Source organism: Plecotus auritus (genome assembly GCF_963455305.1).
Source record: "Plecotus auritus genome assembly, chromosome: 6".
NCBI classification, from domain to species: domain Eukaryota; kingdom Metazoa; phylum Chordata; class Mammalia; order Chiroptera; family Vespertilionidae; genus Plecotus; species Plecotus auritus.
The window spans coordinates 37598062-37718418 of record NC_137773.1 but is presented as its reverse complement, the minus strand read 5'-3'; the positions used below and the strand labels follow the sequence as shown (position 1 = coordinate 37718418).

Genomic DNA, 120357 nt, shown 5'->3' with positions numbered 1-120357 from the left:
TATTCTGAATTCTGCCAAGAGATTGATTCACAAAATTCCAAACAATAAAATAGTGAAGAATTTCATTAATGAATGGAGTAAGAGTAATAAGCAAATGAAAATATATCCATAAACATTCTTTGGCAGCAAGTCATCCATGGGAGACTCCAGCACTAACTGGGGCCAGCTGATGGGACACAGAGGCCAAAATGATTGCAGGCATACCAATTTCAGATTTACATTCCATTAAAACAATAATTTCTTCTTAAATCTAGGTTGGAGAGTTCTTGCATACATAGAGAGCAAGGCAAAATGTGACCCACCACTATAAATTAAAAGTCAAAGCTTAAACCACAAAAATCTTTCTTAATTACTGAAAATTGAAAGAGCAAGAATGAGTGTATTATATAGAAAATGTATTCATTAATAGGATAATCAAGTAGTTTCTTTTCTAAAGCTAACCAATTTGATAAAAGTAGTGCATGAAAGCAGAAATAAACTTCACTTCTAGAATTAAAGTATCTTAGACCAGGTAATTAAAGAATAAACTATAATGTAGTATTCAAGTAAACTGAGGTAGTAGAGCATATTGAAAACTTTACTTACCCATATTTTTATTTACATTATTTACAAGAGTTTGGTTCCATGTTAGCCTTTCTCAGAAGCAACACTCTACAGTATATACAGAATAACAATAATTGAAAAGTGAAAATCCCTGGGGGAAAAAATAGCTTTTGGAAGAAGGGAAATTCAAGAAAAGAGAATAATTTTAAGGATTAATGAGTTCTATTTAGTGTAAATAGAATATTATGAAGCAGTGAAACAAAGAAAATATTTCCCATGGGTTCAAGGATGGCTAATGCCAAAAGCAAGAGCCTCAGCTACCTGAGCACTTCTGAAGAAAATATTATTTTTGCCAATACTTTGGTGCAATTTTTAATCCTAATTTTAATTTATTAAATTAGGTACAAATATGTTAATATTAACATTTATAAGAATTAGCTTATACTTATAAACAAAACAAATAATATAAAGTACTATTATTTTGGGAATTTACATTCCTCAGCCGTAAAAAAGCGATTGGCTTTACTTATATTTTAGGGTGTATGAAACAGGAAAATCACCACAAAGGAACATTTCAACATTATATACAATGAATACTAGTTGAATATGTATATGTGTGTGTGTGTGTGTGTGTGTGTGTGTGTGTGTGTGTGTGTATTTAAAAAGTATGTCTACCAATCTTGTATTTCTACTTCTGCTTTTTTAAAAAACTAGATACATATGTACACTTGGGTGGGTAACATAACACAGATTTACACTCATTCTTCTAAGTTTCTTATAATTAACAGGTTACTTAAAATACTTTGAAAAATATCCCCAAATTAACTATTTTGAATTGACAATATAAGAAATAATCAAGGTTTTATAAACCTGTGTACCTTAGAAATAAAGAATTAAAACTAATGAAATGACTATTTGTATGAGTTGTGGAAACACTGTAGTAATCATATAAAAATCCTCAATGTCATTCATTTTATATAATTTTCTAAGTTATACTTTGGCCTTTCCAAATGCTTCCCCCAAATTACATATGCTGTTTTAGTTCCACTGGGTTAAAAATCTACCTCCACCCAAGAAGTCCAGTCAAAAAGAAAAAAACATCCATCCAACGAACACACAATATGCACTGCAATGCAGGATACACAGGTGACTGACTCATTCAGATCGGAATCTAATGGGGGGGAAAATGCCATAATGCATGTTGTGTCTGCTTCCTTGTTATCTATTTAACGTTCCAAACAATCTTTATGTTAAAGGAGTATCTGAGCAACATATGGAGAGTGAGTGCTTGCTACAGCAGCCAGAAGAGGAAGATCACTGGATTCAATCCTGAAATTAAGAGAAAAAAAAACATCTCAGTCAGGCTTTCTGTACCCAAGTCACTATACCTCAGCAGTAAAGGACCCAGGTCACCCTGGCCAAAAGAAAAAGGTAAGAGAACTAAAGATAACGACAGTTGGAAATAATTCAGTCGGTGAAAACCAGAACCAAAGTTTTAAAAAAAAAACATACCCAGCTGATGTGGCTCAGTGGTTGAGCATCAACCCATGAACCAGGAAGTCACAGTTCAATTCCCAGTCAGGGCATATGCCGGGGTTGTGGGCTCGATCCCCATTAGGAGGCATGCAGGAGGCAGCCCATGGATGAGTCTCTCTTATCATTGATATTTCTATTTCTCCCTCTCCCTTCCTCTCTTGGAAATCAATAAAAACATATAAAAATATTTTATTAAAAAAAAGGATCTGAAACCCAATGGTGAAGTCATGGGTGTAGGAAAGCATCTCACTGACCTGCTGATGGACCATGCATCAGGGCAAGAAATCTAAGAAAGACAATATTCTATATAATAAAAGCCTAATATGCAAATTGCTGAATGGCAGAACGACTGGTGGAATGACTGGTCGCTATGATGTACACTGACCACCAGGGGCCGACGCTCAACACAGGAGCTGCTCCCAGCCCACAGACACCAGGCCAGCCAAGGCGGGTGCCAGTGGGAGTCCCCCGATTGCCCCGCCAGTCGCCCCACAGAGGGAGGCGACAGGCAGCAGTGAGGGGCAGGGCCAGCCAGCAAGCGGGCGGCAGCGGGGCCAGCTGGTGAGTGGGCCAGCACCCCCCCCCCCCCGATCACCCCACCAGTCGCCGCCCGCAGAGGGAGGCAACCGGTGGCAGCAGTGGGGGACAGGGCCGGCGAGCGGGTGGCACCAGGCCGGCCAAGGCGGGTGCCAGCGAGAGCCCCCAATCACCCCGCCAGTCACCCCACAGATTGGCCCTGATCACCGGCCAGGCCTAGGGACCCTACCCATGCACCAATTTCATGCATCAGGCCTCTAGTAGTATAATAATAGGATAATAATGTGCATCCATATTGTTTTGAACACAAATGTTTCTATAAAATATAGAAGAAATAATGGAAGTATCTTAAAAATACATCTTACCACAAATAATTGACAGAAAAAGAGAAATGACCAATAAATATAGAAACATCACTCATGTAGACTGACTCATGTTAGAGAATAAATAAATATACATAAGTAAACTGTAATCAGATTTCATTTCTCAGCAAGTAGCCTGACAAAGATTAAAAAGTTGTTAATAGCCAATAGCAGGAAGTGTGTGCTTCCTGCTATTTGAAATAAATTATTCTGGTACTTACTGAATAGCATTTACTATTACATATCAAAATAACTATCAATATCTATCAAAAAGTTAATACACATGCCCTTTAACCAAAAATTCTCCTTCAAATAATTTATCCTATAATCTTCAAAGATTTATACTCATTCTAGCATTGGTTTATAGTAGCAAAAGAAAATACAGCAAGCCCTCAAATAATGTTCTTTCATTAAACAGCATCGTTTCATTATAACTATAACTAGAGGCCCAGTGCACGAAATTCATGCACTGACAGGGTCCCTAGCAGCTGCTGGCTGCGTACTCCCTTCCTTCCCCCGGCCGACCCTGCCCCCTGGTCAAACTCCTGGACAAACTCCCAGTCAAGGGGACAATTTGCATACTAGGCTTTTATTATGTAGGATGAGATGCCACTGAAACTTATTTCTTGTTTATATCAATTAGCACATGGTAAAACTGGTTTCATTATGTCATTTCACTTAAAGTTGCAGAACCTACTAAAGATGTTAAGTGAGAACTTACTGTTTATATAAACCCCACCATATAATGAAATGCTATACAGCCATTAAAAATAATTAGATCAGTATGTGCTTATATGAACAAACGTTCAGGATTTATTAAAAGGCAAGTTGCCCAGTGATATAATAGAATATAAATTAATTTCTATTTTTTATTGTATAAAAAATTTCTGTCAGAAGAAACAATCCATTAACTGTGTTTGGGTGAAGCTGACAAGTTGGGGAAAAGACGATGAGGAATTACTTTTCATTTTATGCCATAATGCACTATAAATTTTGGTTAAATGCACATTACTTTAAAAACTAATTTCTTTTTAATACAGGCATTATGCACAGAGAAGCATCTATTTCTAATCTGGATGGTAAGGAGTAACAGTGAAAGAATTTAATTTGGTTTCTGACAAACAGTAGCTACTTGTTGATACTGGCTCCTTCTTCCTTCATAAAAACTGAATTAGACAAAAATTCTGGCTTGTTTTAATTTCCTCAACTAACATTTCAAGAATAATTAACACACACACACACACGCACACACACACACACACACACACACACACACACAATGGCCATAGAACATAAGGAAAATGATCACAGAACATAATGAAAAAGGCTATACTATGCCTCCCAATAATTTATCTGTTCCTCCTTCAGTTAGCATTTTAGATAACTGTCTTCTTCCCAAGAATAACTACAGAGTAGACAGACATATAGATAATGGGGAAAGAGTAGTAATATGTAGATAATGTACTACCATCCAGTGTGCTGCTATTTTAATCAGCTCATTTGGATGGTGGAGAGGAGGCTGTGAAGGAGTTTTCAACATATATGTAAATAAAAATAAATATTACTTATTTTTCCAAGACAAAAATTAGATTTAATTCATTTTTATCTCACTATATTCTCAATTTACTGTAATGGCACAGGGGACAATGCACTTTAGATCAGTAGAGACAGGGATATGCTCTTATGTGGTATAGAGCAACCTGAATGATAATAGTGTCCAGCTTCTAACAGGGAAAGACACAAGAAGCCAATTCTAAGGAATACCTCTTGCTTAAAGACAGCACAATGTGAAAGCCAGAAAAGAAACCATGAACATACCCTAGAACCACTCCCAGCTCCTTGACATGAACACGCATCTGGCCCCTCAGGTACTCAGACAGCATTTTGCTTTTGAAGTACAGCTCCTGTAACCGGTCTTCAAGATGCATTACACACTGCAGTTAGGGGAAACCAAGAACCAGGTCAGAAAATGGTGTGTCCAGTTCTAAGTGATGGCAATTTTGAAAGCATTTTTGACAATTCTATTTACTCCAACATAAACTACAATTTGGAGCACATTTTTTAAAAAACTGAATTTATTGGGGTGACAAGTTTGCAAAACAAGTTATAAGTGTACAACTCAATAAGACATCATCTGCACACTGCATTGTGCACCCATCGCCCCAAGCAAAATCTCTTTCCATTCCCATTTCCGCCCCCCTTTGCCCATCTCCCTTTCCCGTTGGCTATCACCACACTGTTGTCTGTGTCTGTGTGTTACATATGTTTTTTGGCTAATACCTTCACCTTATTTCATCCAGTCCCCCCTCCTCCCTCCCCTCTGACAGCTGTTAGTTTGTTCCATGTATCCCTGTTTTCTATATTTTTTGCCAGTTTATTTATTTTTTATCATATTCCACATATAAGTGAGTTCATATGGTATTTGTCTTTCCCACAAGGGATCCAATTTCTCCACATCCTGGCCAATACTTTATTGTTATAAATATCCTTATGGGTATGAAGCAGTATCTCATTGTGGTTTTGATTTGCATTTTCCTAATGAGTAATAATGTTGAACATCTTTTTATGTGCCTGTTGGCCATTTGTGCATCTTCTTTAGGGAAATATCTATTCGTTGTGCCTTTTTATTGTTGAGTTGTTAGAGCTTCCTATATATTCTGGATATCAATCTCTCTTCAGATATATGATTTGCAAATATTTTCTTCCATTGTGTGGGTTGTCTTTTTACTGTTGATTGTGTCCTTTGATACAAAACGTGTTTTTAATTTGATGAAGTCCAATTTATCTATTTTTTATTTTTGTTGCCTGTGCTTTTGGAGTCAAATCCAAGAAATCACTGCTGAATCCAATGTCATAGTATCCCCTATGTTTTTCTTCAGAGTTGTATAGTTTTAGCACTTACATTTAGGTTTGTTCAATTTTAGATTTAAGTTTATTTTTGTATAAGGTATAGGTAAGGATTCAACATCATTCTTTTGCATGTGGACAGACTGTTTTCTCACTATGAGTTCTTGAAAAGATTCCTTTGTCTTTGTCTTTTGAAAAGGCTCCCCAGTCAAAACCAGTTCATCATATGTGTGAGGGTTTATTTTGGGGCCATTATATTCTATTGGTCTATATGTCTGTCCTTATGCTAGTACCATACTGTTTTGATTACTGTCACTCTGTAGTAAGTTTTAAAATCAGGAGGTGTGAGTTTTCCTACTTTGTTCTTTATCAAGATTGTTTTGATTTGTTCAGGGTCCCTTGAGATGCCATACACATTTTAGGTTGGGTCCATTTCTGAAAAAAAAAGTCATTGGAATTTTTGATAGGCATTTCATTGAAACAATAGATCACTTTTGGGGGATGTAGTCATTTTCATAATACCAAGTCTTCCAATCCTTGAAATATGGAAGATATCTTTCCATTTATTTATGTCTTTAATTTCTTTCAGCAACGTTTTGTAGTTTCCAGTGTACAAGTCTCTTGTCTCCTTAAATTCATGTCTAAGTATTTTATTCTTTTGATAATATTATAAATGCTTTCTTCATTTCCTTTTCAGATTGTTCATTGCTAGTGTAATGAAATGCAACTATCTTTGCATGCTGATTTTATATCTTCACACTGCTGAATTCATTTATCAGGTCTATTAGTTTTTTTGTGGAATCTACATTTTCTAAATATAAGATCATGTCATCTGCAAACAGAGATCCTTTTACTTCTTCCTTTCCAATTTGGATGCCTCTTGTTTCTTTTTCTTTCCTAACTGCTCTGGCTAGGACTTACTTATGTTGAATAGAAGTGGTGAAAGTGGGCATCTACGTCTTGTCCCTCATTTTAAGGGTAAATCCTCAGTCTTTCACCATTGAACAGAACGTTAGTTGTGGGTTTGTCAAATATGGTCATTATCATGTTAATCTACAGTGGTTTTTAACTATGCTATATTATAGTTTTCCTAAGAAGAAAAAAATCTTTAAAGTTGGAAATGGTGTCGTCCATAAAAGGTTACCGGTATTATGAAGAGGAATCATCAAAGCCCTGGCATGACAATGAGGGTCCAGAATGCACTGGCATTCTGCACAAAGCTTAGGGACATTGCATGTTCCTACATTACATGATACTTGTCAGGTACTAAATTATGGCTGCTGAAATCATAGAATATACTATAAGACATGTATACATCCCCTTCTTTTTCTAGTCATCTTGGGCTGCCATAACAAAATAACATAATCTCAGTGGTTTATACAGAAAATTATCTTTTCACAGCTGTGGAGGCTGCAAGTCTGAGATTAGGGTGCCAGTATGGTTGGGTTCTAGTGAGAACTCTTTTCCTGACTAGCAGACAAACTGCTTTGTCCCTGTGTCCTCACATGGTGGAGAGAATGCAATTTCTCTTTTCCTCTTCTTATAAGGCCACTAATCCCATCATGAGGGCCCCATCCTCATTATCTAATTAATTAACTAACCCTAATTAACTCCAAAAGACTCATCTCCAAATACCATCATCACATTGGAGGTTAGGGATCCAACACATCGGACTTTACAGGAACACAAACACCTTCTTCCAGGAAAACAATGAAGCTAACAGTAGTGGTTCAATGTAGGCACATACTAAATATTTTAGTCACCTATTACAGTGCTCAAATTCAAGCCTCAGACACACTTACAAAATTTGGAGACAAGTTATGTTTATAAAGCTGAAGAGTGGAATGAAGCAGATTGGAAACAAGACTGGAAACCAATACTTCCTTTCCCAGTTTATTATCTGTCACTCGTCTCTGGCTACTGGCCACTTGCACAGTCCATTTATCCATATCTGCTATAATACAGACAGCTTCTGCTATTGGTTCATCCAACACTGGATGCTGGGGGGGAAAAAAAAGAATTCATCTTACAATGAGCAAATGAAATTTTCGAAGATAATGCTAATGGAACGAGGCAAGGAAGAGATATGAAATGCAACCAGAATAAAAGAATATTAAGTTATGACAGGTACTGCCAATCATCATAGGTAGAAAGATGCATTACCAGAATCTTGTAGTCTTTAATCCAGAACTTGACTTTCACTGATCTTTTGACCATTTATTCATTCAACAAACTTACTGAGTACCAACCATGTGCCAGGCAATTGGAAGAAAATGTTTTTTTACCTTGAAAGAGCTAACTATTTTAAAAATATATAGGCTGGGGATTGACATGAACAAGTCAATGCTAAGGTTCTGTGCTAACTATCCCAACCTGTCAGGCATTAATTTGCTTGAACACCTTAGGGGCCATTCCTTGATCACATGAAGTACCCTGCTGGCTATATGCACTAGGTGTTTCTATTTTACCAAGATGTATATCCAGAGTATGGATACAGAAGTTAAAAGGAGACAAGTCAACAGATACTCATATATGGCTACTCATATATGGCTAAATGGGAAAAAAAATCCCTCTACATATACACACACACACACACACACACATATTATACCCTAGTTACATTTTTAAAAATACAGATCTATAGCTAATAGAAAAAAAATACTCAAATCAAACTATCATAAAGATCTCTAAATAAATATGGAATATTAAGATTTTAAAGAACTTCTGTTTTTGCTTTGTATATCTTTATATTGTTTGCATTTCTATTACAAGCATTTACCTAAATAACACTCTTAAAATTGGGAAATTTAATGCATAGTAAAAAGTATTTTTAACTCACATATACTGATAATAGGACCATAGGCACATGGCTGTGCTCTTGACTTTCCATGGCTTACACATAAAGACCAAAAGCAATTATGTCACAGTACCACTATCAGAAAGAGATGATGAGCTCTACAATGCTCAATACTTCAACATAATTCTGTCTTTGGAAAGGTAAGAATTTCTTCAACACTGGCCATATACTAGATTAGCAGCAATAAGACTGAGACACAAGTAATAATTTGAAATACTTGAACCCAATAGCCTTTTTCCTTTCAAATTTTGTTATTACAATTTTATAGTTAAGAATGTAAGTTTCCTCCTGGATAAACCCAGATTTGGCACTCTCAAAGGATATACTTTTGCGCAGTTAATGAACAATTGCTTTGAATAAATCTTATTGTTTGATGCTAAGGAAAAAGAAAATGAAGCTCACAGTCTTATGAGAAAGATAAATAGAAATACACCTGGCTATAAAAAGACAAGTATAGCCCAGCCATTGACCTGGGTTGAGCGTCAACCTATGAACCAGGAGGACAGGGTTTGATTCCCGGTCAGGGCACATGCCTGGGTTGCAGGCTCGATCCCTAGTGTGGGACATGCAGGAGGCAGCCAATCAATGATTCTCTCTCATCGTTGATGTTTCTATCTCTCTATCCCTTTCCCTTTCTCTCTGAAATCAATAAAAATATATTTTAAAAAATTTTTAAATAAATAAAAAGACATGTAACAGATGAAATAGAAACCAAGTGCTGGGGTAGTATAAGAGGGCAACAGGGAGTTCTGTGTGACTGGGAGTTTCACAGTAGAAGGGACATAGGGATTATGGCTAGGATTGCTGTTGATAATTGGGAGAGAAATATGGATAATTCCTGTATGGATAACCCTTTGAGACAACGTGGAGGAACCTGGAGTATTATGCTAAGCGAAATAAACCAGTCAGACACAAGTATCACATGATCTCACACATATGTGGAATCTAATGAACAAAATAAACTGTTGAACAAAATAGATGCAGAGACATAGAATCCTGGAACAGACTGACACATCTCAGAGGGAAGGCAGAGGTGAGGGAGTAGAAAGAGATTAACTGAAGAATTTATGTGCATATATGCATAACCCATGGACAGACAATAGTACCTTGAAGGCCTGGGGAGGGGGCAGGAGCTGCGTGGAGGGGAAAGGGGACAGCTGTAATACTTTCAACAATAAACATTTTAAAAATTACATATATGTATACGTGTGTGTGTGTGTGTATAAAATATGAAACACTAGAAACCCAGTTACTGAAACAGATGGCAGAAGACAAAACATTCATTTTTATTTTTTTTTACCATAGTGAAAAGGCTCCAAGAGCAATAGAATGGGACTACTAATGTAAAAGTCTTGCAAACTTTGTAATACCAATTTTGCATTTGAAGTAACCTTTTTTCATCTATTTTAGAGACAGTATGGCACACGAGTTTAGAAGCATAGCATAAGAACAGGCTTAATTAAGATCAGGACTGCCATTACCTATCTATACCTGAAATATAAGAGTGATAATAATAATAAGTACTACAAGGGATTATTATAAGATTAAGTGAGGTATTACATTTAAGTGTCTAATACACACTAGGAACACAATAAATACTAAATGCTTATTACTATTACTTTTCTTCCCTAGTAATTAGCAGGTAGCAACTCAACACCAAAATGCTTTGTCTTCAATAGGAGACAGTAACCCCATCCATTGTCAGGCTTTCAGAGAGAACAATAAAGAGCACCATGTGTGGTAATGGGTACAGATGGAGGAAGAAAAGAGACTGAGTGACTAAGATCAGGCATAAGGAAAGACAAGAAAACACAGAGAGCATTTCAAGGACCCACATGGGATTTCCTAATCAAGTACTTACTCAGCACTATATTAGGCACTGGGAGGACCGAATTGAAAATATAGAAATGGTTCCTTCACCCTGAAGAGCAAATACCATCAACTGATAAAAATTGTTTCTTCTGAAGCATTAAATTACTTTCTGAACCTTCTTCAAGTATTTATTTTTATATGTTGTACTACACTTACTCATTTAATTGCCTTATTTTCTCCATTACTAAGTAAATAAATTGAGGTCAGAGACTATTTCTTTTTCATCTATATATCCCTTGAAGTGTTAACACTGTTCAGAACATAGTAAGTATTGGTATTAAAAGGTTGAGCAGCCGAAACCGGTTTGGCTCAGTGGACAGAGCGTCAGCCTGCGGACTGAAAGGTCCCAGGTTCGATTCCGGTCAAGGGCACATACCTTGGTTTCGGGCACATCCCCAGTAGGAGGTGTGCAGGAGGCAGCTGATCGATGTTTCTCTCTCATCGATGTTTCTAACTCTCTATCCCTCTCCCTTCCTCTCTGTAAAATATCAATAAAATATATTAAAAAAAAAAAAAAGGTTGAGCAATATAGCTTTTTAAATATAAAGAATGTGAGTGTGACTAAGTTTTCCTGGATTTACCATAATTCCCCTACTATATAATAAAGCACTAAAATGTACAACTTTAATTTTCTACAGACACAGGTTTAAACCTTTTTGACTAACAATTAAGTGTCTGCTTGCTCACTGAGTCATATTTCTCACCCATTTTTTCCTAGATGGCTTTCTTCATTTCCTTTTTAATGGTTATTATGGGGGGTTGGGTGGGAAGAAGGAAAGTTTTATTGAAACAAAAATTTATTAAAGTGACAGATGGAATTGAAGGGAGAAATAGAAAATTCAGCAACAGTTGGAAACTCCAATATCCACCCTCAATAACTGATGGAACAACTAGACAGAAAATCAGCAAGGACATAGGCTATCAAGCAACTTGACCTGACACCTATAGAACACTCTGCCCAACAACTCTTTAAATGCACATGGACCGCCCTAGCCAGTTTGGCTCAGTAGATAGAGCATCGGCCTGCGGACCGAAGGATCCCAGGTTCGATTCCGGTCAAGGGCACATGCTTGGGTTGCGGGCTCAGTCCAAAGTGCAGGAGGCAGCCAATCAATGATTCCCTCTCTTCATTGATGTTTCTATCTCTCTCGTCCTCTCCCTTCCTCTCTGAAACCAATAAAAAATATATATTAAAAAAATAAATAAATGCACATGGACCATTTAGAGAGCAACAATAAAAGAAAATTCAAAAATTTCACAAACATTTGGAAAGTAAACATCATGCTTCTACATAACCCATGGGTCAAATTAGAAAATACTTTGAAGTGAATGCAAATGAAAACACAACATCAAAATTTATGAGACTCAGTTAAAAAAGTGCTTAGAAGGAAAATTTCTAGCTTTAAACGCTTGTATTTGAAAAGAAAAAAAATGTTTCAAATCAATAACATAGGCTTCTACCTTAAGAAGCTAGAAAAAAAGCAAACTAAACCCAAAGCAATTAGAAAGAAATAATAAAATTATGATAGAAAACAATGAAATATAAAATGATTACAGAAAAATATCAATTGAGACAAAAGTTGTTTCCTTAAAAGATCAACAAAACTGACAAACCCTAAGCTAGAATAAGAATCAGCAAACCTTTCTGGTAATGAACCAGATAGAGAATATTTTTGGCTTTAGGAGATGTATGATCACTGTCTCAATGACTCAACTCTGCTGTCAAGGCAGAAAAATAGTCATAGAATATATAAATAAATGGGTGTGGTAACATTTCAATAAAACTGTATTTATAGAAAACAAGTGTATTTGTCACATGGGCCACTGCTTGCTGATGTTTGATGTATGTGGGCCAAAAGTATCTACTAATGAAATCAAGGTATGAATGAACTCTTCTTTGGAGAATCCCCTACCTTTAAGGGAGGAAAAAATGGAACAATACAGATTACAAAAATCACAAATAAAAGAGGGGACATAACCATAGACCTTATAGAAATGAAAAGGATTATAAGTATATACTATGAACAACTTTATTCCAATATATTGAAACTAATTTCTAGAAAGACAAAAAACACCAAAATTGACTCAGGGAGAAAAAGAAAATCAGAATAGATCTATAATAAGAACTTGAATTAGCAATTTAAAATATTCTCATTTGGGCCCTAGCAGGTTTGGCTCAGTGGATAGATCATCAGCCTGCGGACTGAAGGGTCCCAGGTTCAATTCCAGTCAAGGGTACACGCCTGAGTTGTGGGCCTGATCCCCAGTGAGGGGCGTGCAGGAGGCAGCCAATCAATGATTCTCTGTCAACACTGATGCTTCTAGCTCTCTCTCCCTCTCCCTTCCTCTCTGAAATCAATAAAAATATATAAAATATTCTCATTTGACCCTGGCTGAGTGCTTAGTTGGTTAGAGTGTGGTCCAGGCACACCAAGGTTGCCAGTTTGATGTCCAGTCAGGGCACTTACAAGTAGCAACCAACCCTAATATATAAAAACTCTGGGTCCATCACAACCGGAGGCTCAACCAACTGGAAGTCAGTCCTGCAGTCAGTGCTGGGTTGCCATGGCGAACCAGCACTGACTGCTACAGCAGCAGGTGCAGTGACCCAGCACTGACTGCTGAGGAGGCTGCAAATCAGGCCCGGAGAGAGGCCTGAAGAAAGAAGCAGGGTCTGATCCATAGCCTCTGTGGCAGCTGTTGATCAGCACTTGCCTCTCTCTTTCTCTCCAGGTCTGGCCAGTAGCTACGCCTCCATTTCTCTCCAGGCCTCCAGCAGGGCTGCTGATCAGCCCCGCTTTTCTGATCAGGCGCGGTGATAGGCCTAGAGACACTGACTGGCATAGAAACTGACCAATCAGAACCAAATCTGCATCAACTGTGAGGAGCCAATGGCTGCCTAGGACAGCCGTGGGCAAACTACGGCCCGCGGGCCGGATCCGGCCCTTTCGGCTGTTCTATCCAGCCTGCGGAACCGAAAGAGCGGAGGGTTCTCTTGCTCTCCCCTCCGCGCTCCTTCACCAGCAGCAGTGTTAACATGGCAACGTCGGGAAACATGGCTGCAGCTCCTTCTTCTGAGTGGGCGGATTTATATCCGCCCATTCAGAAGAAGGAACAACCTCTCAATCTTCCAGAGGCTCCTTGTAATGCCCATGGACGCATCCCCCGACATCACCCTGGGAATGCGTAGACACGTTATCGTGGTGATGTAGGGAGACACGCCCCTGGAGAGCACAGTATCAGAGCATTAGCTAAAAAGGAGACCAACAACACTGTTCCCACTGAAGTTGATGTTTTAAAGACCAAAAACCTTTCAACCCAGTCTACATTGCCATCTACATCTACGTCCCGGGCATAATTTGGAAGTTGCACTAAAGAAAATGTTTAATTTACTGTTTACACATTTTGTTCTTTTCTATTTGTTTTAGTTTTAAATTATTTTATTATATTTAAGTTTAATTTGAAAGGCTTTTGTACCTTTCCTTTGTTAGGCAATTTTATTTTGCCTTTGCCATCTCCAATATAAGGTATGTTATTGTGCTATGATTCCTCCATTTTTTGAAGTTTCAAATTATAAGAATTAGTGTTTACATTCTTCTTGTTAAAATGTTTGAAATGAATAAAACTATTGAAATAAAAAAAAAAAAGACCATACCCTTTTATGTAATGATGTTTACTTTGAATTTATTTTAGTTCACACAAACACTCCATCCATGCTTTTGTTCTGGCCCTCTGGTCCAGTTTAAGAACCCATTGTGGCCCTCAAGTAAAAAAGTTTGCCCACCCCTGGCCTAGGAGGTGGAGCTTTTGACGCTGACTGGCATAGAAACCGACCAATCAGAACCAAATCCGGGTGAACTGTGAGGAGCCAATGGCTGCCTAGGAGGCGGAGCTTTTGACGCTGACTGGCATAGAAACCAACCAATCAGAACCAAATTGGCCGGCAGAGGAGAGCAGTTGAGGGCAAGATCAGGCCAGCAGGGGAGGGCAATTGGGGGTGAGATCAGGCTGGCAGGGGACAGCAGTTGGGGGCGATCAGGCTGGCAGGGGAGCAGTTAGGGGTGATCAGGCTGGCAGGTAGAAGCGGTTAGAGGCAATCAGGCAGGCAAGCAGTTAGGAGCCAGCAGTCCCGGATTGTGAGAGGGATGTCCGACTGCTGGATCCCTGTGGGATCGTGCCTAAACCGGCAGTCAGACATCCCCAAGGGGTCCCTGATTGGAGAGGGTGCAGGCTGGGCTGAGGGAACCCCCCCCCCTCCACGGTGCACGAATTTCATGCACTGGGCCTCTAGTGAATGTATAAATAAGTGAAACAACAAATGGAGGCTTCTGTTTCTCTCCCTCTTTCTCTCTTTCCCCTCCCCCTCTCTAAAAATCAATCAATAAAAAATAAATCAATATAAAGTAACATTCTCATTAAAATTTTTTCTAGCTTTAAACACCTGTATTTGAAAAGGAAAAATGGCTTCTAGACCCAGATGGCTTTATTGGTAAATTCTATCAAACGCTTAGAGGAAACAAATAAAAGCAACAACAACCTTCCAGAGAATTTTAAGAGAAAGAGAAGGGGACACTTTCCCCTTACTCACTCTATAAGGCTAATATTATTCTTATATTAAAGCTAGACAAAAACATCACAAGAAAACTACGGACGAATATCCCTTATGAATATAGACTCCAAAATTCACAATAGAATATTACTAAGTCAAAACCAGCCAACACATAAAAAGTACTATATATACCATGACCAAGTGGAATAAGTGGAATTCCCCCCCGCCACCGCCAAAATACAAAGGGTTGGTTTTTCATCTAAAAATCAATCTATGTAATCCTGATTAACAGTTTAAAGAAGAAACGAAAAATGACGTGTGTTTCAATAGACACCGAAAAAGTAACTGACAAAATCCCACACCTATTCATGATTTAAAAGGGGAGAGGGACCAAGAAAACTCAAAAAATTAGGAAGAGAAGGGAATTTTCTCCACCTGATAAAGGGCATCTGTAAGAAACCTATAGCTAACATCATACTTATTAATAAAAGACTAAATGTTTTCTCTCTAAAATAGGAGCAAGATAAGGATGTCTCCTCTCAGCACTTCTGGCAACATTGTATGGAGGTTCTAGGCTAAAAAAGATATCAAACTGTCTATTTATTGATGACATGAGCTTGTATGTAGAAAAATCCTAAAGAATCTACAAAGGAACTACAAAAACTAATGAAAGAGTTCAGGATGAACATACATAAATCAATTGTACTTCTATAATCTAGCAAAGAATAAACTGAAAATAAAATTAAGAAAATAATTCCATTCACATTTAAGCATTTGCGATTTTATTGATATAATCTAGTGATAATTTGATGTTGGAACACTACTCACTTTCATGGTATCAGATACAAACAAGCAGTTATTAGAGAAAATGACTGATTCAGAGAACAATGATTGTATTACACAGTGAAGTGTAACAAAAATATAAGGCGATTCTGGGTTCCACTGGTTAAGAGTTCATTCTAAATAAATTCAAGAGCAGTGATGGTCACTCACCTGCACAGCGTGGGACAAATCTGACAGCAGACATTGACGGAGCCTCTCATCACTACTAATTCCTTGAAGAACGAAGTCAGGCACATAAGACGAACAGTAGCCACCTAACAAGGACCTTCCAAAATTGGCGATGTTGGGCTGAACAGCACTCACTTCAATTAACTTTGACCTAGAAAAAAGGTCCAATCAGATCCACAAAATACTATCCAGAGAAGAGGGTCTGATGAACAACTTTGTAATGAGATGAGCAAAAATCTTTCATAATAGACTTTAGGAATGCTGTCCCTTATGTAACAGATTCTTAATACAATCAGATTATGAAAACCATCATCCAAAACAAAGTAGTTAAATATCTCACAAATCCAAAGTTTGGTTTCTAACTTTTCTCAAGTATGAATCTTCTCCTTGTACATTTGACCCAGAATATTACATACATTCCCTGTTTTCCTCTTAGTGTTGGCCAAATTTATCTGTAACAGCCATTTATTACCTTCTCAGTGATTCTCTCTCCCTAGTTGCCAGACTGAGCATAGGTTCCTTTTTAGAGCATGATTATTCACTCCTAAATGGCTTGAAAACTCCTAAGAAGAAGTCTCCTACACACCAACATTACTTTTCTCTACTGCCTCCACAAAGCCTTCCTGGAGTGCCTGTGGGCTTAGCCTTTAATCTTTCCTATGAGTAATAGGACATGATAACAGAATCGTCCAGGACAATGATCTGTCTTTCATATTAGCTACTACCAATCTTCAGAGACAAACTAAATAAAACAATGGTACATATCTATAAGGCCTATTATAGATCAAAGCTTCCTACTTACCCAGGAAAAGGTATCTCATCTTCTTCTGCCCAATCTTCTTGCTCTCCTCCATAATAACTGCTTACTTGTCTAGTCATATCATGACCTGTATCTTCACTTTCACTATCCCCAAGGGCACTATCTGAACTTTCATTTCTTGGAATGTCCCATTCAATTCCTACAACATTTTTTTTCTCTGAGCTCTCTTTATCCCCATGGGGGACAAGAAGGGAGAGTGTACCTCTTTGGTCCTGCTGAGGATAGCAGGTTTTACATGAATCTTGATGAACTGCTTCTACACATTTACAAAGTTCATTGTTCTGTTTGCTATTTTTTGTACATAATCTTTTTGAAAACTCTAACATGCAGCAGTGTTCTTTACTGTCTGTACTTGTTTTAACTGGGATATCATCAATAGTTCTGGTTTCAATTGAATCATCATTAAAATATTCATCAAATAAGCTCATGCTTTCGGGGTCTGAATGATTCCAACAGGGAAGTTCACAGGGCTCTCCAGAAACCATTGGTATATCAGACTCTCTAGATTGGTCCTTAGTTGTTTGTTTAGTTTCTTGATGCAGATCAATAGCCTCTCTTTCTTCTTTCAGTGGTTTGGTGTGATGCCTGGTAATCTGATCTACCACAGCCTGACTCCTGAGTTCAGTATCTGAGTCAGGTGACATAGAATCCCCAATCAAGAAAGTAACCTTTGTCTGGGTTGCCTCACAAGAAAATGCAGCAGTCACAAGCTTATCTGGAGGTTTTTTTTCCACAACCATTCCTGTGGATCTCAGCACCTTGCCTGTGTGATTACCAGAATCCAGCAATTCCTCACTCTGCCATGTTTCTTCTGCTGGTTCTAAGCCTGATTTCAACAATGCACATTTGTCAACTGGAGCAGATGCTGTGCAAACAATTGTCTCTAACTTGGTGTCAAGACAAGCTCTTAATTTATCTCTGCACTGTTCAACATCAACAGCATTTTCTTCTTGGCAGTCAGAAGGAGAAATCATTCCGCACTCATCTGCAATTCCTAGCAACTCCTTAGAGCTGTTTTGAATATCTTCCCTCTCTTTCCTCAAAGCATTCTCTGAATTTTGCCCAAGGAGTGGACGACTACAATATTTACAGTTACAATTAGGAGTCCTTGTTTCTTCTGACTCTTTAAAGAGCAAACTGCTTTTGTTTCTATGCATTGTGATAAGCACATATTCAGATTCTTCTATTTCACCTTTCTCTAACGTGGTAGTAATTACTGTGCCTGGCATAACAATGGCTTCATCTTCTCCGTTTTCTAAAAGATGGGTTTCCTGAAGTTCAGAGCATCTTATGAAATAAGTAAGAAAATAAAGCAGCCTCTGGACCATGTCTTGTCGTTTGCCAACTACCACAGTTCTTGCTAACCTTACAGGAGAGCCAATAGCACCGTACAAGTCCCCTGCAATGGAAAAATAAGTTAATGGTCACATCCTTCACTCATGCAGCTAAACAAGCTATTTTCAATGACTGGAAACCTACTCTTATTGTATGAGGGTTCAGGTTTTATTCTTAGTTCTTTAATAGGTGAGTAACTATTCAGAAGAATTGGATAAGATGAGTGGTCTAAATCAAAGAGAAAGATGAATGCAGGGGTTTTCCATCTTCCTCCTTAAGAAGTTGCTATGGTTTTGAAGCCTCAAGCAAAAAGTCAGTTGTAAAAGTTGGATTTAACAAGAATATTCTGTGTCAGGCCCCAAGTAGAGAAGCAGAGCCCTCCATCTAGGTGGAGAAGTACTGCCTGAAATACTATGTATAAAAATATTCTGTAGCTGCATTCAATGCAGAGAAGGGAGGCACAATACCTTCTGGGGGACAAGGAGAGGAAAGGAGTGGTGGTGGAATGGAACAGAGCTAGAGTGGTCACATCATACACTTCACTTTCCTTGATTTAAATCATAACACCAAACATTAATTTTTGCTACCCTAATCAGAACCCTACAGCACCCATGGTTTTAAAAAGCCCATTTTCCCTTCCATTCTCTCAAGGGTTGGGTCCTCAGGACAGACCAGAAAAGGCAGGAAGAGTGAGACCTATCCTAAGAGGAAACAAACATATTTAGCCATGTGGTTCGTTTTCACTTTTGTATCCATACTGGACATAAACAATAATCCTATCTAATAAAAGAGTAATATGCAAATTGACCATCACTCCAACGCACAAGATGGCTGTCCCCATGTGGACACAAGATGGCCACGTGGCACAAGATGGTCAGCAGGGGAGGGCAGTTGGGAAGGACCAGGCCTGCAAGGGAGGGCAGTTGTGGGCAATCAGGCCAGCAGGGGAGGGTAGTTGGGAGGGATCAAGCTTGCAAGGTAGAGCAGTTGGGGACGATCAAGCCTACAGGGGAGGGCAGTTAGGGGTGACCAGGCCAGCAGAGGAGGGAAGTTGGGGGCAACTGGGCCTGCCAGGAAGGGCAGTTGGGGAGGACCCAGACCTGCAGGGGAGAGCCGTTGGGGGGGACCAGGCCAGCAGCGGAGGGCAGTTAGGGGTGATCAGGCCTTCAGGGGAGGGCAGTTAGGCATCAATCAAGCTGGCAGGGGAGTGGTTAGGGGGTGATCAGGCAGGCAGGCAGAAGCAGTTAGGGGCAATCAGGCAGGCAGGCAGGTGAGCAGTTGGGAGCCAGCAGTCCTGGATTGTGAGAGGAATGTCCAACTGCCCGTTTAGGCCCGATCCTTTACATCCTACTGGGATCGGGCCTAAACGGGCAGTCGGACATCCCTCAAGGGGTCCCAGATTGGAGAGGGTGCAGGCTGGGCTGAGGGACACTCCCCCCCACCCCCGAATTTTGTGCACTGGGCCTCTAGTTACATAATAAAAGGGGGCAGGAGTAACTAAGAGTTACCAATGTCATTTCTATATTTATGCTGTACATCAACTTAAACCAAAAAAAGGTTTAAACACTTTAAAATGGACAATACAAAGTAATTAATTTAAATTTAATTGAATTTTGCAAGTTGTTATTATAAATATTTAAAACCTCTATTTAAATTTTATAAAAGCTTCACACTTTTTAAAGGAACAAAGACATATTAAGTTTCAATAAAGGTATGCTACAAACAGTATTATGCTAAACTTTCTTTTTTTAAGCTAAGATACTGGCCCTAATACCATCATGCCACTGTTCAAAACTATGCCCAAGGCTCCCACTAATTACTAAATAAATTGTACTGCTTTGGCATGGCAACTGAGTCTTTCATGACTATTTCCACTTTACTTCTCCAGGTTACCTTCTATCCACGCACAGTCCCACTTAAAGTAGACTACTTAAACTGAGTATGCTCAGAACTTTCAACACCTAGACCCCTTTACTCATGTTATTTTTGTTCCCTTCCCTCTGTATTTTTATAAGTCCAAAGCTACCAACCCAATCATCCTCCCTTGGGCAAAAGTTTCCCCAATTGAACTCCCACTGAATTTTTAATTTCGCTCATAGTTCCTCTTTGAATCATCATTATTGTTCACATATTCATTACCTATAGAATAATACTGTCAACTTCTTGAGGGTAAGGACCAGATATAATTTTATACCCTCTAATATTCTTTGCTCTTTGCACAGAGCCTTAGATATATCATGTACTCAATATATAACTATAGAATTGAAAATAGGTTTGAAATGTCCCCCCCAAAATACTACTGAATCATGTGATTTGAAAAAAGGAAAGTTATTAACCATACAAAAGAATACTACTCAGGATTAAAAAAGAATGAACTATTAATACATAAAAAATATGTGAATTTCAAAATAATTAAACGAAAGCATATACTACTATGATTCCATTTCTTTAAAATACTAGAAAATATAAAGTAATCTATCGTGACAGAAAGCAGAACAGTGGCTACTTGGGTATATGGGACAGTGAACAGGAAGAGTGGTGAAAAACAGGAGGAAAGGACATGAGGTAATTTCGGAAGTGATGAATATATTCACCATCATGATTTTAGTGATGGTTTCAGAGACATATATTTTGACAAATACATCAAATCTTACAAAATTATATACTTTACATATGTGTTTGCTGTATATTAGTGACTCTGTAATTCAGTAGAAAAAAGGAGAGGAGGAAGGAAGAAAAGGAGGGAAGAGAGAGAGTGAGAGGAAGGAAGGAAGCAAGGAAGGAGAAAGGGAAGGAAGGGAGGTTGGTTACATGAATTAATAAGCCATATGACAATCTGCCTGGCAAGGTAACTCACCAACAAAACCTAAAGGAACTTTCTATGAGGTCACCAAGATGTTTTCATCATATTCCTCCCTGATTACCTAACAGCAATAGAGTAAGGGTAGCTACATTTACCAGTCACTGTCCTAAGCGCTTTCATAACTTTATGAAGTATGTAATACCTATTATTATACCCACTTTGCAAAGAAAGGAACTGTGATCCAAATGTGGTCTGCCTGATTCCACAGCCTGTGCTTTTTAAGCACCATGCTACACTGCCTTCCTAATGACTGTCTACTCATCAACTATCCCTTCTCTCCTGTTAACCATTTATTCACTGAGGCCTAGCACCAAGGGAAACATTTTCCAAAATTACTAAACAAACAAACAAAGTGGAACAATACAAACCTCTGACTGCTTTTCAGTTAACTGGATTTATCGAACTATCATGAGTGACTTTGTTGACTCATTCTTTCTAGGCAAAGGATCTAACACAAACCCTCCTGAAGATCCTGAAGTTACTAGTGAACCAACCATCATCCTGCTTCCCTTGCTCCAACTGCAGCTCTCTAACTATAAGGAATCTCTATATATAAAAGGCTAATATGCTAAGTGTCCCTCCAACCATCCAACCAATTGCTATGACACGCACTGACCACCAGGGGGCAGACACTCAAAGCAGGAGCTGCCATGACGAGCACTGGCCATTTACAAAGAAACAGCACCACAAACCTGGCGCCGACAAAGCAACATTCAGCTTCCCTGAAGTAGGACACAGGCCCCACCACCACCCTGGAGCGACACCCCACCAAATCGCAGCCAACGCTGCCGAGACCCCATGGCGCAAAATGCGGACCCCAGTCCAGTCCAGCCCAGCCCAGCCCAGCCCAGTCCAGCCCAGTCCAGCCCAGCCTGGAAACAGTTGCTGTGGGCGCTGGGTAATGACATCATGTAGCAATGTCCAGCTTCCTCTCCCTAGCGACTAGCCTCCTTGGAGTTTCTTCAGCCCAGGAACACAACTTGCTTTATAGCCAGGTACAAACATTTTACACTGTAACCAAATGTCTGTGAAGCATTTTCCCATGCCACATCTCATTTGATCCTCACAGAAGTCCTAGAGTAGGTAGCTAGGAGACTCGGTGCAATCCTATTTTCTTTTCATTAGCCAGAAAACGGAGATTTAGAAAGTTTAGAAACTTGACCTGACTGAAAAGAAGTAAGAAATGGTGGTCCTTGAAAATGACTTCAGGTTTTCTCACTGCGCAGAATATAGTCAAACACTGCTGCAGTTAAATATTTTACCCTTTGTGCTCCCTGCGTGATCTACAATAATAATGTTGTGTTGCTATTTACTGCTGTGTTGCTGACAATTACCTGAAAGAGAAGTTGGGGTGCTTCACTAGGCTGGAAAAAGTTTAGTTAAATCAGAAAACAGGTCTGATTAAACAAGTTTATTTTATATATAAAAAGCTAAGCTGACTCATGCATGCACAATACAGATAAAGCTCTCACTGGTGCCAATTGCACGTGTGTGTTTCAATCTGTCATTGTCGATTGTGAATTTGGTTGATACTTCTATTATAGAGAAAGGGCGAATAGTAATATTAAAATACTTCTTCTAATTAATTTCCTTTCAATGTGCACGAATTCGTACAACAAGCCACTAGTATTAAACATAAGATGGGGAGGGGAGGATAAGACAATTCAGCAGATATAAAATGACAAATAATGAACAGGTGCTTTACCATTTACTTCCTTTTCTTCCTTTTTTTTCTTCTTTGGCTATAAAGTAACTCCAGACAGTTACACAAAAGTCTAAGTATAATGCATAATGTAAGGGTTATCAGACTACATACCCAGCTGTGCCCAAAGTGGGTTATACGGATGAGTCTTTGCCAACATGTCCACACTCTGAGAGGAATGTTTTTCTAAAAATATTTTTATAGGTGGTTGTCCATTTGGCATGACTGTTGGAACCCAGGCAAGATGATTGGTCAGAACTGCAGTAATGAGTGCTGGCAAGAATCTGAAAACAAAATGCATCCTATCAGATTCCAATCTGGCCTTCATGAAACCTCAGGTAAATACAGTGACAGAATAAAGCAAAGAAAGTACGTATTCTCATATGGCCAAACAGCATACAAAAAGAGAGGGGAAAGGATAGGCATATCACCGGGATAAAAATGAAATTTAATTAATTTTTTCTTTGTGTGAGAGTCAAAGAAAATCCTTGAAATAAAGACAGCATTCACAAGCAACTATTTCTGATAATAATTACAAAACAAATATGCGGTTTTACATGAAAAATTATGGATTCTTTTCAGTGTTTAATTTACACAATTTATTAACAAATAAACCAGGAGTTCTATACATTTCCAAAGTACTGAATGGGAAAATGAAGGAAAGTATTAAACAACCTACCATCAAAGAGAATTTAAAAAAAAAATCTGAATTACTCATGTGAATTCTGGGAATTTGATGAGAAAAAATATGATAAAATATCATTTTAAAAATGGATCACAGGGTCCAGCCAGTATGGCTCTGTGGTTGAGTGTCCTCCCATGAAACCACGGTGGTCACGGTTCGATTCTATTCTGGGTTGTGGGCTCAATCCCCAGTAGGGGGCGTGCAGGAAGCAGCCAATCAATGACTCTCATTGATGTTTCTCTCTCTCCCTTCCTCCCTTTGAAATCAATAAAAACATATTTAAAAAACAACAACAAAGAAAAACACCCCCCCCCCACTATTTAAAAAAAAAATGAATCACTAGAATCCTGGCACTTGTTTATATTGTTAAATTTCTTTTTTATGAAATGAAACAGCAAAAGTGAATACAATTCACAAAAAATGGGAAGCTTCAGCGAGTTCTGTAAGATGTCAGGACTTTTAATTTCACATATAGACATTTTTACTGTTTCTTATTCATAAAGTTCTGTGGCCTTTTTCCATACCCTATTTTTTTATTATCTTTTAGAATTCATTTTATTAATAATATCTAATAATTACAAAGATAATGGTTAATTCTTTTACTTTTATAACTGAGTTTGATTATAATTTTATATCTAGTTATAGTAAATAATAGCTAAGATATTTAAGATAGCTCAGATAAATACAGACAGACATACTGATTTTTTGAAGCATTTTCCATTAGAAAAGTGAACTCCTTCATGAATCGATGGCAAAGCTGGTTTTTTTCTGGAATCCCTGACATCATTGTAAGCCAAACAGGCTCTCCAATTCGTGGCATTGTGTAAAGATTACAAATTGTTGTCCTAAAAAGAAGAAATTCATAGTTCACAGAATTACACACCTTAAAATAAAGTTACCTTACCATCTTGGGCCTCACACCTAGATTATTAAAGCTTTTGAGAGGAGACAATAAATCAAGTTGCTTTTTTTTTGTCATCAGCACAGTACCATGGAAAATGTTCTGTACATAAACTCATAATATGCTGGTTCTGCCGCTGGCTCTGCCCCCAATGACTGTGTGCCCTTTGGTAAATTATTTCTCTACTTTAAGCATCAGTTTCCTCCACTTGTAAAAGGATAGGACTAGATAATTTCTAAAGCCCCTTCCAGTTTTACATTTCTAAGGTATATGCTGTATTTAAATATAATATAAATAACGAGCAACATAGAAAAGATATTATAAATGGGGTAATAGCTTATCCATATACCCAGTTAAAACAACGATTTAGCCCTAGCTGGTTTGGCTCAATGGATACAGCATCGGCCTGCAGACTGAAGGGTCCCCGTTTCGATTCCGGGCAGGGGCACATGCCTGGGTTGTGGGCTCAATCCCCAGTGGGGGGCGTGCAGGAGGCAGCCAATCAATGATTCTCTCTCATCATTGATGTTTCTATCTCTCTCTATCCCTCTCCCTTCCTCTCTGAAATAAAAAATATATATATATTAAAAACAAACAAAAACCCAAAGTTTATCTGAATCATTTAGTTGCCTAAGCTGACACTTTTTAGTAAAGTTCTGAAGGATGATGAGGACACTATAGATGGCATGCTATAATTTTAACCCTCAACCTTCTGAAGTTTTCCTTGAATCAACACAAGGAAGGATTCAGTAATTATGATAGTGCTCTTCTCCCTATTTCAGTTATTTAAGCAATAGCTAGTCTTGTGACTTACACTCTCTCTTGAAGGCTTCAAGGATAACTTTAAAATGTCAATTCTTTTCCTTTACATTAGAATCTATTCAGCAAAGTCCTATACTCTCACCAGACTAAACAACTCCTGTAAAGTTGGGCCTTAAGAATCTAATTGGTCTCTAGTTCTCTGATAACTCCACAAGAGCTAGCAGCCACTTCAGCATAATTCTCTAGCACCTAGAATCCAAAAAAGGAAAAGAACAAGTTTCACTAAATTGTGACCCAACATGAACACGCTATATTCCAATGGATAGAAGTGACAAAGACAGGTTAACGAATTTTTTTAAAAATATATCTTTATTGATTTCAGAGAGAAAGGGAAAGGGAGAGGGAGAGAGAGATAGAAACATCAATGATGAGAGAATCATTGATCGGCTGCCCCCTTTACGCTCCCTACTGGGGAATGTGCTCTTGACCGGAATCGAACTTGGACCCTTCAGTCTGGAGGCCAACACTCTATCTACTGAGCCAAACTGACTAGGGTTGTTAATAAAGAGTTCTTGACAGGACATAAAATCATTGCTGACAACTTAAAAATAAATAGAAAAGAATTAAAGGTATTTTACAGAGAAAAATATGACTAGAATATAGACTATGGTATGTGAAAATGCTTATTTTTAAAGCATATTAAAAATGTCCAGATATTGCTTAACAATATGGAGGTAAATAACAAAAGAAATAGTTAAGGGAATAAGAGAGGTTGGATGGGATTCACTTATTTTTCATTATTAGACCTTTCAATATATATATTTTTGTTTCTTAACCATGTGAATTTACTTTTTGATTAAAAGAAACACAGTATAAATGAATCAATGTGCTGGTCAATTCATTTGCTATTAATTTCTTCAGCTTATTAGTGTCTACTAAAAACCTGTGTGTCATGGGCCAGGGGCAGATCACTAACATTAGTATAGTGCAGTGGTCGGCAAACTCATTAGTCAACAGAGCCAAATATCAACAGTACAACGATTGAAATTTCTTTTGAGAGCCAAAAACCGACTTCTGCACATGGGCCACGAAGTTTCAATCGCACTGTACGTGCACACCCGCACGTGGTATTTTGTGGAAGAGCCACACTCAAGGAGCCAAAGAGCCGCATGTCGCTCGCGAGCCGGTTTGTCGACCACTGGTATAGTGGTCCACTGAGAAACACTAATGTCTTAGTGTTTTGGTGTTTAAGGATATGTACTATGATCTCAAAGTGTATCAGGTGCAAAGAAGGGAAAGAAATTATGAATAATGCTCCTCACTACATACAATTCTATGTTGTCATCAATGACCTAGAAAGTAATGGTGCTTTCTTCCCCACTAATGATTATGCCTTGCCCTTCAGTGGTAAGAAGGGCAAGTATTTTCAGTCATCTGATTCTTCATTTTTCCTAATCTGTCTTTAGAGAATGAAAGATTCCTTTAGTTGTAAGGGAACTGTGCATATAATTTAGTTTTGCTTGTTATGCATTAAATCTACATAAAAATCCAAGGACCTCATCTTTCTGAGAGGAAGTTATGCTAACTAAATGTACTTCCTGCTTCTCTAGGTTTCAGAACTTCTGTATACATGTGAATCATTTCCTTCCTCTTCTCAACTACCCAAAATTCATTAATTTTTCTGGTCTCAAATAACCACCTAGTTTAAAAATCATCTAATTGTAATTTTTAATAACCACTTAGTTTTAAAATTAAGCATGATAGTCTCATTATTTGCAGTAATATTCTACAGTCACATCAATAATGATGTGAACACTGAGTCACTGTTCCTAGGGGAAGTATAGGGTTAAAGTTCTTGTGAACCTTTGGGTCACAACATTTTTGCCAACCCATAAATACATAATCTTGTTCTATATGGATTTATTAACATTGAATTCACAGCCAACAGCACAATGACTCATGCCTGAATGTAGCTTACCTAACACATGTATTTTTCTTTGTAAGGCACATCACAGCCTTCTTGCACTTAGGAACATTGGTCAGCATTTCAGCACAATACTTCAGGGCCATTTTTAAGAGCAAAATCACTAACAAAAAGCATAAAATGCAAAACAAACTGGTACTATATATACACATTCATATACACTGAGTGGCCAGATTATTATGATCTCTGAACGCATAATAATCTGGCCACTCAGTGTGTGTTTATATATATATTAGAGGCCCGATGCATGAATTCGGGCATGGGTGGGGTCCAGCCAGCCTGGCCAGGGGGAGGGGACATGGGCGGTTGGCCAGCCTGCCTGCTGGTCGAACTCCTGGTCGAGGGGACAATTTGCATATTAGCCTTTTATTATATAGGACAGGCGTCCTCAAACTGCGGCCCGCTGAGGACATTTATCCAGCCCGCCGGGTGCCGCTGCCTGTCCTGCTTAGCAGCCGACTCGTCCCGGGCCCGCAGTGCACATAGGAATTTGTTCATAGTTTTTTTTTAAACTATAGTCCGGCCCTCCAACAGTCTGAGGGACAGTGAACTGGCCCCCTGTTTAAAAAGTTTGAGGACCCCTGATATAGGATATACAGAGTGGCCAGATTATTATGCATTCAGAGATCATAATAATCTGCCCACTCAGTGTATATGTCTAAAAGGACATATATATATAAAAGGAAATATAGAAGGGCATATATATAAAGAATAAGAGCTGAAATAAGAACACAGAGCACTGTCTTGTTCGATATCATCTGGGAATGTGTGTGTAAGGCCACTCAAATTTTTCACTGCTCTGTGCATGTTCACAAATGATCGTAAAAGCATTTTGAGTGTATAATGGGGTTATGAATCTTAGCAAGTAATGAATTCACAAATACAGAATCCATAAATAATGAGGATCAACTCTACACATTAGAGTACTTCTACAGACAGCCTTCAGTTCGATTCCTGGTCAGGACATATGCTTGATTTGCAGGCTCAATCCCGAATGTGGGGTGTGCAGGAGGCAGCCAATCAATGATACTCTCTCGTCACTGATGTTTCTATCTTTCTCTCCCTCTCCCTTCCTCTCTGAAACCAATAAAAATATATTTTTTTAAATTATTAGTTTATAAAGTTTTTTAGATATTGTAAGAATGCTTAGTTAACTTACACAGTCTTTCAGATTTCCACAGTGACTAAAGTAAAATAATCACACTAATATAAAAGGAAAGATACTCAATCATGATATATATTTTCAATGATTTTATAACTTATACATGTTTTAAATTCTAGGCAATCTTAAAATTATAAGGCTAGGCCATTCATACTTCCTTATTACCAAAGCAATTAACTTGCAAGTATTTAATTCAATTGTTTTAAATAAAAATACTGTTTATAACCTAAGAGCAAGATCAATCTTCTAAATGGAATGAGTCTTATGACAATATTTACTATTCTGGTAACCTCAGCTGGGTCTCTAATGACAATGTTACCTCGGAGCTCAAATAGGGACTCTTGGCCTTCTGCCACAAAGCTTGTGACTGCAGAAAGGAACTGTAATCCAATAATGTAAGTAATAGCTCCAAGTTCAAGGGCAACGATTCATTACCTTGCAATGCTGCAAAATGTAAAACTCAGAAACAATATTGCAGGATTCTTAGGCAAATAAGCAAAAAGTCTATATTATCTCTCCAGACTAAAGGAGAAAAGACTAAGTGGATGAGAGGATGAAGTAGTCCTGAAATGATTCTCTCAAAGGGAGACACACATCAGTCACTTTGTGATTCCTAACATAAGTTCGTATGCAATATGTTTGCTTGCCATAATGAGAGCAGTTACAAGCAGTTGTTGCAGCTTTAGGCACAAACTTTGTTGTGTGAGAAAATACGGCAGAAGAAAAACTATTTGTTTTGCCATTATATAGAGAAAAGATCAAGCAACAGTTACTTGCAACATCAAATTCATATTCACTATATCCATGTATCCTTGTAGTCCATGTATCCAAGAACATCTGATTACTATCACTGGTTAAATAACAACTAGTCCCTACATCTAACAGCCCAACAGAGGACAAAGCACATTTCTGTTGGAATAAGGGTCTCTTCTGGTCATATTAGCTTGTCTAATGGTCCAATACTAAAAATCACACTGCTGATGGCTCACTAATGTGCCTCAATCCCAAGCACATTTAATATTTAATAACTTAGGAGCCAATAGGTTACAGAATTATACTATCCTTTGACAATGGAAGAAAATAATTTAAAAAATTAAATTTTATCAGAAATAAGTCAAAGAATACAAATAAATCTTTTTGTGTACACTGCAAAACAACTCTATATTATGAGAACATGGAGAATATGTACCTGAATTCATTTAGGGCATCAACTATTCGATTATAAGCCAAACTCCTCTGACTGGTGTCAGCTGATCTCCGGCTCATTTTCATGGCCTTGAAAGCAATCAAATAGTTAATTCTTATACTCATCATGGGTAAAATATGGGGAAGAAAGTGAAAGACAAAGTCATATATTTCCACAATACTCTACCACCATTTTTACCTAGAAAAATGTAAGGAAGACATACATATTTACAGTGGCTTTCTTTTATACACTAAGGTCATTAATGACTACAACAAAACTCAAAATTTTCAAGTGTTAAATCTCTTATGGTAACTATCAAATCACAGAATCTCAACACACAAAGAAACTGATGTTGACAGTTTCTGGCTTACATAAAACTTTTTTTCTCAAGTAGAACAGGACACAATGATAACTCAGTAACAATAGCTCATGGTTTTCTCTAATATTTCACAAATGGTTGTGTTAAGAAAAACTACTTTTTAAGATCTGAAATATAAAGATTCTACTGAAAGATATCTTAAGTTAGTAATATCTGTTTTCTTTAAAACATGTTTAGCCAAGGTTGAAAAGCCTTGCTTTAAGTAGAAAAAAGGGATCAGGATTAGTCTGTGTATATTAAAAAAAACCCACAACTCGGTAATTTTGTAGATTTTAAAAAGATGATGTATTCTGCATTAAATAACTATAAATTAATTTTTAAATAGTTTAACATATATCTAAGAGAAGATCATACTACTTCAGCCATAAATCATGCTCATGTATATCAAAAACCTTCATAGGGTAAAAGTGAAACTTACTTTGTTTTTACAAACTGTCGATAGACTACCAATTTATAAAGAAGTGAATTTTTTTAGATAGAATTGAGAAGTGTTCTTCCTTAATTTTACCAGCAATAGAAATGTTTAATTAAATCACAGATCTCAAAAGGTAGTACAAACTTCAAAAGAATATCCAAGGTGCCAGAAACAAAATCCACAGCTTTACATTAAAAAAAAAAAAAAGTGACTGTTTAAACTGGCTCCAGAAGATAAATTTTTTGAATGGTTTAGTGTTTATTATATTCTACCATTAATTAACAACTGTAGAACTTTTCAAATTAAGTTCTATAAATTTATATAAAAGTATTCATTTATATAGCCTTATCTTTCAGCTTTAATAAGAAATGAGATGTTAAACTTAAATAAATATCCAGACAACTATAAGTATACCAGAAGCCCGGTGCATGAATTCGTGCGCAGGTGAGGTCCCTTGGCCTGGCCGGTGATCAGGGCTGATCAAGGCCATGGGAGGTTGGCCAGCCAGCCAGGGGTAGGGACCGCAGGAAGTTGGCCAGCTGAGGGGAGGGACTGCGGGAGGTTGGCCAGCCAGCCGTATTAGGGCCAATCGGGGCTGGCTGGCTGGGAGAAAGGACCGTGGGAGGGTTGGCCAGCCACAGGAGGTTGGCTGTGTGAGCGTACTGACCACCAGGGGCAGCTCCTGCATTGAGCATCTGCCCCCTGGTGGTCAGTGCACGTCATAGAGACCAGTCGACCAGTCGACCAGTCGTCTGGCCGCTTAGGCTTTTTTATATATAAAATAGAGCTGGAGCACGAAATTTGTGCACGGGAAAGGGGTTCCCCTCAGCCCAGAGTGCACCCTCTCCAATCTGGAACCCCTTGGGGGATGTCCGACTGCCGGTTTAGGCCCGATCCCGAGATCGGGCCTAAACCGGCAGTCGGACATCCCTCTCACAATCCTGGACCTCTGGCTCCTAACTGCTCACCTGCCTGCCTGCCTGGTTGCCCCTAACTGCCCCCCCCCCCCGCCGGCCTGATTGCCCCTCACTGCCTCTGTGTGCCGGCCTGGTCGACCCTAACTGTCCCCCCCGTCTGCCGGCCTGGTTGCCCCCAACTGCCCCTTGCCGGCCTAGTTGCCCTTCACTGCCCCCATTGCCAGCCTAATCGCCCCCAACTGCCCCCTTGCTGGCCTGGTCGCCCTCAACTGCACCCCCCCCACTGGCCTGGCCACATCTAATTGCCCACCCTCGCCGACGTGGTCATCCCCAACTCCCCCCATCTGCCGGCCTGGTCGCCCCTAACTCTCTCCCCACTGCTGGCCTAGTTGCCCCCAACTGTCCCCCCCTTCCGGCCTGGTCACCCCTCATGCCCCCCGCCCCCCGCTGGCCTGGTCACCACACGTAGCCTGCTGTTCAGTCGTTTGGTCATCCCTCACTAACCCCCCATGCCGGCCTGGTCATAGGCAGCCATCTTGTGAGGGCATGAGGGTTAATTTGCATATTACCTCTTTGTTATATAGGATAGATAGACTTTAGGTTAAAGATTGTCAAAGCATTTAACCATTTGAAAAGTCATCCGTAATGAGTTCTATAGTGCCTAAACACTTCAAGTTTTATACAAAGCTTGAAACACATCTCCCAGTAACTTAAAAGGTCAGTTCAACCACAGCTCAATATTATGTGTAATTGACTTTGGCAACAACAGACTACCAAAAGAGACAGAAGCTGACTAAATAAAATGTCACCAGTGCCTAATTTCTGAAAAAGTGAAAATGGTCTTTATTCATTTGTTCTGTGAAAGAAAGAAAAAGAAAGCATTGCTAATGACCTATTTGTCTTTTGACAGATTTAATGTGAATAAACTAATATCACTGTCCTCTCTAGAGGCAAATGATTCTTATTCACTACTAAGTTCCTGAAACGCACCCTCTGCTTTCTAGACTACTCTAACTGGTCTTCCCATCTCCAGCCTTTTACTCTAGTCTCTTTTAAACATGCTGCCAAATTAATCTTCATGAAGCACAATTTGGAGACAGCCTTAAAAACAAAGTCAAAACGTCTCTCAAGCATTCTAGATTCTTTGAGATCTGTATTCATTAACTCTTCCAGCCATCTCCTTTTTGCATACTGTTCACAGGGATTAAGAACTTTAGTTATACCCACTGATTCATTGGTTCAACTTCTGGGAATTTCTCCTGAAAAATAATCTGGAAAATTCACCAATATGTTAACTATACTGTAGCTATAATTATGAGAAAGTAGAAATGGCGTAATAGAAAATTTGTTACTTATGCTAAGGAAAAGTGACTAAAACATATTTAAGAACAATTAATAATGACAAGAGAAAGGCATGTGTTACAATAATGAGTTTTTTTAAATAGGCATGTAATTAAAGCAACATGGACATAGCACAATCTGAATGAAGTGAAAGTACAATCCTATCTAATAAAACAGAAACATGCAAATTGACCGTACCTCTGCTACTCCCACAAACCACGCCCGCCAGCCAATCAGGAGCAAGTATGCAAATTAACACAACAAATATGGCGGCGGCCACGGAACTGGAGCGAGCATGAGGCTTGGGTTGCCCCCGGCAATGGAGGAAGCCAAGCTTCCTGGCCGGCCCTGGCCTCCGCTCAAGGCTACAATGTTTCAATTATCCTATCTAATAAAAGGGTAATATGCAAATTGACTGTCACTCCAACACACAAGATGGCTGTCCCCATGTGGACACAAGATGGCCGCCACAAGATGGCCAGCAGGGGAGGGCAGTTGGGAAGGACCAGGCATGCAAAGGAGGGCAATTCGAGGCAATCAAGCCTGCAGGGGAAGGCAGTTAGGGGTGACCAGGCCAGCAGAGGAGGGAAGCTGGGGGCGACCTGGCCTGCAGGGAAGGGCAGTTGGGGGGGGACCCAGGCATGCAGGGGAGAGCAGTTGATGGGGACCAGGCCTGCAAGGGAGGGCCGTTGGGGGAAATCAAGCCTGCAGGGGAGGGCAGTTAGGCGTGCCCAGGTCGGCAGGGGAGGGCAGTTAGGGGCAATTGGGCCTAACCGGGCAGTTGGACATCCCTCGAAGGGTCCCAGATTGGAGAAGGTGCAGGCTGGGCTGAGGGACATCCCCCGCCATGCACGAGTTTCGTGCACCGGGCCTTTAGTAGAAGATAAATAAATCCCAGATGCCAGGGCCTCCGCTTGGGTCGCCGGGGGGCGTGGCCGGCCTGCAAACCACCACAGGCCCCTCGCCCAGGCCGCCCCACGCCCCAAGGGAACCCCCACCTTGATCCAAGACACCCTTCAGGGCAAACCAGCTGGCCCCCTCCCGTGTATCGTATCTAGTAAGAGTAATATGCAAATTGACTGTCACACCCACACACAAGATGGCTGCCCCCATGTGGACACAAGATGGCCGCCACAATATGGCCAGCAGGGGAGGACAGTTGGGAGGGACCAGGCCTGCAGGGGAGGCAAGTTGGGGGCGATCAGGTCAGCAGGGGATGGCAGTGGGGAGGGACCAGGCCTGCAAGGTAGGGAAGTTGGGGGTGATCAAGCCTGCAGGGGAGGGCAGTTAGGGGTGACCAGGCCAGCCGAGGAGGCAAGTTGGGGGCGATCAGGCCTGCAGGGAAGGGCAGTTGGGGGATGGGGGACCAGGCCTGCAGGGTAGGGCAGTTGGGGGTGACCAGGCCTGCAGGGGAGGGCAGTTAGGGGTGACCAGGTCTTCAGGGGTGACCAGGCCTGCAGGGGAGGGCAGTTAGGGGTAATCAGGCTGGCAGGGGAGCAGTTAGGCATCAATCAGGCTGGCAGGGGAGTGGTTAGAGAGTTATCAGGCTGGCAGGCAGAAGCAGTTAGGGGCAATCAGGAAGGCAGGCAGGTGAGCAGTTGGAGCCAGCAGTCCTGGATTGTGAGAGGGATGTCCGACTGCCCATTTAGGCCCGATCCTACTGGGCCTAAACGGGCAGTCGGACATCCCTCGAGGGGTCCCAGATTGGAGAGGGTGGGCTGAGGGACACACCCCCCGTGCATGAATTTCGTGCACCAGGCCTCTAGTATACATAGAAAAGGCCTGGACAAGACTTCCAGCAAAACATTAATGAATTATCTTTGGGTGGCAAGGATATCAATTTTTCTTGTTATTCTGCTATAAGTTTTTGTTTAAAAAATCCTACATATGCTTGAAGACAGCGGTCGCCAATCGGTGATCCGCGGACCACTGGTGGGCCATGAGTTCCAAAAGGTTGGCCACCACTGGTTTAAAAAAATAGTTGGAGCAGCAGTTGCCAACTGGTGGTCCATGAGGTCCGAAAGGTTGGCGACCGCTGCTTTAAGATGCAGCCCAAATGAAACGTCATCCCAATAGTGTTACTTTTTTCACATCTTATCTTTAGTTTCTAGAATAGTGCCTGCCACTTCTTTCCTATGAACTCCTAAAAAAAGTTTGGCTTGTTCTCCCTTTTTAGGTATCCTTATTTTCTATCTTGTATTTATAATTTTCTACTTTATGAAAATTTATTATATACTATCAGCAGTAATTGATCACTTGTGCCTTCTTAAATCACTTTCATCACTTGGATCCCTGCCCCTATCCCCCAAAAATACTCTCTCCTTTTTCCTCCTACTTGAATGGCCAATCCTCAGTCGCTTCTCCTCAAATGTTAACTGCTGAAATACTCCACAAATCAGGCCTAGGATCTCTGCTCCTCTCTTCTCTCCTTACTGTCCAGCGCGGACCTTTTCCCTAAATTCTAGATGTATAAAAAACCATCTGGGTGTCCAGGAGGCATCTCAAACAAACCTCTAATCTTCTGCTGCCAAATACTTTCTACCTGTAGTTTCCCCATTTTAGTACTGGCAAGTCCATCCTTCTTATTGCTCAAATAAAATTCTTGAGTCAACATCTATTGCTCTTTATCTTACACCCCAATTCAGCCCATCAGCTAATCTCATTAGCTCTGTTTTTCATAATATGTCCAGAATCCAACCATGTCTCACCAATTTCATCATTAAGTTGGTTTGAGTATCCATTATCTCTTATCCAGATTATGCCAATAACCTCCTAACTGGTCCTACAATATCTATCTTTGCTCCTAGAAATCTATTCTCCACCAGCATTAGAGTGATCCTCACATATAATGTCATTCTTCCACTCAAACACCCCAATAGTCTCCCATTTCTCTTAAGAGTAAATGACAATGCTCTTACAAGGGAGCCCTATAAGGCCCTATATTATCTTGCCTTCTAACCCAGTCACTTTGGCCTCTTTCCTGTTGATCAAGCATCAGGCTTACTCCTAACACAGGACCTTTGCCTCTGCCTGGAACATTCTCCTCTCAGACAGTTGTAGCTCATCTCCTTCATATTTCTGGACCATATGTAATTTTATCAGGAGCCTTCCAGACTAGCCTCTAAAAGTTACCAATCCTTCCACCCATCACTTCTTATAAATCTTTTTCTGTTTAATTTTTCTCCACAGGGCTTAATCCCATCTAGTAGCTTATATGTTCAGCTGATGTCCCATGAGGTCAGGAGTGTCACTTTTTTTCACATCTTATCTTTAGTTTCTAGAATACTGCCTGACACATTATAGGCCCTCAAATATTTATTTATTGAATGAATGGATGAATGCCTTTAGGTCTTTTATTAGGCAGTAAGCTCCTTAAAGAGTTAATGTTTATTTTGCATCTCCCAGAGCAGTTTGTAGGGTATATGCATAGTACCTGTTAATTTTTGTGTCAAATAAATAAACAATGTTTAAACAGAACAATAAGATTCAAAGAAAAATAAAAGATATAAACAAACCAACAACATGACTATGCTTACCTGTTCTATTGCACTCTTTAATTTGTTCATGTGGCTTTCAAACAGAGGAAAATGTGAGAAAAAAAATTCATTAAATTTGTTATTTTCATCTTCATCTTTGGATAATGAAAAGATTACCCCAATTGCAATCTTCTTTTTTCTCACAATTCCTGGGGTAGGGCCACAGCTTTCATCTGATAGATTAAAGCTTTCTTCTATAGACCTTAAAAACAAATATTTTTATTAAAAAATATATAAAAATAATTGAATTTTCAATTCTATCCCCTTGCTAATTAAATGTAGGCAAACTAAAGGCCTTCTGTTTTATCAAGTAAATCTAAAAATTCCTATCAATTGTAAATTTCATTCATAAATCTACTGGCTAGTCCTTCATGGTCAAATTTTAATAAGAAATTTTAAGAGTCAGAGTAGGAACACTTTGGTTTAACTAAAAGTCACTAAAATATAGATAATCCCAATTCAGAACTAACCTAAATATGCCTGAATTTTAAGGTTTATAGATGAGTCTGATACAACCTCTTCACTGTTCTAGAATCTACTTGTTTCTTCTTTTGATTAAAGGAGTAAAATCAAAGATGAAGGAATACAGGGGGTAAATAAAGGAGAAGCTTCATTATCTATAGTTGTACTTAACATAGACTAAAAAAAAAAAAAAATCACACCACCTTTCAAGCATGAATTATCTTGCCAAAATACAAACAGGAAAAACTGACATATCAAATTATGCAGCACATGGATCAAAGTCCTAACAGAAGAGTTAAGACTATAAACCTCTTACAAGAAAACAGAGGGTCAAAAGCTTTATGAAGGACTTGACAATCATTTCTTGGGTAAGACACCAAAAGCACAGGCAACAAAACAAAGAAGAGATGAACTACATAAAAATTAAAAACTGTTGGTTAAGCGTCACCCCATGCACTAAAAGGTCACCAGTTTGATTTTTGGTAGGGTATGGCAACTGAATAGATGTTTCTCTCTCACATCAATGTTTCTCTCTTTCCCTCCCTCTCTCTAAGAAAATAAATTTAAAATGTTTTTAAAAGGAATAAAAAGGCAACCCATGGAATGGGAGAAAATATTTGCGAAGCATTTGTATGATAAGAAATTGATATACAGAATATATAAATAATTCCTACAACTCAACAACAAAAAATAACCTGATTTTAAAATGGGCAAAACACTTGAATAGACATTTCTCCAAAGAAGAAATACACATGGCCAATAAGCACATGAAAACATGCTTAACACCACTAGGCATTACAGAAATTCAAATCAAAACCATAATGAGATAACACTTCACACCTATTAGGATGGCTGTGATGATAAAAAAAAAAAAAAGAAAAGAAAAGAAAACAACAATTGGCAACGATGTAGAGCTAGCATGTCAAACTCTTGGCTCACAACGAATATTTTTGGGGCCCAGCTAATATAATGGTATGAGAAACGTTTTAATAAAAATTTTGTAACTTCATTTTTACAGTATCCTGTTATACATAATTATTAATAACAAACTGCAACGTTCACTAATGACTGATTACTATAATCGTGTTGCATTCATTTCTCTTCCACACCTTACACGCAGGTGCACCATTTCTCTCCACTAATACTAGCAGTGAATATTTTAGAAGACGATTGCTACGTTATTAGTCTTGTACTGACTTGTTTGGTGCGCACAACAGGAAATATTTGCTTTTGGAGAACAAGAAAAATACGTTTATTTGCATTACGCTTATTAATTTGTGCAGTTATTCAGTGTCAGGTGAGTTAATCTTCAAGAAAAAATATTAATTTTATTAAAATGTTCTATTGTTTTATGTTAACAATTACTCATTTATTTCAGCCCTTTATATTCAGCATATCTATATTGAAATAAACCTACATTTCTATGAGTATTGAAGCTTTTTTTGGTGGCCCACATAAACTTAAACCTTATTTATTTGGCGCATTTTAGTATTTGAGTTTGACATGCTTGATGTAGAGAAACTAAAACTCTTGTGCTTTTCTGGTAGAAATGCAAAATGGTGCAGCCATTGTGGAAAACATTATGGTGATTCCTCAAAACTTAAACACAGAATTCTATACAATCCAGCAATTCTATGTCTGGGTATAGACCAAAAAGAAATGAAAGCAGGGACTTGACCCGGTATTTGTACACATGGCCATGTCCATATCAGCATTATTCACAATAGCCAAAAAGTGAAAACAACCCAAATATCTATCAACAGATGAATATGAACGAACAAAATGTGGTATATACATATAATGGACTATTATTCAGATAAAAAAGAAAATGAAATGTTGATTTATGCTACAACAAGGATGAACCCTGAAGACATGCTAAGTAAAATAAGCCAGACATAAAAGGACAAATATTATATGATTCCAATTATATGAAGTATCTAGAATAGTCAAATTCATAAAGACAAAAAATAGAGTGGTGATTTCCAGGGACTAAGAGGAAGGAGGAATGGGGGTTAATTATTGTTTAATGGGTACAGAGTTTTAGTTTGGAGAGATAAGTTCTGGACATGAATAGTTGCACAACAATGTGGAGGTACTTAATGCCACTGAACTATATATCTAATAATGGTTAAAATGGTAAATTTTATGTTATGCATACTTTACCACAATGAAAAAAAATGATGCAATAGATTTACAAACAATACAAAAGATCAATGAAACCAAGAGCTGGTACTTTGAAAAGATAAACAAGATCGATGAGCCTTTAGCCAGACTCATCAAGAAACAGAGAGAAGACTCAAATAAATAAAATTGGAAATAAAAGATGTGAAGTAACAACTGAAACCACAGAAATACAAAGGATTTTAAGAAAATACTATGAACAACTATATGCCAAAAAACATGGGTGAAATGGACAAATGCCTAGAAACATACAATCTTCAAAAATTCAATCACAAAGAATCAGAAAACCTGAACAGACCAATAACAACTAAAGAAATTGAAGCAGTGGTCAAAAAAGTCCAAGCAAACAAAAGTCCTGGACCAGACCGTTTCACTGGGGAATTTTATCAAACATACAACGATGAACACCTATATCCTCCTCAAACTATTCCAAAAAATTCAAGAGGAAGGAAGATTTCAAAGCTAATTTTAGTAGGCCAGCATTATCCTAATTCCAAAACCAGATAGACAATACAAAGAAAGAAAATTACAGGCCAATATCCCTGAAGAACATAAATGCTAAAATCCTTAACAAAATATTAGCATATCAGATGCAGCAATATATCAAAAACAAAAAACAAAAAAAAAATACACCATGACCAAGTGGGATTTATTTCCGGGATGCAAGGTTGGTGTCAGGGAGCACAGGAGACTTGGTTAGAAAGTCTGTAAGGACGAAATTCCAAAAAGGGAAGTAGGCTGAAGGCGGCTGCCCCTTTATCCAAATTCTGACTTAGGGGAGTTGGCCAAAGGCAGCTACGCCTAATTGTTCCTTGACCTTTCCAAACAAGTCTGTGTACGTGCTGACCCTTGGGGATTTTACCGGAATCTTTATGCTTAATTTTTAGGTGTCCTTGCTTAAAGGACATTGCAGACACATCGTCCTCCCAAGATTACTTACCCTACTGATTGTATCTAAAAGATAAAGTTTATCTCAAACTGCTGTTACAATAAAAGCCTGAAGAGGCAGGCGATCAAGGCTGTCTAGTTCCTTTAGCCAGGCAATCCCTTAGCACTCTCTTTCACAGCAAACCTGTGTCAGAGTAATCATTCATCCATTGCTCAAGGTCTGCTGGTCAGCCCTCGCAAAGGTTGGTACAACATTCTTAAATCAATAAATGTGATAAACAAAATGAAAGATAAAAATCATATGATCATTATCAACAGAAGTAGAAAAAGCATTTGACAACATCCAGCACCCATTTTAAAAAATATATTTTTACTGATTTCAGAGAGGAAGAGAGAGGGAGAAAAAGACAAACATCTCATCTCATAATGATGAGAGAGAATTATTAATCAGCTGCCTCCTGCACGCCTCAGACTGGGGATTGAGCCCACAACCCAGGCATGTGCCCTGACCAGGAATCAAACCCTGACCTCCTGGTTCATAGGTTGACGCTCAACCACTTAGCCACACTGGCCAGGCCTGGGACCCATTTTTGAAAAAAACTTTCACCAAAGTGGGAATAAAAGGATCATACATCAACATAATAAAGGCCATATATGACAAACCTACATCTAACATCATACTCAATGGGCAAAAACTAAAAGTGTTTCCCCCTAAGAACAGGTAAAAGACAGGGATGTCTGCTTTCACCTCTCTTATTCAACATAGTGTTGGAAATCTTAGCTACAGAGATCAGACAAGAAGAAGAAATAAAAGGCATCCAAATTGGAAAGGAGGAAGTAAAACTGTCATTATTCACAAATGACATGATATTATACATAGAAAACCCTAAAGACTCTACCAAAAAACTACTAGATTAATAAAGGAATTCGTCAAAGTAGCAGGATACAAAATTAACATGCAGAAATCTATAGCATTTTTATACACTAATAGTGAATTCTCAGAAAGAGAAACTAGGAGAAACCAAGATGGCGGTATAGGTAAGCACCTAAACGGCTGCCTCGCACAACAATTTCAAAACTACAACTAAAAGACAAAACGAACATCATCCAGAACCACAGGAAGGCTGGCTGAGTGGAAATTCTACAACTAGAAGGAAAGAGAAAAGCTCACAGAGAATTGGAGGTACGGCAAAGGGTCTTTGTGCGCACAGAGAGGAAGGGCGGCTGAGAGCCTGGCTGACTTTCTCTGGTGTAAGGGGAAGGAAGCCCCCGACCGCACTGAACCTCAGTTCTGACTGCACTGAACCCCAGTTCCGGGCGAGCCTCTGGGGACCCACGCTCTTACGGGGGGAGTCTGGACTCTCGGGCAGAGACTCGGGAGCTGGGGAAGGCAGAGGTCTACGAGTGCGCGCAAGGGCAAGGCTGACGGGAAGCCAAGACAGTCTGCTCCGCCCTGAGACTCCACCCCATCCAAGCTGAGCATAGAGGCTATTACAATTTGGCAAGCCTAATCCTATAAGGCTGTCTCTAGCACCGAACTTCTCCCAGCATAGACACAGCTGATCCTTACAGCCATCTGGCCTGGAGGTCAATTCCTCCCAGTGATACCAACAACAATCAAGACTTCATTACAACAAGGCTGTACACACAATCCACAAAGGGGTGCACCAAGAGTGTCCACCTCAGGTTAACTGGGGAGGCTGACCCACTGGGCCATATAGGAAACCTAGCACACAAATTTACCCTACAAACTCAGGGAAGCAGTGAAAATGCGGCATCAAAGAAACAGACCACAAATGAAAGAAATGGAGGAAAACAAACGACTGGATATAGAATTCAAAACCACGGTTATAAGGCTTTTCAAGAATATCCTAGAAAAGGCCGATAAATATAACGAGACCCTCGAAGATATGAAAAAGGACCAACTAGAAATTAAACATACACTGACTGAAATAAAAAATATTATACAGAGACCCAAAAACAGACTAGAGGAACACAAGAATCAAGTCAAAGAATTGAAATACAAAGAAGCAAAAAACACTCAACCGAAAAAGCAAAAAGCAAAAAAAAAAATCCAAAAAGTTGAAGATAGTGTAAGAAGACTCTGGGACAACTTCAAGCGTACCAACATCAGAATTATGGGGGTGCAAAAAGAAGAGAGAGAGCAAGATACTGAAAACCTATTTGAAGAAATAATGACCGAAAACTTCCCCCACCTGGTGAAAGAAATAGACTTACAAGTCCAGGAAGCGCACAGAACCCCAAACAAAAGGAATCCAAAGAGGACCACACCAAGACACATCACAATTAAAATGCCAAGAGCAAAAGACAAAGAGAGAATATTAAAAGCAGCAAGAGAAAAACAGTTAGTTACCTACAAGGGAGCACCCATACGACTGTCAGCTGATTTCTCAACAGAAACTATGCAGGCCAGACGGGAGTGGCAAGAAATTTTCAATGTGATGAATAGCAAGAACCTACAACCAAGATTACTCTACCCAGCAAAGCTATCATTCAGAACTGAAGGGCAGATAAAGAGCTTCACAGATAAGAAAAAGCTAAAGGAGTTCATCACCACCAAACCAGTATTACATGAAATGCTGAAAGGTATTCTTAAAGAAGAGGAAGAAGAAAAAAGTAAAGAGAAAAATTATGAACAACAAATACATATCTATCAACAAGTGAACCTAAAAATCAAGTGAATTAAAAACCTGAGGAACAGAATAATCTGGTGAATATAATAGAATCAGGGGCATAGAAAGGGAGTGGACTGACAATTCTCGGGGGGAAAGGGGTATGGGGGGTTCAGGAAGAGACTGGACAAAAATCATACACCTATGGATGAGGACAGTGGCGGGGGAGGTAAGGGCAGAAGGTGGGGTGGGAACCGGGTGGAGGGGAGCTATATGGGGGGAAAAAGGAGAAACAATTGTAATAATCTGAATAAAGATTTATTTTTTAAAAAAAAGAGAGAGAAACTAAAAAAACAATCCCATTACCATTGCAACAAAAAATTAAGATACCTAGGAATAAATTTAACTAAGGAGGTAAATGACCTGTACTCAGAAAACGTATAGAACACCGAAAAAAAGAAATAGAGGAAGATAGAAATAAGTAGAAGCATATACCGTGTTTTGTTTTGTTTTTGTTGTTTTTTTTAATGTATTTTATTGATTTTTTACAGAGAGGAAGGGAGAGGGATAGAGAGTTAGAAACATTGATGAGAGAGAAACATTGATCAGCTGCCTCCGGCACACTTCCTACTGGGGATGTGCCCACAACCCAGGTACATGCCCTTGACCGGAATCGAACCTGGGACCTTTCAGTCCGCAGGCCGATGCTCTATCCACTGAGCCAAACCGGTTAGGGCATGTACTGTGTTCATGGGCTGGAAGAATTAACACCATTAAAATATCCATACTACCCAAAGCCATCTATAGATTCAACACAATCCCTATTAAAATACCAATGGCATATTTAACAGATCTAGAACTAATACTCCAAAAATTTATATGGCATTAAAAAAGACCCCGAATAGCCGCAGCACTCTTGAGAAAGAAGAACAACATTGCAGGAATCACAACACCTGATATCATACATTAAAAAGCCACTGTAATCAAAGCACCCTGGTACTGGCACAAGAATAGGCATATAGATCAATGGAACAGACTAGAGAACCCAGAAATCAACTCAAGCCATTACACTCAATTAAATATTTGACAAAGGAGACAAAGGCCTACACTGGAGTAAAGACTGTCTCTTCAGTAATTCGTGCTGGGAAAATTAGCAACATGCAAAAAAAATAAAAATAAAAATGAAACTAGACCACCAACTTACACCACTGACAAGAACAAATTCAAAATGGATAAAAGACTTAAATATAAGTTATGAAACCATAAAAATCCTAGAAAAAAACATAGGCAACAAAATCTCAGACATCTCACGTAGCAGAATTTTCACCAATACATCTAGTAGGGCAAGAGAAATAAAGGAAAAGAATAAGCAAATGGGACTACTTAAATCTAAAAAGCTTCTGCACAGCAAAAGAAACCATCAACAAAATGAAATGGGAGTCCACTATATGGGACTCATCAATGATACATCTGATAAGGGATTAATCTCTAAAATAAAGAACTCATACAACTCAACAAAAGGAAGACAAACAATCCAATTAAAAAGTGAGCAAAGGACCTAAATAGACACTTCTCCAAAAAGAACATACAGGTGGCACTGAAACATATGAAAAAATACTGAACGTCACTCATCATCTGTGATGCCAATTAAAACTACAAAGAGGTATCACCTCATACCTGCCAGAATGGCTACCATCAATAAATATACAAACAATAAGTGCTGGCAAGGATGTGAAGAAAAAGGAACCCTTGAACTCCGCTGGTGGGAAGGCAGACTGGTGTAGCCACTATGGAAAACAGTACGGAGCTTCCTCAAAAAATTAAAAAGGGAACTGCCATTTGACCCAGTGATCCCACTTCAAGTCATATATCCTAAAAAGACAGAAACACCAATCAGAAAGAATACCTACATCCCTATGCTCACAACAGTGTTATTTACAATAGCTAAGATTTGGAAACAGTCCAAGTGCCCATCAGCACATGAGTGGATAAAAAAAGAAGTTGTACATTTACACAATGGAATACTAGGCAGCTGTAAAAAAGAAGGATCTCTTACCCTTTGAGCCAGCATGGAGGGACCTGGAGATTATCATGCTAAGTAAAATAAGCCAGGCAGAAAAACACAAATATCACATGATCTCACTTATATGGGGAATCTAATGAACAAAATAAACTGGCAAACAAAAATAGATCCAGAAACTTGGAAGCGTGTAACAGACTGACAAATCTCAGAGGGAAGAGAAAGAAGGGGTGGTGGGAAGAAATTAACCAAAGAACTTATATGCATATATGCATAGCCCATGAATACCGACAATAGTGTGGTAAAGGCCTGGGGTTGGGCAGGAGCCAAATGGGGGGGGGCAATGAGTGGAGAAAAGGGGGAAAGGAACATCTGTAATACTCCTAACAATAAAGATACATTTTTAAAAGTTTTAAGTTCCAAACTTAAAATACATAAAATGTGAGTCCAATCTCTAAAACCCATACGAAAGTATGTTTAAAGAGCTATTCAATCTTATTTATATAAATTGAAGGTTCCAACTTACCATCTAGGAAATACCCCATTCTCCAAACTTGTTGTTTGGCTGCGTCTCCAACGTCTCTGGTAGCTGCTGGCACAACTTCGGGTAAGTGAGGAATTTGGGGAGGGAAATGGCGTAATAAGCAAGCTGCTGAGAGATGCTGTCAAATCAGAAAGAGAACAAGTACAAGTCAATTACTACTAAGCAAAAAGACAAATTTCAACAAATTTAAGAGCCAGTGACTCAAATTTTCCATTTTGCTTCATGAGTCTCTAAAATGTCCATTTAATAACATAACTGTTGGAACAACGTCCCAGAAAAGAAAAATCGTATTTTAACAGTGTGTTGGCAAGAGACTCTGGACAATCCATCTTGACATGCTTTCCCCAGCCCTACCCCATAAGAAAATACTACTGTGAAACAAAGCATTATTTCTTATCTCTTTGGCCATGAGACTACCCTCTAGCTTAGCTGAACCCTTAGTCCTTAAAGAAAAAGAAATATTATGTGTTTCAATTTTAATGCTGTAGCAATTTTAATGCTATAGTTGGATTTTAAGAACAAAAATAAGTGTCTAAATGTCACTTAAAGATGTCACTTAAAAATACTCATGGATAACTTGTGCACAGATAGTCAAGCTTGTAAATGTTTGGCCACTATACCTACCCAGATCCAAAAATAAAAAAGAGGTAAATCCTATCACCTGCTCTCTGGAGCATCCTAATGGTTGACAGACACATTCCAATAGAGGCCACCGTGGTTATAATTGCTACTAGAGGCCCGGTGCACGAAATTCGTGCACGGGTGGGAGGATGTCCCTCAGCCCAGCCTGCACCCTCTCCAATCTGGGACCCCTCGAGGATCAGGCCTAAACGGGCAGCCGGACATCCCTCTCACAATCCAGGACTGCTGACTCGCCTGCCTGCCTTCCTGATTGCCCCTAACCGCTTCTGCCTGCCAGCCCAATCACCCCCTAACCACTCCCCTGCCAATCTGACTGATGCCTAACTGCTCCCCTGCCAGCCTGATTGTTCCTAACTGCCCTCCCCTGCAGGCCTGGTCACCCCTAACTGCCCTCCACTGCAGGCCTGGTCCCTCCCAACTGCTCTCTCCTGCAGGCCTGGGTCCCCCCCCCCCCCCCCAAATGCCCTTGCCTGGTCGCCCCCAACTTCTCTCCTCTGCCGGCCTGGTCACTCCTAACTGCCCTCCCCTGCAGGCTTGATAGCCCCCAACTGCCCTCCCTTGCAGGCCTGGTCCCTCCCAACTGCCCTCCCCTGCTGGTCTGATCGCCCACAACTGCCCTCCCCTGCTGGCCTGATACTTCCCAACTGCCCTCCGCTGCAGGCCATCTTTTGGCGGCCATCTTGTATCCACATGGGGGCAGCCATCTTGTGTGTTGGAATGATGGTCAATTTACATATTACTATTTTATTAGGTAGGATAGAGGCCTGCTGCACGGGTGGGGGCCAGCTGGTTTGCCCTGAAGTGTGTCCTGGATCAGGGTGGGGGTTCCCTTGGGGCATGGGGCAGCTTGGGAGAGGGGCCTGTGGTGGTTTGCAGGCCGGCCACACCCCCGGCAACCCAAGCGGAGGCCCTGGTATCTGGGATTTATTTATCTTCTATAATTGAAACTTTGTAGCCTTGAGCGGAGGCCTGGGCCGGCCAGGGTGTGCAGGAAGCCTGGCTTCCTCCATTGCCGGGGAAACCCAAGCCTCCTGCTTGCTCTGTGGCCGCAGCCATTTTGGTTGGGTTAATTTGCATACTCACTCCTGATTGGCTTGTGGGTGTGGCTTGTGGGTGTAGCAGTATGGTCAATTTGCATATTACTCTTTTATTAGATAGGATAATCCCATAACTGGGAATTATTCTCTTCTTAAAACCCTTCTCTGCAATCTAAAAGTTCTATTTCTTGCCTAGGTTTAATAAACTACAACTCTATTTTTCCTTGGGCTAGGAATGATCTTCTCCTTCCCACTTGATCCACAGAGAAAAAGACATTAAGGGCTTGCTTTTCATTTGGCAATATTTTTAGATTTCCATCTTCATGATTATAACCACATACTGAAAATTTATAAAGTAATCTAAAACAGGGAGTTATTATTATCATCTATGAAAAGGTACATGCCACATGATATGTTAGATACCAGGACTGAAAACTAAGAGACTGACCTTATAAAGATTTGTTCATATAAATTCTCTGACAAATTCAATGATAAAGGGGAGAGGCATTAACTACCATGCAAACATCTGAACCACCAATGAATTAATTCTAAATTCCTTTCTTGAAAGATCACATTTTATCAATTAGTATCATAAAACTTTGTAAATTAAGGTAAGACTGGGTATGTATAACAAATGTAGGTAGGTATGGGTTCAGTGAAAAAAACAAATGCTACTCTAAATTTTGAAAAACTATGTTTTACAAATTCTGAAATTAAAAATAATCCTATTAGAAAAAAAGAAAATGGCATATGTGAATTTAATGGCTTGAAGAAGCCTTACGGATCAATCTAGCTAGGTCCTTCAAATTATAACTGCAGAAAATGAAGTATAGAGGTATGAAATTCTCACCTCTAAAATGCTGGATAAAATAATGGGAATTAAATTCCAGGCACAGAAGAAAAAACTATATAATACAGAAGCAAGGGTATTAAGAGAAATATTCTCTCAATTAGTTCCAAAGAACAAAAATATAGAATTTGAAATGAAAGGTGAGATTATTTGAAAGATGTAGGCTTTTCATATTAGATTAGTGTTTTTCAGCTCTAGCTATCCATCAGAATTAGGCATTGAAGTTTTTCATGTTGTTTTGTTTCTCAAATATGGATGCCTAACACTTTTTCTAAGCTAAATCAGAGTGTTCAGGCATCTGAAAATTTTTTTTGAGACTTCATTTTTCTAATGCAAATGTAGGGATTACAATATATGGTTAAGTATGGACAATCAATTTGGATAGCAGGGACATATGTGATGACACACATGGATGACCACAGTGAATAAAGTTTCTCACACCTAACAATAACTCAAGCCTAAGATTACTCCTCCTTTCACTTATGCTGATCTCTGAGCCCTGACAGACACGTTTCCTTTTAAATGGAATATCCTTCTTCCGTGCCTTTGCCTGGATAATGCTAATTATTTTTCAAGACATAACTCAAGTATTTTCCCTCTGTTCCTTGCCCAGGCTGTTAGGTTTCCTTTATCTGGGTCTAGCACAGAATACATCACATAATGAACCATTACAGATAATTGTCCTGACTGTTCTCTCATTAGACTCTGCTCCTTAAGGTAGAATCTGGGCTTTTCTTTTTAAGCCTCACCTTGTTTCAACAAAAGTTTGTGAGACAAATTTGGAAGAGTCTACATTTGAAAAAAAAAAAAAAAAGTGTAACATTAGTTCAAAATGCTTAAGTTATTCTGGGCAAGAGATAGTCTAACCATTCAAATTCTAGTTAGGAATAAGCAGATATAAGCAATGTGTTTTTCTACTATACTATCTAAGCAGTCTCTTGAGCAATGCTTTTTTTCTTGTACTGGCTAAGCCTAAGCTAATGTACATTCATCTAGGCCAAGCATGTCAAGCTCACGGCCCACAACGAATATTTTTGGGGCCCAACCAATATAACGGTATGTGAGAAACATTTTAATAAAAATTTCTTAACTTAATTTTTACAATATCCTGTTATACATAATTATTAATAACAAACTACAACGTTCTCTAATGACTGCTTACTATATTCGTGTTGCATTCATTTCCCTTACACGTCTTACACGCAGGCACACTATTTCTCTCCACTAATACTAGCAGCGAATATTTTAGCATCCAATTGCCACATCATTAGTCTTGTACTGACTTATTTGGTGTGTGCAACAGGAAATATTTAGCTTTGGGAGAACAATAAAAATAGGTTTATTTGCATTACGCTTATTAATTTGTGCAGTTATTCAGTGTCAGGTAAGGTAATGTTCAAGAAAAAATATTAATTTTAATTAGAATGTTCTATTATTTTACATTAATGATTACTCATTTATTTCAGCCCTTTGTATTCAGCATGACTCTATTGAAATAAACCTATGTTTCTGCGACAATTGAAGCTTTTGGGTTTTTTTGCAGCCCACAAAAACTTAAACCTTCTTTATTTGGCCTGTGTTAGCCTTTGAGTTTGACATGCATGATCTAGGCCATGCTCCACCAGGCACATTAAATAATATAAGTGAAATATTTTAAATTTAATATATTTCTCTCTACTGTTTCTAAAATTCTCTTGTAATATCAATATAACAAGCTGTATACATAAAATTGAATAAAGGCAAAGATAAAAAAGAAAATCAGTGTCAGATAACAATTATCTCATAAAAAAAAAATGAGTTAATACATGAACCTGGCATTACCAGAGCGTGCTATGCCACTGTCTCTGTCCTCATTCAACTCTCTTCCAGGCATGTCCATTGGATTGCTGTGAACTGTGAATCAAGACAAGACTATCAGTTATAAAATATATTGCTATTCAAATTGACGATGTTCCTTTTAAATAGCAAACTCAATCATGCTCATCTCATTGCATTCCTTTATTTTTTCAATAGCATGGCACAAACCCAACACCAAGAGCTATTACTCAGCTGAACAAGCTTTAAGATCTATCTAATGATCTGACATATAATATGAAAATAATCTATAATATATAAAGCAAGGGTGACTAAAATAAGTATTTTAGAAGCATATTCAATGACATAGCAAGATATTCACAATATAGTATTAAATTTTATAAAAGGAAGCTACTGAATAGTAAGAATGGTGACTGCTGGACATATGATAGTTCACTCTATTATTCTGCCTGTAACAATTTATGTTTAAAAATCTGCATAATAAAAATTTTAAGAAAACTATTTGAATAGTATGATCCCAACTTTGTTTTAAAAATGGGGGGGGGGGGGGGAGGTTATTCCTGACTGACAGATGGTTAACATTTTTTGCCTATTATCACATTTCCCAAATTTTCTATAACAAATATGTACTGTTCATATCTCATATTTGTAAGGAAAGTAAATATTAATTAAAATAAGAAATTGAATACAACTTCCTGAATACTGAAGCATGAACACACTCACTCTACAATGATATAAACAAATATACTCAAATATGCCTTCTACAGAACAATTATAATGATGCTTGTTCATCTAAATCTTAGCTCCAAGAGAAATCATTCTTATGAATTAGTGTAGATCAGAAATTTTACAATAATAATAAGATATGGTATTTTCTGCAATTGGTGAACTATGGTACAAAAGCTACTCAGCCATGGAAACAAGATAGTATCACATTAGAAATTCTAACCGGATTATAATATTTATACTAAAATTTGGTTTGGAATTCTAAAGTTAAAGTCATTAGTACATAATGAGATAAGAAGTGACAAACACTGAAATTCATAACAATGTCAATTCCACTGATAAAAGTTTCTGGAAACTTCAAGAACATATTCAGTAGAAATAAATTATGTTCTTGCACTTCCTGAGCAATGTTTTCTTAACCAAACCCTCTATATTTATTTACTCTCTTGTTTCCACAGCTTAACTACAGATTCTAGCCACTGGGTCACACCAACTAGTCTACCCACACCGCACATCGCAAACCTGCAAAGAAAGAGGCGCTCCTGATCAGGCGGAGCGGACCCTGTTCAGAGAATGCCCGCCTGGGGCTGCAGAACTGTGAAAGACCTACATGGCAAAAATGTAAAATACATGTGAAAGAGAGCTGTTAGAGAAGCTGCAGTGTATCAGGAATAAAAGGTGAGCTAAAGCAGCACAAAAGCAGACCAACATATATGAATAGAAACTTTTAAACTTTTTTGAAACAGGATGGTTTCCCTCTGGTCATGGCAAACATAATGTCATGCCAATTTACTAATAAGTTTGTATAAAATAAAAAAAATAAACTTCTATATAAGGTAAAAATTATTTTAAATGTTCAATGCTTTCTAATATAAAACAATCTTTTTTTAATTTGTTGGGGTGACATTGGTTAATAAGGTCATACAGGTTACAGTGTACATTTCTATGATACATGATCTGTATATTGCATTGTGTTCACCACCTAAACAAACTTTTTAAAGAGCCAAAAAAGCACAGTTATGTTATCTGTATATGTTGGCACTTGCCAAATAAATTTATCTTTTTAAAAGTCAGTTTTAAAATGGCAGTGTTATCCTGCAATGGCAGTAAGGAGAAACCACCTAAATGCTTGGCTTAGAAAACAAAACACAACATACAACAAAGAACAAATACAGAAAAGGAACCTATTGACAAATAAGTATAAAAATAGTTTTTTCCAACCTAGTAATAAGTTACAACATAATGGAAAAAAACAAACTTCCTAGACTAGGAATCAGCCACTAAGGAAGCAGGCCACCAATACAGCCTGTCGGTCAGCGCCAGACTCCAGGCTGTTCAAAAAACTTGGCAACTACAGACTTGACCAAGAGAAAATTATAGTCTAAAAGACCCAAAAAGAGCAACATTACAGCCTGGAAGCAAGCAGCTGGGTTACTGTTACTCTTAAATATATATATATTTAATAACTTCAGAGAGGAAGGGAGAGGGAGAAAAAGACAGAAATATCAATGATGAGAGAGAATCACTGATCCTGCCTCCTGCACACCCCACACTGGGGATTGATCCCACAACTCGGGCATGTGCCCTGACTGGGAATCGAACTGTGACCTCCAGGTTCGTAGGATGGAGCACCTGTTACTCTTAATCAAGATGGCCTAAGTAGCCACCCAGGAGGTTTACCTAGGATAGAATAGGGAACTTTCTGTCTAAAAAGTGACAAATGTATCTTTCAAATTGCTAACAGATATTTTTCTATAACAAAAATTTCTACAATTATAGTACATATGCAACAATTCTTCCATGTTTCATTGTTCAGCTTTCTTCAGTTCTCCCTTCAAAATGTATCTGCTCTCTTTAAACTCCTCCCCTGCCTGCCTCTTAGTCTCAGCAAACGACTGTCTCCTACAGTCATATGCAGATGCATATGTATGAAGGCACACACAGAATTCACCAGATGAGAACTCACCTTTTCCTACCAACCTACCTTCAAACTTAATCAAATTCTCACCTATTCTTGCCCCCTTCATGCCTGAGCAGTAATAATAGGTAACATTATTCAAACCTTACTATGTGCTAGGGACTTATTCAGTGAAAAATCCTGCGAGGCCCTTCCTTACCTCCCTTTCAAAACTAATTTTTCTAAATCAGCCAGGACCTTCAAAAATCTTATTTGGCCTCATCCTCTAATCTCATCCTCCTTTTCCATCAACATTTAAACACAGTCAAAACTCTTCTACCTTCTCACCATATATATAATCCTATAGTTCCGTAGTTCTTAAAATGTGGTCCAAAGGCCCCCACGAAGTCCCTGGAACACTTTCAGAGGGTTGGTGAGTACTTCCCATTCCAACTACATATCAGTATGAGACTGGATTTTCTTTCTTTTTTTTTTTTTTGAGACTGGATTATCTTAATGCACTTCAACCAAAACAACATATCACAGGAGACTGAATACAGAAGTAGATATGAGAATCTAGCTGTCTTCTAGTAAGTCAGACATTTAGGAGATTTACAAAAATGTAAAACAATGCCACTCTTCTAACTAAATTATTTTTGTCTTGGAAAATAGTTATTTAAAAACACGCTATTTACATTAACATGAAAGGGGTTATTAGTGTCATTTTTTAACGAATTACTAAATAAATATTTTGAAATTTTCTGCTTTAGTTTCTAATATAATATATATCAACAAATGTGACCAATATAAACAAAAGCTCTCTGTGGTCCTCAATAATTTCTAAGTGTTTAAAGGGATCCCAAGACCAAAAATTAGAGAACCACTACTTACATCTTGGAAAAGAGACTAACTTCTGAGTCTCTCCTCAACTCTGAAACTGTTCACATACGCCATCAAAAGCCTTCCTGTTGCTTAATGCAATCCATACTATCTTATATTACCTTACACCGCATTTGATGCTGACTCCCACTAACTATAAATCCCCTGAGGTACTAACTGTGTCTGGTTTACTACTATATCCTCAGAGCCTAACAGAGTGCTTGGCATAAAATAGGTACTTGATAAGTATTTGTTAATTAATTGGAAATATAAAGAAAATAAGAAATGGTGCTCAAATATTCTTGATTCACAGTAAGAATGTACAAATAAAAAGGTGTTCAGTATTTAAAGTCTGTACTCTGTTAAATAAATTTTCTATTCTATAACTGAGATGAGTATATCTAGCATCTATAGTATAATTAGTATAACTACCTTTATAAGTAATAATGAATTTATATTAGTAAAATATATAGCTTTTAATAAGCCCTTTGAGCTTTGAAAAGTGTCAATTATAAAGAAAAAAGATTCAGTCATTTCCTTGTCACATCTTTACTTTGTTAAAGCCAATGAAATAATCAAGTTAGGAAAAAGCAGAACTTCTATTTTTCTATAAAATATACACACTTTGTGAAGCGCATGTCTGACACTATAGCCCATAGTGGGTGCTTAATAAATGGTTGCACATTTAAATGAGTTATAAAAAAATAATAGAATGTTATACTGTTAAGTTGGAAGAAAAACTATTTTCTACCAATTCATATAAGTAATACATATTTATTTAAATTAATTATAAATAAAAATTATCACTAAACAGGGAAGAGAGAAATATTCATTCTACTCTAACTGCTGTCTACTCTGACATACTGCAGTTCTCTATTCACTGGAAATATGGTCAGCAGCAATTTAGTTGTTTTCTAGGATAAAGCAAATGACTAGAAATGTTAAACAGTTTGTCACGTTGCAATGTTTAACTTAAATAATTACAACAATCAACTAACCAAATTACTAAATAAGTTGTTACTCTAATAAATCTTTTAAAGAACATCAACTTTGAATATCTTCTCATTTGAATTACATGTCAAAATGAGTACCATTTAAAATTAACTTTATTGTTAGGGAAGAGAGAAAGGAGAAAGTATAACTAAAACCAGGCTTCCTCAGATGGCTTTTCAAAGATGCATCAAACTTAAAAACAAATTTGATAGATCTTTATCAATTCTCTTTTTTCAGATACAAAATAAACATTATGCTCTAATATATGAAAATTATATTTTCCAAATAATAAAGATATAATATATACTTACAATTTAAAAGCCTTTTCCACTTCTAGTATTTGAAACTCTTTGGTCTTATAAAAGATCTACATTAACAAGAAAAAACTACAAATCCCTGTTATACTGTTAACATTTTTAAAACTTACAAAACCAAAGGAAGCACTTATTTACCTATATTTCCAAGTAGTCCATTAATAACTGTGTTACTGTCAGCCTTTAATGTACTGTTGTCCTGATTGATGAATTCAAGACTATCTTGCAACCTAAAGGGAAGAAGAAAAAAATATAAATTCCAAATTCATTATATGCTCCTAATGGCCCTTATTTGAATATCCCAAAGAAATATTAGTGCGTACCAGTTTTTTAATCCCTATTAGTACTAGAAACGAACTAATAATTTTAATCATCCTAAGGGCTAAATCCAGCCTGCTGCCTGATTTTTTAAAGTTTTAATGGAACACAGCCACATCCATTCATTTATGCATTGCACATGGCTGTTTTAATGCTACAATTACAGAGCTGAGAAATTACAACATACTGTCTGGCTCACGAAAACAAAAATATTTACTATCTGGATCTTTATAGAAAAATATTGCTGACCCAGATTTAAATTACAAACTTTCCTCTCATATTTTGACCCTGAAAATATTTTCTAAACTTCTGTCAGGAATAAAAAAAGAAATAAAAAAAGAAAATCAACCAAATATCCAAAAAGTATCTCTAGTCCATACATCATAAATGGCCTATATTACTTTTTTTAGTAAATTATTCAAATAACAAAAATAAAATCACTTTATGCATTTAATCCAAAGCATTGTTCTTTAGTATTTTAAGAAATATCAATTAGAACTTAGAAAATATAAAGGAACTGAGGGAATTAGAGCTAAAGTCAGACATGACAATGTAGGATCTCTAATTTCTAGTTTAGTATTAAACTCTTAAAATTTAGTACCTTTGGCATCCATTATATAAAAAAAATCTTTCCCTTTCATTCCTAAAAGTTAAGTCTTTTTAAAGTATTGACAATAAATAGAAGCTTTTAAGAATTTCCCTCGTTCAGAGTTGGCTTCTTGCTATCTCTTGCTGCTTTTGACTTTGGGTGCCCCAATGGTTTCTGATCTGGAAACTGCAGAATCCCTCCCTGGGGTCCACTACCACTTCATGCTAGCCCCAGTTCTTCATTAATAGATTCTGGCATGTAGCCCATTATCCTGATATCAGCTTCATTATTCTAATCTTGGCAATAATCCAATATAATAAAATAGGTAATATGCAAATTGACCATCACTCCACCACACAAGATGGCTGCCCCCAAGTGGACACAAGACAGCCGCCACAAAATGGCCGGCAGGGGAGGGCAGTTGTGGGCGATCAGGACAGCAGGGAAGGGCAATTGGGGGGGACCAGGCCTGAAAGGGAGGGCAGTTGGGGGGGACCAGGCCTGCAGGGGAGGGCAGTTAGTATGACTGGGCCGGCAGAGGAGGGCAGTTGGGGGCGACCAGGCCTGCAGGGGAGGACAGTTGGGGGGGACCATGGACTGCAGGGGAGGGCAGTTAGTATGACTAAGCCGGCAGAGGAGGGCAGTTGGGGGCGACCAGGCCTGCAGGGGAGGACAGTTGGGGGGGGACCATGGACTGCAGGGGAGGGCAGTTGGGAGCAACCAGGCCTGCAGGGGAGGGCAGTTAGGGGTGACCAGGCCTGCAGGGGAGGGCAGTTGGGGGGACCAGGCCTGCAGGGGAGGGCAGTTAGGGGCAACCAAGCCAGCAAGGAGGGCAGTTAGGGGTGACTAGGCCTGCAGGGGAGGGCAGTTAGAGTTGACCGGGCCAGCAGGGGGGGGGGCAATTGGGGGTGACCAGGCCGGCAGGGGAGGACAGTTAGGGGTGACCAGGCCAGCAGGGGAGGGCAGTTATGGGCAATCGGGCCAGCAAGGGAGCAGTTAGGCGTCCATCAGGCTGGCAGGGGAGTGGTTAGGGGGTGATCAGGCTGGCAGGCAGTTGAGTAGTTGGGAGCCAGCAGTCCTGGATTGTGAGAGGGCAGTCGGACATCCCTCAAGGGGTCCCAGATTGGAGAGGGTGCAGGCTGGGCTGAGAGACACCTCCCTCGCCCCCCCGCCCCGACCCCGTTCACAAATTTCATGTACCTGGTCTCTAGTCAATATAATAAAAGCCTAAGTGACCGTTATGGTGGAACAACCAGAATGACGGGTCGCTATGATGCGCACTGACCAGTAGGGGGAATACGCTCAATGCAGGAGCTGCCCCCTGGTGGTCAGTGTGCTCCCATGGGAAGCGCCGCTCAGCCAGAAGCCAGGCTCACGGCTGGCAAGCGCAGCGGTGGTGGTGGGAGCCTCTCCTACCTCCACGGCAGCGCTAAGGAGCAGCAAACCAAGCGGTAAGGAGCAAGGGATCATGGATTGCGAGAGGGCAGAGGCTGAGCTAAGGGAACCCCCTTCTTCCCAGTACACGAATTTCGTGCACCAGGCCTCTAGTAATTTATAATATCCTTGTGCCCTACCATGTGGCTGGGCTAGGTCACTCCTAATTGCCGGGTTAATCTGCAGGGGGATCTAAAAACTGAAGAGCACAACCTCCACATGCACTGCAAAATGGAAAATCAGCATGTCAACACAACATGGAAATGCATTCAACATTTTACTTCCAGATATAGCTCCAAGAAAATTAGAGAAAGAGAAATCACATTTCCTGTTCTTCAACTAAACTCAAATGAGGAAGCAATCTGGCCTCCATACACAGGCTGGATGGGTAAAAAAAACAAGACCCAACAATATGCTGCCTACAAGAGATTCACTTCAGCTTTAGGAACACACACAGGCTCAAGGTGATGGGGTAGAAAAAGATATTCTACGCAAGTGAAACCAAAAGAGAGCAGGGGTAGCTATATGTCAAACAAAGTAGACTTTAAGCCAAAAAAACGGTAAAAAGAAACAAAGATGGTCATATAAAAAGGGGTTCAATTCATCAGAAAGATACAGCAATCATAACATCAGAGTATCTAAACATATTAAGCAAATACAATCCGATCCAAAGGAAGAAATAGACAATGCAACAATAGAGGATTTCAATACCTTACTCTCAATAATGGATAGATCATCCAGACAGAAAACCAACAAGAAATGTTGACTTGAACCATGCTTTAGACTAAATGGTACTAAAAGACATATACAGAATATTCCATTCAACAGCAGTAGAAAACACATTCTTCTCAAGCACAAATGAAACTCTCTCTAGAACAGATCACATGATAAGTCACAAAACAAGTCTCAGAAAATTTTAGAAGACTGAATCACACCAAGTATCTTTTCTGACCATAAGTATACGAAAACTGGAAATAAAAAATAGAATGAAAGTTGGAAAATTCACAAATATGTGGAGATTTTTAAAAATGCTCCTAAACAACCAATGTGTCACAGAAGAAATCAAAAAGAATATTGAGGAATATCTTGTGAAACAAATAATATGAAAGTACACCATATCAAAACATGGGATGCTGCAGAAACAGTTATAAGAGGAAAGTTTATAGCAAAAAAAAAAAAAAAATGGCTACATTAAAAAGAAAGATCTCAAATAAATAATCTCACTGTACACCTCAAGGAACTAGAAAAGAACAAACTAAGTCCAAAGTTATCAAAAGTAAGGAAACACAGTAAGAACCTACTTAACATCATTAAGTTCTGCAACTTTAAGCAAAACGATGTATAATGAAAAGAAACAAGAGTTCGGTTCTTACAGAATCTCATCAAAGCTATAGTAAAACAACAGTGACCAAAATGGCATTATTCAAGCACCTGCTATTAACGAAAATCAGAGAGGAAATAAATAGAGACCAGAAAAATAATAAAAAATATCAATAAATCTAAGAGCTGGTTTTCTGAAGATACACCAAGTTGACAAGTCTTTCACTAGACTAATTTGGAAAGAAGGAGTCAGGTCTAAAATAAATAAAATCAGAAATGAAATAGAAGACATTACAATTAATACCACAGAAATAAAAAGGATCATGAGAGACTACTACGAACAATTACACGCCAACAAAATGGATAACCTAGAAGAAACTAATAAAGCCCTAGAAATATACAACCGACCAAGACTTGATCATAAAGAAATGGAAACTCTGAATAGACCAATAATAATGAGATGAATTGGTAATCCAAACTTCCTAAAACAGAAAAGCCCAGGACCAGATGATTTCACTGGTAAAGTCTACCAAACATTTGAAGATAAATCAGTGCCAAATCCTCAAACTCTTCCAAAAACCAAAGAGAACACTCCCAAACTCATTTTATGAGGCCAAAATTACCTTGACACCAAAGCCAGATAAAGACACTACAAGTAAAGACCAATATCCCTGATGAATATAGAGGCAAAAATTCTCAACAAAATATTAGTAAACCAAGTTCAGCAGTGCATTAAAGGATCAATAGACATGATCACATGGAATTTATCCCTGGGATATAATAATGGTTCAACAAATGCAAAGCAATAAATGGGATACACCATATTAATAGAATGAAAAGTAAAAACCATATGATAATCACATTAGGGCAGAAAAAACATTAGACAAAATACAACATTTCATTTAAAAAAAGCAAACTCAACAAAGGAAGTATAGAAGGAGCATATTTCAACATAATAAAGGCTGCATGTGACAAACCTGAAGCCAACATCATTCTCAAAGGTGAAAGGTTGAAGGCTTTTCCTTAAGATCTTGAACAAGAAGGCAAGAATGCCTACTATCACCACTCCTATTCAATACTAGAGGAGCGGTGCATGAAATTCTTGCGCTCGGGGGGGGGGGGGGGAGGTGAGTGAGGGAGGAGGTTCCTCAGCCTGGCCTGTGCCCTCTCATAGTCAGGGAGCCCTCGGGGGATGCCCGACTGACGGCTTAGGCCCGCTTGGAAATCCTTAGTGCTGCCACAGAGGCGGGAGAGGCTACTGCCACCGCCACTGCGCTTGCCAGCCATAAGCCCAGCTCAGGGCTTATGGCTAAGTTGCACTCCCCCTGTGGGAGAGCACTGACCACCAGGGGGCAGCTCCTGCATTGACCGTCGGCCCCCTGGTGGTCACTGTGTGTCATAGCGACCAGTCGTTCTGCCTTTTGGTCAATTTGCATATTAGCCTTTTATTATATACGACTAGAGGCCCAGTGCACGAAATTCGTGCACAGGGGTGTGTGTCCCTCAGCTCAGCCTGCACCCTCTCTAATCTGGGACTCCCTGAGGGATGTCCGACTGCCCATTTAGGTGGGATTGGGCCTAAACGGGCAGTCAGACATCCCTCTCACAATCCAGGATTGCTGGCTTCCAACTGCTCGCCTGCCTGCCTGCCTGATTTCCCCTAACCACTTCTGCCTTCCAGCCTGATAACCCGCCTAACCACTTCCCTGCCAGCCTGATCGACGCCTAACTGCTCCCTTGCCGGCCCAATTGCCCTAACTGCCTTCCCCTGCTGGCCTGGTTGCCTCCAACTGCCCTCCCCTGCTGGCCCGGTCACTCCTAACTTCCTTCCCTTGTCAGCCTGGTTGCCCCTAACTGCCCTCCCCTGCAGGCCCGGTCCCCCCTAACTGCCCTCATCTGCAGGTCTGGTCTCCCCAACTGCCCTCCCCTGCAGTCCTTGGTCCTCCCCAACTGTCCTCCCCTGCAGGCCTGGTCACCCCCAACTGCCCTCCCCTGCAGGCCTGATCACCCCCAACTGCCCTCCCTTGCAGGCCTGGTCCCTCCCAACTGCCCTGCCCTGCTGGCCTAATCGCCGACAACTGCCCTCCCCTGCCAGCCATCTTGTGTCCACATGGGAGCGGCCATCTTTGACCACATGGGGGCTGCCATCTTGTGGTCAAATTTGCATATTACCTCTTTATTATATAGGACTAGAGGCCCAGTGCACGAAATTCGTGCATGGGGGGGGGGGTGTCCCTCAGCCCAGCCTGCACCCTCTCCAATCTGGGACCCCTTGAGGGATGTCTGACTGCCCGTTTAGGCCCAATCCCAGTGGGGCCAGGTCTCCAAGGGAGTGCAGTTAGGGGTGACCAGGCCAGCAGGGGAGGGCAGCTGGGGCGACCAGGCCTGCAGGGGAGAGCAGTTAGGGGTGACACGGCTGGCAGAGGAGGGAAGTTGGGGGTAACCAGGCCAGCAGGGGAGGGCAGCTGGGGCGACCAGGCCTGCAGGGGAGAGCAGTTAGGGGTGACTCGGCTGGCAGAGGAGGGAAGTTGGGGGTGACCAGGCCAGCAGGGGAGGGCAGCTGGAGTGATCAGGCCTGCAGGGAAGGGCAGTTAGGGGTGACCTGGCTGGCAGAGGAGGGAATTTGGGAGGGACCCAGGCCTGCAGGGGAAGAGCAGTTTGGGGGAGACCAGGGCTGCAGGGGAGGGCAGTTAGGGATGACTGGGCCAGCAGAGGAGGGCAGTTGGGGGTGACCAGGGCAGTCGGACATCCCTCTCACAATCCAGGACTGCTGGCTCCCAACTGCTCGCCTGCCTGCCTTCCTGATTGCCCCTAACCGCTTCTGCCTGCCAGCCTGATCACCCCCCTGCCAGCCTGATTGATGCCTAACTGCTCCCCTGCCAGCCTGTTTGCCCCTAACTGCCCTCCCCTGCAGGCCTGGTCACCCCTAACTGCCCTCCCCTGCAGGCCTGGTCCCCACCAACTGCTCTCCCCTGCAGGCCTGGGTCCCTCCCAACTGCCTTTCCCTGCAGGCCTGGTCACCCCCAACTTCCCTCCTCTGCCAGCCGGGACACCCCTAACTGCCCTTCCCTGCAGGCCTCGTCACCCCAACTGCCCTCCCCTGCCGGCCTGGTTACCCCTAACTGCCCTCCTTTGGAGACCTGGTCCCTCCCAACTGCCCTGCCCTGCTGGCCATCTTGTGGTGGCCATGTTGTGTCCACATGGGGACAGCCATCTTTGACCACAAGGGGGCAGCCATCTTGTGTGTTGGAGTTATGGTCAATCTGCATATTACTCTTTTATTAGATAGGAGAGAGGCCTGGTGCACCGGTGGGGGCCAGCTGGTTTGCTCTGAAGGGTGTCCCGGATCAGGGTGGGGGTTCCCTTGGGGCGTGAGGCGGGCTGGGCGAGGGGCCTGTGGTGGTTTGCAGGCCGGCCACGCCCCGTGGCAACCCAAGTGGAAGCCCTGGTATCTGGGATTTATCTATCTTCTACAATTGAAACTTTGTAGCCTGGAGTGGAGCCAAGCCTTCTGCTTGCTCCGTGGCGGCAGCCATTTCTGTTGGGGTTTATGTATCTTCTATAATTGAAACTTTGTAGCCTTAAGCGGAGGCCTTGGCCGGCCAGAGCTGCAGAAGCTTGGCTTCCTCCATCACCGCGGGCAATCCTAGCCTCCTGCTCTTTCCAGCTCCGTGGCTGCCGCCATTTCTGTTTGGATTTATGTATCTTCTATCATTGAAACTTTGTAGCCTTGAGTGGAGGCCTAGGCCAGCAAGGGCAGGCGGAAAAATTGGCTTCCTCCATTGCCAGGGAAACCCAAGCCTCCCTCCTGCTCTCTGGGGCGGTAGCCATCTTGGTTGGGTTTATTTGCATATTTGCTCCTGATTGGCTTGTGGGCGTGGCTTGTGGGTGTAGCAGAGTGATGGTTAATTTGCATATTACTCTTTTATTAGATAGGATAGTACTGGAAGTACTAGCCAGAATAATCAGGCAGAAAAAATAAAAGGCATCCAAAGAGGAAGAAAAGTAAAACTGTTTGCAGATGATATGATCCTATATATAGAAAATCCTAGACGTTACAAAAATAAACCTGCTAGAACTAATGAAAAAATTCAGTGAAGTTGCAGGATACAGTCAACATACAGAAAACAGTTCTGTTTCTATATGCTAACAACAAAATATCTGAACAAGAAATAAAAAATTCACTCTGTGATTTCTCTTCTGGGAATGCATCTGAAGAAACCCTGAACACTAATTCAAAGGAACATTATGTACCCCAATTTTCATTGCAGCATTATTTATAACAGCCAGGATTTGGAAGCAGCCAAGTGTCCATCAGAAGATGAGTAGATTTAAAAACTGTGGTACATTTACATAATGGAATACCACTCTGCTATAAAAAGGAAGAAAATTTTACCCTTTGTGGCAGCGTGGATAGATCTGGAGAACATTATGCTCAATAAAATAATCAGTCAGAGAAATCAATGTTTTACTCATATGTGGAATTTAATGAACGAACTGAACTACCAAGCAAAATAGAGAGAGACTCAGATGGCAGGCAGACAGCTTGGGAGGAGGTGGGGGAGTGGAGGGATTGAGCAAAAAAGAAAAAAAAAGAGAACTCATGGACATGGACAACAGTATAGTGATTGTGTGATTGCAGGGGTGAAGGTGGAAGAGGGCATAGAGGGGACAAAGGGTGATGGAATAAAGAATATAAAATAAACATTTTGAAAAATCACTCTGCTTCAAAAATAACACAATAGCATCAAAAACAATAAAATAGGAAGAAATTTAAGAAAGGAGGTAAATGATCTCTACAATGAAAATTACAAGCCTTTGTTGAAAGAAACTGAAGATGACACAAACAAATGGAAAAATATCCCATGTTCATGAATCAGAAGAATGAATATTGTTAAAATGTCCCTATTATCCAAAGTCATCTATAGATTCAATGCAATCCCTATCAAAATTTCAGTGGCATTTTTCACAGAAATAAAATTTTTAAAAAATCTTAAAATTTGTATAGAGCCTGGTCTGTGTTGCTCAGTGGTTGAGCATCAACCCATGAACCAGTTCGTCACAATTCAATTCCCAGTCAGGGTACATGCCCGGGTTGTGGGGTTCCATCTCCAATGGGGGGCGTGTAGGAGGCAGCCCATCAATGATTCTCTTTCATCATTGTTGTTTCTATCCCTCTCTCCCTGAAATCAATAAAAAAATATTTTTAAAAAAAGTTGTACAGAACCACAAAAAAACCACAAAGTAATCTTGAGAGGAAAAAAGCTACAAGCATCACACTTCCTGATTTCAAACTAGACTACAAAGCTACAGTAATCAACAGTATGATACTGGCATAAAAAAAGACACATAGAACAATGGAACGGAATTGAGAGCCAAGAAAAAACCCACATTTACAGGGTATGGCAAAAGTAGATTTATAGTTGTGAGTATGGGAAACAGTTTATTCTTGTATTATTATTTATTAATTAGTGTATTACTTTCCATATTAATAATTATATTAAACCTACTTTTGCCTCACCTTGTAGAGCATGCAGATTATAGCTAATAATACTGTATAATATACTTAAAAGTTGCTAGGAGAGTACATCTTAAATGTCCTTACCACAAAAAAATAAATGCAAGTATGTGATAGGATGAAGGTGTTAGTGCTATGATGGTAACCATTTTGCAATGTAAATATGTCAAATCAACACCGTATATACCTTAAATTTACACACTGTTTTATGTCTGTCATAGCTCAATAAAGCTGGAGGGAAAATCTGACTTCCATAAACTTCCAAACTTAAGGGAGCAGTCAGTTTAATATTTTGCACATCTTAAATAATTCATTTCTCCCTGCATCCATAACCACTTACGTATTAAGACTCCCACAGATGCTGCTGCCAGTCCTTGCAGTAAAAACTTTGCTAAGCATAAGCTGTGGAGGGGAACTAGGAAAAAAAAAGAGAGGGACAGAAAGAGATCAAAACTAGAATACAAGAACCTTTTCAATTTATTATAAATGAAAAATGTATAACTCAGATTTCATAGCAGTCACAACAGCCATGAAGCAGCACTAAACCCACAGAAAATTATAAATTGAGTAATCTGACATGCTCAATCTGAGTGAAGACTATATGAAAATTCAATTATCTTAAAAATATTAACTATTCTAAATGGATTCATTAAGAAAAAAAAATCAGAAAATCCCTTACCGGATCTGATGAATTTTTAAGGTGGATCCTTTGTAGCTCATTGCTACTGAGCCAAACATCATTTCTCCAAGCATATTGGCATCAGAAGAGCACCGAGAACCCTAAACAATGACCATAACATTAATAAAAGTGTAAGATTTAAAAACTTATGACTATTTCAAATATTGATTTTTATTAAAAATTCCTTTGCTATAGTTCTACATAATGGTTTTTTAAGTGATTCTACACTGTTCTGCAACTTGATTTTCTTCATTTCACAATGTCTTATAGATCTAACCATATCGCTATACATGGATTTCTTTTAACAGCATTCTACTGCATGAAAATACCAAAGTTTATCAAGTCAGCTCCCTTTACTGATGGGTACTTAGGTCACTTCTAGATTTTTGCTATTACAAATAATGCTCAAATGAGCATTAATAACCACATCTTATGCATATGCAATGTTTCTTCAGGAGAAGAAAAACTGTAATTCATAAAACTTATAGAATAACTTTTACCACTCCTACTGTGCAAAATAGGCATTCATAAATGGGGTAATTGTGTCTATTTTGTATTTTTTAAGAAGGACTTATTTGAAACATTGGAATGTCTTGTTTTCAAAGAACTGATCAAAAAGTTACTTCTTTCCATTTTTCTTTAACTGTCTTCATAGGAGTCAGAAAAAAGCTAAAAATTGAATTCATCAATTTGGTTACTATTTAGATACTGTGGCAAATATCACTCATTACCTATCAAATATCTATTCCTTATATTCTGAAGTGCTATTTGTTTCAGGGCAGGAACGTGCCCTGAAAAACAAACAAACAAACGCATTTCAGAGCTGTCTCTATAAATAGGAGATTTAAGGTTGGTTTCTATATTCAATGGGTGAAACTAATGGCTAAAGCAGCAGCTTTCAGAACTATTTACTTATAGGCCTGGTCAATGAGATACAAATGGAAGTCACTGGAGATGCCGTATTAGAACCACAAGGCAACAAGTACACATTAATTCTGTATAGGCAGAAAGATAGGGAGTCTTGGTTACCTTGAAACCCATATATACCATACTTCTTGTCATGTGAGAAAAATAATCCTTAATTTGCTTAAGTCACTGTTATAGAGGGTGTCCCAACAAATTCCTAACTGATTTATATAATAACACAATGAGGAAGGTGACATAAATAATACAATAAATGATGATTCACAAATTTCACTAAAACCATTCTATTGTGGAAAATCAAGAATTTGAAGTTTTAAAAAAATACTTAAAAGATTCTTCTGATGATAATAAAGTGATAACGACCCCTCTCCCACCCCCCACTTTACAAGTGGAGGCCAAGGAATATATCTGGACATTATTTTTCTTTTTATATTGTGACTCTGCTCACTTACTACCTATTTTGGATTTAAAAATCTATATACTGGCATTTTTGTTACCTTGCTTTCTTTTTAAAAAAAACACGTTTTTATTGATTTTAGAGAGAGGAAGGGAGAGGGAGAGATAGAAACATCAATAATGCATGATAACAATTGGCTGCCTCCTAGACACCCCCTACTGAGGACCAAGCCCCCAACCCAGGCATGTGCCCTGACCAGAAATCGAACCATGACCTCCTGATTCATGGGTTGACGTTCAATTACTGAACCACACTAGCCAGACTGTCCACCTTTCTTAAAAAGACATCTTCAACCTGGACCCTGATCAGGCCCAGGAATCAAGCCTGCAACCTAGATACGTGCCCTTTACCAGAATAAAACCTGGGGTCCTTGGGTCTGCAGGCCAATGCTCTATCCACTGAGCCAAAATTGGATAGGGCTATATTGTTCCTTTTCTTTCTCAGTGCTGTAGTCAATCTTTTTTTTTTTAAATAAAAGCACAAAGCTCATTTTTTTAAAAAATCACTTCTGATATGCCTAGCCTAAGATAAAACTTTTATTTCAACACACAGAGTTCTGGGTACTAGGAACAAAATTTTAGAAGAAGGGTAGAATAATTTTTTTATGATCAAGTAGTTTAGTAGTTGTTTTTACAAATCAATGCCACATCTTATTGTCAACCTAAATTGCTTCTGGCTAATGACAGAAATGAAAGCCTTCTTTTACAAGCTCATTTTTGCTATATAATGTTCTAGTTACCTGAAATCACATTTTATCAAGTGTAGAACTATATACCATAATAATTCAATACCTTCTTGGTAAAAATGCAGATTTCCAGGACCATACTAAAACTATCAGACTATCTGGGTGCATGACCTGGGAATCTGTACCTTAAAAAAGAAAATTTTGCTCAGCCAGTGTGGCTAAGTGGTTGAGCGTCAACCTATGAACCAGAAGACATAGGCAGGCATATGCCTGGTTGGCAGGTCAGGGCATATGCCCAGGTGGCAGGCTCAATCCCCAGTGTGGGGTGTGCAGGAGGCAGTCGATCAATGACTGTCATCATTGATGTTTCTCTCTCCCCCTCTCCCTTCCTCTCTGAAATCAATAAAAATATATTAAAAGAAAATCTCTAGGGATCTTGGTGCAAAATGAGTTACACTCACTACTTTAGGGTTTCTAAAAGCTGAATCCATTTGCTAAAATTAATTTTTAAATGCATTATATCAGAAAGGCAAGTTTGCACAATTGGTCAAATTAGAAAATGTCCAAATTAGCATACATATGAAGACGTATTTATAGCACAGCACTATTAGGAAATTGTTAAGGTATCCTGCTAAAGGTGAAGAAGGAATATAGGAGGGCAGGAGGGACTATATAGTACCTCCTAGTATCTGAACTTAATAACTTCGGAGTTCTTCATATAATAATGTCACACTGATTTGATATAAGGGCCAGTTTCCATACAAACATAATTATCTAATTACAAACAACTAAAAAGCACAGTATTCCATTTTGGTACCCCTAAATATAAAATACTTGTCACTCATTCATGCAAGCTTGGCTGACACAAATAAATTCACATTTGCTTAGTATGATACCAAATACTGATCTTATGTAAAATATAGCAAGTTTATGGAGAAGTTCCTATGTAGTTACTTATTTGTCTAATTCTGTTTGTTTGTTAATCCTCGCTCGAGGATATTTTTCCAATGATTTTTAGGGAGAGTGGGAGAGAGAGGGGAAGACAGAGAGAAACATCTATGTGATAGAAACACATTGACCGGTTGCCTCTTGCACAAGTCCCAACCAGGACCCAGGCCGGGGAGCAGTCTGCAACCAAAATACATGCCCTTGACCAGAACTGAACCTGGGACCCTTTGGTCTGCAGGCTGATGTTCTATCCACTGAGCCAAACCGGCTAGGGCTAATTCTGTATTTTAAGTGTCATATTACTTTTGAAAAATAAAAAATACACATTTCCAATTGTGTATACTTCAAATCATACTTTAATTTCATACTACAGCTAAACTGTGTAATTATTTTATATTTAACTTCATATTTTAATAATTAAAAAGTATATAAAATAAGAAATTATTCTGGTAGCCCAAAAAAAGCTGAAGTGGGAAATAAAGGGTAAAGAAAATACCCCTGCTACCTATGCCTATAGTTCTCTGTACTTCCCCTACCCTAAGATTTATCTAAGTATGTAAACTTACTTGTTTAATTATCTGCCTCCCTAACTAAAAGGTAAGCTTCAGGGTGGTAAAACTAGTCCATGTTATATCCCCAGTCCCTAGAGTAGTGCACAACATATTGTAGGTACTCAAAAATATTTATGAATGAATGAATAAATGACATCAGTGATCTTACCTGGTACTTAGGACACTGTTCTTTTACATCAGAAGATGAAGTAATAGAACTATCCAAAGAGGAAGAACTATCTCCTCCAGGTTTCAGTTGGCAGCATTTCCCAAACACTTTAACTTGAGCATCACTACAGAGTTTCTGAAATTAGAGATATTATCCCCATTTATATTTTAACTGATTTTTAACCATACATAAATCTAATTATAGCATAAAAACCTTTGCAAACCCAAAAGAGAATTCAAAATACTATAACCTTAATGTAATGACTATTTGCATTTTACCGTATTCTCTCCAATACTGTTTACTATTCTTTATCTCATTAACTATAATTACTTGAGAAGTTTGTATCTTACTTTTCTCAACAACATTATTAAAAAACTAGAGGCCTGGTGCACAAAATTCATGCACTCGGGGGTTGGGGGAATCCCTCAGCCTGGCCTGTGTCCTCTCACAGTCCGGGAGCCCCACGATCAATCGCCCAAAAGAGGTCAGCCCCGCCCACCCAGATGGGGCTCCTCAATGGATCTCCCCAAAGAGGTAGGCCCTGACCACCGGCCGGGGCTCCGCAATGGTTTGCCCCCACAGACGGAGGCCCCACCCACCTGCCGCAGCTTGCCGGTCGGTGGCCTAGGCCTCCCTCTTTGGGGCAATCATGGAGCCTCCCGATTGATCGTTCACCCTGCCGGCCGGTGGCCTGGGCCTCCCACTGCAGGGCGATTATGGGGCGATGGCCAGGCCCCCGACCAATCACATCACACCCGCCCTGGCTGGCCTCGCACCAGTGGGTGTCATAGCGTGGTCGTCCGGACATTCGTTCTGCTGTTCAGTCGTTTGGTCGATCTGCATATTACATTTTTATTATTATAGACTAGAGGCCCGGTGCATGAATTCCTGCATGGGTGGGGTCCCTCAGGGTGGCTTGCAGGGAATCTGGCCGAAACCCACAGTCCAATGCCGCCTGCCGCTCCTGTTCATCCTGGCACTGCTGTGCCTGTAGTGGGCATGAGCCCTGCATCTGGCGCCTGTCCCGAGGGCTGGGATGCGATTGGCCCTCTGGGCGGGCGGTGGGATGCCCTTGCTGGCTGGCAATCCAGATCTGTCCCACTGACATTCGCGCTGGTTGTCAGAGGCCACCTGGCGGATACTTTTATATTGTTTCTTCCTTGTGGAGCATCTAGGGAGGGGAAGCGGCCATGGTGCCTAAAGCCAACTTCCAGGAGGTGCCTGTCCCGTTCTCTGGGGATTAGTGAGTGGCTACTGAGGGTGTGAGTGGCTGTCGCCTGGCTGGTGGGCCGTGGGGACGAGTCAGTCAGCTGAGTGGCGCTCTGGTTTTGGGAGCACACTGACCACCAAGGTGGTCAGTGCGTACCATAGCAAATGGTCGACCTGTCGTTTGGTCACTTAGGCTTTTACATATATAGATGGGGATTTTTCTATATTACTATGGACTAGACGATGTTCATTACTAGTGACTTAACAAATATCCTATAGCAGTTTTCAAATTGTTTGGTCTCAAAACCACTTTATGCCCTTAAAAATTACTGAGGACTGCAAAAGTCTTTTGTTTATGTGAGCTATATTTACATTTTCCCAAAAAAAATTTAAAATAGTTATTAAATCAAACATAATACAACCACTAAAGGTGAACATAAGTAACATATTTTATGGAAAAAATACTCTGGGAAGAGATGCAGGGATGGAAGGAAACATGTAAATGACAGCTGTATATTTCACTAAATGTACATACATATAAACTTAATCTGGGAAATAAAAATGTATTGAACAATTGAATTTTTAATAAAATCTAACTTTAGGATCAAAAGGTTGTATAATCTAGTATGGAAGAAGAACGTATTTCTATTTCTTTTTCTTTTCTCCTCTCCCTCTCCAACAGGTTCTTGAGTTTTCACTGTTCACAACCATCAAAGTTGCACCTCACCAAGGTCTGTGATACTCCTAAAAGCATTCCAGTGCTTTATCATAGTTACCAGCATGTCCACTCTTCCATAAAAGAGACCTCAGGAAGGTTTTCAGAAGAAGTAATCTGACTGACATCACAATTTTTGGAAGACCAACGGCATTGTAAAAGAGAGCATATGGTAATTCCAAATAATCTCTAACCAAAAATGTAAAGAGAGAGCTTGGTAAAACAAAAAAAAGGGCTTTAAAACTAAATAGACTTAATTTAAATCCTGATTCCTTGGACAAGTTACTTGACCTCTCTAAGCTTTATCTCTTTAATTGGGAGAAAAACGCTACCTAATGACCAGGTTATTTGTAATACTTTAAGGGTTATGTATGTGTTTGTGTGTCTCTCATTACATATTTAAACATAAATAAATACATAAAATGCTCTATATAGTGTGTAGAACTAGCATATGCTTACTGATTTGTAGTTATAAATGTTATTAGAAAAAAGTTAAAGTCAAGGCTAACATAACTAAATGCCTACTCTGAAATCAGGAACATCACTAGATATTTTCATTTATAGTATTTCATTTAAACACTCACTAAAAACATTGGTATTTTCAGTACTGATATTCTTGGCTGCAACTTAAGAACTTTGCTATTTATTGAACACGCATAAAATGCTAGACCTTAAGTATATTTTTTTATAATATTCTGTATGGTAGATACTACAACCCAATTTTACTGATGAGAAACCTGAAGTCTAGGTTAAGTCACTTCCCCAAGATTACAAGAGCTAGTGAGTCTGTAATATACTTAACAGTCAAAATCAGTTGGCCTGACAGATCCACTATTACAAACTACCATTTTATTTGTTAACGAAAGCATTTGAGTAGTATGTGTACTAAGCATTAGGAAACAAAAATGAATAAAACAGACCCAGTCTTTTTCCTCATAGAACTAAGAAAAAGAGACATTTAACAATTAATTAGACAAATATATATATGATGAAATATATATTTCAAATATGTTTTTAAAAAGTAATATTAAAATACCAACGGCAATACTCTGGTTTCTCTTCAGATCGTATAAATCTTTTGCCTTTTAAAATACCAACGGCGTATTTCAAAGACCTAGAACAAACTCTCCAAAAATTCATTGGGAATAAAAAAAAAAAGGTCTCGAATAGCTGCAGCAATCTTGAGAAAGAACAACAAAGTTGGAGGGATAACAAAACCAGATATATCAACCTATATTACAAAGCCACTGTCCTCAAAACTGCCTGGTACTGGCACAAGAACAGACATATAGACCAATGGAACAGAACAGAGAACCCTGAAATCAACCCTAACCATTATGCTCAATTAATATTTGACAAAGGAGGCAAGAGCATACAATAAAGTCAAGACAGTCTCTTCAATAAATGGTGTTGGGAAAATTGGACAAATACATGCAAAAAAGTAAAACTAGACCACCAACTTACACCCGTGGTTGGCAAACTGCAGCTCGCGAGCCACATGCGGCTCTTTGGCCCCTTGAGTGTGGCTCTTCCACAAAATACCACGGCCTGAGCGAGTCTATTTTGAAGAAGTGGCGTTAGAAGTTTAAGTTGAAAAAATTTGGCTCTCAAAAGAAATTTCAATCATTGTACTGTTGATATTTGGCTCTGTTGACTACCACTGACTTACACCATACACAAAAATAGACTCAAAATGGGTAAAGGACTTAAGTATAAGACGGGAAACCATAAGAATTTTAGAAGAATCCATAGGCAGCAAAATAACAAACATATGTCGTAGCAATATCTTTACAGACACAGCTCCTAGGGCAATGGAGACTAAGGAGAAAATAAACAAATGGGACTATACCAAAATAAAAGGCTTCTGCACAGCAAAAGAAACCATCAACAAAACAATAAGAAAACCCACTGCATGGGAGAACATATTTGCCAAAGTTATCTCCGATAAGGTTTTAATCTCCAACATTTACAGGGAACTCATGTAGCTTAACAAAAAGAAGATAAACAACCCAATCAAAAAATGGGCAACTGATCTAAATAGACACTTTTAGAAAGAAGACAGAAGGCTGAGAGACATGAAAACATGCTCAAAGTCACTAATCATCCAAGAGATCCAAATCAAAACGACAATGATGTACCATCTCACACCTGTCAGAATAGCTATCATCAACAAATTGACAACGGGTCAGTCCACTCAGCCTCTGCCGCTGCTGCCCCTCTGTCAGCGCGGGAGGGAGCGAGGCGGCGGTCCTGCGAGGCGTCCGGCGCTCCGAGGCATTCCCGCTGCTGCACCGCGAGGACCCCTCTCTCGTGGACTGGGAGTTCCTGGAGAGCCGCGTCTGAACAGCTGGCAATAATTTCCTAAGTCCCGTCTCTTCATTTTCCTCTGTGTAGCATTTCGGAACATCCAGAAACCATGAGCATGAACATCTTTAGTAATGAAGAGTTTGACTGCCATTTCCTCGATGAGGGCTTTACCGCCAAGACATCCTGGACCAGAAAATTAATGAAGTCTCTTCTTCAGACGATAACGATGCCTTCTATGTCGCGGACTTGGGAGACATTCTAAAGAAACACCTGCGGTGGCTAAAAGCTCTTCCGCAGGTCACCCCCTTCTATGCAGTCAAATGCAATGACAGCAGGACCATCGTGAAGACCCTGGCTGCCATCGGGACGGGCTTTGACTGAGATACAGTTGGTGCAGAGTCTTGGGGTGCTTCCAGAGAGGATCATCTATGCAAACCCTTGTAAACAAGTGTCCCAGATTAAATACGCCGCCAGTAACAGAGCCCAGATGATGACTTTCGATAGCGAAGTCGAGCTGATGAAAGTTGCCAGGGCACATCCAAAGGCAAAGCTGGTGTTGCGGATTGCCACCGATGACTCCAAAGCAGTGTGTCGTCTCAGTATTAAATTTGGTTCCACACTCAAGACCAGCAGGCTTCTCTTGGAACGGGCCAAGGAGCTAAACATCGATGTCATCGGTGTGAGCTTTCACATGGGCAGTGGCTGTACTGACCGGGAGACCTTTGTGCAGGCCATCTACGATGCCCGCTGTGTCTTCGACATGGGGGCTGAGGTTGGCTTCAACATGTACCTGCTGGATATCGGTGGTGGCTTTCCTGGATCTGAGGATGCAAAGCTTAAATTTGAGATCACCAGTGTAATCAATCCAGCCCTGGACAAGTATTTTCCATCAGACTCGAGAGTGACACTCATCGCTGAGCCGGGCAGATACTTTGTTGCATCAGCTTTCACGCTTGCAGTTAATATCATTGCCAAAAAACTGGTCTTAAAGGAACAAACGGGCTCTGATGATGAAGATGAGTCAAGCGAGAAGACCTTCATGTATTACGTGAATGATGGAGTATATGGGTCCTTTAACTGCATCCTCTACAATCATGCGCACGTGAAGCCCCTTCTGCAGAAGAGGCCCAAACCAGATGAGAAGTACTACTCCTCCAGCATCTGGGGCCCGACCTGTGACGGCCTCGATCGCATCGTGGAGCGCTGCGGCTTGCCCGTGATGCACGTGGGGGACTGGATGCTCTTTGAAAACATGGGTGCTTACACCGTGGCTACTGCTTCTACTTTCAATGGGTTCCAGAGGCCGACGATCTACTATGTAATGTCAGGGCCAACATGGCAACTGATGCAGCAAGTCCAGAACTGCGACTTCCCGCCCGAGGTGGAGGAGGACGCCTGCGCCCTGCCTGTGTCCTGCGCCTGGGAGAGCGGGATGGAGCTCCTCCCAGCAGCCTGCGAGTCAGCCCGACTTAACATGTAGACGCCATTCCTGCAGCTGTGACGTGACGCGAGTGTAGCTTGACTTAAGGATTGGGGGGACCACTTAACTTAATGACTGCTAGTTTGAAATGTCTTTGTAAGTGGGGGTGACACAGATGGAACAAGGTGGAAGGCCTAGGCGACGGGCTCACACTTATGTGTTCCTATGGAAACTATTTGAATATTTGTTTTATATGGATTTTTATTCAATTCTCAAACATGCTACTGCAGAGTGCCCCTCAGCTGCCAGGCAAGCATTTGTAGACTGTGTGTTGGCAGAACCAGCCGAGGCTGAGTGCTGTGACCTGTTTACCAATAAAGTACCTTGGAAGTTGGAAAAAACAAACAAACAAACAAAAAAATTGACGACAAGTGCTGGTGAGGATGTGGAGAAAAAGGAACCCTTGTGCACTGCTGGTGGAAATGCAGACTGGTGCAGCCACTGTGAAAAACAGTATGGAGTTTCCTCAAAAAATTAAAAATGGAACTTCCATTTGACCTAGTAATCCCACTTCTAGGAATATATCCCAAGAAAACAAGAAACACCAATCAGAAAGGATATATGCACCCCTATGTTCATAGCAGCACAATTCATCATAGCTAAGATTTGGAAACAGCCTAAATGCCCATCAGCAGATGAGTGGATTAGAAAACTGTTACATCTACACAATGGAATACTACGCTGCTTTAAAAAAGAAGGAATTCTTACCATTTGCAGCAGCATGGATGGAAATGGAGAGCATTATGTTAAGCGAAATAAGCCAGTCATAGAAAGATAAATATCACATGATCTCACTCATTTATGGAATATAATGAACAACATAAACTGATGAACAAAATAGAATCAGAGACATATTAGTATCAAACAGACTGTCCAACTTATGAGGGAAGGCGGAGGTGAGGCAGTAAGAGATCAACCAAAGGACTTGTATGCATGCATATGAGCATAATCAATGGACACAAGACAGTAGGGGGGTTGAGAGCATGTGCTGGGGGTGGGAGCAGCCAGGGGACAGGTCAATGGGGGAAAAGGGAGACTCATATAATACTTTAAAGAATAAAGAATTTAAATTTTAAGAAAAGTAATAATAAAATTAACTGAGCTAACTCATAGGCCCTTATTTTCTGATCAGGTACTATTTATTTTGTTTTACATTTTCTTTTATTCCTCATAACAATTTTATAAAGTACTTACTATTATTATCCCCATTTTGCAAATGAGTGGTCAAAGAACGATGTTCAAATTAATCATCCAAGAGAGGACTTAATTTAGTCAAAGGAGAGTAAGGAAATTCCCCTTGATCATTTAAGCTGGGACTACAAATAAAGCATAGGAGTTAAAGTGAAAGAGAAAGAGGGGGAGGGCTTGAAAGATATTCCAGACTGAAGGAACTATTTATTGTGTATGTCCAATTTCTGAAACAAGAAGGAACTTGCTACAAGGAGAAAAGAAACAAACATACATCAGTTGCAGAACAACGCAAAAAGTATGCAGAGGTGTACATAAAAGATCACACACACACACACACACACACACACACACACACACACACACACATACACTCTCCCACAACGCACACACACATATCCCTCTTCCTCCCACCAACTTCTCAGTTGTCTGATGTCTTTTCTCTTTCCCATTTTGATCTCATGGCTTTTTTCTTGAAACCAAACAACTAGTGGAAGAAGGTCTAGTGAGGGGATACGGGGCAGTCAGTAACCCTTCTATGAGAACAATTGTAGGACCAAAAGTTTCCTTTTCTTATTTTTTTACTTTTATTCCTAAGGAAAATTATAGAATACTTTATTTTTAACCCACAAAAACTAGTAACACCCTACTTAAGAATAAGAAATAAGTTAGGAACATTGAGAAAAACTTGCCTCTCATTGTCCTTAATATATGTTTATTTTATCAACTCTCTTGTATGAAACCAGTATCTCATATCCCCTATCACTCCTCACCTGCATGAATGATACCCAGGGTGAATATCCTCCTTATCCCTTTGGGCTCTGATAACCTATTAGCCAACACCTTATGTAGATGCCCTCCTCAACCTACCAGGGACCTGATGCTCAGCTCTGATCCAACATGTCTCCACCACCTGATATTAGTGTTGAGCCCTACATGATGGTTTTAGGTCTAAATTATTTAGAAGAGGGAGAAGGGTGGGATAAAGGTAGGCATGGGGAATCAGAACTTTTAACCTGGACACATAATCATATTCCATGTTCCAGATCCAGTGTCACAACTGAAATTCAAATAAATAACCAACACTTATATAGTATTTCTGTTTATAAAGTATTTTACATGAATTTTCAACTCTTTTTCTTGTCCTGTTAACTTTTTAAAATTTAAAATTATATAGAAGTAATGTGTTTATTTATATAGTTCAAAAATCAAAACAATGCCCGGCTAGTGTGGATCAGTGTTTAAGCGTTGGCCCATGAATCACGAGGTCACAGTTCAATTCCCTGTCAGGGCAAATGCCTGGGTTGCAGGTTGCAGGCTCCATCCCAGTAGGGAGACAGGGAGGAGGCAGCTGATCTATGTTTCTCATTATTGATGTTTCTATCTCTCCCTCTTCCTTCCTCTTTTTGAAACTAATAAAAACATATTTTAAAAAGGAAGACAAACAATCTAATTAAAAAAGGACCTAAACAGACACTTCTCCAAAGTGGGCATACAGAAAGCCAAGAGACATATGAAAAAATGCTCAAAGTGACTAATCATCCAAGAGATGCAAATAAAAATGACAATGCAATATCACCTCACACCTGTCAGAATGGCTACCATCAACAAATCAACGAATGACAAGTGCTGGCGAGGTTGTGGAGAAAAGGTAACCCTAGTACACTGCTGGTGGAAATGCAGACTAGTGCAGCCATTATGGAAAACAGTATGGAGTTTCCTCAAAAAATTAAAAATGGAACTCCCATTTTACCCAGTGATCCCACCTCTAGGAATACTAGAGGCCTGGTGCATGAATTCGTGCAGGGGTGGGGTCCCTCAGCCTGGCCGGCGATCAAGGCCTATTGGGAGGTTGGTTGGCCGGTGGGCCATCCGATTGGGGTATATAACGGGGACCAGCTGGCAAGGGTAGAGACTGCGGGAGGTTGGCCTGCTGCCCCTCCCGATTGGGGCCCGGGGGGAGGGACCATGGGAGGTTGGCCGGCTGGGGGAAAGAGGAAGGGCTGTGGGAGGTTGGCCGGCCGGCCCCCCCATCAGGGCCGATCAGGGGGCCGGCCAGAGGGAGGGGCCACAGGAGGTGGGCTACCAGGAAGCAGCTCCTGTGTTAAGCGTCTGCCCCCTGGTGGTCAGTGTGCACCATAGCAACTGGTTGACCGCTCGTTCCGGTTGTTCAGTTGTAACCATCGCTTAGGCTTATATATATATAGATATCCTAAGAAACCCAATGCACTCATCAGAAAGAATATATGCAACCCTATGTTCATAGCAGCACAATTTACAATAGCTAAGATTTGGAAACAGAGTAAGTGCCCATCAGCAGATGAGTGGATAAAAAAAACCATGGTACATTTACACAATGGAATACTATGTGGCAATAAAAAATAAAGAACTCGTAACAATTTGCAGCAGCATGGATAGAATTATGCTGGATAGAATTATGCTAAGCGAAATAAGCTAGTCAGAGAAAGATAAGTATCACATGATCTCACTCTCCACTCATATGCGTATTCTAATGAACCAAATAAACCAATGAACAAAAATAGACCCAGAGACATAGAAGCATGCAGAGGGAAAAGGGGGGAGAGATCAACCAATGAACTCAATGCATAACCCATAGACACAGACAATAGGGTAGTGAAGGCCTAGGGGGAAATAGGGGAGAGGGCAATGGAGGAAAAAGAGGACATATGTAATACTTTCAACAATAAAGATTTTTAAAAAAAGGGAGAAAATAAATGTCAAACTAAAATGTTCTATGGTACTAGATTGATGACAAGGCAATGTTTTTTCCTTTAAAAATCTAAAAATAAGGGCTCTGAATTATAAAAGCATGGCCAAGATGTTTCATACTGACAAACAAAAGCATCATAATTAAAATTTTACTCACTTTTTCCAATTAAAATATTTGACATTAAATCAATAACGATGCTCACCGATACTGATATGTCCTCATTTTTTCTCTTAACACTGGAGTCAAACAAGACATTTCTTCCTCGTCTTTCACAGTCTTGATATACAATCAGTCGAATTTGGCTTGGATCAAACTCTGGCAAAGGCCAACTTTAAAAAAAAATAAAGACCCATTAGAGTTATTTAATAAATATTCCACATAAATTTCTAGAAATAAAACCTATATAACAGCCCTAGCTAGTTTGGCTCAGTGGCTAGAGCATCGGGCTGTGGACTGAAGGGTCCCAAGTTCAATTCTGGTCAAGGGCACATGCCCAAGTTGTGGGCTCAATCCCCGGCGGGGGCATGCAGGAAGCAGCTAATCAATGATTCTCTCTCATCATTGATGTTTCTCTCCCTCCCGCTCCCTTCCTCTCTGAAATCAAAAATATATTTTAAAAAACCCTATGTATATAACAAAACCCAAAATTGTATTATTGCTAAAGAATAGATAGATCATTTTATAAAATACAACCATTTATTTAGGATTGAGAACTTAAACAGCTATCACCCTGGCCAGTGTGTCTCCATGTTAGTGTGTCAGCCCATGCACCAAAGGGCCGCAGGTTTGATTTCCAGTCACGGGCACGTACTGGGTTACATCCAGTTGGGCTCATTCAGGAGGCAATCAAGGGATATGTCTCTCTCACATCGATGTTTCTCTCGCTTTCCCTCCTTCCCTTCCACTTTTTGTAAAAACCAATGGGAAAATATCCTCAGGTGAGGATTAACAAACAAAACAAATGAAAACAAAAAAAAAGAAGAAGAAGAAAAGCCTTATATGGCTATGACATTTGACATTTTAGATTAAAAAGTAATAGTAAAAGTTGTGGCAAGTATCACTCAATGTATATAAGTCACTGTCATCCCATATTAATCTAAATACAGCTTACTTTAAAATATGTAAGTACATTTAATATAACAAAAATAGATATTGATTTCGTGACATAGACCCTGATGGCATAAAAGCAAGCCATTAATTTTAAGTAGTTTTGTTACTGGATTTTTTTGGTGTTTTTTTATATTTTATTGATTTTTTACAGAGAGGAAAGGAGAGGTATAGAGAGTTAGAAACATGGATGTGAGAGAAACATTGATTCAGCTGCCTCCTGCACACTCCCCACCGGGGATGTGCCTGCAACCAAGGTACATGCCCCTGACCAGAATCGAACGTGGGACCCCCCCCCAGTCTGCGCCGATGCTCTATCCACCGAGTCAAACCAGTCAGGGATGTTAATGTTTCTTTAATATGGAAATGCAAAAACAAAAATAGTTTTCAGTTAAAATAACAGCAGCTAAGTACTTATAAAACAACTAGAGGCCCGGTGCACGAAATTTGTGCACTGGAGTAGTGTCCCTCAGCCCAGCCTGCACGCTCTCCAATCTGGGACCCCTCGGAGGATGTCCGAATGCCGGTTTAGGCCCTGGTTGCCCCCCAACTGCCCTCCCCTGCAGGTCTGATGGCCTCCACTGCCCTCCCCTGCCAGCCTGGTTGCCCCTAACTGCCCTCCCCTGCAGGTCTGATGGCCCCCACTGCCCTCCCCTGCCAGCCTGGTTGCCCCCAACTGCCCTCACCTGTAGGCTTGGTCGCCCCCAACTGCCCTCCCCTGTAGTCCTGGTCGCCCACAACTGCCCTCCCCTGCAGACCTGGTCCCCCGCAACAGCCCTTCTTTACAGGCCTGGTCGCCCCCAACTGCCCTCCCCTACAGACCTGGTCCCCCCCAACTGCCCCGGTCACCACCAACTGCCCTCACCTGCCAGCCCGGTCACCTCTAACTGTCCTCCCCTGCCGGCCAGGTCGCCCCCAACTGCCCTCCCCTGCAGGCCCGGTCCCCCGCAACTGTCCTCCCCTGCAGGCCTGGTCGCCCCCAACTGCCCTCCCCTGCTGGCCTGATCACTCCCAATTGTCCTCCCCTGACAGCCAACTTGTGACTGCCATCTTGTAATGACGTGGGGGCAGCCTTCTTGTGACGACATGATGACGGCCATCTTATGAAAACATGGGGGCGGCCATCTTGTGATGACGTGAGGGCATGGCACGAGGGCCACTAGGCTTTTATTAGTATAGATAACAAGTAAAAAAAGTGATGAATGAATCATAAATATGGCACAAAGTCTCATATATAGCTGGTGTGCGTAAACATTGCCACAATCTCTTTAGAACAGTCTTAAATTACATACAAAACAGACAAAATGTAATAAAACAGAAGTTGACCCCAGCAATTCCATTCCAGAAAAGTTTACCATTACACAAGAATGTTCACAGCAGCACTTTTTAGAATAGCTGAAAACTGCAAACAATTTAAATGTTCATCAATAAGAGAATGGGTATATTACAGTATATTCAGACTATAAAATACACAATAATTACCATCTATAAGCAAAAACAAGCACACTCACACACAGAGAGAGAGCTACTGTGTTTTTCCATTTGCATAAAGGTTTAAATCAGGTAAAGTTTTATCTAGGGATGCATAGTTTTAAATTATAAGGAAAATGAAGTGAAGGCTTCTAAGTTTGGAAAGTTGTTACCTCTAGGAGTAAGGTAGGGGTGGGATGGAAATGTAATCAGAAAAGGACATAGCATGTGGGTTGGGGCACTATCTATATTTTGAACTAGATCAAGCATGTATGACATGCTTGGACTAGATAGTACTTAACTGCGATTCACTTTACAGTAAAATTTTTAAAAAGCCGCTGCATTTGTTTTATGACTACTAGTGACCCAGTGCACAAATTCATGCACATTGAAAGGAAATTAATTAGATGGTGGTCAGCGGGGTGGGACTGGGCGAGATGGGCCGGACATGCCCTGGAGCCAACCTCCCGTGGTCCCTCCCCGGTGTCTGCGGAGTGAGCGGAATCCCTCTGGCAGGTGGGGTCCCTCTGGCAGGTGGGGTCCCTTGGACTGGCCTGTGAGGATCGAGCCAAAACTGGCTCTCCGACATCCCCCAAGGGGTCTTAAAGTGCGAGAAGCCACTCTGCAAAGTTGCTGTGATACAGGGTGTGGAACACAAATGCAAGTGTGCAGTAAACCAGATTCAGGGTTGACAGTGCCCCAGCAACAATATAACCCACAGCCGAAGGTGGAATCATGTGGCCCTGTGAGGAATCGGGCTCCCTCCTCTCTGGTTTTGGGGTGCATCACCTGAGAACTGCCGCTGCCAAGTCACTGCAGCTCAGCAGATCCAGTGTTGAGCATTTGCCCCCTGGTGGTCAGTGCGCATCATAGCAACCGGTCCGACGGTAAGAGGGACACTTAGCATATTAGCTGTTTATATATATAGATTATAATGTATTTATATCACAATTTGAAAGATTAACGTAATGAGAGATAGGGAGGATAGGGAAAGAGAAAACAAAAAGCTGTGAATACTAGTCTGGTGAACTGAATACACAACAACTGATAGGACAGTTGCTAAGAAACAGGAGAACTGCCATTACAGAAACTGTTTGTCATTAGTTACATTAGGCTGAATGGTCAATTTCTCACAATCCATTAGTCAGAGCTCTTGGTTGGGATTCCTCCTTTCCTTAAGAAAACCTGATCCTGGGAGAGAAACCAAGATGGCGGCATAGGTAAACACCTAAACTGCTGCCTCGCACAACAATTTCAAAACTACAACTAAAAGACAAAACGGACATCATCCAGAACCACAGGAAGGCTGGCTGAGTGGAAATTCTTCAACTAGAAGGAAAGAGAAAAGCAAACTGAGACTCAGAGGAGCTGCAGGAGGCAGAGGTACTGAGACGGGCATGCGGAGAGGACTGGCAACTGAGTGCACGGCTGGCTTTCTCAAGCGGGAGGGAGACAAAAGCTCCCGACTGTGCCGAACTCCAGTTCCGGGCGAGACTCTTGGGACCCAGACTCATATGGGGTGAAACTGGACTGTCAGGAAAGAGAAAAGCACACTGAGACTCAGAGGAACTGCGAAAGGCAGCGGTACCGAGGCGCGCGCACGGATAGGGTGGGCAACTGAGTATGTGGCTGGCTTTCTCAAGCGGGAGGGAGACAAAAGCTCCCGACTGCACCGAACTCCAGATCCGGGCAAGACTCTGGGGACCCTCATTCGGGGAGAAATTGTACTGTCTGGCAGCGGGCGGAACTCAAGGGCGGCTTTCTCTCAGAGGTGCTTGCAGCGATTACCACGGGACACTGAGACACAGTGGCCTATTAGGGCAGGGCTGACGGGAAGCCAAGGCTGTCTGCTCCACCCTGAGACTCCACCCCATTCAAGCTGAGCACAGAGGCTTTTGCAATTTTGCAAGTCTTGTCTCATAAGGGTGTCTCCAGCACAGAAGTTCTCCCAGCGTAGACACAGCTGATCCTCACAGACAATTGGCCTGGAGTTCAATTCCTCCCAGTGATACCAACAACAATCAAGGCTTGACTACAATAAGACTGTGCACACAGCCCACAAAGGGGTTCACCAAGAGTGTCCACCTCAGGTAACTGGGGAGGCTGAGCCACTGGGCCCTATAGGACACCTAGCACACAAAGCCACTCTATCAACTCAGGGAAGCAGCCAAAATGTGGAGACAAAGAAACAGGTCACAAATGAAAGAAATGGAGGAAATCAAACGACTGGATATAGAGTTCAAAACCACGGTTATAAGGTTTTTCAAGAATATTCTACAAAAGGCTGATAAATTCAGCGAGACCCTCGAGGATATGAAAAAGGACCAACTAGAAATTAAGCATACACTGACTGAAATAAAAAATATTATACAGAGATCTAACAGCAGACTAGAGGATCACAAGAATGAAGTCAAAGATTTGAAATACAAAGAAGCAAAAAACACTCAACCAAAAAAGCAAAAAGAAAAAAGGATCCAAAAATTTGAAGATAGTTTAAGGAGCCTCTGGGACAACTTCAAGCATACCAACATCTGAATTATGGGGGTGCCAGAAGAAGAGAGAGAGCAAGATACTGAAAACCTGGTTGGGATTCCTCCTTTCCTTAAGAAAACCTGATCCTGGGAGAGAAACCAAGATGGCGGCATAGGTAAGAAATAATGACTGAAGAAATATTTGAAGAAATAATGACTGAAAACTACACCCACGTGGTGAAAGAAATAGACTTACAAGTCCAGGAAGCGCACAGAACCTCAAACAAAAGGAATTCAAAGAGGATCACACCAAGACACATCATAATTAAAATGCCAAGAGCAAAAGACAAAGAGAGAATATTAAAAGCAGCAAGAGAAAAACAGTTACCTACAAGGGAGGACCCATACGACTGTCAGCTGATTTCTCAACAGAAACTATGCAGGCCAGACGGGAGTGGCAAGAAATATTCAAAGTGATGAATAGCAAGAACCTACAACCAAGATTACTCTACCCAGCAAAGCTATCATTCAGAATTGAAGGGCAGATAAAGAGCTTCACAGATAAGAAAAAGCTAAAGGAGTTCATCACCACCAAACCAGTATTATATGAAATGCTGAAAGGTATTCTTTAAGAAGAGAAAGAAGAAAAAGGTAAAGATAAAAATTATGAACAACAAATACATATCTATCAACAAGTGAATCTAAAAATCAAGTGAATAAAAAAATCTGATGAACAGAATAAACTGGTGAATATAATAGAATCAGGGGCATAGAAAGGGAGTGTGGACTGACAATTCTCGGGGGGAAAGGGGTGTGGGGGGTGCGGGAAGAGACTGGACAAAAATCGTACACCTATGGATGAGGACAGTGGGGGGGTGGCAGGTAAGGGCAGAGGGTGGGGTGGGAACCAGGTAGAGGGGAGCTATGGGGGAAAAAAGAGGAACACTTGTAATAATCTGAACAATAAAGATTTATTAAATTTTAAAAAAGAAAAGGAAAACCTGATCCTTAACCCTATCAATACATATCAAGCAAATTGTAATTGGCAACATAAAACATCTTCATCCTAAACTCTTGACAGTATATACAATTTTAGTTTTCTTCTGTCTAATCCTTAGCAAATGTCCGTGTGTCAGAAAATGAAAGAACCTCCAAGACACTGAAGCTAAACCAGAGATTCTTCCTTAGGCTACACTATTTTGCATGCCATTGAACTGCTTTTACTAAACTGTCCTTTTAATGTTATGCAAAGGAAACTAAAACAAGAAACTCAAATCAGAAAAGTGGCCTGATGGAAAACAAATGAGCATTTTAGAGGAAGAAATAAAATGGTAGTCACTAAGAACCACCCACTAGCTTTAGAAACAAAGTCATTGGTGATCATGGCAAGGACCGTTCTAGGAGTAATGAGTACAGGGGGGTCAAATTACAGTGGATTGAGGAGTGAATGGGAATAGGAAATAGTAAATTTTAAACTATCAAGGAAAGAGGAGAAAAGGAATCATAAAGCAGAGTGACAGCTGTTGGTTATTTAAAAGGACACATCTGAACATGGATACAGAATACAAGTAACAGGTCATGCCTCACACAGAATAACCCTTACACTAGGATGGAGACAACTGCAGAAAGATGTCCGATAGACTGATGACAAACAATGGTCTCAGAATAAAGGCTGAGCCTAGAATTCTAGACCCAGGAGTTACTGACACCATAGTTGCTAATGAAGTCACTTAGGGAGAACTTATTAATTGATAAGAAAAAGGAAAGTGAAAGACCAATACACTATAATCTTAGGGCACAACAATATTTTAAGGACAGAGAGAAGACAAGCAGAGAAGCTTCTAAGGAACATCAGTAATGACAGACCATCAGAGTGCTGGCCAATGTGGTTCAGTTGGTTGGGATGGTTCCATGCACCAGGAAGTTGCTGGTTTGATTCCCGGTCAAGGGCACATGCCTGGGTTGCTGGCTCAATCCCTGGTAGGAGGGTGTACAAGAGGCAACCTATCGATGTTGCGCTCTCACACTGACTCTCTCTCAAAATCAACAAACTATTCTATTAAAAAAAAAAAGACAAAAGAGAAAACTCATGGTAAAATGTCATTTCAAAAATCAAGGAAGATGAAAAACGGAATAGTACACAATGCCAAAGGCAGCAGAAAGGCCAAAATGTATAAAAACTACAAGTGTCCATAGAATTTATCCATGTGGTGGTCTTTGGTACTCTTGCAAGAACCATTTCTGTGGAGAAGTAGGGTGGGTATGGGGGGTCAGTCACAAAGCAATAGCAATGGATTGAAGGGTAAGAGCTAAGAGAGTAAGGTTAGTAACTATATGCCATTTGGAAAGATTTCCCTGTGAAAGGGGAAGACATAAGAATAGTCTGACATATAATAGCAGCACAAAGGTTTGAAAGTAAAGTGGGGCCCTAAACACACAGGAGTAAACTGAGATTATCTTGGGCAACCAAGATCTATGGTCACCCTGGAAGGTAGAAGAGGAGTTGAGGCTACAAGAGGTTATTTTCTTGAGGGGGTGGGGGAAGAGACATATTGAGATTTTTTTCTATTTATCTATGGGGGGGGGGGGGAAGAAGGCTCAATACCTAGAGCTTAGACCTCCTTAGGACAGGCCTGAATAAGATAAGAATAGAGATGGAAATGAAATAGCCTTATATTTAAATGGAAAAGAAATTCCTAGAGTCATTTGTTGTTTAAAAAAAAAAAAAAGCTGGTCAAAGTTATTCTTCACATCTTCAAAGTATGTACCTGAAATGGAGAGGTTTTTTTAAAGCCTTGATTCCCTTTACATTACAATGGAAAGAAGTGTAAATTCTGAAATTTATAGACCTATGAAATTGAGTATAAATAAATTTGTTACCAAAAAAGTTGCCTGGCAAATTAATTATATTTCAAATACACTAGGAGAGCATGATATTAAATAAAAACAAACAAGAACCCTAAAGTGACTCCTGTATTAGGCAAGTCATTTTAAATGGTTAATAGTCACCCTAGATTTATTCATTTTTCAAGTGAAAGAGAAGCAAAAATGACCTACCTAAAGTCACTGTTCTGGTTAGTGCTGGCTGGTCTCTCCCCTTCCTTTCACTCCCATTTCTACTCTAATCTTCTAGTGGTATTCACTTCTAATCAGCACTTCTGACATCTAATCCACCATGCTTTCCACTTTATCGTGTTGCTTCTTTTCATGAAAATTTAACTGAAGACATAACTAAGCCAAATCATTAACAGAGGTAAGTATACCATCACCTTCACAAAAACTATCTATAAACTATAGTAAAACTTTCCTCAATATTAAGCGATTGTGTTCAGCATATTAAACATTAGTAAGAAAACTACTCAATGATGAACCACAAACTATTTTAAAACTCTACACAGACGTTTATAGTTTATGTCAGCTTATCTGCTCTGCATATTTTTTATCTCACACCTTAAAGAATGCTAACATAAAGTAAACATGCTGGAACAGACACCTCCTTTACACACTAACAACTCAAAAGACTATATGAATTCCTGTAACATATGTTACTAACTGTTAAAGTAAGGCTAAATCATTCACTCTCAATGAAAACAAGGTGGCTTCCAATGAGCCAAATTTGGTTCTTGGGGAGGGGGGAAAGAGACAAAAATGTTTTAAGATATTACAATAAGTGTGGCCTCCAAAGGGCCACAATACATAAGCAAATACACAGTGTATCTGTGGTATTAGAACTCTGGGGGTAAGGGGCTGGGGGAGGGGTTTGACATTAAGAAAAAAACTGTCTAAGATCATTAGGGGGATAATGTTTAAAAAAAAAAGGTTGAGAAACACTAGGCTAAATGCTAGTCTGCATCTCAGTGCATTAAAAACTGTCATGTTTAAAGAAAACTTCACCTTTTTATTCTATTTGACCAACTCTTCTGTTTCATCAATCATCTTAAAATTGAATTTTATGCACTTGTAGATAAATACCAACCAACTGGTCTCTTCTCTTCCTCTACTCCTGATTAGCCATACATTTCCACTTTTACTTAGCATCAAGGAGTCTGGAATAATTTCTGACTCATACAAGTACACTCATCACAACTGAAGGTTTTAAGTTCATTCACTCAATAACTATTTGTATAGTGCTTACTATGTACCTGGTACTATGTTAGTTTTCCTTCCTGAGCCTTATCCATCATTGTTGTCTCACTTAAATGAATACATGCAAGATGATGTAGACTACTCTAAGAACTTATTAACACCCAAAGCTCCTGCAATAAGTAGAGAGGGCAGCCAAGTTTCAAAAGCTACGCACACAAAATTAGAGAAAGAGCCACCAGTACCGGAAAACATTCTAAGTTTGGTAAAGGATAAATTATTGAGGTAGGATGGGAAGGATGATGAAGAGGTAAGTGAGGAAGAGATAAGCAAAAAGCTTTCCCAACGTAACACCAAAATGCCAAGGACTGGTCACCATCAGAACCCCAAAGCATCATATTCAATTGGATATGTACATTGGGGAAAGTGATCCAAGTTTTTTAAAAAAAACCTGTAGAAGGGTTTTGCTTTAGAGAAATCTGATGTTAACTAGCCAATGTTAAATATGTCTCCTGAAAGTAAAGTATATGTTAACATAACATTTTAATTTTTTGCCCCACAACACAACATTCACCATTCTCTCTGTAAAACATACTAACCAGCAAAGGATGACAAATGAATGTATCTTTATGTATTTTAAGCTAAAAATGTTACAACATGTGGTTTTTTAATTCTCACTTTACTGGACTTTTTCCATTAATCTGGAAGTCCCAATTGTCAGATAAGACAGCTTATTTTCCTTTTGATATATTTACTGTGCATTTTTTAAAAATAATAATGTGAACATATCAACAATTTCCAATCATTTCTAGTAAAAAAAATACTTTTAATAAAAAATTTAATATCCAGTAACTGAGAGAGTATGACTGAAATTAATCAAAACATCTATAACTGCATGAGAAACAGAACTACATTTGCATCAGACAATCATTTACTCAGTTTATAGACAGTAAAAACTCAATTTTTTGTCGAGGCAAGGACCCAATTCAATAACTTTTCCCCAACTTAGGGGTCAAAAGACCTTAGGTCAAAATATACACAAAATTATAGAAATCATTTACAGAAAAGTAGAGGAACCATAAACTACATGTAAAAATTGCATTGTAGCAAGTTTTTAAAGTATTGAAAAAATATACATCACTATTTAAAGTATCTCTCATGGCATTTCTGCTAGAAGTCACACATTAAAGCAAGTGCTTAAAAAAAATTTGCTAAGCAGGCAGGATCGTCACTAATAATGTGCTGTTATTGTAGCAATTTTGCTTTTCAATATAACTCAAACTGGTTTTGTAAACAATAGAAATTCCTCCCAAATTGACAACTTATTAATCACAAATTTTAGTTCATAGTTTACTTTTGCCTGTTCATGCTTCAGTATCTTCCTAAGTACTACAGAAAGAAGCTGGAAGAGATAATGAATATAACAGAACTTCAATTAATTTGTTAAATGAGTGAATGAATGGCTATTTCAGGGGGTAGCACTTTAATCCTGGAAGCCTATATGTATAGGCTCTATGTACGTACAGTAATTATTTCACTAAGGAATTATAATTCTCTAACCTGACAGAAAAATAATCCCATGAGTTATATGTTAACCTCAGTTCCAAAGAACTCTATTTATCAACACCAGATAACCTTTAGTCTGTTTATCTTTAGTCATACTAAATTCAATTATACCCAGAACATTAATAAAATCCTAATGACTGTCATTTACATTTCAATGACAAGCATAGTTAGCTATTGGGCTGTAGGATTACTATCATTTAACCAAATTAGATAATTTATGTGAAATGTTATAAAATAAAAAGATAAGTTATTACCAGTGTTCATTAGAGATCCCCAAAATCCATTTATATTGATCTCATAATCTAACATGTATAAAACCATATGCACAAAGTGAAATTTTACATACAATATTTCAGAGAAGGGGATTAATCATCTGTAACATGAATTCCTGGTGAAATGAAACCTATGCAGGAACAAATTTATATGCCCTGAGAACATACCAGATCATATACCATACCTGCTATCATATTTAGTGTTTTTCAGTAATACACCGAATTGAATTCTGTATCTGACCTATGTGGCTTTAAACTTTTTGACATTATTTTTGTATACCTAAGAACTAAGAAACTTCAGTGAAACACTGAAAGAATGTTAAAATGAATTGAACTGAGAGAACCAGTATCCAAGGTGTTCAACTTGGTTATACATATTGAAAAAGTATTTTTAAACTTCCAGAGAATTTATTTAAAATACAAAAACAAAAGCCTGGTCTGCCTGGTGCAGTGGTTGAGCATCGACCTATGAACCAGGAGGTCATGGTTTGATTCCAGATCAGGGCACTTGCCCGGGATGCAGGCTCGATCCCTAATATGGGGCATTCAGGAGGCAGCCAATCAATGATGCTCTCTCATCACTGATGTTCCTATCTCTTCCTCTCCCTATCTCTCTGAAATTAATAAAAATATATTTTTAAAAGTAATAATAAAATGAAATACCAATGGCATATTTCACAGATCCAAAACAAATATTCCAAAAATTTACATGGAACCAAAAAAGACCCCAAATAGCCACAACAATCTTGAGAAAGAAAAACAAAGTTGAAGGGAATCTCAGATCCAATGACTGTGTTTTGGATACCAAATTATACTATAAAGCTACTGTAATCAAAAATAGCTTGGTACTCGCATAAGAACAGGCATATGACCAAACGAACAGAACAAGGGAATCCAGAAATCAACCCAAGCAATTATGCTCAATCAATACTTGACAAAGGAGGCAAGAGCATACACTGGAGTAAAGACAGTTTCTTCAATAAATGGTGTTGGGAAAATTGGACAAGTACATACAAAAAAATAAAACTAGGCTACCAATTTACACCACATACAATAATAAACTAAAAATGGATAAAAAACCTAATTGTAAGTAGTGAAACCATAAAAATCTTAGAAGAAAACATAGGCAGCAAAAGCTTATGTATCTCACACAGCAGAATTTTCACAGATAAATCTCCTAGAACAAGAGAAAGAAAGGAAAAAATAAACAAATGGGACTACATCAAACTAAAAAAGATTCTGCACAGCAAAGGAAAGTATCCTCAAAATGCAAAGAAAACCTACTGTATGTGAGAACATATTTGTCAATAATACATCAGATAAAGGGGTTAATTTCCAAAATATATAAAGAACTAATACAACTCCTATGCATTTTTAAAACAAAGTCAAAAGTCTTTATTTTCTAAATAAGGTAAAGGCAGCATATCAAATACCACCTTTTATGTTACCTCTAAAAGAGTCACATTAAAGAAGTCTTCGTTTGTAGATTTTTTAAAATATACTTTTATTGATTTCTGAGAGGAAGGGAGAGGGAGAGATAGAAACATCAATGATGAGAGAGAATCATTGATCAGTTGCCTCCTACACACCACCCCCTACTGGGGATAGGGCCTGCAACCCAGGCATGTGCCCTTGAGCGGAATCGAACCCAGGACCCTTCAATCCTCAGGCCTACGTTCTATCCACTGAGCCAAACCAGCTAAGGCGGTTGTAGATTTATAAGAGCTCTAACTTTAAGATCCATTTTTGAAAGCCATAAACCTGATGCCTAATTTTTTTTATTTCATCCATTTCTATTATTTCCTATAAGATTTTGGAGAATTCATTCATAAAGGCTCTGTCATTATGAAGGAGTAATCAGGCCAACTAATAAAGGTCATTCCCAGTATAAAACAAAGCCACATAGATTCATAGGTCTGCATATTGAAGGAGGTAATAAGCAAGGTTAGACAATAAATATTAAGAAAAGAATATACACACAATTAAAATTATCTAGAAATGTGACTTTAATTTTGGAGATCTAGAATATTTAGGATGTCTGAAATATTTTAAGAAACACAGTCATTGGATCTGAGATTCCTTCCAGCAAAAGCTCTCTGCCTGAAAGGAGACTGGGAAGCTTCTACAGCAAGACAGACAACATTGATAATTTTCCTCAAGCTCTCTCTAACTACTGAGGATCATTAAATATCATCTACTAATTTGTAACTTATGAGTACTCAAATGTTACTTATTGTAACAAATGAGTACTCAAATGAGTACTGATAGATGTGCTACATACTGCTTCTGTATTAAGGAATAAAGAAATGAACTTGACTCGCAAGTTTCTCGGAAGTTCCTAATTTCATAGAGGTATATTACCCAAGTAAAAATAATTATGAACAAAGAAATATTCTAATGCATATTTAAGCTACAGTGGAACATTAGTGTTTGTTTAGTATCTAGTTTCCAGTTCCAAAGTACTATAAATAAGATATGAGACACCAAACAAACCTACGTAATACCAACTGGTACTAGAAGACAACAGGGCTTTTTTCCCTCCTAGCAAACAGATATGTTATTGTGCATGCTATGTTTTCAGAACACTGAACAATCTTTGCTCTAAGCTTTTAAAATTAATATGTAAACATATTAATACATATTTAACTGAAGATTTTAGCAGGAAGAAAATGAAAAATCCCAAAGCATCTTTTATACACAAATAAAACAAAAGAGTGGGAGATAAAAACTAGTTGACTAAAAAATTAAATATCTATTTAATCTAGTAATTTCACATTGAATTTATAAAATATTTTAAGATAGTTTGCTCTCCAGATAAGTGCAAACATGTACGCTAGTATTTTTAATTTAGTTCTTATCATAACTTGCAAGTTGGAAAAACTGAATTCAGTAAATGCATATAAAGTATTTCTAGTCCCTAAAACATTATCTCTAATTCTAAAAATTTAACTCCTGAGGACTCCATTACATACTATTAAGGAAAGCCAGACGACATAGTTGTGATACTAAAATTTTTTACTGCTACAAAGCCAGAGAAGAGATAGTGGTTGCCAGTAGTTAGGGGGGAGGAGAAGGGTCTAATTGCAGAGGGATAGCATGAAGGAATTCTTTGGGTCATTGGAATTGTTCAGTAAGGGTGGCAGTGGCTGTAATTATCTAGCTATGTGTTAGAACTAAAAATAAGTAAATGTTTATGCATGTTCTTAGCAGCTTTTACAATAGACAAAAGGTGCAAACAGCCCAAATGACCATCAATGAGTGGATGGATAAACAAACTGTGGTATATACATCCAATGAAATATTATTCAACCATAAAAAGGAATGAAATACAGAAACATGCTACAACGTGGATGAACCTTGAAAACAATATGCAAGTAAAAGAAGCCAGACACTAAAGGTCATATATTATATAATTCTATTTACATGAAATATTTAAAACAGATAAATCCAAAGAGACAGAATACAGATTGGTGATTGCCAGGGACAGAGAGGAAAGGAAAGGAGGACTTTGAAGTCATGGAAATGTTTTGGAACTAGTTATAAATAGATAGATAAAGGTAGTGGTTGTGTAACACTATGAATGTACTAAATGCCACTTATTCACTTAAAAATAGTTAATTTCATGCCATATGAATTTTATCTCAAAGTATACACACATATATGAACTTCATATGTAAGCAACATGGTAATAATGATGGTCGTGGTTATACAGTTGTAACGATATGTGCTTTTGAAAAACTAGGAAGGGCAGAGCATCTGCCTTTAATATTTAAGGAATATGCAGAATACCTGCAAAGGTTAAATATATTCATATGCACACAAAAGACATCCCTCTGTAAAAATATAGTCACAGCATAAAAGGAAAAGTAGATTCTCATTTGACTGGCAAATCTTGTTTGAAAGACAAAGCTTAAAAACGATTGATTTCAGTAAACCTTTGAAATCACCGTTACTGACATTTGGCTTTGACAGTTCTATCAAGATATGAAATTCTCACCCTAGCTGGTTTGGGCCAGTGGATAGAGCATCAGCCTGCAGACTGAAGGGTCCCAGGTTTGATATCGGTCAAGGGCACATGCCTGGATGGTGGGCTCGATCCCCAGTAGGGGGGCATACAGGAAGCAGCTGATCAATGATTTTTCTCTCATCATTGATGTTTCTATCTCTCTTTCCCTCTCCCTTCCTCTCTGAAAATAAAAAAAATTATATATATACTAGAAGCCCAGTGCACGAAATTCATGCACTCGGCGAGTGGGGAGGCCTCTCAGCCCAGACTGCAAGAGGGCGTAGACCAGGCCAAGGGACCCCACTGGTGCACAATCAGGGCCGAAGAAGGATGCGGGAGGTTGGCCAGCCAGGGAGTAACCATGGGAAGGCTCCAGGGCATGTCTGGCCCATCTCACTCAGTCCCAATCGGCCAGACCCCAGCAGCAAGCTAACCTATCGGAGCATCTGCCCCCTGGTGGTCAGTGCACGTCATAGCGAGTGGTTGAGCAGCCTTAGCATATCATTAGCATATTACGCTTTGGTTGGTTGAATGGACGACCGGACATTTAGTATATTAGGCTTTTATTATATAGGATATAAATAAAAATGTAAATGTTCGTTTGTTCAAAATCTTAAATCTCCGAAAGTTCTTCACCGATTGCTTTGAAATTTTGACACAACGTTGCATTTGAATACGCGTGTTTTTATGTACCTTATACATACTATTATTATATAGATGTCACACCTGTGACAGGTAAAAACATGTTTTTGAAAAACAGCGCCATCTGTTGGACGTAAAAGCAACACACGCTATACTAAATATTTTACGATTGCATTACAATGTTTCCGATTGCATTGTTAAATTGAAATTTTCATAGATTTCGATTATTTTCATTTAGATTTAATTATTTCGTGTGACATTGCGCTGGAATTGAGCTGTGTCATTTACCATAGCGTTCATTTCGTGAGTATCCAAATAATGCCTCGCAGAAGATCAAACCTAGGTCGTCATACTCGCAGAGCGGAAGCAGTGCGATGAGTAATTGCAAATCAAACTGAGGAAGAACGGGTATCAGCAAACGAGTGAAACAGACAAAGAATGGCTCAAATACATGCCAAGGAAGCAGCAGAGCAACGTGCAGCCAGACTTGAGGATGCACGGTTGCGAGCACGGCGATCGCGTTCTGCAGCTTCAGATTTGCTTCATTCTCAACAGAATGAACGCAACAGGCTGAGAGTGGCTGAAAGACGTCAACGAGAAACAGCAGATCAGCATCAAACACGACTCCGTGCTCAGCAATCACGCGATTACAGTCGCCTTGCATTCCGGTACAACCCAGCTGATGATTATAGTTTGAGCCGGCATGTTCTCATCGGCACTATGACTGAAGTGTGTCCTTATTGCAAGGCTCTGAAATTTAATGGAGAAACGAAAGGAATGTGTTGCACCGCCGGAAAAATTAAACTGCCTCAACTTGGAGAACCGCCAGAGCCATTAATATGCCATTAATATGCGTGTCCAGCTGCAAAATGATCGATCAGCTGAGATATTCTCACATCAATTGCTGGAAACTGGGAACGGAAAGGTGCCGGTTGATCTGACCTCAGGACGAATTTCATTGCCTCGTAACTTCTGCAATTTAGTGACGTCAAAAGAAGAATTGGTTGAAAAGTATTTCCCAATATTCAAACCAATTATAAGAATCACGATTGGCTGAGTGAACGAGCTATTCTTGTGGCCAAGAACAAAGATGTCTACGAACTTAACAATATTATTCAGTCTAACATTCAAAGCGAGGCAGTCATGTACAAGTCCGTCGACACTGTTGTGGAAGCAGATGAAGCGGTTAATTGTCCAATAGAATTTTTGAATTCACTCTATCTGCCAGGGATGCCACCGCACATACTGCAATTGAAAATCGGCGTGCCAATTATCATGTTGCGAAATATCAACTAGCCAAAGCTTTGCAACAGCACACAGCTTGCAGTAAAAAAATTAATGAGCAACGTCGTAGAAGCATCCATCTTGACAGGACCTTTGAAAGGTGAAGATGTCCTCATTCCTCGCATTCCTATGATTCCAACGGATATGCCATTTCAATTTAAGAGATTGCAATTCCCAATTCAATTGGCGTTTGCAATCACCATCAACAAAGCTCAGGGCCAATCTTTAGAATTGTGCGGTTTAGATCTAGACACGGATTGCTTCTCACATGGACAATTATATGTTGCGTGTTCCAGAGTCTGCAAACCAGACAATCTCTATATCTGCACAGACAATGGAACAACAAAAAATATTGTATACCCACAAGCATTGTGAAATTAAACATATTAGAAACATGCGCTTTCTCTTTTCTTTCTTTTCCATTTAACCAGACTGAGCCACAGCAACGCGTGGCCAGGTACAGCTAGTATAGGATAAAAAAGATATCAAACTCACCAAGAAAATGAAAACATGGCCTCATCTACAAAGCCCAGAAACTGCTATTGTTGGCAAGGAGGAAGACCCTGTCACCAACTTAGAAAAGAACCCCTAATTGGTAACTAACAGCTTCCCAATTGCCAGAGTTAAGCCATATGTCATGAGGATCATAGGACATTAAAGGCCAAAACTCATGCCTTTATTTGCTCAGCAACTGGTATCTTCTGTGTGTCATTTACTGTGCCAGAGTGCACCAAAAAAGATTAATTCAGGCCCTAAACTTCAAAAATTCACAGTTCAAATTCAAGCCTGTGAAGCTAATGGAATTCTGACATATAACTGGTAGAATTAAAACTGGTGTAACCAATTTAGAAAATAATGTAGCAAAATATAATAAAGCTAAACATATACATACCATCTAATTTACAAGTTCAATCCAAGGTACATATATCTTCCAAAAAAAAACTTGTACATAAATGTTCATAACATCATTATTCATTACAAGCTCAAACTATAAATGATCCAAATATCCATCAACACAACAGCCTGGGTAAATAAACTGTGGCCTACTCACACAATAGAATACTGTACTGCAGCAGTTCTCAACCAGGGATGATTTTGCCCCGCCCAGGGGACATTTGGCAACATCTGTATAGGTTTAGGTTGTAACAACTGGGGGGAGGAGAGTTGCTACAGGCATCTAGTGAGTAAAGGTCAGGATTCTGGTAAACATCCTTCAATGCACAGGAGAGCCACCCATAACAAAGAATTATGCCATCAAAAATGTCAAAGGGCCAAGTTTGAGAAATCCTGGCTTACAGCAATGAGAATAAACTAGACCACACAGATTATATGGATAAATTAAAACAAAACGTTCAGCAAAAAAAAAGAAGACAAAGAAGAATGCATACCTATAATTCCACTTACATAAAGCTCAAAATCAGGCAAAATCAATTCCTAGTGTTAAAAGTCAGGATAGTGGGGATCAAGAGGGGCACAAGCAAAGTTCTGTTTCTTGAGCTGAGTACTAATTATTTGGCACTGTGTGTAAATTTGTTCAACTGAATAGTTAAAATGTGTGTATATTTTTAAGTACATTATTCTTCCATAAGTAGCTTATTTAAAAAAAAAAAAACTCAGAAAAGGGACTTTTACTATATGTAAATTTTAAAAATAAAAAAAATTAAATGTTTTCCACTGCAAATCAGTTTTCACTGATAAATATTCCTCTGCAAAATGTCACCCTTGTTGCCTGATAATTCTAAGTCCTAGCTCTGCCACTTACCAATTGTGTGGATCTTGAGCAAGTTATATTTTTCATTGTTTATATTTTACAAATTATAGAAACATATAAATTATATATTATATTACTGCCAGGGGAATATAAACAGCAAGTATAAAATGTGAAAAACCCTCTTATCAATCTTTCTCCACTCTCAACACATGTACAGATAAACAGGTTAATACTTAACATGACTATGTTAATAAAAGCATGATCATACTGTATACTACCCTGCAACTTTTTGTTGCTATTATTAATCCTCAGCTGAGGATAATTTTTCCATTCATTTTTTAGACAGTAGAAGAAAGGGAGCGGGGCTGGAGGGTAGAGGGAGAGAGAAACACTGATGTGAAAGTGACACATCAATTGGTTGCCTCCCATTCACACCTGACCAGGGCTGGTGATGGAACCTGCAACCCAGGCACATGCCCTTGATCAGGAATTGAACCCTCGACCCTTCAGTGTGTGGGCCGACACTCTAACCCAGCCGTGGGCAAACTACGGCCCGCGGGCCGGATCCGGCTGTTCTATCCGGTTCTCTTGCTCTCCCCTCCGCTCCTTTACTTTGAATTTATATTAGTTCACACAAACACTCCATCCAAGCTTTTGTTCCAGCCCTCCGGTCCAGTTTAAGAACCCATTGTGGCCCTCGAGTCAAAAAGTTTGCCCACTCCTGCTCTAACCACTGAGAAACACTGGCCAGGGCTATCCTGCAACTTTTTTAACTTAATGTATGTGGAAATATCTACCAGGGAATAGAGTTACCATATTCTGTTTAATAGCTACACAGTATTCCAATGTATATAAAGGTCTGCACCTTTAAATGAAATAATGTAACAAAACCAATTTTACCATAGGCTAATTGATATACCTAACTTAAGTTCCTAGGCATCTCATCAACAGTATAATGAAACCACACAGAATGAAATAACATTATTCAAGGTCCTGCTGTACCATAATTTATTAAATCAATCTCCTAATTATGGATACAGTAACAACTTAAATTGGAAACAACTTCAAATAATGCTTCAATGAATTATCAGAATGTGCTTATATTACCTTTGCACAACTGATGCTCTCCCAAATAGTAGTACCCATATACACTCACACAATCATAAAATAGGGCTTGCTTCACCACTATTTGCCATCCTATATAATAAAGAGGTAATATGCAAATTGACCGCCACACCCTCACACAAGCTGGCCACCCCTGTGCGGTCACAAGATGGCTGCCAGGGGAGGGCAGTTGGGGGCGACCAGGCCTGCAGGGGAGGGCAGTTGGTGGGGACCGGGCCTGCAGGGGAGGGCAGTTAGGGGCGATTGGGCCGGCAGGGGAGGGCAATCGAGGAGGAGCAGTTAGGTGTCGATCAGGCTGGCAGGGGAGTGGTTAGGGGGTGATCAGACTGGCAGGCAGAAGTGGTTAGGGGCAATCAGGAAGGCAGGCAGGTGAGCAGTTGGGAGCCAGCAGTCCCGGATTGTTTCCCAGTCAGGGTACATGCCCAGGTTGTGGTTTGATCCCCATTCTGGGCACCTGCAGGAGGCAACTAACTAATGTCTCTGTCTCTCTGTCTCTCTCTCTCTTCCTGCCCCTTCCCTCTGCCCCTCCCTCCCTGTCTCCCTTCCTCTCTCTAAAATAAATTTATATATTATAAAGTCTTGCAACTCACAATAAGAATCCAAATTTTAAATGGCCAAATATTTGGACACATTACAAAAAAATATACATGAATAACCAATAAGCACAAAAATATGCTCAACATCACTGGGCATGAGGGAAAGGCAAATTAAACTACAATGAAATGCCACTATACACCATTAGAATTGCTAAAATTAAAAAGGCTGATACCAAGTGTTAGTGATAACTAGAATTATCATATATTGCCAGTGAGAAAGTATAATGGTACATACACTTTGGAAAATAGTTTGGCAGGTTCTTATAAAGTTAAACATACACCTGCTTATAGCCCAGCAATTCCACTTAAGTATCTTACACAACAGAAATGAAAACATTTTGATACGAAAACTTATACATGAATGTTCATAGCAGATGTATACGTAATAGTCTCCCCTCTACCCGGCCCCGGAAATAATCCAAATATCTATCAACTGGTGTACGGATAAACAAATTTTGGTATATCAATATAATGGAATACTGGTCTTCCATAAAAAGCAATTAGCTACTGAAACAATCAGAAACCTGGATGAATCTCAAAAACATTCTACTGATGTTTACATTAAATTTTAGAATAGGCAAAATTAATCTATAATGACAAAAGCAGATCAGGGGTCAAGGGAAATGGGCATTGGTTACTGACTACAAAAGGGATACAAGGGAACTTTTGGGGTGATAAAAAGTCTGTATCTTCATTGTAGTGTCATTATACAGGTGCATACATTTGTCAAGACTCACAAAACTATGTTTATATTAACTGGATATGGTAAGACACAGACACGAATATGATCGTCATGAAGGAAGGAGTTTACTAATATATTCACAGTTCCCTAGAAACAGAAGGCAAGCCACAAAACACCAGGTCACAAGAAGTACCAGCGTGGGTCAGGAGTTAGAGGAGAGGAGAGAAAAATGAATCAGTAAAGTGTGGTTTTCGCAGGAAAGGATGGGCAAGGCAGAGTAAGGGTAAGCAAGTTAAGCAGGTTTAGGATTGGCTAGTTTGAAATAATTTCAGTGGTCTCCACAGTACAGGAACAACCCCTTGGCTGGTAGTTGGCCCTGGGATGATTAAAGCAAGGGGATAGTTGCCCAGGAGTGTAAGAGGCACAATAAAGGAGGTAGATGAGGAGTATATCCTGGATTCATTTGTTTGCACATTTTCTGCTTAAGTCATTACCACAGCCACTTAACTGATCTATGACTTAGAAACAAAAGCTTCCTGGGGGTTGAGAGTTATGGTTTTGGCCCTCTCAGTAGCAATATTGAAAGCCAGAAAACAATGGAGCAAAGCCTCCAAATTTCTGAGTTAAAAGTATTCTCAACATAGAATCTACCCGACTGCCAACCAAGCATAAAAAAAGAAAGTCTCAAAAAATTTACCTCCAAAGCACTCATTCTCAGAAAACTCCTAGAGGAAAAATGCATTCCAAATAAGGGAATAATCCAAAGAGGAAAAAGTCATGGAAGCCAGTCAACAGAGTCTAAGGAAAAAAAGGTCAAAGGAATTCCCAGGAGGAAGGCAAAGAAAGCCTCATGACAATGCTTTGGAGCAGACATCCAGGGCAAGCAGTCCAAACCAGAGATGGAGAAAGGCAAAGGGTTCCAAGGACATATGCAGGAGAGAAAAAAAAAAGAAAGAAAAAGTGAACTAATCAAGTATCGGATAGGTTTAACTAAGAGTTAAGTTGTTTTGAGAGATATTTTGGGGGAAAGTGTTGGTAGAAATAGTTGGCTAAAGTTTTTGTTTGTTTGTTTGTTTGTTTGTTTGTTTGTTTTTGAATATATTTTATTGATTTTTTACAGAGAGGAAGGGAGAGGGATAGAGAGTCAGAAACATCAATGAGAGAGTAACATCGATTAGCTGCCTCCTGCACACCCCCCACTGGAGATGTGCCCGCAACCGAGGTACATGCCCTTGACCGGAATCGAACCTGGGACCTTTCAGTCCTCAGGCCGATGCTCTATCCACTGAGCCAAACCGGCCAGGGCTAGTTGGCTAAAGTTTTAAAAGAAACCAAGGCGAACCCTCTCAAAGGCGGTTAACTACAAGAAAACATAAAATATACTTAGCTCAGTAATGAACATTTACAATATAATAGTACTAGTGGCCCGGTGCACGAAATCTGTGCACACTAAAGGAATTAATTAGAGGAAATATTTTAATATTGCTATTTGCCCTTTCTCTACAATAGAAGTGTCAGAGATGGAAGAAAATTAGTAAAATACATATGAAAATCTTCCTCCTGTCACAGAGTCTGGGGCGCAATGCAGGACCCAGAGTTAAGTCCCTGCCCACCTGCACGTGCCACGAAATCGCACGAGACCAAGACCCAGCCGGCCCCATCCCTGTCAAGCCCCGCAGGGTGGTGGCGCAGTTTCAGGTCCCCTGGCCTGGCACCGGGCGGGGGGCACACCTTCAGGTCACCTGTCAAGCCCCGCCAGGCAGGGGGCGCAGCGCAAGGGTGTGAGGGTATGATGACCATTTGCATATTAGCTCTTTATTATATAGGAAGGATAGCTAAACTTAATCACTTAAGGTAACAAACATTGTAATACTGGCAGAATGAAGGGGGAAGGGTATGTGTGAGTGTGTGCATGTGTATATCTTTAAGAACTAAACCTTTACCAATACAGGATATTACTACATAATGCCTAAGATGAATACATTTCTTAACAAACAGTACACTCATACAATGTGTAAATGTAAAAGTAAATACAGTAAACCTTGATATAATGGACTAATTGGGGCGAGGGGATGTCCGTTAAAGCCAAAAGTCCAATTTTTTTCCTAATGCATATGTTAAAAAACTGACAAGTTAGTTTACCTGTTTTTACTTATGTAGACACATTTGTGTAATTAAAGTATGTATGAAAAACTTAATTTCACAGAAACATTTTCTATATGTATTACTGTAATTTTATATTTATACTGAATAGGTCTAGTAAATGCGTACATTCCCATCACCCTAAGTAAACAAATGCACATGGCTGGGGCATGGCTTAGCACACAGAACATCCCGAGTTAAAAATGCTGCAGGAAGTCATGCCAATTACTGGGTGCGATGGGGGTATGATCACATGCTGACCATTCCCCAAAACTGTTTATGCATGGTGACTCATAGATTTCTATGTAGACTCAAGTTGTAGATATGCAGTATTTATTAATGTCAGCAAAATTACTACAGTGTTCTTTCCAACATATGGCCTATTGGCTAAAATTTGTTAAAAATAAACAGTGAAGCCCGGCCGGTATGGCTCAGTGGTTGAGCACAGTCCCATGAAACGAGATCACCCATTGGATTCCTGGTCAGGGCACATGCCCTGGTTGTGGACTCGATTCCCAGTAGGGGGTGTGCAAGAGGCAGCCAATTGGTGTTTCTCTCTTGTCCCTGTTTCTATCTCTCTATCCCTCTTCCTTCCTCTCTTCTCTAAAAATCAATCAAAATATTTTTTTAATAAAAAAATATCAGTGAAGCCGGGCCCCAGCGACTCAGTGGTCAGAGGGTGGGTTTGATTCCCGGCCAAGGTCAAGGCGCATAGGGAGGCAACCAATGTGTCTCACATTGATGTCTCTCTCTCTCTCTCTCTCTCTCTCTCTCTCTCTCTCTCTCTCTCTCTCTCTCTCCCCCCCCCCCCCCGCCCCTTCCCTCTTTTCCTCCTTCCTTTCCACTCTCTCTAAAAATCAATGGAAAAAATATCCTTGGGTGAGGATTCTTTAAAACAAAACACCACCACCAGTGAATTGATAACAAAAATAACCTCTTAATTTAATTATAAGCAAATCTTGGTTAAATGCATTTTTAAATTAACAGGGTGTTAATTTTCACATATGATATATGGACCAGAAATTCTGCCCGTTAAATCCAAAGTCCACTAAATTGAGATCTGCAAAATCAAGGGTTTTCTGTCCTCAAAGAAACAGCAAAATAATTGGAAAAGCAATTGCCTCTAAGATCAGAAGGGTTTACTATAAGTAAATTCCTACCACAGTTCTATAGGCCTGGGGGCAAAATATTCAACACGCTATATTTATTTTCTTAATGTTTTTAAATTGATTTTTAGGTAGAGAGGAAAGGAAAGGGGGAGAGAAACACTAATGAGCGAGACACATCGATCAGCTGCCCCCTGCACACCCCCTACTGGGGGATCATGCCAGCAACCAGGCATGTGCCCTGACCGGGAATCAAACCCAGGACCTCTTTGTCCATGGTACGGCGCTCAATCCATTGAGGCACACCAGCCAGACTCAACATGCTATATTTAGAGTCAGACTGACACAAGCGATGAGCTTGCTTAGTCAGTCAGGTGTTCCAAGGGCCCTGGAGCCATTCATATCATAGCTGGTATATTAACCTAGGGACTTATTGTCTCATGTTTAACCTATGTTCAGGTATGTCTTTGGTAAAAATTTAAAATATTTAAATTATTCACAAACAATTTCTATTACATTTCTGCATCCTATAAAGGTTTAACATGTTTAATACTGTAAAGTAACTAGGAATTAGTCAAAATTAATACAAAAATCCCTATTTATGGGAGTCATGTCACACGTACATTTTATTCTCCTTCTTATAAACTTCACAATGTAGTTTCTGGATATAAATGTAAATCTTTAAAAATTATATAATCGATCAAAACAAGGTGGGAAGAAAGCAGGCCCCAAAACTGCAAAGAGCCTGCCAGTTGCATCCTACTAATGAGACCATCCATAGGAATAATAGACAAATATGTAAATTGACCGTACCTCCATGACACCCACAGCCAATCAGGAGTGAGTATGCAAATTAACATGACAAAGATGGCGGGCCTGTGGGCAGCACACACGTGCGCAGGCACTGAGTAGCCAGGGGTGGGGTGGGACATCCACCCGCCCTCCTCATAGCTGGGGCGACGCAACAGGCATCCCTGGGACCCCGCCCGCTTTGAACCTATGGCCAGTGCACGCAGCCAGGATCCCAGGGACCCCACTGGAGTGTCCAATCCTGTCAGCCCAGCCTGGGGGAGGCTGGAGTTCACAGTCCTTTTGGTTTGTGCAGCTCCTGGACCGGAAGTGGAAACCAAGAGCACAGGGAGCACCAGGAATTCTGGGAATCATAGTTCTGGTGGCAGCCCCCTGGACCGGAAGCGGAAGTCCAGAGTGCGGGGAGCACCAGGACTGCTGGGAATCGTAGTTCTGGTGGCAGACGCGTTACAGGATCTCCTACACACTAGAGCAAAGTGAGCCTGGAGCAAGTTACTGGTGGCAGGTGCACTGCAGGATCTCCTAGACACTAGAGCAAATTGAGCCTGGAGCAAGTTACTGTTGCGGGTGGGGGATGGAGGGAAAGAAAAGGTGAGAGACGTAAGTCACAGTGTCAAGGAAAAATTAAAGGGAAGATATCCTGCAACTTCTAAGAAATCTTTACGAATGGAGCAAAGAAAAAAAAAAAGATCTCTATTATTCTGTGAGCACCAAACCAAACTGGATCTGGGTCTCAGACAATTCCCTCATATGATTGCAAAGACAGAAACTCCTGGATTGGAGAGGGCTCCCCTGAGGGCTCCCAGATTGGGGAGAGTGCAGGTTGGGCTGAGGGACCCCCACCCCCATGCACAAATCTTTGTGCACTGGGCCCCTAGTCTACAATAATAAAAGCATAATATGCTAATTAGACCAGACAACTTTCCGGACCAAGCTGGGGCTGCAAGGGGAGCCCGAGTCCCGGGTGCCAGAGGGAAGCCAGTGCCGGCAGCCGGGGGAAGGAAGGCCTACTGTTGCACAAATTTCGTGCATCGGGCCTCTAGTAACTGTACTGAAATGGCTCAACCCACATGCTCTTTTAACCAACTCTGCCACCCTAACCATTAGGATTTGACTAGGAAGAACTGAAAGTAATGACAGTGGTAAACCATCTCTGAAGTGACAATGGAAAAAAATGCCATTGTATCAAGGGATACTCTATATTGGCAGTGTAAGTACAAGAAAGCAGGTCCTAAAGAGATAGTTTAAGTTGTTATACCAGTTACCCATAAGGTCTGCTTAACAATCTTATAGGGTCTAAGGACCCAGAATGCTTAAATGGAAAAAGAATCATATGTACTCTAAAACCTCTTATATTCTTGAAATAAATTCTCATTGCCAAAAAGAGTACATTAGTTCATTTATTCATTCTTTTATCCATTCAGAAAATACTGAATATGTCAGGGAAGATATCCATGTGCATACACATTCACACAGAAATTCTGAATGTAGTGAATGATAGGGAAAGTAGGAGGTGTTATAAGGAATGCAAATGGAGTATCTACCTATTTCTGGAAAATCAGACCACCCTAGCCATCTTAAAAGCATAAAAATAACAATGAAATTTCCCTTTAAATTGGTAAATACTCATGTCAAATAAAAACCTGCTTAAATTACTCATTTAAGTGAATAATTATGTTAGGCAAATAAAACAGAAACACCTTTGTTAAATGAATGAAAATGTTTGCAATTCAGTGACTTTTTTTCTAACATTCAGGACACTTATTTTTACTTTTGTAAAATATGGTTTTACTGATTTTAAAGAGAGAAAGGGAGAGAGAGAGAGAAACTTTGATGAGAGAGAACTATCAATTGGCTGCCTACTGCACAACCCCTACTGGGGATCAAGCCTGCAACCCAAGCATGTACCCAGACTGGGAATCAAACCAGTGACCTTTTGGAGCATGGGACAATGCTCAACTGGCCACGGTTCAGTAACTATTTTTATTCATTCATTCATTCATTAATCCATCAAATATTTATTGAGTGCCTTCTGTGAACCAAGTACCAGGAATACAGCACTGAACAAGTTAGATAAAGACTATGCTCTTATGGAACTTATAATCTAGTAAAAGGTATCTATATATTCTATATATACATAAAAGGCTAATATGCAAATTGGCCCTGCGGGAGTTCGACTGGGAGACCAGGAGTTCGATCGCTCGCTATGACGTGCACTGACCACCAGGGAGCAGCACAAAATGAAGGAAAGCCCTGGCCGGCAGCCGGGGAAGTTAGGCCCCACCTGGCAGCCAGAAGGAAGGCCCAGCCAGCAGCTGGAATGAAGGCCCCAGTCGGCAGTCAGAAGGCCCCGATAGGCCCTGATTGAGGGGCAGGCCTAGGGAACCTACCCGTGCATGAATTTCGTGCACTGGGCCTCTAGTCTACTAGTCCAATCTAATAAAAGAGTAATATGCAAATTAACCATCACTCCACTACACCCACAGGCCACGCCCACCAGCCAATCAGGAGCGAGTATGCAAATTAACCCCAACCAAGATGGCTGCAGCCACGGAGGCGGCTTTGGTTTCCCCATCAATGGAGGAAGCCAAGCTTTCCGCACATCCTGGCCGGCTCAGGCCTCCACTCAAGGCTACAAAGTTTCAATTATAGAAGATACATAAATACCAACAAAAATGGCTGCAGCCACGGAGCAAGCAGAAGGCTTGGCTCCACTCAAGGCTACAAAGTTTCAATTATAGAAGATAAATAAATCTCAGATACCAGGACCTCCGCTTGGGTCGCCGGGGGGCATGGCCAGCCTGGAAACCACCACAGACCCCTCGCCCAGGCCGCCCCACACCCCAAGGGAACCCCCACCCTGATCCGGGACACCTTTCAGGGCAAACCAGCTGGCCCCCACCCGTGCAGCAGGCCTCTATCCTATCTAATAAAAGAGTAATATGCAAATTTACCATCACTCCAACACACAAGATGGCTGCCCCCATGTGGTCAAAGATGGCTGCCCCCATGTGGACACAAGATGGCCACCACAAGATGGCCAGCAGGGGAGGGCAGTTGGGAGGGACCAGGCCTGCAAGGGAGGTCAGATGTGGGTGATCAGGCCAGCAGGGGAGAGCAGTTGGGAGGGACCAGGCCTGCAAGGGAGGTCAGTTGTGGGCGATCAGGCCTGCAGGTGAGGGCAGTTGGGAGGGACCAGGCCTGCAAGGGAAGGCAGTTGGGGGCGACCAAGCCTTCAGGGGAGGGCAGTTAGGGGTGACCAGGCAGACAGAGGAGGGAAGTTGGGGGCAACCGGGCCTGCAGGGAAGGGCAGTTGGGGGGGACCCAGGCCTGCAGGGGAGAGCAGTTGGGGGGGACCAGGCCTTCAGGGGAGAGCAGTCAGGGGGGACCAGGCCTGCAGGGGAGGGCAGTTAGGAGCAAACAGGCCTGCAGAGGAGGGCAGTAAGGGGCAAACAGGCTGGCAGGGGAGCAGTTAGGCATCAATCAGGCTGGCAGGGAGGCAGGGGTGGGCAAACTTTTTGACTCAAGGGCCACAATGGGTTCTTAAACTGGACCGGAGGACCAGAACAAAAGCATGGATGGAGTGTTTGTGTGAACTAATATAAATTCAAAGTAAAGGAGCGGAGGGGAGAGAAAGAGAACCCTCCGCTCTTTCGCCTCTGCGGTCCGGATAGAACAGCCAAACGGGCCGGATCCAGCCCGCGGGCCGTAGTTTGCCCACGGCTGGGTTAGGGGGTAATCAGGCTGGCAGGCAGAAGGGGTTAGGGCAATCAGGAAGGCAGACAGGCAAGCAGTTGGGAGCCAGCAGTCCTGGATTGTGAGAGGGATGACCGACTGCCCGTTTAGGCCCGATCCCGGCAGTCGGACATCCTTCGAGGGGTCCCAGATTGGAGAGGGTGGTCCCCCCCCCCCCGTGTACGAATTTCGTGAACTAGGCCTCTAGTATATATATAAAAGCCTAAACGACCATCTGACTGTTCGACTATCCGACTGGTAGCTATAACACGCAATGACCACCAGGGGGCCGATGCTCAACGCAGGAGCTGCCAAGCTGTGGTGACTTGGCAGGTGCAGTCCTCGGGTGATGCACCTGGAATCAGAGAGGAGGGAGCCTGATTCCGAGGTGCGTCACCCGAGAACCACCCTCTCACAATCTGGGACCTCTCGGGGGATGTCGGAGAGCCTGTTTCGGCCCATCCCTGCAGGCCAGGCTGAGGGACCCCACCAGTACACGAATCCGTGCACTGGGCCTCTAGTAGATTCATAAACAAGCAACTACAACGTAAGAAAATAACCTCCATGATGGGGAAATACAGAGAAAACATGAATTCTATTGAGATTTTAAAGAAAGATGTGTTGTGGGGTGGAAGGGATAAACGGGGAAAAAAAGGGGGGGGGGCAACATGTGTAATACTTTCAACAATAAAGATATAAATTATTTTAAAAAAGATGTGTCGTAGCATATTATTCAAAGAAGTGTGCAAATACATGAACCAGATTATTCTCAAGAAATGTTAGTCTGATTCAGAATCCACAACTAGAGGAAAAATTAGAAGACCAGAAAGGATAAACTGAGGGAGGGCAGTTAGGGGTGACCAGGCCAGCAGGGGAGGGCAGTTATGAGCAATCAGGTCTGCAAAGGAGCAGTGAGGCATCAATTAGGCTGGCAGGGGAGTGGTTGGGGGGTGATCAGGCAGGCAGGAAAAAGCAGTTAGGGGCAATCAGGAAGGCAAGCGGTTGGGAACCACCAGGATCGGGCCTAAATAGGCAGTCAGATATCCTCAAGGGGTCCCAGACTGAAGTGGGTGCAGGCTTGGCTGAGGGACCCCCCCCCCAGGCACGAATTTTGTGCACCGGGCCTCTAGTTAAGCAATAGGGTGTCAATGGAAATATCTGGTGATTTGGTCAGAATCATGGTTTAGGAAAACCAACAAGTAGAATGATGTAGAGAGGAACACAGAAAAAGTGGGAAAATTATGGCAAGTTTTTTTTTTTTTTTTAATATATTTTATTGATTTTTTACAGAGAGGAAGGGAGAGGGATAGAGAGCTAGAAACATCAATGAGAGAGAAACATCGATCAGCTGCCTCCTGCACACCTCCCACTGGGGATGTGCCCGCAACCAATGTACATGCCCTTGACCGGAATCGAACCTGGGACCCTTCAGTCCACAGGCCGACGCTCTATCCACCGAGCCAAACCGGTTTCGGCAATTATGGCAAGTTTTTATGAAAAGCATTAAAGGCCTAAATGAGATGATGACAGTGAAAAATGGAAAAGACATAAGATATTGCAGAATTTCAATCAGCAGGATTTAACAATGACCAAATGTGGCAATCAGAGAGGAGTAAAAGATGATTCTCTCATTTTTCAACATGGTAGACTAACAGCACGTTGGTGCCAAGAACAGGAACAGCCAAAACCGGTTTGGCTCAGTGGATAGAGCGTCAGCCTGCGGACTGAAAGGTCCCAGGTTCGATTCCGGTCAAGGGCATGTAACTTGGTTGCGGGCACATCCCCAGTGGGAGGTGTGCAAGAGGCAACTGATCTATGTTTCTCTCTCATCGATGTTTCTGACTATCTATCCCTCTTCCTTCCTCTCTGTAAAAAATCAATAAAAATATATTAAAAAAAAAAAAAAAGAACAGGAACAGAGGACCATGTGAGAATGGTTTAGGGCTCCTTTAAATAAAGAAGTTCTGTTACTTTTTATAGAGGAAGGCTTTTTTTAAGGCAAATATTTCCTAAAGGATAATTTAAACTCATCAGATTTAAGACAATAATTATTATATTAGTACGAAATGAGGTCCAGGTTTTATAAACTGACTATTGAAGCTTTATTTGTCACTAACCTATTTTCTTTCAATAAACACGGTTCTAAAAAATTTAACAGCACTACTTAGAGATAGAAAAGCAAATCAAACAAAATATATTTGCAATTCTTACTGCAAAATTAAACACAGATATCGGTACCACAGATCATTGACATGTATTTACTTATAATTCTCAATATTCCACTTTAATATCATACAGGATTCTCTGTAAAGAATATTATAACCATTATTCCTAATATAAGATTAAAAGGTGTAATTTATGGAGGGGTGGTATTTTAAAAATAATAAAAACCCTTGAATACAGAAAGTCTTTATAAAAATCACATTAAAAAAAAACTTTTCACAGACAGTGGGGGGGGCGGTGAGAGCATGTGCTAGAAGGTGGAAGCAGCTGGGGAGAGGTCAATGGGGGAAAAGGGAGACTTATGTAATACTTTCAACAATGAAGAATTTTAAAAAACTTGTGAAATAGGATTCTTACAGATACTGACAATATTAAGAAGCTAGCTTCTAGGAGACATGTAATACTTTCAACAATAAAGTTTTTTTTAAAAAAGAAGGTCGTTTTTAAGAACTTCAGAAGCTCAAAATGTGAAATAAAATCAGAATACTGAAAGAGAAATAAAATAACTCAGCACTAGACTCTTTCTCCTACAGAAATAGAATGCTTTAAGAGTGAAGCCATTTCCTTAGCTCTCATTTACTCCACATCTATCTCACTCCCTCCCCAAATATGCCTCCTAAAAAAAAAAAAAAAAAAAAAAAAAACACAAAACAAGACATTAACATCACCAATTATCTCCAACTTGACAAATCCAATGGATACTTTTCTGTTGCTCATCTCACAAGACCTATCAGCAATCAGCATACAAAACAGTTCATCATTCCATCATTTTTGAAACACTTCCCTTTCTAAGCTTTCCTAATACCACACACCCCTGGCTCTCCCCCTCTCTCCACCATTCCTTCTTCATAGACGTTCCTCTCCCCCATCTGTACATTTTTCATTTCTCAGAGTAAAGTCCTGTTCTTTCCAATTCTCTGTCCACACCCTCTCCTATATAATCTCATGCATTCCCTTAGTTTCAATATTGACAGTAAGTCCTAATTACTATCCCCAGTCCCTACTTCTGCGAACTCCAGATTTACTTTATTATCTGTCAACTAGATATCTCTAAGTGGGTATTTCATTAGCAATTAAAACTAGACCAAATGTCCAAAATAGAACTTTTGATTCTCCCCATCTGCCCTTAAAATAATTTCATATATTCATTCTACAAGTGTTTACTAAGCATATACTCAGGCATTGTGTATACTGGCACAATAATACGCACTCAGGGGAAACAGATAAATTGTAAAAAGGGCTATGAAGGATATAAACAGTGTGCTCTGATAGAAAATAGGAAAGAGGGCTGTTACTTTTGATAGAGTGTTCCAAGAGAGACTTCCACAATATTATATTCTCCCTCAGAAAATCATGTCCACGTAACTATTCCAGACAGAAACTTATGTATCTGTTCCCCACAAACAACCCATCAGGTGGTTCCAAAGGGTTCTAATTCCAAAACACACCTTGAAGTTGAAGGGAGCTCTCAAGCAAAGAAGAAAGATGCAGACAAGGAATGATAACTGTGATAAATGTCACAGAAGGAAATAAGCTATGGAAGAAATTACAGTGAAACCTAACAGAATCTGGGAGAAATCAGAAAAGGCTTCCTGGAGAAAAAAGGATAAGTAGGATAAATGCAGATCATCACAACAAAAAGCTAAGTGAAAAGGTACCGAAGACTATACCAAGAACAGGGAAACAGCACAGCATGGCACATCCCAAAATCTAAAGTCCCAGGTAATAAAACCATAGGAAAGGGAGAGGGATGAATTAAGGCCAAAAGGAAGCGAGACATTATCAAAGGCTAATGAGATCACATCAAAAGGGCACATAAATTTGAAGTCTTCCAATGGCCAAATATGGGACAATTTGACTATAATGGATTAATACATTAAAATCCAGGAACTCATGATGATAATAAAATGATTATTCAAATGAAAACCTTCACTAAACAACTCATTATAAACTATTCTGAAAAAATGATAAAGGAAAACAATCACACTTTTATGCTGTCTCTCCTATGGCAAAGAGTAACCAAGTAGATAATAAGAGAAAAGTTCTTATTAAAGATTCAGGATATCACCATGTCACAACCCCTAACAAGATATGAATTCTGGCAAAAGTCAACAAAAGATGATAAAATCATTAGTGAGAGAATTTTATAGTAAAGAATAAGGCTGAACTAGCTGGTTTGGCTCAGTGGATAGAGCATTGGCCTGCGGACTGAAGGGTTCCAGGTTCAATTCCGGCCAAGGGCACATGCCTGGGTTGCGGGCTCGATCCCTAGTAGGGGACGTGCTGCAGGCAGCCGATCAATGATTCTCATCATTGATGTTTCTCTCTCTCTCCCTCTCCGTTCCTCTCTGAAATCAATAAAGAAATATATGTTAAAAAAAAAAATAAGGCTGAAATCACTAATCAATCTTAGCATCACTAACAGTGGGACAACCAGACATTATGTAACTCTGATGGATAGGAAGTGCACATCATCATCTAAGGAATATTATTATTAAAAAAAGTGGAATCTAAATCTAATAAAGTTTCTAACTACCAGTCTGAAGGAAATAGAAAACAGGTTATAACAAGTGGCTCTCATACTTGAGCATCAGAATCAACTGGAAGGGGCTTATTAAAACAGTTTGCTGGGAACCAGTGAATTAAAGGAAACTATAAGGAAGCAAACAACCAAATAGACAGTGTGGGAAATATTACAGGATAAATAACCCACTTTCAACAACAAATCACATTTAAAGGGAACAGGGAGATGTTATAGAATAAAAATTATTTAAGCAACATAAATGCAAATGCAATATTCACTCTTTAAGATTCTGATTCAAACAAACCTACTATAAAAAGACATTTTGAGACAATCAAGAAAATTTGAATGTAGACTAAGAATAGATATCTAAAATTTGTTAAGTATAATAGAATAATGGCTATGTTTTTAAAAAATTACTTTATGGAAATTTTTTTTTAAAGTCAAGACTAGAGACTTGGGAAAAGCCACACACCACCATACAGGATCACTTTTAAGAAGTTTGAACCTAAACTGAATGATTTTACATAAGCATGAGATCATCATATTAACAACTACTTCTGGTTCCTGAAAGCCATGTGGTAAGCACTGCATTAAGTACTTAATGTAACTTATCTCTCTGAATTCTTAAAATAACTGAAATGAAGATATTAACTTTTATACCATTTTGCCTCCTGATCATGATCAGAATTTGCACTTTTTAAGGGTAAAGTATTGAGAATAGTTTGGAGAAAGGCAAAAGTGATGGCAAAGACCAATTAGGTTGTTGCAACAGGTTAAGAATTCCTGCTACAGACAATATGAGCAAATGTTGATGCTTTAGTAATAAAACAAAAGTATAGAAATTGTGTTTGAACAAAACATGAATTATGTCCTCCAGACATTTAACTATGAAACAACCTTCTTCAGCAAAATAAACTTTTTTCCAAGAATTTTACTTTTAAAACAATCATTTCATATGTACTGTGGTTACTGGGCTTACACTTAATTCTTACTTCCACTGGAAAGCAGCCTGATGGAGAAAACATAAAGCAATACCTTCTAAAATGCACCTTCTACCCAAAATTCTTTAAGGGATAAAAACAAACTATTGTTTTAATTCTATAAAAGACTGAAATATCCTCCCTGTGACACCCTTCACACTCACCTCCATCTCAAAGTAGCTTAGATAAAACAAGCAGGAAGGATCTTAAGAGTGAAGAAGACTGAAGGAAATGGGATGATCCCTAACCATCTTTTCCAATGGGATAACCATGAAAGACAATATTAAAAGGCTACCAAGGCTTCTTTATCAAAAGTCTCTCCTATTAGAGTCCTATTGCAGCTTATCACCAATGGGCCTTGTACTATATTACTTCCTCTAGGAACTGATTTCTTAGAGGTTGGGGTATAGTTATTAGTTGCTAATGGTTAATTGTGTCCAAGCCTGATTACCACTATGATTACATCCATATGAAATTCTAAAAAAGTCAAAACTTCTGTCATTACACAAAAATCAGATCAGTGATTGCCCTAGGTGAGGAGTTAAGGACTGACTGCAAAGGGGCAAAAGGGAACTCTTTGGGTGAGGCCAGTGTTCCAAAACTTCAGAGGTGGTGGGTACATAACTGTATACAAGTCATAATGTACTTGAAATGGCTCAGTTTTATTGTATGTAAATTATAGCTCAATGAAATTGTTTTTAAAAAGATGTGGGTTAATTAGATCTGCAGGTTACTAGCTGTGTGACATTAACCAGTTTTCATTTTCTCACATGTACACACATATACACTTTATTTTGAAAGCAATCATTTCTTTATTACACTGCACTTATTGGGCTTACACATAATTCTTACTTCCACTAGAAAAAGGACCCTGTAGTTACCTATACTGCTACTTGTCCTATCTCACAAGGTTGTGAAATACCACACGAGATAACTACTGAGAAAGTGCTTTGGCAACTCTAAAGCAGTATTACACAACTTTATAGTAGACTTCACATTTTTAGAAAACAGACATGAAAATGTTTTTTCATATGAATGACTTGAGACCCTTGGAAACTTGAGTATCCCAAAGTCAATCTTTGCCCAGAAATAGAAAGCCTATACAATGGTCAGTTTTTTAATATCCTTCCTAAACCTGCTTTCTACTGACTCTTGATTTACTGGAAGACTCAATGCAGTATTATCTAGACTGCACTTTCATTTTTCAAAAAGAAAACACTAAAGAAATGTTTTTTAAAAAGTCATTAAATGACTATGGTAATACATCTGTTTCCCAGTAGAAAAGGCCAAAACCTAGAAAACTGATTTTGAGCACTTTTCCAAAATATTCACAAGTGAAATTTTTCTTCCCCTAAAGTCAGTTAAATTTTTCCATCTACTACTTCAATTCCACATGTATTACTGAATATTTACTAATGTAACCTGCATTAGCAAGAGTGAGTGAATAATTTTAACAACAACACTTTTAAGCCAGTGTAGTCATTTCACACTTTCGCCTGTTGCAAAATTTAACAGATTCTCATTTTTTCCTACTACCACTGCTCAATTGGGTTCTCCACTATCCTACCAGGTATGAGTGATATTTGACATTTAGCCTAGCTATATATACAAGTTTCCACACCACATAAGTATGAAGGCTGTTTTGAAAGACATAATCTCTTCTTCAAATGCAGTTTGGCGACTAAATTCTACCTTGAACTCACGTTTCTATCACATTGTCCGACAATTTTAAAAAGTTTTTCTACCAGCAACAGGTTTTGCAAACAAAAATTAACAAAGCCTGTAGTATCACAAAATATTTTGCTATCGTTTTCCATTTTTAAAGATTCCTTTTAGTAACAGCTCTAAGGGGGTGATTCTATATGATCCCTTCTACCGCCACGCTTCATTTGATTCGGTCCTGCTTCAGTCTGGTCAGTAGTAACCATATCTCTTTGGTTTCACATTTTTCCTTCGAAAACATTAATGCCGCTCAGTCCGGGAACCGCACACCTCCAATTTTAGTTTCCAAGAAACCTGCAAGAACGGCATCTTGCCCACTCGCTCCTCCAGCCTTCCCTACACTCAGACGGTTGGCCAAAACGTGCAGCTCCCTCCACACCACCAACCAAACTGGAACGGAGCACCCAGAGGGCGACTGGTCACGGGGAGGAGGGGAGAACTCCGCCTGGAGGACGGCGGCTGAGGTCCAATCCAACCCGCGCCCAACTCTGCTCGCCGCCAGAAAAGCGTGTGGACCCTACGTTCAGGCCGCGGTGCTCGGTCCGGAGGGGCAGAGCCGCGCGTAGCTACAGAGCAGGACGTAAACAAACCGACCCGGGGAGAAAGGGAAGGGGCGACCCGGGGTGGGGGGGTGGGGAGAGAGGACCTCGCTCAAACCCTCTAACGCAGGCCTGCAGCCGCCTGGACCCTCCTACCGCGACCCGGGTCCCACTCCCAACCCCGCGTTGCCGCGCGGACGTGAACACCGACTGGCCCAGCGCATCTGGAGCCCGGAGCCACCGGACCGTCGGCTCCGCGCCCCCCGCCCCGCAGCGCCCTACCTGAACGCGCAATCCGGGTCCCGCGCGTCCCGACCGGGCGCGCCCGATCCGTTCCTCTTGCTGAAGAGCTTCTGGAACAGCGTAGGGGCCATGCTAGCCACGGCCAGGCCGGGGTCGTTCCTTGCTAGGCCCCCGCTTCTAGAGCCGCCCTGCCACCCCCATGGGCGCCTCAGTCATATGACAGAAATTAGTCACTTCAAACGGCCACGGCGCGCGGGGCGGGGCGCGAGGCGAGGCCCGCACTCATTGGCTGGCAGTGCGCCGCGTCACGTGGCGGCGCGCGGAGCAGGGGGCCAGGTGGGGGCGTGGGGCGGAGCTGGCGCCCATAGGCTGGGGAGTAGACTCCCTCACGTGGCAGCTCACGGGGCGGGGCGTGCGCGGAAGCTAGAGGCGAGGAGAGGAAGGGCGGAGTGGGGAGGGATGGGGAGCGGAGGGGGGTAGAAGGGCAGGGAGGAATGATGGCTGGGGAAGCCGAGCGAGGATGAGCGGGGATGCGCGCGGGTCCCGTTCCTCCATGATTCTGTCAGTTGCTATCTGAGGCTCCGGTGGATGGCGCGGGGAGGACGCCAGGGACTTTGGAGTGCAGAAGCTTTCGGCTCCCCTCACCCTCGGACCAAGAGAGATGCTTAGAACACCCGGGGCAGTCAAGCCTTCCTCGTCGTCCTCATCTCAGCCCCCGTGACTTCGCACCTCCATCGGGCGCCGGGCGGAGTCCATGGTCCGCGGAGCAGAGAAAGCGCGCGAGCGTTACCCTTGGGCCGGCGTAGGCTGGACCTTGAGCCCGCGGCCTCAGGCCCGGTCGCGGGAAGTGTGGACTCAGAGCTTGACAGCGCGGGGCTGGCTCATGGGGTCTGATGGAGGACCCTGCTATGACACCCGCCACCGACATGACATAAAACTATACTTAATTATGCAGATTAAATCGGAAATATTTTCACGTTTAATAATGGGGTATATTTTTTCTTTTTACTTAACACTACCTCTTTCCCCAAAGAGGCGGAGGTGTCTTAAAGTTGCCTTTTTAAGTTTAGGGAGTCAAGTAGGAGAAAATGTGAGAGAAAAAAATTATTCATTAATGTTATATGAATGTGGAACTGTTGAGTTAGAAAGATTAGACATAAGGCCTATACTTTTTTTTGTTTATAATTTGTTTTTATTTTTCTTGTTGACATTATAGATGTTCCCATTTCCTCCTGCCCCTTTGCCCAACTCCCCCTAGTTCTCACCACCCCTTTGCTCTGGCCCTCACCACACTGTTGTCTGTGTCTATGGGTTATGTATATGTTATTTGGCTAATCCCTTCACCTTTCATCCAGTCCTCTCCTCCCCGCCTCCTGACAGCTGTCAGTCTGTTTCATGTATCCAAGGCCCACACTTTTACACAGGAGTAAAAGATTCAGCCTCCCCCACAACCCCAAGAGCCTATGGTTCTCTGTCCACTTGCTTCCAATAGCGTAAAAGACTGGGCAGACTCTTCTGGTTACCAGGTATAGGAAAAGGTGGCAATAAAACTGAAATTGTGATTTCAGAGAGGAAGGGAGAGTGAGAGAGAGAGAAACATCAATGATGAGAGAGAATCATTGATCAGCTGCCTCTTGCATGCCCTGACCGGAATTCCAACCATGGCCTCCTGGTTCATGAGTCGCTCAACCACTGAGCAACACTGGCTGGCTGTAGCCTTTGTTTTCAAATTTGTTTTGAAGTGAGTCTCCTGTAGGCACCATATGAAAGTGTCTTGCTCTCTTACCCATTCTATGTCTTTTTATTGGGGCATTTAATCCATTTACATTTAAAGTAGTTGTTGCTAGGTATGTAGTTATTGCTATTTTATTCATATTTTTATCTTTAACATTTTTTGTAATACTGGCTTGGTGGTGATGAACTCCTTTAACTTTTTCTTGACAAAATAAATGAACAACAACAACAACAAAAAAAAACAGAAACAAACTCATAGATACAGAGAAGATTTTTATGGTTTCCAGATGGGAAGGTGACAGGAGGGTAGACAAAAAAAAGGCAGAAATTAAAAAGTACAAATTGGTAATTACAAAATAGTCATAGGCATGTAAAGTATAGCATAGGGAATATAATCAATCCTATCTAATAAAAGAGTAATATGCAAATTGACCATCACTCCAACACACAAAATGGCCACCCCATGTGGTCAAAGATGGCTGCCCCCATGTGGACACAAGATGGCCACCACAAGATGGCCTGCAGGGGAGGGCAGTTGTGGGTGATCAGACCAGAGGTGGGGGGCAGTTGGGGGTGACCAGGCCAACGGGGGGGGGGGGGGGGAGCAATTGGGAGGGACCAGGCCTGCAAGGGAGGACAGATGGGGGGGATACAGGCCTGCAGGGGAGGGCAGTTGGGGGAGACCAGGCCTACAGGGGAGGGCAGTTGTGGGTGATCAGACCAGTGGGGGGGGGCAGTTAGGGGTGACCAGGCCAGCAGAGGAGGGCAATTGGCAGTGACCAGGCCAGCAGAGGAGGGCAATTGGGGGTGACCAGGCCAACGGGGGGGGGGGGCAATTGTGAGGGACCAGGCCTGCAAGGGAGGACAGATGGGAGGAATCCAGGCCTGCAAGGGAGAGCAGTTGGGGGGGACCAGGCCTGCAGGGGAGGGCAGTTAGGGGTGACCGGGCCAGCAGAGGAAGGCAGTTGGGGGAGACTAGGCCAGCAGGGGAAGGCAGTTGGGGGGGACCAGGCCTGCAGGGGAGGGCAGTTGGGGGGAACCAGGCATGTAGGGGAGGGCAGTTGTGGGGTACCGGGCCTGCAGGGGAGGGCAGTTGGGGGGGACCAGGCAAGCAAGGGAGGGCAGTTGGAGGGGGACCAGACCTGCAGGGGATGGAAATTGGGGGGAACCAGGCCTGCAGGGGAGGGCAGTTAGGGGTGACCAGGCTGGCAAGGGAGGGCAGTTAGGGGCAAATGGGCCAGCAGGGGAGCAGTTAGGCGTCAATCAGGCTGGCAGGGGAGTGATTAGGGGGTGATCAGGCTGGCAGGCAGAAGGGGTTAGGGGCAAGCAGGCAGGCAGGCAGGCAGACGAGCAGTTGGGAGCCAGCAGTCCTGGATTGTGAGAGGGATCCCAGATTGGAGAGGGTGCAGGCTGGGCTGAGGGACACCCCCTCCCCCCCGCCCCGTGCATGAATTTCGTGACCAGGCCTGCAAGGGAGGACAGATGGGGGGATCCAGGCCTGCAGGGTAGGGTAGTTGTGGGCGATCAGACCAGCAAGGGGGGGGGGGGCAGTTAGGGGTGACCAGGCCAGCAGGGGGGGGGGCAGTTAGGGGTGACCAGGCCGGCAGGGGAGGGCAGTTGGGAGGGACCAGGCCTGCAGGGGAGGGCAGTTGTTGGCAATCAGGCCAGCAGAGGAGGGCAGTTAGGAGTGACCGGGCTGGCAGAGGAGGCAATTGGGGGAGACCAGGCCTGCAGGGGAAGGCAGTTGCGGGGGACCAGGCCTGCAAGGAAGGGCAGTTGGGGCGATCAGGCCTGCAGGGTAGGGCAGTTGTGGGTGATCAGACCAGCGGGGGAGGGGGCAGTTAGGGGTGACCAGGCCAGCAGAGGAGGGCAGTTGGGGGTGACCAGGCCAGCAGGGGAGGGCAGTTGGGAGGGACCAGGCCTTCAGGGGAGGGCAGTTGTTGGTGATCAGTCCAGCAGAGGAGGGCAGTTAGGAGTGACCGGGCTGGCAGAGGAGGCAGTTGGGGGAGACCAGGCCTGCAGGGGAAGGCAGTTGCGGGGGACCAGGCCTGCAGGGGAGGGCAGTTGGGGGGGACCAGGCCTGCAGGGGAGGGCAGTTGGGGGGGACCAGGCCTGCAGGAGAGAGCAGTTAGGGATGACTGGACCTGCAGGGTAGGGCAGTTGGGGGGGACCCAGGCAAGCAGGGGAGGGTAGTTGGGGAGAACCAGGCCTGCAGGGGATGGCAGTTGGGGGGAACCAGGCCTGCAGGGGAGGGCAGTTAGGGGTGACCAGGCTGGCATGGAGGGCAGTTAGGGGTTACTGGGCCAGCAGCGGAGGCAGTTGGGGGTGACCAGGCCAGCCAGGGAGGGCAGTTAGGGGCAATTGGGCCAGCAGGGGAGCAGTTAGGCATCGATCAGGCTGGCAGGGGAGTGATTAAGGGGTGATCAGGCTGGCAGGCAGAAGGGGTTAGGGGCAATCAGGCAGGCAGGCAGGCGAGCAGTTGGGAGCCAGCAGTCCTGGATTATGAGAGGGATCCCAGATTGGAGAGGGTGCAGGCTGGGCTGAGGGACATGCCCCCCCAAGCACAAATTTCGTGCACCGGGCTCTAGTAATATAATAACTATGTATGGTGTCATATGGGTGCTAGATTTATCAGGATGACAACTTTTTAGGTTATGTAAATGTGTAATCACTATGCTCTACACCTGAAACTAATATAATATTGTATGTCAACTGTAATTAAAAATAAAAAATTATTTTAAAAATATTTTAATGGAAATTACATCATGCCTGGCCTTTCACACATTTTTAATTGAATTTTCAGGGTACTCATGATCTGAGATTTTTTTTTATGAAGTATAATTTGAAACTATAATTTTAAATGCTTAAAAATTAAATTTAATTAGTTATATACTGAAGGGGTCCAGTCCCAATGTTGACCTTTTAATGATCACAAACCATTTTGAAAATGTGATGAGAACATCCAGAAAGAGATGAACTCCTTTTTCTGATGCTCTCCCAGGGAGGCTCACTGAAAGACCTCTGAGACCAACCCATAGGTATGAGGTAAGAGTACACCTTCTCCTAGGATTTGCCAGCAGAAATCCTCTTTGACTTCTCACATATGCCAAACAGTAAGCAGGCTTATTCTACTTTCCTTCAGTTTAATCGTAATTAAAGCTATATCATCCACCCCTAAGCCTTAAACACCAATTGTAATTCCTTCCTTCTTCACACCTTTTCCTGTGCTCTAGCTGATAATACAAAAACAAACAAAAAATATTGGATTCACATAGTCCTGCTTTCAAATCCTGGCTCTGTCACTTTCTAAATTACATGATCCTGGCCAAGTATTTATTTCTCTGAGCTGTATTTTCCTTAACAGCAACATGAGACTCTCAAATGTTTATATCCTCCAGCCTCATTAGGCTCAGTCTAAGAATCAGGTATCATTCTTTCTCATAAGAATCTACCACCTGATTAAACTATCAAATAATCGGTTCTCATTCTCTCCCCTTGCCCTTGGATTATAAACTCCTGGAAGGCAGGAAACAGGCCTTTTACTTAGTTTCTCTTTCCCCCACTGCTTATTACATTTTTGCTATTAAAATTACCACAAGAGTAATGACTTAGTTGAATACCGATTTAGAATTCAGATCTAAATTTGGTTCTAGCCACCATTATTAATGATCTCTTTTTCATTTCCTAACTACTTTCTCATATTTCACCCGCAGAGGAAAAATGTAAAACAAAAATTGTAAATAGTTTGTTATTAGCTTAAGGCCTTGACAAATCATTTACAAGAATCTTTATGGGACTCATTTAAAAATAAATGCTATATAGGTTACATAACCTCAAATTAATCCATTGATTTTAGAATTTTCATTCTTATGGAAGCAACTTTGAAAGTTTTACTCTTATTTTATGTACAGTAGCATTAGTTAAACCATCAGAGTTACAATTTCACTAACAGTTATACAACTGTACTTTGTTAACTGACAACAGAATATCTACTTTGTAAGAAGGACATTGTTGAAATGTGACGTTAATTTTAAAAAAAAATCCTACATGTAGTATTAGCTAAAGAAGGTTGTGTGGGGATGAGGTAATATATAAAATATTTAGTGTATGATTTATTGTACATATACATTCCTTGCTTCAGCAAACCTTGAGTGTAGAGTTTCTTTCAGTCAGACCTGAAATTAGGTCTCTCGCTCACATGGTTTCAATTAAGTTCTGTTAAAAATAGTTCGTACTATAAGCATTTTCACTTTTGGGGCTTTAACAACTTTACTAATTTTAATTGATACAAAGGAAAAAACAATCAAAGGAAGTTACATAGAGCTCTGGTGTTAGCTCTTTATAAATAGTTGAAATAATCTAGTGTACAGTCCTCTAAT

At 40.6% G+C, this 120357-nt stretch overlaps 2 protein-coding genes across 3 annotated transcripts; one reads left to right on the top strand and one right to left on the bottom strand.

The window, feature by feature from the left end:
* Nucleotides 1-1160: 1160 nt before the first annotated feature.
* FNIP1 (folliculin interacting protein 1) lies at nt 1161-114489 on the bottom strand. 2 transcript variants are annotated; one of them, XM_080672878.1, is made up of 18 exons: nt 114284-114489; nt 77408-77534; nt 67576-67710; nt 63842-63942; nt 63503-63577; nt 54122-54213; nt 50423-50506; nt 49181-49252; nt 44813-44948; nt 36103-36304; nt 29518-29603; nt 24218-24364; nt 22949-23118; nt 16917-18333; nt 16097-16265; nt 7628-7825; nt 4797-4912; nt 1161-1872 (listed from the first exon to the last, which is right to left on the bottom strand). In XM_080672878.1, exons 1-18 carry the CDS (start codon nt 114373-114375, stop codon nt 1794-1796), a joined length of 3498 nt encoding a protein of 1165 aa, XP_080529004.1. In that variant the 5' UTR covers nt 114376-114489; the 3' UTR covers nt 1161-1793. The 2 variants fall into 2 exon arrangements, with proteins under 2 accessions (XP_080529004.1, XP_080529005.1); XM_080672879.1 differs by lacking the exon at nt 50423-50506 and having other exon boundaries at nt 114284-114481.
* Nucleotides 71800-73286, top strand: LOC308250570 (ornithine decarboxylase-like; the record flags this gene model as incomplete). Its single annotated transcript, XM_080673272.1, is given in 3 exon segments — nt 71800-71979; nt 71982-72183; nt 72185-73286. Coding segments are annotated over 3 exon segments (1368 nt in total). The 5' UTR covers nt 71800-71915.
* Nucleotides 114490-120357: the final 5868 nt, after the last annotated feature.

Coding starts and splice junctions, on each gene's coding strand:
- FNIP1 (XM_080672878.1), bottom strand. CDS start 114,375: ATGGCCCCTACGCTGTTCCAGAAGCTCTTCAGCAAGAGGAACGGATCG. Junction 24,365..29,517: donor GATGCCCTAAATGAATTCAG/GTACATATTCTC, acceptor TCTTCTTTTTAG/GACAACAATTTGTAATCTTT. Junction 23,119..24,217: donor GAAAATGCTTCAAAAAATCA/GTATGTCTGTCT, acceptor TTTTGTTTTCAG/ATTCTTGCCAGCACTCATTA.